The following is a 144,179-nucleotide window of genomic DNA, read 5'->3' on the forward strand; positions in this document are numbered from 1 at the left end:
AGCAAAAAAGATTTTTCATGTTTTTGTAAGTGGTTTAGAGCTTCAGACTTAATACAGATTATATGAAAAGTAGTTGGAGAAAAAGAATAAAAATTATGTAAAATTTGCACAGTTTTTCAAAATCATGATCTGTTATTTTTACATCTTTGTGGTGAATATTTCCACACCTTAATTTGATTCATTCTTATTTGATTATTAACTATGCTTTTTTTGTGAAATAGATGTAGTTCTTCAAATATGCTGGTATAATAGCAGTATCCAGGCACTATATTAAGGAAAATATAGTGCATTTCTCATAACAAGTAAGGGATTTTCCTTGTGTAACTTCTCATTTATACAGCACAGTTTGGTAAAATCCTGGAGTAGGGAGGTACAAACTCAAGTACTCTTGGTTCTACTGCAATGAATTGGTTAAAAACAATTGTTCTTAATGAGCACCTAATAGCTCTTTATTTTTAAAATCCTAAATCCTCAAGAGCAGTTTCATTGTCTTTTGCTCTGCAGTGAGCATACAAATCACAGCTTTTTCTGTTCTGCATTGTCTATTATTTAATAATGAAATTGGATTTTTATTCAGTTATTTGTGCTTTCCCTAACACATTTTCCTCAGTCCATTAATATGCCATTGATGAATTAAATTGAATTCTTCATTAAGTTATGTTCTAATTTAGGAAAGGTAAATATGTGAAAACAGCACAAGAAACAGAATAAACTCTGAGATGTCCTTGGGGTTTGTTGCTAATGCACCATGATGATCAAGGAGTCATGGCATGGGTTGGCTTGGAAGGGACCTTAAGGACCATGTATGTAATTCCACCCCAGTGTGGCATCCCAGTGACATTCCCAGGGAGGGACCAACCTGCTTCTGGGGCTGGGGCCTTAGTGAGGAAGAGCTGGATTCACTTTTATGTTGAATATCCCACTTTTCAGTGGGATATTCAATTTTGCCTTCAGGAAATTAAAATTCTTTTATCCCATCTTGCTGTTCCAATTTTTTGCTCCAAACCATTTTTCTGTTCATTATTCATGTTAGTGTTCCACAATAACAAAGTACCTGTGTGCCTCTCCAGTGTCACCCCCAAAATGAGGTCTGCCCTTGAAGATTCTCAGTTTTCCTTGATTAATATCAAGAAAGATAACACATTTTTAGTGTTCCTGCCCTGATGTATTTCTTCAGTTGCCTTTTTGAAAAAATTCTACCATTTTTTGAACACTTTTGGAAGGTCTTAAACAAATAACAAGCTATGAGATATATAGATAAGTATATATCTATTATTCTATTATATATAGAAAAATTCCTATATAACCCAAAATCCACCCACAGGTCTCTTTAATTATATGTGCAATTAATATGTATAGACCTATATGACTCCTTAATATATCCAAGTATGGATGTGATATTGGGATACTGTTATTTTATTTGGTTGTTGTAGGGCCTGAGTTTAAAAAAATAACAAATGTTGAGAATTTGCATTATGTAAATTTACTGTTCTAAGCAAGTAGATTTTTATGATACATTGGAGTCTAAAAATTAAAGTCTGCTTTTTCAGCATTTGAGTTCAGGGGTATTATTTCTGCACTTATATATGAAATTATGTAATTAGTGGGGTTGCAGCCAAAGTAGATATGACAGAGGTTCTGTTACTGCCAAAGTACAGGGTTTTTTTTCTTCTCAGTTAAAAAAATTTACATTCAAAACATTACCCTCTGTTGCTTCTTTTATAAACACTCAGTAAGTAGAATTTGGAATCTCTTATTTCAGGGCTACAAAGTTCAGGGAGAAAAGATGTCTGGTTTTGATACAAGTGTAAGCTCTGCAGTAGTTGCAAACAGATCTTAATTAAAAACTTCTGCCTCATCTTTGTGCTCTCTGGATAGCTGAGCTAATTAAAGTTGTCTTAATGAAATGTTTCTTCCAAGAGCCATTTGCATTTTACAAGCAAGCAGATACATTAGCATTTCTTACATTGTGTTGGACTGAGTAGATCAGTCACATTTCATTTTCAGTTGTATGAGTGAGAAGGCACCAATTCAATGCTGGGGCCTTTTTGAAATTCTTGTGGTCATGTTAAATTCACAGAATAACAATTGCCACAATGTGCAGCTGTTTTTCTTCTCCTGGTATGTCATCCAGTGACTGGATGTGCAACCAGTACAGTTTTCAAACCGGTTTCCTGCTTTCATACTGTACAGACAGCCCTTAATAAGCTATCCCTGCCTGGCACTAGGGCCCATGTGAATAAATGGCTTTACAATAGACAGGCAAAGTCAATTAATTTGTTATTAATTACATTCAGAGGCATGAAGTCAAAGAGAGTTTAAAATATAGTAAGTTCATCTTGCATTTGTCCAGTGAATTGGTTTTTTTAAGTATGCAAAGGTGGAAACTGAAGTTGACTTTCTTGCAGAGGTGATCTTCTAGAAGTTTTGTTTTGAATTCAGACAAAATCTGTCTGACACTTTGTTTAATTTTATTTTTTTCTGGATTATGAAATCCTCAGTTTGTGGTGAGATAGGTTGCTTAGTTACTGTGGCAGTTGTAGTACAAGCTTGATGGTCTAATTTCAGTAATTTGGTAGAAAGATCATGTGAAAGTCAAACTTCAGAGCCCGTAGGTGATGTGAAACTAAACAGAATAAATGGTGTATGTAGGCTAAACCTAATAAATTGTATATTTAAATATCTGTTCCACAAAAGTTCATTATCTGTGACTTAGGTTTACCAGCTGGACAGTTTGCATAGTTTGGGTGGATTTCCCACCCACGTGTGACCTTAAGAAGTACCTGAGAAATCTCACACTTTACAAAGAGTTTTTGGATAGCAGTCATTTACATGTCAGTCTAGTGTTTATAGTGATTTGTCCTAACAGTTGAAATAAGCAGTAATCCTTAATTTGGACTTTCTTATCTTTTTTTCCCCCAAATAATGAGTTGTTTAACTGTTTTCTAGAACATGCACCAATCAAATATTAGTAACAGAAAAAAGGCAAAGGTTTGGGATGATAGTTAGACAGGCTCTAAAATTTGGAAGTTTGTGTGTACATTGGTATGAACCAGTCTCCTCAAACGTATTCATTTTTCTGATTTTACAGACCTTGTGCTGTTCTCAGGCTGTGTTATTTTTATACTTAATGGTTTTGTTTTGTAAGAAGGGTGAGAATTCTCTTGTAATGAGTACATTTTTTGTTGTTGTTGGACAGTTTAAATTGTGTAGGATAAAATAGATTTCAGTGTTTCTAATGATGATTTTGATTAGCCCTGGGTACTCTGCCACAAATCAGAATTATACAATTCTGAAAGAAGCTGAAACAAAAGAGTTTCTTCATTGTTGTCCTATGAATGTACTTTTCTTACAAGTAAATACTGAAGGAAAACATTGCAAAGCTTTTATAACTAAAAAACAGAGAACTGGTCAAATTAACAAGAGTCTACTCTTGAACTTTGCCATTGCTTGTTCTAATCTGAACTGCTGTCACTGAGGAAAGGTTTGAAGCAGAGGACCTGCTGAAATTGGAAGAATGTCTTTTCCTGTATCTGTCATAAGTAAAAATAAAAATTATTTTATAGGCACCAAGACAATGTATTTTGACTCATGAAATGTGAATTGCAGCTGTACTAACTGCCTTTATTTCCCTAGATTGCTAGTCATAGTGGATATGTACAAGTTGACTGGAAGAGAGTTGAAAAAGATGTAAACAAAGCAAAAAAACAGTTAAAAAAGCGTGCAAATAAGGCAGCTCCTGAAATCAACACTCTCATTGAAGAGGTGAGTCTGAGGTGATAAACTCCTTTTTACCAGTCAGATTTTCTTACCTTGCACTGCAGGTGATAATGAGTTGAAAATGCAGATACAAAACTGGAACACATCAAAAATAGTTTGGCTTTATAATAATTTATTTAAAGTTATCAGATTGTGCTGTCTTTTATTCATTCAGCTTTCTGGTTTGGTCACTGTTAAAAATGGCACATGAATTTGTTCTTGGCAGGTGACAAAGCCAGTAAGGTCATGACATGGTAAAAAGTTCAGGATGGTGTGGGTAAAACATGGTAGCTACAAAGACAAAACCCAAATCTTCTTAGACTGCTGATAATAAAATTACTTGTCTGGACAAGAATGACTTTTCCTGCAGAAAAGCTGTAGCTACTTTGTAACAGGAGTTGTGATTTTATATCTCACTTTTATACATTTTGGACAATATCTGTCTGCAGAATCTGCCAGTTGCCTACTATGTTGAGAAGAGGTAGCTGTGATACTGATCAGTGTCACTGGGCAGTTTCACCCTGTCATTTGAAGACTTCCATTTAATCAATTTTGTGGTTGTTTGGGGTTTTTTAAAGACTGTTTTTACATATTTTTCACGTTCTATGCATGCAATCTAAGTTTCATTCTGAATAACTGAGAATCCTGACTGTGAATGTGCTGCAGACACTGAAACAGCAGCCACACTGGTGTTCTGTAATTAATGAGTTTTGACATCTCAGATTTAGCCTGTATGAAGCTGCATATAGATTGATAAAAAATTACCTTAAATTTTAATGTGAATATGAACTGAAAGTTCAAGATTGAGGGTTTTCTTGCTGCTTCTGTACCTCAAGTAGCTTAACCTCTCTTTCACTACTGCCCTGGAAAAATGGGTGGAATAGGATGGGGTTTTTGGTTTTCCTTTGTGTTTTTTTCCTCTCAGATTATATGACTTTCTTGTAACTGTGTGTTAGTTGCCAATCTGGAGTGTTTGAAGCAGAGGATTTATGAAATGGCACATTTGATAAAAGGTGTTATACTTTGTGCTGCTACTTCATGAAATACTCTACACCCATGTCATCATACATAAGTGTTTTTTCCTAGGAGTAAGTTTTTAGGATGCTGGCTCATAATGGAGTGTATTTCTTTTCCAATGATCTTCCAAAAACCAGTATTTTTTCTTTTAAACAATTATTATGTGATTGCAATTGGAGTCATGGTGATGCTCAGGCTTTTTTTGACAAGGTAGTTTGTAAAACATGTCTTATTTTAATCAAAACAAGAGTGGTAGTGGCATGAAATTGCTGTAATAATTCCTCTATATTTTGACTTTTAAAGGTTCACTGTATTTTAAAAATATTAAAATACAGTGAAAATATTTAAAAACAGCTGAGAGTCAGTTTGCACTACCTTGGTGCCACCTATTTTTCTATGGTTTTAGACACATTGCTTCCCCCTGCACCCTTCTCCACAAGTTCAGTGTTCTTGTTGTTGTGATAACTATTAAATAATAGCATCAGACACAATTAACTTTATCAATTTTCTTTCTACCATTTCTCTTCTCAGTCAACAGAATTTATCAAGCAGAACATCGTGGTGTCCAGTGGCTTTGTTGGAGGCTTTTTGTTGGGGCTGGCGTCGTAAGGAGCCGAACGTCTCTGCCCGACGGGATCCGTGTCAGCCAAGATCGGTTGTGACGCGCTGTCTGCAAGCAGCGCGGCTCACTGGGCCTGCCAGAGCAACACAGGAGGACTAGCTAGACAACTTGGGAGCTTTTACATTTCAGGCTTTTGCCTCTTGAGGCTTGGTAAAACTAGGATTTGCTGAAAAACTGTGCAGTGTGCTCATTTATAGCGTTTCTGGGCAAAACTGGTTCATCCTCATCATGTCTCTTTTTATCTATGGCCTTTCAAGATCTAGCATTTTTTAAAATGTTATTCTTGGAATATAGCTATGTAGCCATACTATAAAAATGAAAGCTCCATTTCTATGTTTTCAGTTAAATACTGTTTATTTAAAAAGTATTTTTCTTCATGCTGTAGTAGGTAGTATCAATGACTACATACTGTATATGATATTGTGGTTTCAGCCTCTTGGCTGTCCATCTTCTTTAGAAGTCACTGCAATAATCTGTAATACCTTTTTACAGAGTATTAAATAACAAAGAATCATGAGCTTATTAAAGGTGAAAATTAACTTTGGACTTTGTGTACATAAAAAATAAGAAAGTCTCTCAATTTTAGCCTGCAGGGACCTGGTGCCAGTGTTTGCCCAGGCAGATTTTTAAGGTGGTTTTAGTGATTTGTTACCAAGTTATTCTAAAGAAACTGAGAATCCAAACAAACACTCAATGCATTTTGCTGCATTCCAAACTTGAACCTTTCAGAAATTTCTACCCAAGGAAGAGTTTACTCTGCCTTGATTTCTCTGGATTTTACTGTGGCAGCAGATGAATGTGAACTGGAATCTCTCCCACCAGGGTTCTCTTGGGTTGCTGCTCCTTTCTCTGAACAGCAGTAGTGGTTCAGTAGCATTGGATGGATGGGTGTGAGCTTGGATGCAGAGGACATGGGATGTTGGACATACTAACCTTCTAAATATTTAGATTTGTGCATCTCTGGGCTCCAGAGGTTTGTATTACATGTTGACCTCATGTTTGTGGTGTGCTTGTGGCCAAGGTGAGTAAGGTATGAAGCATGTCCTGCATACCTCTGAGCTGTAAGGGTTTCATCAAGCCTGGTTAAGACTTTGGAAAATTAATCTTAGCACACACACCCCCAAACCAAACCAAAGGCTCATGAATGGCCATGGATCCTAAATATTTTGTTTTAAAGTGACTATCTGAAGTTATCTAAGCACAGTTGCAGTTTATTGGAAATGGGAAGCCCAAGGAGGAATGTGTCTGCTAGGTTGTCTGGGATTTAGAGTAAAACAAAGAAAGATGAAAATGTTAAACTATGAAAGCCTTTGCTGTGATGTTCAGCCCAAAGAATAATGGGAAGCTAACCAAGCAGTCAGCTTTTTTCTGCTGATGAAGCTCATGGGTTTTTGGCACGTCCAAAGGGTACTGAAGCCAACTGACATGAGTCATCCACCCTGACTGGAATGAGCTGGTATCCTGAAGGGCTTTGGGGATGTAGTGACCACCTCAGTACCATGAACCTGTAAATGTGCATTTTTGGTGCACTTGGTGAAAGGATTTCAAAGGAGCATCCTTCAGTGAGCTTGTTAAAAAGGCTGCTCATGTGACCAAGGAATTTACTTAATTGTTAGAAGCAGAATTAAAACCAAAAGTATTAGTAGGATGCAAGACTGATTTCTGCAGAGGAAAGTTGTTCTGCTGTTCTGTTGGCATCATCTGAGATTTTCAGTCACTGGATCAAGAATTGATTGAAATACATTTAAGGCTTCTATAGTTTTATTTTTTGAGTTAGATTTCATTTTTTTAAGCCTTAAGAGACATAATGTTGTACATATAAAACTGTCTGAGAGACTAAAAAGGCAAAGAGAAGTGTTGTTATTGAAGAGGTGAACACAGGTGATTTGTGCTGGGATTGGCTTCATGTCCTGGCCTCCTGACTGGAAAAGGAGAGTGGCTGCTGGCACAGCAGGACTTGCTGATGCAGTTCCTTGGGCTGGCGAGGCAGAGGGGGCGCTGCCAGCACTCCCAGGTACAGCTGCCAGGGTGAGGTGGTGATGGAGTGGCAGCTGTGGTAAAGCACCAAGGTAAGTGCAGCTTTTCTTGCAAATACCTGAGAGTGTTTAATGTGCCAGCTCAGACCAGTCTCACCTATGTGAGGGGCTGCTCTGTAAAAGCACAGTCAGAAAATGGATGTTGATGGAGTTGGGAAGAGAATGGAGTGTAACCCCATTGGGAATATTGGGTTTCTGGGGGTAAAGCCTTCTCCGGGATGATTTCAGAGTTACTGTTGCCCTCTCTGACAAAAAGCAATCCAGGCTAAGAAGATTCAGGGGAGAAAGGCTGGTGAGGCCCTGGCACAGGTTGCCTACAGAAGCTGTGGCTCCATCCCTGGAATTGTCCAAGGCCAGGTTGGACAGGGCTTGGAGCAGCCTGGGAGAGTGGAAGGTGTCCCTGCTTAAGGCAGGGGGGTTGGAACTGGGTGATCTTTAAGGTCTCTTCCAGCCTAAACCATTTTATGGTTCCATGATTCTAAAGGAAAAACATGGAATAAAAATTTTTGAAGAGCATTTTTTGGGGGAGGGGGTGGAAATCAGTTTTAAAATGCTGATTAGAAATACTTAAATTAATGAAAGGCTGACCCAGCATTTCTATGGTTTTTTATTGTATAGCTGAAGAACTTAAAGGTGGAAAACATGGACCTAGCAGTGGGAAACAGCTTTCCATAATGCCCAGTGTGTCTGTGGAATTAATTTCTGTTGTGTGCTACTGAGATCAAGGAAGAGCCCTTCATTCAGAGAAAGATGGGGCAACATTGCAAGAGGCTCAGTTATATCTAAAGGTGGGAAAAATCACTTTAGGTTTCTCTGGCCATAGTTTGGTGCAGTTCATGATAAAATTCCACCTGATCCTACCTTTTCCCTCTACAGACCTGTATAAATTTTTCCCCTCAAAAAAGTAGTTGTTAGCAGCCACTTTTCAAAGTTGAATGCTAAGATAATGATGGAGGAAGGCATGGCATATATCCCTGTAGTGAATAGCTTTTGAAAGCTTATTAAATAGTGCATTTGGGGAGAGATGGCTAATAAATCATCTATTTGTTTTCTGTTATCTTAATGGGATAATGGATTGCCTGAAATTATTTATTTTTAGTGAAAGAAGCATTGGGCAGTACATTTTAATCTAAGGTGAGATGCCAGCATGATCTTATTACTGAATTTTAAGAGGCCAGAATTTGGCTAAAACTTTGAAGGCTGTTTCTGCTTCAGCAGCCAGACTGAAAATTAAAATGTTGTAGTTAAAAGATAAAGCTGTCTCCCAGATTCAAGTGCATTTGTCATGAGGGCCTAAGAGGTGGAGAGGCAAACAGTAAAATGCAGGAGTCAGGACTGTAATTCAGTGATTCTGCCTGTGCAGACTCCATAAATTACAGTGAATTCAGTAATGTGAAAAAGCATCAGTAATACCTCCCCCCAACCTTTTGAAAATTGTTGGAAATCTCAAAGAATTACTGTAAAAATCAAACTTTTATGGTGTGCAGCTCCCTAGGGTCTGTAGGTGATAGTGGAAAAAGATAATATTCACCCAAACTAGAACAACATGACATTTTGGAAGGGAGATTGGGCACAAAAGTAAAGAAAAAGAAAGAAAAAAAAAGAAAAAAGGTTTATTTTTTTCCCTGGGAAACCCTGGGACTGTGCATGGGCTGGGTGGGTGGTGGGGGAGAAGAAGAGTCAAACCTTCTAGGGGAAGGAGGTGCCATCCTCCCTTGATGGATTGGCAGCAGGTCTGATGCAGGGTGGTGACATCCCAGTACTGGGACATGTGGGAGAGTTGGTGCTTCTTATCTTGGGGCACTTTGGGAAGTGAATCAGCTGACATTCATCAGGACCTGTAAGACCAGAAGCCAATTTTAATTGAGATAATTGTGGGTTGAGTATGCACAAAACATCTGGTGCTGAACCCTTGGTTGTGTTTGGTCCCACACTGAAGCTTGGAGGCATCTGTATCTTGGAGTGCTGCAGGATGTGGCACAGAGGTGTAATGTGGGATTTTGTGCTCACAGCCTGGGCTGGACACAGCACAGCAAACTCCAGCACGACTGATGCCAGGCTTGGACAAGGAAATCTTGCTGGACCTAGGCTGACTCCAATTTATAGCTTGTGTAAACCAGTGCAGTGGTACAAATTTGCATAGTTCATGGATTCTGCACTCAGAGGTTTCTGCCTCCCTCAGCCTCTCCCCTTTCACAGTTCCTCAAGCAGTCTGTGTTCTTGCCTCCCTGCTGTAGTTTTGCCTCTCTTCTGTTTTTATCACAGCTCCCAAGAACAGAGCACCACATCATACTCTGAGCTGTGAAAAAGAGGAAATGCAGTGCTTCAAAATGAGGGGAAGTTGGGAATAAATGCCACAAGTCAGCTCATCCATGGGACTTCCCAACAGCTCAGCCTCTGGCTTAGCTCAGGGAAGCTGGAGGCCACATTCTGTTACCTTTTCCTGGAGAACCTCTCCTTTTTCCCAGACCAGTGTCCTACCTCCCAAACCATAAGGTGTTTTGGCATGAGATAACCTTGACACATTCTGGGGTGTGGGTGTATCTGAGTGTTCATGGAGCATGGGCAGGAACTTGGGTCTGGTCACCTCAAAGTTTCCTGAAGTCATTTGTGAACAGCAGAGTGAGCTGCTTGAGGTGGGAATGCTCCAACAGGAAGAAAGGAAAGTGGGTTACAGCCAGGATATTTTGCTGCCCATTTGGTAGGATGCTTACCTGGGAACTGGAATATATTGTTATACATTCAGTCCTTGATAAGGCCTTTTTGATTTCATCATCAAACCACATAAATTCAAGTCCTCCTAGCCCTAATCTGTTAAAAACCCCATTTCCACACATGTGCACTGTATATTTAAAAAAATACTTAATAGAAAATGTTAATACACAAAGAGAATTGAGTATTGAACTATATGATTCCCATTTAATATAGATAATTTGAACTTTTGTCACAACAAGAGGCACGCAATCACTTGCCATGCACACTCATGGGACCTGGAGAATTAGGACCAATATAAGTAGCATGATTTGGAATTGAACATCTTATTTTCTTGAAGTATTGAGGATGAAGTAGAGGTTATTCTGTTTTCTTGTGTGCTTAACAGACACCAAACTCATACTGCAGCCAAATTTCAGGTTTTTATTTACAGATTTCAAATCCTCTTCAGTGAGGCAATCAAGTGCCTTGATAGCCTACATGTTGCTGAGACAGAAATCTAAGCCAAAATACATCTGAATTAATCTGTAAATGTAAGGAAGCCCTACAGATGTGTGAAAGGAATGTTTGAAAATCAAGAGTTGCCAAATTGTATTCAAAATCCACTTGGGCCAACAAAGAGGAAGAAGGAAAATTAGCAGCAATGAGGGAGTCTATATTCTTAATGCTCTTATTACAATGTATAATTGTTAAAAAACATTGAGAAGATGCCTCTCCCCAACATAATAATATTTTTTCTATTTATGTGGAATATAAATATATCATATGACATATGAGATCTAATTTTCAAACTTAAAAGCTGAATTGCATGCTGGCTTCTTTAGATTTGTTTGGAGGCTGTGTGTGCAAGTACAGCCAGGCACGTGCTTCAGTAACTCACTGGTTTGTATGTGAAAGCCCAGGTAGAACAAACCAGGGAAGGGATGCACAGGTCTTTCCTCTTTTTATGTTTTTACAGGAGTCTCTGGTTAGGCTTTGAGACCCCTGGACAGTCTGCACAGAATCAGGGAACCAGGGAGTGCTCATGGTGAGGGAGTAAAGGGCAAGGCACAAGAAGAGGAATTTGTCTGTCAGAACGTGGGTGTCAAGCTGGGTGCCTTGTATCCTGCTTGTGTCCATGTTCTGTGGCAAACCTGCCTTACTGGGAATCACAGACTCACAGAATGGTTTGGGGTGGAGGGAATCTTAAAGATCATCTCATTCCAACTTCCTGCCCTGGGCAGGGACACGGACACCTTCCACGAGACCAGGTTGCTCAGAGCTCCATCCAGCCTGGCCTTGGACACTCCAGGGATGGGACATCCACAACTTCTTTGGGTAAACTGTGCCAGGGCCTCACCATCCTTACAGGGAAGAATCCTCCTAACCTCTGATCTAAACCTGCTCTCAGCCAGTTTGAAGCCATTCCCCCTTGTCCTGCCACTCCATGTCCCTGCAAACAACCTCACACTTTTTCATAGGCCTCCTTTAGGGAAAACCTCAGTTAGGTCACCCCAAAGCCTTCTCTTTTCCAAGCTGAACAATCCAAATTTTTCCTTGGCCTTTTGAACCCCATAGGCAGAGGTTACAGGAGTAGCATCTCTGCTGGGAAAGGCCTGGGGGTTATGGTGGACCTGGAATTTGAAGGAACCCTGGAGTCACTGCATATGACAGAAAACCCAGGCTGAGGTACCTCAGGAGGAGCATGGTCAGCAGTTATGGAAATTTATCTGCCTGTTTGTACTTGGCCCTGGGGGACCTCACCTGGAATACCATGACTGCTTTTGGGCCCTCCAGATCAGGAGAGAGGCTGAGAAAGAAGAAAGGGTCCAGAAAAACACCTAAGGATATTTTTCTGAGAGGTCTAAAGCATCACAGCTACAGGGGAGCTGAGGTTGTTCAGCTGAGGAAGGGAAGGGTGAGGGCGAATCTGAGGCAGCCACAGCCACCTGAAGGGGAGGCACAAAGGTGATGGAGCCAAACCTTTCCCAACGAGGGGCAGCAGCCACAAGAGTTGTGGCTTGGAAGGTCACAATGGACATCAGGAAAAGATTGTCCAGCAGGAGGGTGGTGCAGCAGTGGACAGCTCACCCAGGGAGGCTGTGGGTGCTCCCTCCTCAGGAATTTACAGGATTTGGCTGAACAAAGCTGACCTGACAGAGCCCTGGATGCTGCCCAACCATCCTGCTGAGAGCAGAGAACTCCAGTGCTTCCCCCCTGGGAGCATCAGGTGTTTTTATCTCCATCCTTCTCCTGGGTTTAGCCTTGTGCTCCTTCACATCTGAACATGCAACAGAAATGTTTTCTGTGGCTGCTCTCTTCTTTCTGTTCACACAGAGCAGGCAAAATAGATACTGAAGGGGTGTGGCACTGCAATTAATTCCAGGTTTTCACTTAAAAAAAAAAAAAAAGAAAAAAGGAAATTTATTTATTTTCTCAGCATTGGAAAGGTTAGAGACCTACCAGGTTATTTTTTGGTGATATTAGTTTTGCTTTTAGAAAATTAAGATCCTCTGGTAGCTGACACACAGGAATTTGCACGTGTGTGGTTTGCTTGGAGCTATTGCAGCAAATTCTTAAATATGGAACAGCCAGAAAAAAGCATTTCTTTCTTTTTTTTTTTTTTTTCAATAGGCACTCCTACACTAATTTAAAAATAGTAAACTGGGGCAAGGTAAGTATCACAGAGCATGATGTGAAAAAAAATACATCGATAGAAAATAAGGAATAGAATATGTGATGAAGATTGACACTGTAAGTAAAAAAAAAAAGGAGAAGGGAAAAAAATAACCCAGAATAATGGAAGATGCAAAGTGATTAGGGAGCACCAAGAGAGATGGGAATGCAAAGTTGGTGACAGATGAGGCTGATAAGGCAAAGGGCCTGAAGGAATTCCTCGCCCCAGTAATCACAAAGGGAGCAGAAGGCAATATCCCAGGAACTGGGGTTTGTTTTCCTCGGGGAAGGAAGGAAAATGTCAAAAGGTTTTACTCTCGCACTGGAGTGGATAATAAGGCAATTAGTACTATTAAAAAGTTCTCAGAGCACCCAGACTGGAGTAATAAATCACATCCTAGGATTGTAAAGGGAGTGGGAGATGCTGGAAAGCTTTTGTGGGACAGTTGTGATAACCTACTGGAATGGGAATTACTGAGGACTGGTGAGTGTTTAATGAAGTTTGAGCATTTACAGATCTCTAAGCTTGACTGCACTTGACCCCAGGAGAAACCAGACACTGGTGAGTCATGGCTGTGTAGATTTGTAAGTGACAACATGAATATATTATTAAAAATACACCATTTTAACATACATGCCACAGGAGAAGTACTTAATACAAATTATTTGGAGTCTGCTGCACAAAAGATTTATGCAAATAATCTCTGTTAATAGGATTTCTCAGTGCAAATCCTTTCTTGACAATAGGAGAAGAGCAATGGTGTGCTTATGATTTACTTTTGCAAAGGGTTTCTGACGTTTCTACAATTTCAAATGGTGTTTTTCCCTACATTAGGGATATTAGAGAGGAAGTAACTGGTAACCTTTTGCAAAGCTCTGTAAACATGTGAACTATGCATTTTCTCATCCACAGGTTGAATAAAGAAGGGAGAGGAATACAAATCCTTCATATGCTATACCTGCCCACACCTTCTTTTGCTCTCCACACCTTTGGATTGCTTGATGCATTTTAGAAAGAAACACAATTCCTTTATAATATGGTTTAGCTGCTGCCAATAAAATAAAATAAAATAAAATAAAATAAAATAAAATAAAATAAAATAAACAGGCAAACTTCTCTGGTTGATATTGTGGGCTGTTTGAACCCTGTGTTGCCCAGAGGAGCAAGATCTTGTTATCCCCATCCATCCCAGGGCTGGAGCTGTGGGGGCTGCCTGTGGTGGGGGTGGCAGGGCATGGACTGACAGCCCAGGCTCTTCCTACTCCCAGCCTGGAGCAGCCTGAGATGAGGAAGGGCTGAAGGAATGAGAGCAGGCAGGAGCAAGGTCACTCACTGCAGAGGGGGTTTCCTTTACCTTCTCCTGCAGCTGCATTCAGTTCCTTCCTTGGGGAGCACTACAGGGACCTCTGTTCAAGGGGAAAATGAGGAAATAAGGAAATGGGATGGAAAAATCTGAACCTTTTGAGTGGAGCAGCCTCTGCAGAAAGTGTTTGGATAAACCAGTCCCTGTCCAGCTGGCAGGAGGAATCAGCTGCCAGAAGATGCCAATGAAAGGGTGCAAAGATGCTTCCCAGAGTGCTTCCACAGTGCCCAGCACCAGCAGCACATCCCTGACTGGGCTGGCCAGAGGAAACCAGAGAGGCAGGGGCTGTGGGAGCAACAGCCTGTGCAGAATAATCCCCACTGGGAAAATGAGAGCAGCATTCAGGGACACAAAGGTCACCCCACCTAGGGTGGCACTGACACAACAGCACCTGCCTGAGGGGCTCCTTCTGCAGGGCTTGTGCAGGCCCAGACCCCACAGGTGTCAGTGGGACAGGACCATCCCTGCAGGGGGACTGACAGGGGAAACCCTCAGAGATCCTGCAGTCCTTGTGTGGTTCAGGGGAAACCCTCAGAGATCCTGCAGTCCTTGTGTGGTTCAGGGGAAACCCTCAGAGATCCTGAAGTCCTTGTGTGGTTCAGGGGAAACCCTCAGAGATCCTGCAGTCCTTGTGTGGTTCCCCACAGATCCTGTGTGACTGTGTTCTCAGGGGTCCAAGGATGAGGGAAGAGATGAGGATCTGACTCCATGTTTCAGAAGGCTTGATTTATTATTTTATGATATATATTATATTAAAACTATACTAAAAGAAGAGAAGAAAGGATTTCATCAGAAGGCTGGCTAAGGATAGAAAAAGAAAGAATGAATAACAAAAGCTTGTGTCTCAGACAGAGTTTGAGCCAGCTGACTGTGATTGGCCATTAATGAGAAACAACCACATGAGACCAATCCCAGATGCACCTGTTGCATTCCACAGCAGCAGATAATAATTGTTTACATTCTGTTCCTGAGGCCTCTCAGCTTCTCAGGAGAAAAAATCCTAAGGAAAGGATTTTTCATAAAATGTGTCTGTGACAATCCTGCAATCCTCACGTGGTTCCCCACGGATCCTGCAATCCTTGTGTGGTTCCCCAGCCTGGGGGACATGAGGGAACCAAAGTGCAGCTGCTCTGCAGAGCCCACAGAGCTGCCAGGGCCACTCTTGACAGGACACCTGGAGCTGGGACCTTGGGCAGGCCCTGCCCTGCTGCCCTCTGAGGAGGATCTCCCCCCCTCCCCAGCTCCCCATGGGCACCAGCTCATCCTCCATCACCCCCTGTGCTCTGCTCAGCACCTGCTGTGCCAGCTTAGATGTCCAAGCTCATCTTTGGTTGAGTTTCAGCACTCAGGAAAGTTAAAGGCCTCGTTGAATCCAGCTGGAATTAACCTGCTGAGGGCCAGAAAATCTGGTAGGGAGCCAGTTGGTGGCCATGTGTGTGTCCAAGCAGGCACCATCCCCTGGGGTCTGTGCTCTGTGACCCACCTGAGTCCTTGCTTCACCTCAAAGGTTAATTCCTGCTTTTGCACACCATGGAACATGGACAAGACACAGCCACACCCCGGGTGTTTTGCAGCAGCTTCTCTCCACGTGTGGGACAGAACCCTTGAGGCTGGCAGGGACATCAGGAGCTCAGAGCAGATTTACCTCAAGGGACAACAGGCATCCCAAAAAAATCTGGTTATGCACTGGGAGGTAACACCAAAAACACAACCTGATCATCCCTAATTTCTAATTTTCCTAATTTCTAATAATCCCTAATTTTCCTAATTTGGGGACCAGTCCCCAAACTGCCTCACCTTTTTACTGCTGTTGTTATTTTAAAGGATTCAATGTGTTTCCCTGCACGTGTTTTCCCTCTTGAATTCTTGAGCTCCACCCCAAACTGTTCTCATCTTTCCCACCTCTGACTGTAACTGCACCTCTCTAATCTGTGCAGAGACTTTTTGGGGGTTTTTCAGAGCCTGACTCAAGGTTACACAGTTGTGCTGTGCCAGAGCTGGGCCTTGGGTTCTTGGTGTGGTGTTATGGTGTGGGGATTTTGGGAAAGCCAATTAAAACCATGGTTTGCTCCTCAGGTCACACAGATGGGCACTGCCCTGATTCTTATTGACTTGGGGGTGACAAGGCAATGCCCACAGCTGTTACCCATCATTTTTGCTGCTCCTCAGGAGCTGTATGACATGTTTACCCATTTTTGCTGCTCCTCAGGAGCTGTATGACATGCAAAACTGGTGTTTGCTGAGTGAAATTTGAGCACAAGTACTTCTTCAAGTTGCTGAAAGTGATACCATTCCTGTACAACGTGCATTATTCTCAATTTTGGGGCTGGGTTTCTTCCAGCCTGCTCAGCATTGGGAGACACACACAATCTTGTTTTCTCCTTGCTTCTTCCTTGATCCCCTTCAGGACAAAGAGCAGGGATGGACTTGATCTCCCCAGAGGCATTATCCAATCTGGAATGGTGGTGTGAGGCATCCACAGGTGCTGCATGGCTTTTCAAAGCCTGTCAGCCCTTCTCATGGATGAGCAGCAGTGCTGACTGATTCTGCATGTCAGAGAGGGCTCCTGTTCCTTGAAAAGCAGGCTCCATTCTTCAGAGAAGGCAAAAGGGGCTTGGTGCAAGACGTTTCTTTCTGAAGAGGAGACACACCCAGAGCCAGACACACACGCAGCTGAAGTGGCAGCTTCAGTCCCACCCCAATGAGAAAATACTCCTCAGTGACTTCCAAAATCAGTGTAGTTTGGTTTTGCTGTTTATCTGCACTGCTTTTCCTAATTTCCAGCATTGTAAGAAGCAGGAAGTCTATTACTCAGATTACCTGATGTAACTCTCCTTGGCTCAGCAAACAGTGACTTAGGCCACTGCAAGTTCAGTAGGGGATCAGAGGCACCAGACAGTTAAATTCTCCCCACATTTTTGTTGGAACAAAATTGCAAACCTTTATATCACTGAAAGAATTTACAGATTGCACATGACACTGGTAAATGAGAGTATCAATTTCATGTCTGACAGGTCACCTCCCAAAGGACTAAACCTGTGCTGCAGAGGGATAGAGATGGTTTTCAAATGGTCATTCCTGTCTCTTTATTTTATGAAAACTGCCTATTTTGTGGCCAAGTGGCACAAAAACAAAATAATTTGGAAGAGTTATTTTAAAGCTGAAATCAGGTTCTCAGAAAATCTGTCTCCCAGTGTTCCAGTAGGTACAAGGTTGTTATAAAGAGGATTATCTTCACTTGCTCATCATGTCCATCAAAACAAGAACAAGAACAAATCAGCTTTGAAGTAAAGAAGATTTAAGACAGCAAATACAGAAAACTTCCTAACGATGGGAATCATGCAGCACTGGAAGACATAACCCAGGAATGCCCTTATATACCCTTGACTGAAATCTGTATTGTTGCACAGAGGGATTTAAATCACTAAGTCACAATGACATAAGAACCTTTAATCCTGGCATCTGCTATATTTGTAACTGTAATGTTTTTTTTCAATATTTTTTTATTATTTTTTTTTTAAATCCTGTATTAGTATGCCAATGAATTGTAGAAAACAATGAGTGGCATTTGCAGTATCTCGCTGTGATCTAGAAAAGAGATGGGGAAGCAACATTTGAAGGTGACACAAAGTTATCTAGGTTAGGCTGAGCCAAATGAGAGGAAAGGATTCCCAGAAGTTTTGTCCAGTCTGAGCATGAGGGCAGTGGGACAATAAAGCTGTGTGTGTTCTCATCTCTGCAAAATCATGTCCAGCAGATGGAGTGACCTGAAGCTCTCTGCACAGTGCTTGGTCCTAAATCACAGGCAGCAAAGTCAGGGAAAGACTGGGAAATTCACCTGGAAGCTCAGTGTAAACCAGTGGTGAAATCCCAAACAGGATGTTGGGGGATATTTGGAGTGGAATAGAGAACAGGTTCAATGTTATGACATTTCAGTGCCATGAAGGTTTAGTGATTCCCCTGGAATTGTGGATCTGGTTCTGGTCAGCCTAATGCTCTGCAGAGACCTGCTCAGAAGAGCTGATTTAGCTTAAGGAGCTTACTCAGATCTCTCTGCAGACAGGAATGGGCTCTGGCTCTCTCCTAGGAGATATTTCAAGATCTCAGGGTAGGTGACTGTTCTCCAGCACCCTTCAGAACAACCAAGTTTTCTCCTTCAAAGAGAGGCAGCCCTTTCTCTATCAAGACACCGAAATGTAAGGCATGATTCCTGACAATTGTGAGAGAAGTTGGGAAAAAAAACCCCAAATGAAAACTGAGGAAGCTGATTTACACAGGGAGCACTCAGAACTGTACAAGCTAAGAAAACCAAGAGCAGGCAGACCTGCCACTTCTGACTTTTTAATAGTAAGACAGCAAAACCCCCCAGTGACACAGAGGCAGAGGGTGAGAAGAGAGGGAAGGCTGTTCCACACAATGAGGGGATGAAGCTTCACTGCCTTGACAGCCTTGCAGGATTAAAGAAAATATCATCCTCTCCTCAGCTGATGGGACACCCGGCAGCTGTGCTGGAAGGGCTGGAGCAGCCCCAGGGCTTGGGTTGCTGCATGTCAGATCACAACTTCACTTGATGTTGAAGCTGCATTTTCTCATTTACCCTTCTTTCACCAACAAGCAGTTTAATCACTGGGTACCTCCTCACACAGATTCTCTGTTTCTTCCCACCATGTCTGGCCCAGCTACCTCCAGAGACAAAACATCCCGCCCTCTGGATATTCCTGTGATCTCCTCAGCCGGTTCTCAGTGAGAACACAGTTGCCAGCTGTACAGAAGGAAAAGGGGCCACAGGGACAAGCCTGAATGTGCACCTGGGAGCAAATGATAAACCAGATTGCCATGAGTGAAAGGCCATCCATCCCCTCACCAATCCAGGCTCCTGCCAGGCCATAACTGCAGAGACACACCAAGATATCCTGGTGAGAAACAATGCACACACTCATTTACAACATTCCACTGACCCTCTTGTTTCTAATTCCCTGGCTCTACAATTCCCTGCCTCTTTTAACAGAAGCACTAGATTTGTCCCCTTCTAGTCTTCTTTAAAAAAGGCACTAAGCTTTCTGAGCTTCTGAGCATCATCTGCTGATTTTCCTACCCATGGAGTAATTCTTCCCTTGTTTTCCCTTTTTGTTACTAAAAAATACCCTGAAAGTGCCTTATTAGTATAAGCAAAGAATAGGAAAAGTATTTTATTTTGTGCTTTCTGATTTTGTCTCTGTATGCTCATGCTGAGCTTTTTTTTTACATTCATTTTTAGATATCTGACCTAGTTTCTATGTTCTGTACTCTCCCTTCTTGCACTTGAGATCATAGAAGAGCTTGTGATTTCACAGATATCTCCGACTGCATTTCCTATCCTTTTTACACACTGGGATATTTTGTGATTCTGCTGCTACAGTGTTTGTTTATTTATTTATTTATTTACTTTTAATGAACCATCAACTCATCCTGGAACTCCTTTCTTCCATGGATTTGGTTTCCACAGGAATTTATCCTCTGTATCAAGTCTGCTGCCTTCAAGCCCTTTGCCTTGACGTTGGTGTTATCCTCCCCGCATTCCCTGAGGCTTACAAATCCTGTACCTCTCACTGACATTGTCCTTCACTTTCACATTCCCAAGTTATTCCTCTCCCTTCCAGGACTCCACCTGGGAAGCTGCTGCCTGGCAAAATGCTGGTGACACCCACCAAGGGCTGTGCCCTACTTTATCAGGTCCCTCAGAACTAGGAGGGTGGTTAAAGACCCCCTCAAACCAATTAGCTCTGTTTCTTTCTTGGGTTTTATTTTTTCTTTCAAATGACTCTGCTATCTGCTCAAGAGTGAGTCTCCCCTCTCTGAATTCCTTAGTTAGGGCTAAGAGGCAGAATGTAATGGATGTGATTTTAACTGCATTATTTCCTGCTACCATCTAGAGATCAGGTTTATCACGCTCCACACTCCCTGTCTGAGAAGGGATGTGTGTGTCTGCTTTTCCCTCGCCAGTTCCTATTTCTCCAGGTCAATTCACTGCTTTCCACTTCTCCCTGCTGCCCACAGCCTCATGCAGACCCTGCAGAGCATCCTGGTGGGAGGGGAGGGCAGAGCCCTGGCAGCCCCTGACCCTTCCCTTCTTTAGAGCTGCACAGAGCAGTGAGTGCCTCTTCACAAGCAAGACCTCTAAGGGAGATTACTTCACCCTTCCAAAAAGTCACATAAATTAGGCAGTAAAATTTTGCACAAACCAGCAGCCATGACTTGACTATCAGGACCACTTTATTTCCCATTTCTTTAATAGGCAGCTTTTCTTCTTGAACATAGACCGCTCAAAATTTGATGCTGAGATCACTCAGCTCAGTCTGATTCGATCTTGTCATCTTCGCTATGAACTGTCCCTACAATTTGAAACAGAAACATCACAGCTACATTAAATACCAATAAAATTATGTGCAAATACAAAGATTAACTCATTCTAACTTGATTTTTCACAGCATGATCCTGTCCTCCTCATCCACATAAAAATTATTCAGCCGCAAAAGGCCCTTGAGCATAGCATGACATTTACAGCATCTCTGAGTGTTTCTTGTTTGTTTCTCATAAATTTCCTTTGGTAATAACTTAGTCACTCAGCAACACTCTACAGCACACACATACATTACATGATTATCTCATATTTTATACAACACACGTTAAAGTAATTAATTTTCCCTGGCAAATGTCATACCAGTTAGTTCATCGTTAGGAGCCAAATATTTGTGCAACCATTTGTTACAAATATATGCACAACCACAGAACATTTCAGCTCCCTGGTATTTATTAAGTGTAATTTAAAGGGACACTGTCGAGGCTGTTACAGTCTCAACTTTCATGGTAGTTTTTGTTCCAGTTGAAATTCCCTTAAATATTGAACCTCTACTCATTTATTTATTTGTGGACGAACCTTGCTACAGCATTTAGCACACAAAAATAAATATGGTCCTGCTGTGGTGTGGAATGTGCTAGTGACCAGCAAATGTCTGGCATGGCAGAAGGGTTTCTTCTCTCTTCTTTATCCTTTCATTGACAGGATCTGGAGTTTGGCCCATCTGTAAGGTAGAAACATAGCAAAATAGGTACCTCGTTCATCAAAAGGACTGATAGTAATCACAAGCTCAAAATGAAGTCCAGGTGAAGACATTTCTTTCTGTGCTATCACAGGTTGCCTCCAAACAAAGAGACAAAACCCCACCAGGACAGCAGCTCTGATTTCAGTGGATGGAAGCCAAGTTAGCCATGAAGCATCAGGATCAGTTGCCTTGAAAAATGTATTATAAGGGCATGAAACCACCTCTGATATATAGTGAAGTCTGCTTCTCCCATCCCTGAAATTAGGTCTTACCCATACTCCTCACACACTGATACAAAAGCAAAGCCCTTCAAAGTGCATTTAGAGAGGGGAAGAGCAGCAGTGGAGCTGTGCAGAGAGAAATTGTGCTCAGAGACTCAGCAGGCTGAGCCAGACGTCTCCATTCAAGCTAACAGCCCAATAAATCCTATTCCCTGCAGATCACTTATTCTTCAGCACGTTCAATCAACAGGTTTGGAAAGGAGGACCTGACACTTTTCTCACTTATTTTGGCCTTCTATGAGAAAAGCAGCAGTGAAGAAAAGAAGCAGAACAAGTGGGAATGAGAAGGGCCAGGAGGAAGCACAAACCTAAGAAAGCAGGAAGGCAGGGGAAAGAAATATTGAAAAGAAATATTGAGAGGACATAGCAGAGGAAAGCAGAGATGAGAGTAACTGGAGCAGTGCAGCACACTGGTGAGAGAGAGCTCTTTTAGGTTATTGTGCATTGCTTCTTTTCATTCAAGGAAGACGAACTCGGACTGGAACAGGCAGAGAAAAAGCAGAGCTGGGAGTTCAGGAGAAACATGAACTATCACACAGGCACCGTGCCAAAAAGTCTGCTTCACTAAACTTGGCCAAGAGCTGAAGGGAGATGTGATTGCTATCTACCATTATGTAAGGAGAAGGCATTGGATGGCAAAAAAAAAAAAAAAAAGAAGATACATTATTCAAAGGACAATGCCACAACAAGGATCAAAAGGATCTGTTTCCCAAGAGTGCCCTTAGGCTGGAAGTTAGAATAAAGTCCTAATCAGCAAAGGAATTAGGTTTGGGGTAAACCTCAGTTCCTAACCCATTCATAATTGACCAATGTCAGGCACTCTGGGGAAGGTGGTATTGACCAAGGCTTTTGATCCATGCAGATGACCCAGCTATCATTAAGACAGAGCTTGATTAAGAAACGATTTCTGGTGTAGTGCCTGCAATTGCCAATATCTTGGTCTCTGTGACAGAGGGGATTACTGTCACTCTTGTTCTGCTATTATCCTGGCAGGCTTCACCAATTTGAGACCACTTCTTGGAAACCCAAAATCCACTTGCTGCTTTGATAACTTATACTGCCTTAATTTTTTTTTTCCTATGGACAATGAGCTATCATATCTGAAGGAGAATGGATGAATTCTCAAAGCAGCTTTGATCTGTCCTAGATCCTCAAAGCAGCCTGCAAGAATAGCTTGAAAGCTTTTTATTTAAAATAAGTGTCATTTCCTCCCCTCTCATTTTGATTGAAACAGATGATGAATGCAGGGCAAATTGTACTGTAAGCTTGATCGTGAAAGCAAGTATAATTCTAAACCAGCCTTGATCAATAGCAGTTTCTGGTAATTGACTGTAATCTATCTATCTATCTATTTATTGCCATGGGAATTTTAAATATGGCTGGTGGGTTTTGGTTTTTTTTTGTTTTTGTTTTTGTTTTATCCATCAGCTACAAAGATGAAGCTTGAAAATGGAGGATGGGAGAAGAGGGAGGAATTGATCAGTCATGCAGCCTCAGCTGATGGCATATCCTCAAGGCAACTTGCAAGACTTGGGGAAATGCTGACAGAATTTTCCTAGGCAGAAGGGAGCAGACTGGTAAGTCTGGCTGAACAGAGCCAGGGCTGGGGTTTCTTAGGGCTTGAAATGCCTCCTTGGCTGGATGAGAGAGTTTTCTTAATGGAGAGTCAGGCTACTGGCAAGTTACACCCCTGGTGGAAAGGAGGGAAGGTGTGTTAACACTTCTGCTGAGCCAAACCCCTCGTTTTTGTCAGAAAAGCAGCGTGAGAGGAAAGCCAGGAAATGCTTGACTTGCATAAATTCAGTCCCATTGACATCCCAAACAGGTCAGGAGTGAAGGAAGGAAAACAAGTCCAGTCAGGAGGGTAATAGCTGCCTCCCTCCTTCATTGTCCCCATGAGAGCAGCTGCCCATTCCTTCTGCAGGGTGTGACAGGGTCTGGGTGCTGCACCTGAGCGACAGCAGCATTTCCCTGACTTCCATGGCACTGTCTGGGCTGTGAGAGTCGCTGTGCCTCCCTGCCTCGGGGGCTTTGTGTTCCCAAGTGATTTGTCCTCACCCTAGAAGTGATGTTATCTGGCGGGAGGAAGGCTGCTTGGCTCTTGCAGAGGTGACACACAACTGGGAGGCCTCAGCTGCACTTTGACTGCCAAGCTCCATGTTCATACTTTGTTCCCATCACTGTTAGGTGTCTTACTTACAAGTTTTTCCAACTCTTCCCATTTAATACTGTGTGCTGTGTTAAATGCATGTCTATAGCTTAATTGAGAGAGAAAAAAAAAATCTGCATTCTGCTCTGAATTAAATTAGAGGCTTTTCTGTCAGGTTCATTTTACCAGTGTGCCTGCATCTCAAATCAGCCCACAGAAGGAGGGTGAAGAGGAACTGAACAGCTACTCCCTGATGCAGATCTCACTGAATAAATGCAGCGGGGGCAACTCAAAGGTATCTCCCAGGCCCAGAATATTTCTCTTTTCCTGTACTTTCAGAAGTGTGGGGGGCTTAGGGAAGTGGCCCCTCACAGTCTCCCTGACTTCCATAATATGGAATTCAAGCTGATTGCAAATATTCCCTGAGAAGCTCACACCTTATGTAAAGGAGCTGGGTATCAGATGAGAAGGAACTTCAAAACACTTCAAACAGGCTCAGCAAAGTGGAACTTGCCCACTGAGCTTGTTCTGTGAGACAGAGCATTTCTTATGTCAAGTTTCCTGAGGCTGAGGAGTTTGTGGGATGGGGTGAGGGCACAAGGACAGGAAAACCAGCTTGTGTAGGGCCCCTCACACCTAGGCTGTGCCAGGCAGGCAGCACCTGTGGGGTTACCTGTGCCTGCATCCCTCATCCCTGCACAATACCTCTGTCCCCAAAGGGCATGGCACATCTCATGTGGGAACCCAGGACATCCCTCTGGCTGTCCAGGATGGCCAGGACCCCTGCCAGGGGGCTCAGAAGCCCTGGCACAGAGCCCAAAACACCTGTGGGTTTGATTATGACCCATGGAGCAAATCACCAACCCTACATGAAGACCAGCAAGCCACAACAGTTTAGGCAGAATAATAGTGAAGTTATCACAGGGTAGAAAAGTAGATTTTGGGGTTTCTGGTATGGGGATTCAGGAGGCAAGATGGAGGGAACTGGGCATGTCCAGCCTTTCTCCTTCTTCTTCTTGGCCTCCATCTTCTGCTGTGATGTTGGCACTTTTGGATTGGTTTAGAGTAGAAGCTCACTGTCTAACATAGGTGATAGGTATCGGGAAGTAATTGTAAACATTGTACATGTAGTTTTTAGTATAAAGACATAACAGTGCCCTGGGGGCAGGCAGAGTGCCTGGAACTGCCCTGCTGGATGGACCTCGGCAGGGCAGGAGAAAATATTTTATAGATAAGAAACAATAAACAACCTTGAGACCAAGAAATGAAGAGCTCCAACTCATGCTTCAAGCGCTCGGCTGGGAAAAGAGACTTTTAACATTCTTGGGGTCACAGCAACCCAAAAGATGCTGAGAATCTCATTGAGGGGCTCATGTGCAAATGTGCCTCGGTAGAACAGGCTGAATTGGGGCAATTGCCCATGGAAAGGTCATTCCAGCTAAGGAAACCTTCCAGTGAGACCCAAATGGGTCTAACTGTTTTCTGGTCTCCTGTCCCCCATGGCATTGCCAGGAGGAAAAGGTTCCAGGCCATGAGATGTAGAAATTCACCCTTTGCCTTCCTGGGCCAGGAGGCAGCTGCAGGAATGATGCACCACCCATCCCTGTGGTACATGGCCAGCACAGATCCATGGCCACAAAGGTGCTGGATTTTCCCTGTCTAGGTTGTCTGGAGCACTGCACAGCTGTGATCTCAGCGTAGTTTTCTGGCCATGAAGAATTATCTTCATGGGCTACATGTTCATTGACTGGTAAAAACAAAATGAATGAGGTGATAGAAGACACAGGAAAACAAATAATCAGTGTTTTTAGGGCTGTTCACTGAAGGAAGCAGCTGACCCACAGTGAACAGCCACATTGGGGTTTGCTCTCCTTCCCCAGCATGAGCTGGCCACAGGCAGGGCTGTGTTTGATTCCCTTGATCCAATCCCCTCCCTGACTTCTGCAATGCCTCTTACAGCATTCAACATTTTTCTAAGACAGGCCTAAGGAAAAGGACATTAATATGTGGTAATTTTCCATTCTTAATTTCTGGTACCTAATTAAGTGTATGCCGCAGTTCAGTTTTGGTTCAGGTTTTGGTGTGCTGTATGATGATCCATGCAGGGTCATAATTCACTTTAAACTGGGAAGCCTGGGAACAATCTGATTTTGGGCAGCCCAGCCTTAACATGGCCTGTAAAACCAGTCCCAGGAAGAGGATAAGTCACACATATGACAGAAGCAGAGAGGTCTTCACAGACAAGCAACACTAAATTATGCTGATTTTAGTCTAACCTTCCTGGTTTCCTCTTTTTTTCCTAAATTTTCCTGTTCTAAACTGACAGAACTTGGTCAGACCTGGCCTTCCACTCAGACAAATGGATTAAGCCTGGAGCCTGCAGCATTTGGTCAGAGTGAAAGCCAATAAATATTTTTTTTAATTAAGCCTCTTTGGAAAGTTTTGAGTGGCTCACTTTACAATTTGTACTCCCCTACTCATTTCAAGTTTGCCAGTAAAACTCAATCTCAACACAAAGAGACTATAATAGCTGTCTTTTTATCACAAAGACAGCATTTTCCATGTTTTCCCCAGCTTTAGCTTCCCTCCTGCTTTCTCTCTCCTTTGAACTGTACAGCTAATGCAGTCCTATGTACATCCACCACTATCATCTGCAGAGTAGTCAGAACACATGGTTAATTTACCACTGCCAACTGCTTACTGTTGTCATTAACAATCTTCATTTAATGAAATGCTTTTATCAAAATTGGTTTTCCTGGAGTACTTTCATTTTTCCTAGAAAAGGCATTAAAATTAATTTGTTTTCACTCAGTTTGTACTACTGAGTGAATACAGCAAGGAACAAAAAAGATAAACATGTGAGAGAAACCCCAAAGAGAAGGTAATGCAGAAAGAAGCAATTGTGTTCTGAAGTAGATTATACTTTTTTTTTTTCATTTGAAAGAAAACAAACAAAATGATTGAAGACTGGTAGAAAACATCAAATTGCAGTGGTGGGTTTGGTACACAAGGAAGATGCTCCCCATCTCCACAGCCCCCTGTGGCTTCTTTACTGGAGGAGGCAGAGGTGCAGAAAGATTTGACTTGAGGGTTTAGGGACAATTCACAGGATTTTCTGCTGGAAATGCACTGGACTCTACTGATACTCTGCATTTCACTGACCTTTCTTTGCATGCTTTTCACATGCAGCCTCTGTCCCTACTGCCTGAAACCTTGGAGCAACAGTTTATTATTGATATCAGAGGGCATATTAAGACATTTCAGCCACCCTGTTATGCAATGAGCCACAAAAACTGTCAGAAGATACCAAGCAATCCCTTCCCTTCCCTTCCCTTCCCTTCCCTTCCCTTCCCTTCCCTTCCCTTCCCTTCCCTTCCCTTCCCTTCCCTTCCCTTCCCTTCCCTTCCCTTCCCTTCCCTTCCCTTCCCTTCCCTTCCCTTCCCTTCCTTTTCAAACACCTGGCAAAAAAACCCCAAAATAACAAAGCGACCCCAAAATAATTTCCCCATGAATGACAGTTTTGGAAATTGGAACATTTTTGGCACAATTCCAATTCAGAGGGTGAATTCTGCACAAATGCTCCCTGGGGACTGGATGGGGAGTCTCTCCCAGGCTTGCTCAGACTGAACACATCTCCCATGCTGTTCCACGAGCCTCTCTTTGGGGGATGAGGGATGACACATTATGGGAATTTCATGGTCTGATGCATCATAGAGTATGAAATATGGCAGGGGAGACCCACTCCATCCATGAGAATAAGGACATTCATCAGCTGAAGTACAGCTCCTCTGAGACAGGGTGATGGCAGATCAGAACTGGAATATTTTGGTTTAAGCTATTTTATCCATAAACTATTTTTTCTTTAAAAGGCAGTCTACTTAAAAAAGCCACATATTAATGAACAGCTCTATGTAAAATGGAGGAACATAGCATGGTTGCTGTTTTCTGGAACTGGCTTTGGAAGTGATCTGGAATGCATCTTCCCTTATTAACAAGGAAAATGTTACTTCCAATAAAGAAAAACAACCCTTCCCCCCACCAGCCATCCGTGAGAAACTCTCACTGTATTTTCTGTTTGAAATTTAAATTTCTGTGTAATGCCGCCCACTGTATGAAATGAATGTGATTAAAATTATGGTTTCTCTAATTTTCAATTAAAATATATTTTAAGTGTTTACCTTTCCACACTAAATGCAAATGCAGATGTGTGGTACAGCGCTGGGAAACCAGAAGGTGGAAACCCACTGACCCAGTTTCCCCATCCCAGTGGACTAAAATGCAAAAAACCAAACAAAAAGCTGTAAAAACATCCCACCTCCCCCTCCCTCTAGCCTGACAGGGCCCCAGAGTAAAATGTGCTGTGTAAAAGTCACAAAACAAAGAACATTAAAAATTAATTGGTGCAGAAAATGGCAAATATGGTGGGATTTGTCCCATCTGTGACCCCAGTTCCAGAGGTATTTGGGGGGCTCCATGTCCAGAGAAGTCACTGCTCCTCACCAGGTGAGGTAAATTTTCACAGAATCCTTTAGGCTGGGAAAGACCTCTGAGACTGAGTGTGACTTGTGACCAAACTCCACCGTGTCACCCAGCCCATGGCCCCCAGTGCCACATCCAGCCTTTCCTTACACACCTCCAGGGATGGTGCCTCCACCACCTCCCCGGGCAGCCCATCCCAACATCTAATCACCCTTTCCATGAAAAAATTCCTCCTGATGTCCAGCCTAAAGCTCCCCTGGCACTGCTTTGGACCATGTCCTCTCCTCCTGTCACTTGTTCCCTGGGAGAGGAGCCTGGCCCCCACCTGGCCACAGGCTCCTGTCATGGGTTGTGGGGGGCCATAAGGTCACCCTTGAGCCTCCTTTTCTGTAAATTTCTCGTGATAAAAATGGCCATTAATCCTGAAAAATTGAAGAAATTGATCTAGTGTGTGATGCTGTTGGATATGTTAATTTAGCATTCAGTAAATAATAATGTGTAATAAATATTATATAAATATCTTATTCATACATTTTATATATTATATGATACATTTATACATGTGGTTTTATATTACACTAAAAACTATATAAATTATATATATATAAATATTTAGATCTATTTATATAATTATACATAATAATTAATTATATATATAAAAATAGGAATGGACTTATTTCTACTTTGCTACTGCTGACCCTGGGCCCACCCTGAGGCACTCCCTGCACTTGGTGGGGCTTTTGTGGAGGAAAGCCAGGACCTGCCTGCATCCCCCTGGAGCAAATCTCGGGATGAGGGTTTGGGATGAGCCGGTCGGGATGGAGCGGGTCGGGATGGAGCCGTTCGGGATGAGGGTTCGGGATGAGCATTTCGGGAGGAAGGTTCGGGATGAGCGGTTCGGGATGAGGGGTAGGGATGGAGCCGTTCTGGATGGAGCAGTTCGGAATGAGAGCTCGGGATGAGGGTTTGGGATGAGGTCTCGGGATGAGGGTTTGGGATGAGGTCTCGGGATGAGGGTTCGGGATGAGGGCTCGGGATGAGGGCTCGGGATGAGCCGTTCGGGATGAGGGTTCGGGATGAGGGCTCGGGATGAGCCGTTCGGGATCAGGGTTCGGGATGAGGGCTCGGGGTGAGAGCTCGGGATGAGCCGTTCGGGATGAGGGTTCGGGATGAGGGCTCGGGATGAGCCGTTCGGGATCAGGGTTCGGGATGAGGGCTCGGGGTGAGAGCTCGGGATGAGCCGTTCGGGATCAGGGCTCGGGATGAGCCGTTCGGAATCAGGGTTTGGGATCGGGGTTCGGGTTGAGCCCCCGCCGTCGCCGCGCGCCTGTCCCCGCCCCGTGACGTCACGGCCGCATGACGTCAGCGCCGCGCGGTCTCCGCGCAGCGGCGGCAGCAGCAGCGGTTGAGGGGCGGCCATGGCGCTGCCGCTGCTGCCCGGCTTCTCCCGCCGCCGCAACGTGAGTGACCGCCCGGGCCGCCTCCCGCCCGCCCTCTGCCCTGCCCCGGGGCCGCGGGGGCCGCGCCGGAGGCGGTCCCGGGCGTGGCGGGGCCGCTCCTGCCGGGCCCGCAGGTGGAGGCGCCCCTGGGTGCGCTGAGCTCCCCTGGCCTCAGCGGCGGGTCCGGGTGCTGTGCGGCAGGACGGGAGAGATGAGGCCAGAGCTGCGCCAGGGCAGGTTTAGGCTGCGCACCAGGAGGAGTTTGTACACAGAAAGGCTGATTGGACATCGGGGTGGGCTGCCCGGGGAGGTGGTGCAGTCACCGTCCCTGGAGGTGTTCAGAGAAAGGCTGGATGTGGCACTCGGGGCCATGGACTGGGTGACACAGTGCTGATCCTGGATGTGGCACTCAGGGCCCTGGCCTGGGTGACACGGAGGTGATCCTGGATGTGGCACTCAGGGCTATGATCTGGGTGACACAGTGCTGATCCTGGATGTGGCACTCAGGGCTATGATCTGGGTGACTCGGTGCTGATCCTGAGTGTGGCATTCAGGGCCATGGGCTGGGTGACCCGGTGCTGATCCTGGATGTGACACTCAGGGCCGTGGGCTGGGTGACATGGAGGTGATTGGTCACAGGTTGGACTCGATGATCTCAGAGATCTTTTCCAAACTCACTGGTTCTGTGATCTGGCAACTGCTTTGAGGCAGTTTGAGCTCTAACAGCTCTAACAGAACAAAATAGGGAGAGAGAGATACCCTCTATATAAGTAACCAAAAAGGCTTTGCCAGAGAGGGCAGTGACAGAAATGCTGATGTGCTGTTTCAAGGTTTCCCAACACCATTAATCCAGGCTAAATAGACACGATGGTAATTTTATCACAACAAATATAAGTGGAGGCTGCCATCACCACTTCAAAATTTTTCATTAAGGGTAGCTGGGAATTCACTGAACACACTCTAATGTGAAGCAGTGTGGGGGGGTAAGGAAGAATTCATGCATAGCACTCTAGCTGATGCCTTCAGGAGGCAAATGAAACTGTATTTTAATGTTGTTAATAGTGTTAAAGTACCTGGAAGGGAATCTGTCGTTTTCACACTATAAACATGGAGTCAAGGCTGCCCATACAAAATGTCAATACCCCATTGCTGGAAGTGTTCAAGGCCAGGTCAGGTGCAGCTCTGAGCAATCTGCCCCAGAGGAAAGTGTCCCTACCCATGAAAAGGAGGTTGGAGCTGAATGATCTCTAAGGTCTCTAACCACACAGGCCATTTTATGATTCTGTGAGACACACAAGGCAGGTAGACACAAAGCTGCCCAGGTCCAGGGAGCATGAATTTGTGTAGGAATATGTGAACTCCCAGAAATATGTGACCCACTCTGTGTGTAAGCACTGCACAGGTGTGTGCAAACACAGGACCTTTTGCAAGCCCAGCCTAGAGACTGTGAGGATCTTTCAGGCATCTTCTTCCCTGGAAACAGCTGGATGCTGTTGTTTGGAAAGGAGTATAAACAAAAAGGTCTAGTGGTGAATTGAGATTTTTTTTTTTTTTTGAGATTCAGTCTCTTGCTGAATTGAGATTTGTTTTGTTTAGGATTGGTTGTGTGTGCCACTCTTGAGGTGGCTGCTGGGTGGGTGTGTCAGCAGCACTGGAATAGGTGTGTGCCATTGGTACCTGCTGGCTGGAAGCAGAATAGCTCAGCTCAGGGACATCTGTGGCTTTATTGTTCTTCAATCTAACTTAATTGATTTAATTTAACTTCACATGCTTGGGAGGAGTTCCCAACAGTGTTGAACACCCCATGCTGAAGTGCATGCAGTGAGTATGTTATGAAAACTAAAGGTGTGAAAGCTGTCACCAAGCGCCACGAGACAACATTATAAAAACCATGGTTAGACGCTTGTGAGGGCTCCAGATTGCTCTTTTTGTCAGTCCTTGAGACAGTGGAGGTAATAATGACAACTCACCTCCACAAATGAGAAGCTGAAAATAACATATTTAAAGGAGAAAAAAGGTGTCACTGCTATAGATAAATTGAAAAGGAAGAAAGTGTTTCCACCTGTCAGGACTGTGAGCATCACCACCAATGCCTCTTATTGCACAGAAACAACAGTGGCAAAGCATTCCCTGAAGAAGGATGCACAGGGGACAGGGGATGGTTGTTCCTATCAGCCCTTGGTTTATAATTATGGGTGTTAATTCCACTCATTGCTGTTCAAGCTCCTAGTGAAATTCTCTTGTCTCTGCTCCTAATGCTTCCACCTGCCTCATCTGTAGATCCACAAAGGGCATGGAAGGGGAGTACATGTGTGTTCTGTCTGCCTTGGATGTGTTTAATAAGGTGGCTTCCAGACAATCAGAGCTTTAAGGTAGTGTTCAAAATCAAAATTACAGTAGGTTGTGTACACATAAGTCCATTCATCAAAAAAACCCCTCCACCTCTTTTAAAACAGAAGTCCAAAGATCAGCTGCTCATCAGCAGTGCCTGTGTTTTTTGTTTGTGGGTGATGAGGAAATCTAACAATACAGGTATTTTGAGCACATGGTGGAAACACAACATATAAAAGGTTTGCTTTATTACTGCAAGAAAAAGTTTGTGCATTTGGAGCCTGGACTGTGTCAGGGGTGGCACTGGTTACAACTCAAGCACTCCCTTTATTAGTGCTCCTCATCTGCCTCCTGTTCTCAAAGGCAGCTGCTCCTTCTGGTACTGGATTGATGTCCTTGCCTGTGTCAGCAGCTAAGGAGGAGGGTGACAAACTCATTTTCATATGGGTCAGATTTGCCAAGTGCTGGCTGACCAGTGTATTCTCTTGCCTGATGCTTGAAATCTCTCTCAGAGAGAAAATTCTGTGCTACAATTCTCCTTGGCATTTCTTAGAGAATTAGACAATAAGTTTATAGATCTCAGGGGGAAACTAGATCCTTGAAAAACTGCAAAAAGTTCTGTTGCAAACTTTAGTGGCACAGCAGAAATTCCACATCTTCCTTGTTCATTGCAGAAGCTTGGAATTGCCCTCAACTGTGCTACTCTGGCTGTCTCTGTGTTTCCTGCCTGAAATACTTTCTGCTGCTCTTTAACCCACAAAACAGGACATTAATTTACCTTGAACACAAGAACATTTCCCAACCTCTTTATAAGGAATTGTGTCTGCTGTCCTTTCTTCTTTCCTTGAACCCCTTCCACTACCTCTGTCCTTTCTTCTTTCCTTGAACCCCTTCCACTTCCTCCTGCCCCTCAGCCCTGCTCTCACAGATCTGTCTGTTCATGACCCCCAAACCTGAATCTTCCGGTAGCTGCTCCTTGTGGCTGCATTTTGGGCCCTTTCCTTTATCCATCTCTTGTCTTCTCCCAGGCAGTAAGAGCAGCCCAGAATCACTGAATGGTTTGGGCAGGAACAGACTTTTAAAGGTCATCAAGTCCATGAGCAGAACACCTTCTGCTAGATCAGGTTATTCAGGGCAACCTGACCTTGAATATTTCCAGGAATGGGAATATGGTGGCATCCACCACCTCTCTGGGCAGCCTGTCCCAGTGTTTCACCACCCTCACTGTTAAAAATTTCCTCCTTATACCTAGCCTGCATCAGCTCTCTTTTCACTTAAAGCTATAATCCCTTGTCCTGTTGCTACAGGCTCTGCTAAAAAGTCTGTCCCTTTTATTCTTATTCTCCCCCTTGAAGAAAGGCCACAGTAAGGTCTCCCTGGATGCTTCTCTTCTTTGGGCTGAATAACCCCAACTCTCTCAGCCTGTTCTTACAGGAGAGGTGCTCTGGCCCCTGCTAATTTTTCTGGAGCTCCTCTGGACCTGCAGCAGCAGATCCATGCCTTTCCTGTACCGATCCACACTATTGGTGTTGATGCAGATTGTTTTGTGATGTTTTTAGAGTGGCCCCAGAGTTGCTGGCAACAATGTCCTAGGGTGTTCCTCCTTTTCCAGTACCACCTAATCCCTGAACATCCTGAGACCTCTGCAGCAAGCAGGGGGTGATAAAAGAGTTGGAAATCAGTCACATGAATTTGACTGGCACAGTGTGTAGCATTTGCATTTATTTCTATCACTTAGCTGAAGCAGCCAGGAGACTTTATCAGCAGCCTAGAATAGTTCAGAAGTGCCACAGTTCCTCCTGATACAGGGTGTGAGCAGGACATCCAGGGTGCAGCTGCTGTTCTCAAGGTGGGAATTACAGATGGATCCCGGGTACAGAACTGTGCTGCCACTCCTGCCATAGCTCCCTGTGGGACTGAGTTAAAAATGTGGCTTCTGAGAGCTCACTGAGGGCTCTCCCACCACTGCAGCTGCTGTGCTGGAAGATTTCCAGCTGTGTTTGGTTCAGCTGGAATGTGCAGCTCCCTGGGGAGTTTGCTGTGACTCCATTCCAGAGCAAGATGCAGCGAGCACGAGGCAGCGTTCCCCGAGGACTGCAGCGGCTGAGATTGCAGAGCCAAGAGCTGCAGTCAGGAACCCTGACCTTTGTATTAGTCACTATTGAGTGGATCCTCAATATTTTTCAGGCTCACCACACAGAAAATGTCCAGCTTTGTTCAGCAGATCCACAGCCTGTTCAGTTGAGCTGCATTAGCACAGCAGCCACATACAAGCTCTTTCCCTGCTCTCTGAAAGCTTTCTGTTAAAAGTCATTCAATGTGGAGGTGGTATGGTGTTCTGTCACTATTTTAGGCCAGATATGGTCTGAGTTCATTAGCTGAAGTTTCCCAAATGAGATTTTTCCCTTTTGTGATCCTCAATTTCTATTTTTGTTGTTGTTCTGTTGTTCTTTTATTTTTAATTTTAAGAAATAACTGTACAGATTTTGAGAAAAGATAGTTTTGTCTATGGATCTAGGTGCTTTTTGGAAGAAGGGGATAGGTAATTATGTGATCAGGAATCTAAAATAGTCTTTTTGTCAAACCCTAAAAAGTTACAGGAATGGCACAAAAGATTCTTAACAGAATTGAAGCTGTTTTATCATGTATTTTTCATATAAAATTTTAAGGATGTTGTGATTTTAGCCCTAAATTCTGGAAATTCCAGGAGGATCATTCATGGATTACTTTGATGAACACTTTGCCATACTTTTGCTGCTAAACCCCAAAGACATATGAACAGCAAATGCTTCTAGAAGAAGTTTTAAGGACATGAAAAGCTTTCCTTTGCTCAGGAAAACTGCCACCCTCACTGTGCTTTGCTAACTGTGCCTTTCTCCCTGACACATGGTCTGGTAATAGAGGGAAAATAATGAAATAGTTGCTGTGCCAGAAAGTGGATCTGTTCTGTAGCACCTTCAGTATAAATCAGATGTTTCTGCCTAGAAAATCCCCTTTTAAAATTCAGCTTGACTTGGGTTATTGTGCATTTGAACTGATAAATGCATAAAGGTCCCTTCCTTTCTGACTTCTCCCCAGCTCTTTCTCAGCTTGCAGAGGAACAAAATTATTTTAAAAAGCAGCAAAGGGAAGTTCGGTAGCACCCAAAGGAGAGAGAGGAAAGCATCCCCAGTGCAGATGTGCTACAAAGCAGGTGCCAGCCCCTGTCAGTGCTGGCTGGCTGCTCCAGGTTCCAGGAAAGCCCCTGTCCTCACTTCTTGTGGGAGAGGTGGGATGACCACTAGAAGCTCTGCTTCTGCTGATGCTTAAATGTCAGTGCTCACACTGAAGTGTGGCATTTTGTGTCACAGCTCACAAATCTGTGCTGATATAAAATATTTAATTTTGGGCATCATTCCTGCAAATGTGTCTGGTTAAATTCCTGGCTTGAGCAATGCTCTGTGGTAGGGGGACCCATGAGCTCCTAGTCTGCATACAAGCATTTCCTTTTATTGATTTTCTCTTGTATTCAGTAACTCTTGTTCTTGAGTTAGATCTTGAAGAGAAATTTTCTGTTTCCTTTGTATTAAATTATGATAGTTTCTGCATACTCTTTTATCCACTTTTGTTCAAAACACTGCTTACCTTTAAAGTATCTTCTTTGGGGGTGTGCTTCCATAGCTCTGATTGTTTCTGACCCCAGTATGTGAACCTTTTTCCTTTGCAATAACTGTTTCAAAGGGTACTGGCTAGCTCAGCTTTTTTAAACCTAAGCAAGGGTATAGCCATTGATTATCATGGTATTAAAAATAATGATTTGTAAAAATAGTAAGTACTCTTTTTCATACCGCTATCCTTGCAAAAGTGGTGTGCAGAAGGATTTTAAGCAAGGTTCACTAGCTAAAGCAGTGATTGGGCTGTTCATGTCAGCAGCTCTCTGGTTTGTGCCACTGGATTTGGAGCACCTGGAGGCAGGTGAACAGTTCAGACTGTGACCCCAATGTGCAGCAGTTCCTGCAGACTGGTGTTGATAGTTCTGTGCCACGAGGCTGGTTCCCTGCCTTTCAATTCCTGACTCTTTCATACTGGCAGAATGAAATTACTGCTTGAGTACTTTCAGGTTTTGCTGCTTCACTTGTTCCCAGAATTGCTCTGCTGGGTGTGTGTTACGTTATCTTGGAGCACTTGAATGTTGCCATCATGAAAAAGGATTATTTGTACCATTTTTTGATTTATGATATTAACTTAGAACTGTCTACACTTTTTGGGGGAGTAGTGGTTTACACATATGCATGTGATAATCAGTGATGTCCAGTCTTCCAAATGGAGTGGGGAGGCAATTTTGTCCCCCTGCTACTTTACTGACATGCTGCTCTGAAAAATTTTGGTGTCCAACCTTTTCCTCTGCCTTTGCTTTTCTCAGCCATAACATCAGTTCCCATTTCAGCCTCATCTTCCCTCATGTTCCCCCAGCCCCAGGGAGGGCACAGCTCTGATGGCCTCTCTCTCCTCTTAATGGGCATGCCAGCATGCAGTGGCCCCTCTCTGCTTTCCCAGATACAGGATTTTGAGGATTTGAGAGGGCAAGAAAGGAAAGAATAGCAGAGTGAGAGGAGCTAACAAGTCAGGATTGCTGCTCATGGAAGGAAGTGGAGTTTTCTATTGGCATTTCCTATTTCCCTGTCCTGTTCTGCAAGACTGCTGTGTGGGCTCACTAGGGGCTTGCTGCCCAAGCCCAGCTCACACCAGCTGCCTCTGGCCAGCAAAGCAGGCAGCTTATTAGGAGGGACATTCCCAGAGACAGGAGTGATATTTATGTGAGACAAGAAGCTTTTCTGTGTCACTTGAAGACTGGCTCCAGCCCCAGCCAAGAAATTGGAGTGGGCAAGATGGTTTTCTTTGCTGTTGCTTGTTCCTATATTTTTAAGCACTCCATCTTTAATTGCCTGAAAAATTAGTAATAATACAGAGGAATCACTACAGAGACCTTCTTTTGAAATACTCCCAGGTGAAATGAATGTCTGCCTTTTGATTCAGGTCCAGCCTCTCAAAATTCAAGTGTATTCACTAGTGCAGAGGAATTTATTTGCACTCAGGGATGCAAGTGTAAATAAGATCTTTGACATGCATAAGGAGAGCAGGCTGTTCTCTGAGTGCTGCTGAGCTGCTTCCATTTGTCCTCTGGAGAGCTGTAGGAAAGGCCTTTCCCCTTTACCTTTTACAGCAGTTCTTGAGGGTGATTTGATTATTTCTCTACCACCTCAATCCTTATTGCAGGGAAGGAGTGTGGGGTTAAACATCTGGTACTGTCCAGTCTCTCAGCCTAGGTAAATTATTGGAATATTATTCCATTTTTGTCTAGAAGACTGGCAAACTGTCCACTGGAAAATGTTACTTCACTTGCAGCATTCCAGTTACAGGTTTTTAGAGTCTGTATTAAAAGTAAATATAAAGAAACTTTTGCATGGCTAATCCTCCTTGCCTGAATGGTCAGCTCTCATGTACTTAAAAGCAAAAACACAGAATTTTTTTTTCCTCTTTTTCTTCTGCACTTTTGACAGATTGGGGGAGAAAACTTCCACAGATCACAGATCTGTGGGTACAGCAATAATGTTCGGAGGCTGTTTGAAGATAAACCTGGAATAGGAGGTGAACTGTTACCTGGTCAGACCCTGAAAATTACCAGCAGTGTGTTTCCTGAAGCAGTAGGAAGTAGTCCTCCTTCTTGGATAGCATTTGACAAGCAGGTATGTAGAAATACCTTTTTTTTTTTTGATGAATTGCTACAATATGACAGAGTATAATGATGAAATGTCATTAGTCAGATATTTCAGAAAATTATTTTGTGCATGCAAAAAAAGCTCCTAGATAGGCAAAAAGAGTGGTAGTGGGTTTTTTTTTTCATTATATTAATGTATTGGACAATTAATATAAACATAACAATATATAAAAATATTTCTGTATTGGGATACATCTCCTACAGGATTTAACAAAAATAAGGGGGTGGGAAGCATATTTCTTTTTAGTGAAAATGATGACAATAAGAGAATTATTTGGCAAGCTGTAAAGAATGAATGTAAGGTTAATCCCCAGTCTAGGAGAAAGTGTGTCTGGGCACTTGGGAATCATTAAACTCAGTGGAGTGCTACATGCTTGGGATTCACTCATCCTATCATACTTGTATGCTCAAAGTCCTGTTGACTTCTGGACTTTTATATGATTTGTTATTGTATAATTGTGTATGTCTGATACAGACACAGAAATTTAAAATTAGGGTTAGTTTTTTTGTTTGTTTGGGTTTTGGTTTTGTTTTTTTGGTTTGGTTTGGTTTTTTTTGCAAGAATTTAGTGTCACGTTTTAAGTTAGAGAGTTATCAAATAATTGTAACCTGTGATGACAGGAATTTTGTAGCACATTGTTGTTGCTTGCTATGGTTAAATTCACATTAAATTCTACTTAGAGATATTTTATTTCTAAAGCAAAAAGCCTACAATCAGGGAAGGAAAATGATCGAGAAAAAGGAATCATTCAGCAGATAGCAGAAATGTTGCATGACTAAATGATTATGGTATTTAAATATTGAGAAGAAAGGCAAATCTCATAATTTTTGCTTTAAAAGAGAAGCCATGCAGGTAATTGGAGTACAATTACACATTCATTTTTGGCAGAGCAGAACTACAACAAGAAGATGTTAGGTTTGAACAGCTCATTTGCCTTTGGTTGGCTTTGCCTCTGAGATCCCTGGTGTTGCTCCCAGAGCAACATGCTTGAGTATGACCTGGTCCAGTGTGCCCAGGTGTTAAAGCTTCATCCAGACCTGGCCTTGCTTTTCCTACTCCCTTCTTGGAGGGTGTGTTGCCTCCTCAGGCCTTGGATCCAAGCCTATGGAATCAAAGGGGTTCAGTAGGAGGCAGAGGGACCTTCCAGTGAGCATCAGTTCCTGGCCTTGGCTGGTGAGAGGAGCTTGCTGCCCTTTGGCCATTCCTGATCTAATCCATCCACAGGGCAGTCCAGGCCAGGAGTCTGCAGGTTCAGAATTGGCCTCTGGAGGGCTCATGTGTTTGTGTTAATGACAGTTTGTTACAGGGCACTCACTATCCAAGTAATTTAGCTTCCCCAGTTAAGAGCCTGGGATGCAGCTCTGTCCTCCAGTGCTGCAGTTTGGGACTCAGCAGAATGCACTTAATGAAAAAAGGTTTGAGTGGGTGTTTATCTTTTGAAATGTAAGCTGCTTTCTTACCACTTTGGCTGTTAACTTTCAGTAGTACCATAGCAACTGCAAGAAGGACAGGCATAAAACTTCATTATTAAGTAAGCTGAGAAGTACTCATTGTAGTTTCACTTGCCTAATAGGAAGCAGGTGTAAATTTAATTTCTTCTATGATTAAGTACACACACAAGGCCTCCTGGGCTTGGAATGATATTTATAATTTGACTATCACAGGTTCCAGGGAAACTTTGTGGCACTTTGCAAAGTGCAGCAGAGTTTATTCAATATTTGTTATTTTTGGATTTCATAGGTAACATTTAATTTTTTAAGGAGTGGGATGGGAACTTTGTTGTTCTATACTACAGATGAGACTCCAGTTAGTAAGCGTTACATTTTGAGTATTTTTAAGACTAACTTTGGTCCAAAATGAAAAGTAAGTCATCTTCATTTCTGTTCCTTCCCCTCCTCACACTTCCTGAATCATCTGCTTTGATCTGCAAAATTTCAGTTGGTTGCTGCATATATTTCAGTCACACACTAGCATGTTGATAAGGGTGTAAAGAGAATAAAGTGTGAGTGCAAAGGAACCTGCATAAGCTCCTCAAATGGGATAAACCAGGGCATAGGTGTGTGCTCAGAGAAAGAAATAAATCCAGTGTATTAAGGATGTGATTGGGCTTGGAGTTCTGTGCAAACAGACTGCTTTGCCTGGCTGGTGTCTCATGAGACAGCTGTTCTCAGAAGAGATCATTGACAAAATTAAGAACAATTAGTGATGAAGCAGAGCTCTTGAAGAGCATTCTAGAGGGACTGGCAGAATAGGGACAAGAGGGTGCAGAAGTTTCCAAGTTTCCAGAGGAATGAAATTCTGATCCGTGTCAGGTGAAGCCCAGGATGTTCAGACTGGGGTACCGTGGTTCTATCATAGCACCTTTTTTGTCCCCTGGAGTGTTCAAGAGGTGTATACAGGGCTCCTGGTCATTCCAGAACAGTAGCTAGAGGCCAGGAAGGATCATTTGGTCACCAAAAATGGCACTCTGCACCAGTGTTTAGACAAATGGAAAGAGGAAGAGATGTTGCAGGTTGATAGTTTGTGTTGCCTCTGCTGTATGTCAGATATTTTGTCCAGTGTTTTTATGTTTGATACATGAAGCAGTGAAATCCACAGTTAGAAACTGTGGACAAGTATTAATTTTTAAATATATTTTAAAATCTGTGAATTGTTCAGAAACTTGCATGTTGTACTAATTAAACTATAACCAAGTTTTCTAGATTCCTTTGTGTAAAGATCTAATGCCATCAGATTTAACAGGTAATGGTTATGTAGTTTGATTATAATTTAAATTTTATTTCTCTAGTGGTGGAGGGTCACAGTGCAGGAGAGTTGATGCCAAAAATGTGTCTGTCATACTGTTCAGTGGTTACTGAAAATCAGTGGGATCTGAGCCTTTGAAATAATTTCTGGAAACAGAATTATTCTGATTTTGCACTTACCCTGCCTGAGAGAAGGGAATGTGTCTGAGAAGTCTGAGCATGACATAGGGTGGCTGTTGGTGTGTGCAGGCTGCTACTTCTCTTTTCCCAGATGTAGAAAAGGAGGTTCTTCTTGTCCATGAGGTGTTATAAAATCTCTGGATGACAGAGCACTCATGAGTACTCATGGGGGTACTTTGGGATTTCCAAAGGCACGTGCAAAAGGAGTGCAGACTATTAACCAGTGTGTTCTGTCATGCAGGGAGCTCAGCCAGCTTATCAGATTTCAAACATTTCCAGCTCATGGTCTGCTAGATGCTTGTTGAAACATAGGGAATGGTTAAACTGTATTTTTTTCAATGCTTCAGATTGTTTGATGAATCAAGAGTAAAGGTAATTGCATTTATTAAATATAACCAGTATGGAAAATTAAGTATAAATTAACAATCATTTAATCCAAATGTATTGGGGGGACAGAATGGAAGTTTTAATTAATGCCTTCCTGCACATACTAACCAAAGCAAGCATCCTGCTAGATAATGCCCTAGGAAGTAGATACATCTCTCATGGTCCCTTAACATTGGTGTTGGTGGTTAAAAACTGATACCAAGAAGTGCAAATTTTGTATAATGGTGTCTGAGTTTGATCTGGGATCTCCAGGTATGAGGGCCAGTGAGCACCTACCCTGTGAAGGTGGGGTTGTTTTTTGCATTATTGCTGTTACAAGAGACCATGAAGAGAAGTTGCTACACTCTGTGTGATTTCCCCACTCACTGAACTGCAGAACCAAGGAAGTTTTGAAATGCCAGCATTGCACAGCTGTAAATGCCTCCTGAAAAATGTCATTTCTCTCTGATAGGTTTCAGTACCATTCATTTGAACACTTGCAGGATCTGCTTAGAAAGAACTCTTTCCACTTACCTTGATGGTAAAGCCATTGCTGTCATCATGCAATGTATTTTCTAGTTATTCATAGAATAGCAGTCTAAAATTTGCTTCAGTACCTGGGCAGCTCATTGTGTTATCAGAAATGCTTTGTTTGGAGGATTTTCCAAGCAACCTGCTGATAGTTTTGTATTTGATTTATTTCTTTACTTTAGAGTTCCATCTCTGCTTACATGTTGTGATAATAAAAACGCCAAGCAAAGAATTTTATATTTATGTGCTTTAATGTGGATTTCTGTTCTTACATTTCTGAGAAATAAATCTACCTCCTGAAATCCATACATTTAGTTACTTATGATTACAAGTTTATTTGACATATTTTGCAAAAGTGTTGGAGATTTTGCTGCTTTATATTTATTTATTGTTTTTAATAGGTGTTGTGTTTTGATGCCTATTTTGAAGAAGAAGTGCCTGAAAAACATCAAGAGCTGTACAGAATTAGACACTGTAAAATATATTTCTTCCTTGAAGATGATACAATTCAAGTGACTGAGCCTGTAGTGAAAGACAGTGGCATAAATCAAGGTATCTGTTTTTATTGGCACCTTTTTTCCTCCCCTTTATATCTCTCTTCTCTGCAGTCCTGGTCCATTCCAAAGGATATATAATGTGAGTTCTTATAGCTAAAATGGGGTGTAAATGCACAGGTATAATAGTCTTTTCTTGTTACAGATCATGATGTGAATTCTTTTGTTGTCTTCGTTTTCAAGATGTGGGTTTTGTAAGGCTGAAACCTCTCCTGTACTCAAACATACAATTTTTTCTCTAATATGGTAGTTTGAAATCCTGGTGGTAAGGTCTTTGTCAGTGTTGTGTCAGTCCTGCAAAAACAATTTGTGTTCTAGATCTCCATTCCTGAGCCTGGCTCCTCCCCTCTTGGCACTGACAGGGAGCTCTGTGGCAGCAGCTCTGTAATTGTTCATGAGCTACTGCAGTGTCTCTGCCATTATTGAAGACAAGAGTCTTCTGTGCCTCTGGCTTTTGGTTCTTTATGATTAAAGTGCCCTTGGCACAGTAATTCTTCCTGCCTTTCAAGTTGAGGAGCTGTCTTGCCTCAGTGTCACAGCCCTGCTCTGGGACCAGCCTGAGGACTTCAGGAGGAGGGTTTGCTGTGCTGATTTACTGGGGTATTACTGGACTTGGTTTATATTAAGAAAATGTGATCTAGCGGTCAACATCCTGTTGCAGAGGGAGAACACAGCTGCTGCTTCTTGGTGTTTATGGGTTGCTGCCAGAATTAAAAGTTTTTAAGGGATATAATCCAGAGAAGCAGGATGTCTTGGGATGGCTGCACCTCCCAGTCCCCAAAGATTTTTTGTACGTTTTATACATTCTTAGCACAGCAATTTTTAAAAATAAGTTAACCATTTAACTACCCTATTCTTTTCCCAGATCAGCAGATGCTATCAATTTATCTGTCTACAGAATAAGATAATATTTAAAGGTGTTATGTGCATCATTACTGTTAGGACTGGGATAAATTGCCTGTGAATCTCTTAAGACAGTATTTCAGGTGCTACTGTTCTTGTGTTGAGTAGCTCCTGCCAGAAGTTTTGTGAGCTCATCAACAGGGACTGATTTTGAATGCAATGAAACCCTGTCCTACTCCTACCTGGGCAAGTGCTTTTTCATGTGAAGAAAACCATGTTGGGGCTCTTTTCCTTACCCCCAGCCTGCACACATATGTAGGATGTGGAAGTCATCATTGGGTTTAGGTTTTCCTTGACTTGTGTGCCCCAAGAGTGGGAGCAGCTGCTTCTGGGGTTTGTGGCTTAGAGGAAATGTCCACTGACAAAGGAAGTACAGGGAGTCAGAGGTGATGCCTTTGAGAGAGAAGGTGGAAGCCAGATTCTTTAGAGCAGGATAAAGCAAATTCAAAGCTGATTCCTTTGAAGGAGTTATTTTCATTGTTTTTGTACTATGAGTTGTGCAGGCTGCCTCTTCAGCCCTAATGCTCCTGGCAGTCTAGTCCTGTTCTTTTGGTGACAGGAAGGCTACAATTTCCTCCTGTTTCCTTGGTTGTATCTTGTGTTAATGGTTGTTGGAGTCACCTTTGATACTGGACCTAAAATTAACTGAATAGTATTAGAGAGAAACAAGAATTTTCTCAGTCTTCCATGCAAGGATGTTTTGAAAGTCTCTATGAGATTGTCTGAGTAGTTTATGTGGGATAACTATGTATATGCAACATATTTACCTGAGGGATTAAAAATAAATGTTCCAGGATGTCTAAAGTGCTCTTAATTTATTTGTCACTGGTACCTGGTCTGGTAAGGAAGCTCTTTGTATTGGTTGTGTTTAGGAAGGAAGAAAAACTGTAGATTGAAAGGCCCAAGGACTATTTGGAATGTGTTTGGGCCTCACAGTTGATGCATAAATACAGGGCCTATACTTTATTATAAACATCTTCATAAATATTCTTGTTGTCCTAGAAATTAGTATGATGTGGAGTGAAAGAGGTGATGGAGACACCCATCAGAGGATTCTCTGCTCACATGCACTTGGAGTTTGACTTCATGCTCCATAACTGAAGACCAATGACAAAGTTACTAAGTTAAAGGCTCTAAATATTTGATGTTGAATACACACAAAAGCAATATTTCTTAAAAACACATACTAAATCATGAACTGCTAATCTTACCATTTTCAATAAAGAATTGTCCCATTTCCTCTTTTAATATAATTCTCTCTATCTATCTATCTATCTTACATTGTTTGTTTTTATCCTAACTGGGAATTTTTAAGCCCAGGAACAACAGGAGTGGAACTGTCTGCATTGTGGAGCTGGTAAACTGAAGCACAAAGGAATGAAAATCTCACCCATGATCATACAGAAAAGGTCATAACAGGGTGAGGAGCTGAACTGAACTGAAGTTCAGGATCCTGACCATTTTGCTACTCTCTGCACATCTGCTGAAATACAACTTTTCAGTTAATTAAAATTCCAGGGATTTGTAGAGGAAAGTTCAGCTGTATAAGAGCTTGGCTTGCTAAAAGGCAAACTGCACTGAACAAAAGATCACAGGTGCATGAAGAAAAATGTGTGAGGACATCAGGAGCAGGATGGGCTCAGTCTGTGTGGAGAATTTGAGAGTTGCAGTGCCAGGAAAGGGGTTGTGTAAAGGAAGAACAGCAAAAACCAGTGATGGATAAAGTAGAATTGAACTGTTGAAGCTAGAGGGTGCTGGTCACACTAACTTGGATGTTTTCCTTGTCAAAAAAGATGTAAACCAGAAGCTGGGATGGCGGTTTTTGGGAGGCTTCTTGGAGAGAATGTAGAGCTGTGACAGGGTAGATCAAGGCTATTTTGGCTGGTTAATGCCTTGAGGCCATGGAATTACCAATGCTTGTGCCATAACCCACAAATGAGACTTTGATGATCTGAATGGGTGTCTGGGAATGGTGGGATTGGAGAAATGCAGTAGTTTCCCATTGTGTTATTGTGGTTTTGTGGAAAGAAATTTGGACAGGCTTACAGACTGCAGGAAGATCTGGTGAAGGAACAGTGGTCAAAGAAGTTAGAAGAATTTCTAAATTGAATTATGATTTTAAAAAACTAAAACAAATTGGCTTCAGAGAAAAAAAGCAAGAAAACGTGTTTTTACCATTGATCAAAATCTTAAACTAATGAAGTAAATGATCTGTGGGAAATGTTTCAGTGACTTTAAAAACTGCTTTATGAAACTGGCTGCTGTACTTGGACATTAATTTGGACTTACAAGGTTGCTACTAAATAGCTGAAATTTAAACTTCATTTAATTTTGGATACTGCCTTGCTATTTGTCAAATATTAGAAACATTAGAGGAAATCTGTACTGAGGAGGGAATGCAGAGACCTTGAACTTGAGAAACCAGAATCAAAGCAAGAAACAGCAGGACAGTCACAGTGCACATGGCCCAAGTCAAGATAAGGAGAGAGGGACAGCAAACTTGACCACATAACAAACTCCAAATGCTGCTTCCACAGCCAGAATGATAATTACTCTTTCAGTATAAAAAAAATTTCTCCCATAGAGATCCAGGCTATGTATGGCAGTTGCAAGTGTTTTGTACATATAATTCCCAGTTAACAGGACTGTGGCTGGCTGATACAGTCTTATCAAAAGGTCATTTCTGTTCCTGTGGGGATGACTGTAGCTTCCAGTGCAATCCAGACCCTGCAAGCCAGAGCAGAGTGGAGCAGCTGGCTGGTTTCCCCAAGGTCAGCCAGCTGAAAAAGAGAGTGGAGCTGCCTCCTGGCTGGGTTCCCAAGGCTGGCTGGCTGAAGAGGAAAGTACAAGTGGGAAAGTGAAGTTGCATCAGCTCCTCCAATATAACAGATTATCTAAGAGTTTAAGCCTCCCCCAAGGCCTTGAAATAATTGTGATTTTGCCATATTTGATGGTGGCCAAATCATGACCTTGCTATGTTCTGGAAGGGTGAATAAGTGAATGTAAGAAGCCTCCTTGTTTATTGGGATTAATTCTTTGTGTTGTTGTGAATAATAGTGGTGGCTTCTCCTCCTTTCTGTGTAAACAAAGCATGTACAAACTCCAGGTATTACTCATTCCTCTCCTCTCTCTAATGCACTCTTGAGCTGTGCAGAGTCAGAGGGCTGTGCTGAGGAAACTCTGGGTACCATTTTATTTCTTCTGCAGAGAAGAGAAGCAGCAAACACCAAATCATTTTCTGCCCAGCTTCATTGTCAAAAGGCCTTCACTACTAGTGAGATCTCCTTAAGCATCTGCTGGGGTTGCCAAATAACCCAAAGGCCCAAGAGCAAAGAAGATATGCCACAAATGATGGTGTGGGAGCTCAGTGCCACCACCACTGTCAGAGCAAAGCAGTACCTCAACTCCCTTTCCAGGAGCACAGTAGAGCAGAGCCTTAATCTGACCAGATGCAAATATTTAAATCAATGCTTGGTGGTGAAGTAGCATGTCCTGCTCAATAAACTGACAACCAAAGAACCATCCTGAGCAACCTGAAAACTGCACAATCAGATGCTCCTTTAACAGCTTGCAACAAATTTCTAGACGAAATGTATTATTTTCCAGAAGGAAGAACAATTTTAAAATGATGAGACCTAACCCCAGCTGATCAGGTTTTATTAAATTTCAAATTCAACATTATGAAATGTACCCTCTACATGTGTACATCAGGCACAGTGATACCTAATAAAAGCAAAGGATTGCTACAGATAATATCTTTGCAAGACATTTTCCATTAGGAAAGAAATTCTTCTCCCTCAGAACAAAATGGGTATGTGTGTTTCACCCTTAAAAGTGATACGAAAAACAAGCTGAGGCTGATTCACCAAACCTGAAGTGAATATAATCTCTGAAAACACCTCATATTAGAAAATCATCAACCATTATATTTTAATTAGAGTCATGATTCAACAGGATTTGCATGCTCTGACTTACCCCATTATCTGTTGATTGACCTAAGAATTAGCCAAAATCAGGTAAAATATTTTAAAGTATATGGTTTTGTTAAAGCTAATGTGATGTAGTTTTACATCCCATTAAAATGTGCTACATCCCACATTTTCTAACACCTTTCATGAGGAAACATCCTAAATAGGTGTTTATTATGCTTAAGCAGATAGAGGTTCAAGTTTATTTTACAGTCACAGGTCAGTAACCAGAATGTTGGATTCAGTACATGTGAAACATCAGGATGATGAATGGGTCTTAAACAATTATTTTAATGGGAACATAAAGTAAATCTGCTTTGTTGCTTTATTCCCCTGAAAAATTAAGGACATGTTTTCATTGTAGGAATTAGAACTTAACAAACAACTCTGATAATGTAGTAAAAAAAGGTATTTCATACAAATTAGTCTATAGGGAAATAAAGTGAACAATAAAGAATTTCCATGGACTAGCCTAGGAACAAGGCCCTTCAAACACCAAAGCACACATTGGTATCTTTCTCCCTTCTGCTCTGCCTCTCTTTATCCCATCTCTCCCCAGGACCCCATTTTTAGGTTGATTCTAAAATTCCTGTAAGTTATTTCTGAAATATTTGTGGTATCCCTAAACCACTGAGGTAGGAGGGGATACCCTAAGATTCTCCAGTCCATGCTCCTGCTCCAAGCAGAATCAGCTGGAGCCAGATGCCCAGATGCCATGACCTTTTGGGTTTCTCTGAGAATGGAGTCTTTGCAATGCTTTTGGAGAGCCTGTTCCAGTATTTGATCACCTTCACAGTAAAAAAGTGGGTTTGTGTGCTCAGCTGGAATTTTGTGCCTTTTAATTTGCTATCATCCTGCCAATGGGCACCATGGAGAAGAGCCTGGCTCCATCTTCTTCATTCCCTCCCATCAGGTATCTGTAAACTTTGATACATTTCCCCCACCTCGAGTCATCTCTGTTCCAGACTCAACCTTTCCCCATCTGAAAGATGCTCCAGTACTCAAGCATCAGTGAGTACTTTTGAAGCATCACAAGCAGTGAGTACTTTTGAAGCATCACCCAATTCATCAATGTATTTGAGAGTTCTCAGCTGATAGGCCAATAACAGTTTCCTTGTCTTATAATCTTCAAAATGTGATAAAATTCAATGCTGTCAGGATAACAGTCCTTTCATTTAAAGACTGTGAATAACAAAATGTACCTATTTAATTTCTTTGTCAAAGTTAAAATATCTCCCTTTTTTCTCCTCTCCTCTCATTCTTTCTCTTTTGGATACTGTTCCTGTGAGGCTGTGGGTGGTGAAGTCATGGTTCTGTATTTTTGAGATGGATTCTTTGCTTCAGACCAGCAATCAGAGCCCAGCTCACCTCTCTTGTCTCTACTTTCCATGTGCTCCTTAAGGAAGCTCAGTTCAATGTCTTTTCAGTGTTCCTTGATAAGTCATACTTTTTTCCCTGCTAAGGCAGGTTTTTATTCTCTAAACCTAGTTCTGTAGGGATCCTTGGAGCAAATATTGTTTACCTCATGAATTTACTCTGTTTTCCAGGAACTATTTTACGACGGGGCCTGGTTCCACTTCCACCTCCTCATGAGGATCAGTTCTACACCATGTATCATTTCAATATCAACACAGAAATAACCCTTTATGGCCGAAAATATAAGATTATAGATTGTGACCTGTACACAAAAAATTTCCTGAGGAAGATAGGAATCAGACTAAATCCTCCTGCAAGCCGTCCGGACGACCCATACACCACAGAGCGGCAAAAGGTCAGGAGGGGCAGCAGGGGTGAAAACTTGATTTCAAGAAAACTTGATTTGAATGCATATTACTTATATGCATTACATACATTATTTCTTCAATATCAAAGAGAAAGTAGCTATTTCAACATAGTAAATCCCAAGAGAAAACTTGGATTTAAACATTTTGGTATGTGCCTTGTTGTACTACATACATAATTTTCTCTTGATGTGTTTGTAAACATTTTAAAACAGAATAAAATTAATTAGGAAAAATAATGTAAGCCTTTCAGTATTAATCTGAAAAGAAAAAAAAAGATGTACCTATTATATGTTCTACTATAATTTACATGTTCTACTTATGATTTTGCTTGAGCTAATCTAATGATAATAAACACTTTTAAAGTGTTTAAAGAAAGATCTAATTGGAATTGTGGTTCCAGCACCCACCCATGGCTTCCTGCAGACTCCTTTCTTCTATTCATATGTTATCTTTCATCTCTACTCCAACATGTTTTTAACATGTTCTTTACATGTGTAAGGCAAATTCAGTGTTCTGCAGTTTTAAGACTTGCTAGGTTTTATTTCTCTCCCTCTTTTGTAAGTTATGGGATCACATATACACAAACACACACTTCCAGAAGTCTCACTCACAACTCCTAGATTCTATGTGGATTCCTCTTTGCAGAACTGGTAGTTTGGGGTTTTTTATTTTTTTCCCCTCTGGGAAATAGTAATGGGAGTGATGTTTTCTGTTGGGAATAATGACAAGCTTCCTTCAGTTCTGTTTTTCTTGATTAATATGAGTGCAAATGGCACTTGACCTGACTCTTAGCCTGTTGTGACAGATCCAGCCTGGTCCTCTGGAAGCAGCAAATACTCCCTGTCTCTGTGGTATCCTCAGTGTTCTCAGTGAGAAAACTGCTGTGGGTCTCAGCAGCAGTAATGGAAGGTGACTGTCACTGACATGTGTGGGACAATTTCCCTGTCTCTGAGGCATTCTCAGGCCAACAAATTGGTTTCTCTTCATTCATGCAGCCAGGCTTGTGCAGTCCCCCAGTGAAAAGCAGCATTTGTAACACATCTGGTTCTGTGTTGTGGTGACTCAGCCTGGCCATGGGTTTCTTTTCCCTTACTCAGCCCCTGTAGGTAACAGCTGTGTATATAAACACATGCTGAGTTGTCTTGATACTGTCAGACTGTGTCAACATTTTGTATGATACTGCATAACCCACGGAGGTTTTAATTTTTTTTTAACCACAAGCAAAACATTCAAGAATTGGGCATATCAAGCCCTAAAGAGAATGGAGAGGGAAAAAGGTTTGAGAAATAAGAGCTTCAAAAGACAAAAAATTACAAAAATCTATGTCCTCATGTTCTCAGTTGTTGAGAAATTCCAGAAAAGTTATTTAGCAGATTCTGGCTGCCTTATCCTTTCACTTTTCTGTGGAAAAAAAAACCACCTAATTTGTGGAAGGTATTTTTTTTTGATTGCTCTGGGCTACTTTGAGCAAAATTAAATTGGTTTTCACTAGACTCCTAGTACATGGCCAGAAAATGAAGGTATGAAGGAAGGTAAGGAATGGGATGGGATGGAATAGAAAATGAGGCCAGTGGAAAGTGCAGTAAACCATTTAGACTCATATTTCATGGAATTACAGAACCATTTAGGTTAGAAAAGACCTCTGAGATCATCAAGTCCTCCTGTGACCAGTCCCCACCTTGTCACCCAGATCAGAATATCACATCCATATGTTCCTTGAGCACCTCCAGGGATGGGGCCTCCACCACTTCCCTGGGCATCCCCTTCCAATGCTTAAGAACCCTTTCCATGAGGAAATTCCTCCTGTATTGTTGGAGATGGTATTCCATGGATGACAATGGTGTTCCCTGGTTCTGTGGCTGTGTTTTGTTGCATCTTCAAGGGTCAGGAAGGGGAAAAGAGAGCACTGGGAAGGTAAATAATTTGGTTCTGCTCTCCTTATTTTAAGATTTGATGCTCTAAATGAATGGGCCTTTTCCCTCACAGATTTGTAAGGCCAGAAGGTGTGCTAGTGGATAAAGAGAAATTTAGACAACAATATAAACTGTCCACAGTCAACATTGTTTTCTGTTCAGACAGTTCAGCTCACATTGTCTCATCAATGTCTGTCACAATTCTCCTTTGGAAGCAGTTTTGTAGATGAGAAGGATTATCTTACCCCTTTTCATGCACTTTGGTCACGAGGATTTGGACTTGTGAAAAACTCTCTGTTCAGGTCACCACTTATAGATGTGAACTAACAATATAGAAATGCAGTCCTTGGACTGGATCATCAGCCTGGGACCCAGTTTAACCCAGTGCTACTGGTTTTGCAGCAACCATGACTGCAGGAAGCACCTTGTCACATCAGCTGGAAAGTATCTTTAGTTGAACATTTGCTGTTCCTTATCAGACCCATGGGTGTGTTTTGAGAGGAGAAGAAACATACCCTGTACCTGCCAACTGTGTAGCATGAATCAAAAGTTAAAAATCTATGTTTTAAAGCCGAATGACAGAAAATACCAAAGGAAAAAGTATAAATTGATTCTTTACACCACATTATCTGTAAGAAATCATTTTTAAGGGAGTAAATCAGGAAGAGTGATGCTATTTGGTGTTCTTGTCATCTGATTACCACAGGCAGTTTCTTGAAAATAAGAGTTGTACTGTAAATAATTTAACAATTCTCTGATCTGGAGGATCTTGTTGCAAGAAAAACAAGGATTAAAACCAATCCAAAATGGTTTTCATGTTTTTTTTCTGAGGGCACAGCAACCCTGTAAATACTTCTCTGATAATGACATAAATCATATTTCATGTGTTGTAATGGTGTGGTGTCATTTGGAAATCCTAAACTTATGTTCTAAGGTTAGACAGCACCATGCAGTTGTTATCCTGTGTTTAGGAGTAAATAATTAAAAATACATTAATTAAAATTCTTTAAATTTCTCCTTCACCAGAGGTATCTGGAGAGCACGAATCCTTTCCACCCTTATGAGCGTTTTGACACTTTGAAACAATTTCTGGAGTTTGATGGACAAGTTTTGGGGTTTTCTTGTGTGTGGCATGACCCAGAATTGCAGCTTTCTGACCCACGGGAACTTGTTCTCCGTTATTATTTGTCTGATGACACTATTGATATAAGAGAAATTTTACCACCAAACTCAGGACGGGATGTAGTTCCATTTTTCCTCAAAAGAGATAAGCTTCCAAAGGTGAGCAATGAAAATTTCAAATTCTTCCACTAATTAAGAAGTATCAAATGCCTTGTTTTGAACATCCTGTATTAGGATTGTAATGATATTTAGAAAATGTTTTCAGAGTATTAATCATAATTGCATGATTTAGATTTTGCACACATACTCGTGTGGTAAATTAATAAGTGATGGAAAAATATCTTTAGGCTTTTCATGCTTAAACTAGAAGGAGCATTTAGTTACAGACATGTCTTATGATTTTCTTTCTCCTATATTAATGTGTTAAGGTAACTATATTAATAAAACTCTGCAATAATGGAAGACAAGAAAATTAATGTTGATAAGCTTATGTAAAACTGAGGTGAATTCAGATTTGATCTATGACTTACATTTGCAGCCTTTGGAAAAGTCAGTTTTAGTATTCTATAACATTACCTCTTCATAGCAAATCTGGTGTGATTTCTTAAAATTGAGTTTCTGGGTTTGGGACATTAAGCAAAGCCAATTAAAATCAGTAGGAATCCATCAATAAGCTCTTTTGGGCATTCATCATGGGAAAGGCTCCACTCAGAGAAATCTTCAAAGGGTTTGTATCCTCTGTAACCTGTTATGATTATAAAATGATTGATCTGGATACACTTCTGTATCACTCCTGACAGATCCTGATGATAGAATAACATCAGCCAACAGATGGAATAAAACACTGGGAGTCTTTTCCTCCTCTCCTTCTAACATTGATAATCTATTTGTGATACCATAGATATACATAAGATTTTGTAATAAAAACCTACCAGCAAAATATTACACTTTTCTCACCTTGCAAGTCTTGTATTCTGAGATGCTGATTTAGCAGTGGCTCTATGATATCAGACCCCTTTGACCACAGAGGTTCATGTTGCAATTTTAAGGACTGGCTTTTTCCTCTGGAAATTTTGAGAATGGTAACAGAGGAATCAAAAGTTGAGGGGTCAGGAGAGGTGGTAAGTCAAAGTAACTAATTTTGATTACCCTGCACCAGCAGTTTATTCATAATTTTAAAAAATGTGACATAAATATATATTAAGATTGATACTGGGATAAATTACTTCTGTAATTTTAAAACTAACAATAGAAATCTCCTCTGTTTGTGTAGTGGATAGGACCAATCCTGGATGGTTCTTTGCATGTTTTTACAATTATTACCAATCAAAATAATATCCTTTAGAGCAGATGTTGACAATGATGTGGTACTTTGGATATGCTGACCTTTGCTTTCTGTTTGCTTCCAAGAGAAAGGAGACTTGACCCTTGGAGAGAGAGTAAGATTCTGAATGCTGTTTCTGGCATATATACTTTCTGCTTTTGGAATATATATTTTTGGCTTTTAGGTTTAGTACTAGAATCTTAGAATTTACTAAAAATTCTCCCAGAAAATACTACAATAACAGCCAGTGTGTAACAAACCTGCTGGTTCTAAGATAGCAGAGTTCTCTTTCTTCACTGTCACCCAAATTTCTGAAGAGTTGGTCTCTTTCCTTGCAGAATGCTCCCACTGCTCCGTACCATCCAGGCACCATCACCAATTACACTCTGCTCAATGTGTTGGGAAAGCCAGAAAGAAACAAAGGCTATTACATACGGGATGTTCTGCAGGTCAGAAATTATTGAGTGCCTCCAGATGTTGAATATCTTTATCATAGATTTGTAATTTCTATGGTTGTTATCCTCTGCAACAAAGAGAGTTATTTATGAAATTGTGTTGCCACTGGAGAGTAGCTCAAATGAGAGCTACTGAGATTTACTGTATGTAAATCCCACATTTGTACAAGTGAAGGAGCTTAACATGGGGTGAAATACACTTACCAATGGACTTTGAAGGTTGTTAAATCACACACACTAAATGACCTGGGTTTTAACAAAGGTTGTGTGATTCTGAGATTTATGGAACTGCTGTATAACTTCCTTTTTTTATTAGACAGGAGCAGTGCATCAGGAATTTTACAAAGACAGTGACTTGAAAATAGGGGCAGTAATTAATGTTTGGGGAAGGCAAATATTACTCTGTGATTGTGATGAATTCACTAAAGAACATTACAGGAAAAAGTATGGAATTGGTAAGTAGGGATCATTATCCTTTCCTTATGAGCTTTTTTATACTTCCAAATTTAGCAGAGCTGTCTTCAAATTTTATTACTGACAAAACATGTTCATTAAAACCTTTAGCAATAACAATCTGTTGTAGGCTGTTAGCAGCAAAGCAGTAATTTTGCAGGTAATCCAGAAGGGCTTTCTTATACATTGCTCCCTTGAAAACTAGCATGTAATGTATGTCTTCTGCTCCTAATGCCTCTATTTGAAAACTACAGTGACAAAGTAGTCATATGGATAGACTGGCATTTCTTCTTCTCTCCTTTCCCCTCCCCTTCCAATAGCTGTGTTTGCAGTCAGAAAATAATAAAGAGCATGTAGTAAGTGGGTGAGTAGAATGAGCTCAATTATTCCCCCTTAAATTTCATTTTATATGGTTGTCAGAATCCTCACATAATAAGATTTTCTGATATGACAGTTTTAGTCTATCACATCATTGGTTTTTACAATGCATTTTTGTGTATTCTGGACCATTAGAGTGTGTATCTTGTGAAATTTCAGTACTAAATTCTAGAAACATTTAGCAACTATGTCCATTATGGAAAAGCATTTTGGAAATGAATAACAATAGGGGCTTTCATTTTTCACTGAATGTCTCCAGTCAGACTTGCTAATGGTTCCATCACGGACATCTTCCTGCAAAAATACCTTAGTTATTTTCTGGCAGTTTATTCATTCAATAAATATAGCTGAGCATCTGACTATTCAGAGATGGTTGGAAGAATCCTACTATGGCCTTTCCCTGCCACTGTGAAATAAAACACCTGAGCAGACTGTTTCTGTTACCTTGTGGTCAGATAGATGTGTGTGTATCAGAGCTTGTCTGCTGCATTGGGGTAATTAAATGGTGTAGCATTGCCATTCAAACACTAGATTTATTATTTGGAAAAATATTTCTCATTAGGACTTTTTCAATAATACCTTGGCATGTCTGTACCAAAGTAATCCTGATCTTGCCAGTATGTAAGGAAGCCATATTCAATAGCCATGGTGTTACCTGTATTAATAGCAAATTTAACTCTAGAGATGCAAAATAGGGGGTTCTACTCTGGGAATTTCTTCAGCCAAGACCACTGCTGCTTTTTGGCAGCATCCTCTGTCTGAGCAAATTATCCCAAAGAGAGAATGGGGATTTCTTACTCAGGGCAGGCAATAAATGAAATGCAGCTGACCATCCTGGATCAAACAACCAAGTGACACACCAATGCAAAGGCCCTTCCCTTCCTCTAATGCTGGCTCAGTAATTACTGTTTATGTCTCTGGATGTTAAAAGTTAGGTGGTTTGCAAGTTAGGGGAATTCAGAAGTTGCTGATGTGCAGAATTCTAGAAAACTGTAGGTGGTCTAATCTGTTCCTGTTCTGCAGTAAAGGAGAGTTCTTTGCCTCCTGAGGTATCTTGTTCTGACCTCATAGTTAAAAATGCTGCTTAAAAGCTACTCTGAAGCTGGTTTGTGTAAACTGAGAGAGTAAATTTTTTCTCTTATCTGTGTTGGACATGGGGAACAACTGCTCAGTACTCTCTTTTAATAACCTTGTACATATCTGAACAAGATTCCAATACAAAACCTTACTCCTCTGCCCCCATCCCAGGCCATTTGCTGCTAAGGGAAAACATTTCAGTCTTTCTTTATAGTCCATTCTTTTCTATCTGTGATAATTTTTCTCAGTGCTCTCTCCAGTTTCTCTGCCTTGTTGACACCAAACACACAAAGATGTGCTCTAGCTGAGACCTTTGGGAAACTGGGAAGTGTTTTACACATACCTTTAAGGATATATGATGGCAGAGACTCTGGCTGACATGGAAAACCATCCATCTTGATGCAACCTGTCTTGTTCACAGACAATACTTTCTTAGAGCTAAGGGATTCACACACTTGGCTGTAAAATTCTTTCCTGCTTTCCCCACAAGGATTGAAAAAATGTAGGTATGACTTTTTAACTGGAAGGGACCAGAAGTAGAATTAGGGTAAGTTTTGGCTTAAAAGCAGGTTTTTAGGGAGAACTAGAGAATGTTCACCTTTTAGTGATTTACACATTTTGTGTGTGTCTGTGGATGTACAAGGTACTCTCAGTGGGCTCAGTCCCACAAAGTGCTCAGAATTCCACTCCCATCCAATTAAAACTGGAACGGACTTAATTGCAGTTCCAGTCCAGGGAGACCATTTACTTGAGCAAGAGTAAGCAAGTGGATAAATTAGTTCTTACATCAAGGCACAGTACTCAGCACCTCATGGCACCAATCCAGCTGTTTTGTTATTGTGTTTTTATATTACTCCCCTTCAATTTATACTCTTCTGCCAAAGCCATTAGAGAAGCTGACATTTATTTTTGAGTCTGCAGTTTCAGCACAAGTTGCTTGCCCACAGAATTTGCCTTTTAGGAGAATGAAGAGTAGTTTAGATTTCTCTTGAAGAAAGTGATATATTTCTAATGTGGCATTTCCCTATTTTAATATGTTTGTGAGAAGTGGAGTTTGCCCATTGATGAATGTAGCTAATGCTCTTCAGTAGGAAGCTGATGACATTACTGTCACCTAGAAGTACTATGAATGCAAGAGAAAATGCATTAATGTGTGAAGTTACCTGTCCAGACTTGCTAGTGCTGCCTCAGAGGAGGAGAAGAAGACTCTGTAGCCATGTAGGTGTTGTGGTCACCCTGCTGAAATGGCAAACAGGCTGATGTGCAGTGGGGGAAGCTGGTACTTGTCCTTCTCACTTAATACAATATCTTAGCACAGAGTAGAAAGTATTCTTTCTTAAATAACAGATTACTCAAGATGGAACAAACCCAGGAAAATCTGGTTTCCTACAGCTTTTTCTTCCCTGTCCCAGCACCTCCCAAGCCTGGCTGCTGAGGCTTTTCAGAGCACCCTGCAATCCCTGTCCTGTGCCGGCTCTCCACCCCTCCCACCCCCTCATTTCCCAGGCTCCGGCCGTGACCCGCTGCCGGGGCAGGGCTCTGTGCCGCTGGCCAGGCAGCTGCTCCTGCAGAGCGGGGATAGCAGCTCCCTGCTTTCCCTCAGCGGGGCACTACAGCCTGTGCCAATTTTCACTAGGCTCGGCAGAGGTCAGTGTCTCTGGTGTTTAACCTCTCCACTACACGTGGTGGAGACTGAGCAGCAGCTTCTAAATGTACTTGTGCATGTATAGATTCCTTTTTTTTTTTTTTTTGTCCAGGTAACTGTAATAATCATTAAGAAGTAAGACTGTAAATGGAGGTTTTCTTTGAATCAGGATAAACACTGTCATGTTTCAGCTGCATGGACAGTTCTGTGAGCACTAGGTTTTCTTTATTCCTGCATATAAAAGGTGGACATGGGGTTTTTTTTTGCCTTCTTATTTTACTTCTTACCTCAGTTGTGAAGCAGGCTATCACTAGAAAGTCTCAGCTGTTTGTCATACATCTCCTCTGATGTATAGAGAACACTATGCTAACTGCTATCTCCCCAGGTCTAGTGGGATTTCTCTTTCCTGTTTCTGGCTTTATTGCTCAGAGGTGCCTGTCCTCTTCCTCTGAAGGTAGAATTTCTTTCCTGCTTCTATACCCTGATATTCAGTATAGTTATCATTTTAATCCAAAGTATGTAGCACTTGGTTCTTCCTTGAAATATGTTCTTATCTAACACATGAGGGTTTTCCTGAGTTCTTCAATGAGGGCAGAAGGTAATCTCACACTCTATACCAGAATCTCAGAATATATATTGAAATTGAAAGCTGACAAGCTCATTCAAGCTGGTTTAATGCTGCCTCTCTGGCAACAAATTCTTCATGAGGAATTTAGTTTTTCTTACTAAGAAGGCTTTGCTGTCTTCAAATTATTTATATGCTGAAGATGTGGCTGGAACTGTTTTGTTTCTTGCTGTTCCCAGTGCTTGTTCCAATCTCACTCAGGTTTTGAAGTTATGAGAAATCTACAAGTATGTGGTCCATGTTTGATAAATAAATTTGTGAAATAATCCTCCAAGTTATTGCAGTAACAAGGGATGAAAATATGCATGGCAAAAATACCTGTGCTATTCTTTCTGGAAGTAGAAATTTGTAATCCCAGACTTTCCCTTTACTCTTCACCCACTGTAAATTTACATTCAAAATGTTACAGCCTGGAAGAAGTGAGAATTGATTCTTTTTCCAGACTGGACAGAGGTAATTTTCTTAAACACCAGAGATTACCTTGAGAAGAGTGCATTTTGTATGTAAGTGCCAGCTGTCTGTCTGATTCTGCCCTAATGCTGTGTGGCAAAGATGAAATGAGTTTTGAGCTTGGGTAGCTGGCTCTTCACAAGTTCCAGAAATGAGTTTTTGACTAGTTTTGTCACCTGTATTTCTCCATGGCAATTTCTTTCTGAATATACTCGTTCACAGGAGAGAATATGAATATATAATCCTTTTAAATCCTGGAAAATATAGGTGACATAAGGCTGGATGTTTGTATTTTTCTCTTTAGTGAACCTCGACAGGTAAGGGTCAGTCTCTTAGGTAGCAAGTGACAGGACAATATGAAAAAGCCTCAGAGGAGGTTTATATTGGATATTAGGAACCATTTCTTGACTGAAAGGGTTGTCAAACTAGAGCAGACTGTCCAGGAAAGTAGGGGAGTGGAGTCACCATCTCTGGAAGTGTTCAAAGAATGTGTAGATGTGGCACTTAGGGACATGGTTTAGTGGTAGACCTGACAGTGCTGGGTGATCTCAGAGGTCTTTTCTAAAATTAGTAATTCTATGATTCTGTGAATGACACAAATTCATTTTACTTCAGGGATGAGATGGGAACCAAAGGGCTATAAAGGCTGAACTTCCCTTCGGATTTCAGTTACTCCGAGCTTCACTTGTGAGGGATTCAGCACATCCCCCAGGGATAAAACATTATTCCTCTTAATTTACTATTTCATTCTAGTTTATAAATCTAATTTTCATCCACATGAGCTGAAGTTTACAAAAGGGGAAATGCTTTAGCATCTCTTAATGAATGCCTTATGCATGGGTATGAACGTGCAGACTGTGACCAGCATGTAAACACAGGAGCTCTTGTCCTCTGCAGCCAGGATCCCGTGCAGGTGCCCTGGTACCCCGAGGAGGAGTACCTGATACGTGCTTCTGGCAGGACCTGTGACACCTGAGCAAAGAGGTGGAGCTTTTGTCTGCCAAAATCCGCTGTTCGATGATGTCTAATTAAAAACGAGCGCTCGGGCGGATGAGCAGCGTCAGCCCCGCGCCGCCTCCGCCGCGCCGCCACCGGGTGGCGCTGTGGGAGCGCGGAGCCGCCGCTCCCGGTGCCGCTCCAGAGCGGGAATCGGGAATCCAGACAGCGGGAATTCAGTGGGAATCTAGCCGGGAATCCAGCCGGGAATCCAGCCGGGAATTCAGTGGGAATCTAGCCGGGAATCCAGTCGGGAATCCAGCCTGGAATTCAGTGGGAATCTAGCCGGGAATCCAGCCGGAAATTCAGTGGGAATCCAGCGGGAATCCAGCCAGGAATCCAGCGGAGAATCCAATAGGAATCCTGTGTGCTACCTGCAGTGCTCAGCACCTGTAGGCATTGGGGTTTACTTTCCTGCTCCGTCTCTGCCGATTTACAGGCTCGCTGTTTATGCTATCAGGAATTGCGTGTATCAAGCACTGTAGCTGTGAAAATGCGGTGTTTTGGTCACAAACAGTGCTTAGAAAATAGGGGATCTCATATAGTTTAATGGGAACCTCATGAGAACAAATTCAAGGTGCTGCACCTGGGCTGGGGCAATCCCCAGTATCAATCCAGGCTGAGGCATGGGCAGATCCACAGTATCCAGGCAGAGAAGGACCTGGGGGTGCTGGTGGATGAGGGGCTGGACATGCCCTGGCCCTGTGCCCTCTGAGCCCAGAGGTCAGGGGTGTGCTAGGCTGTATCCAAAGCACTGTGGGCAGCAGGGGAGGAGAGGATTCTGCCTCTCTGCTCCACTCTTGTGAGACCCCACCTGCAGTGCTGCATCCAGCCCTGGGGCCCCAGGACATGGACCTGTTGGAGAGTCTAGAGGAGGCACCAAGCTGATCAGAGGGAAGGAGCACCTCTCCTATGGGCAATGGCTTGGAGAACTGGGCAGTTCAGAAGGGTTTGGGGCCTTCCAGTGGCCTTCCAGTACCTGAGGAGAACAGACAAGAAAAATATGGAGACTATACAAGGGCCTGGAGTAACAGGACAAGGAGGAATGGCTTCACACTGAAAGAGGGTGTGCTGAGATTAGATATTAAGAGGAAGTTCTGTGCTGCGAGGTTGGTGAGGCACTGGAACAGATTGTCCTGAGAAATCTCAGATGCCCCATCCAGAGCAGATCCAGAGAGGGGCAACAGAGCTGGGGAAGGGTCTGGAGCACAAGTCCAGTGAGGAGTGACTGAGGGAGCTGGGGGTGTTCATCCTGGAGAAAAGGAGGCTCTGGGGTGACCTTATCACTCCTACAACTCCCTGAAAGGAGGCTGGAGCCAGGTGGGGCTCAGGCTCTTCTCCTCTCGACAGGAGAGGACATAGTCTAAAGCTTCTCCAGGGGAGGTTTAGGTTGGACATTAGGAAGACATGCTTCACAGAAAGGGTGATTAAACATGGGAATAGGCTGCCCAGGGAGGCAGTGGAGTCACCACCAGGACTTTAAGGAAAGACAGAACATGGCATTCAGTGCCATAGTCTGATTGACAAGGTGGTGTTTGGTCATAGGTTGGACTTGATGATCTCAGGTGATCTAACTGATTCTGTGATTCCTGGAGTTGTTCAAGGCCAGGCTGGATGGAGCTCTGAGCAGCTCCAATTTGTCTGGTGGAAGGTGTCCCTGCCCATGAAAGGGGGGTTGGAATGAGGTGATCTTTAAGGTCCCTTCCAGCCCAAACCATTCTATGATCCTATGAGTCTGTGATTTTGGTGCATGTTTACACATACACACTCTTTCATGGTGAAAATTACTTTGAAGATCTCTGAATGGTCTTTCTTTGGGCTTGGCCTTTTTGCTTCTGAGTCCCAGGAAGGGCACATGTAGTTTTTATGGAGAAGAATGCTGATGTAATTTTGCAAAACCCTTTTTGACTGATTTAGGTGAAAGAATCAGCTTTTTGAGTCAGACCATATTCTTCTGAGAGGTAAAGGCTAAAGGAGGGCTCATTGTTTTCAGGCTAAAGAAAAACTCTGACATCTGAATGCTTGCTTTATTTTTCAACTCACGCTGCTGTTAGGGAAGTCAGAGTTTAGGAGTGTTGAGCTTTGATCTTCTGATATAGCCATGTCTAAAACATTTTAATCACAAACCAGTTCAGTGTTCAAAGTGACAGCAGTTTTGTCACCCTCCTCTATTTGCACTGAAACCCATGCTACAAGTTTAGGTTATCCATCTCTCTTCAGTTCTGGGGAGAAAAGTTAAGTTTTAAAGGAAAAAAACCCTTTATTTAATGGGATCCAATTTTATACACTGTTGTCATATCTCTTATATTCCTCTGACCTGAGGCAGACCCTGTGCTGAGCAGACCTCCTGAGGTCCTGTCCAACCTGAGTTATTTTGTATTCCTGTGGCTCTTGTCTTCTTTGGCCTCAGATCTCCCCATTTGCTTTCTCCCATATGCAAGTTCCTTATTTTCCTCTCCCCTTTCCATTTTCCACGAACCTCATTCAAGCAGCAGACTGAGCTCCTCTCTGAAGTTTTATGTGAACACACTGGAGGCTGTCCTGCAGCAGAAGGGCAGTGCAGGGGGGCAACAAGGGGCCAAATGGGACAAGATTTTCACCAAGAGAGGAGTAATGAGAATCAGGGAAGCAGCACTTTTGGGAGGTGCCTCTGTGGGAACTGAGTGCAGGTCCCTGACCAGATGTGCCTCTGCTGAGTGAGGACAGCTCCTGCTGTGTACCTGGGATAGTCCCACTCATCACTGCAAGATAAGACTTGAGTCTGGGGAAAATGAGGAAAACCAAAGCTTCCCAAAACTCTGGATATAGTGAGTTGTGGGCTGAAGTTATTTGCTTTAGTGTACCAAGGACTTTTACTATATGTTTGCTTTAAGTAATGAATAAAATTTTATTTATGTATTTTTTCTCCTCTAGCCAAAATCACAGGGCAGGAAACTCATAGGACAGTTATTTACTTAATCATGTTGTCTCAAAGGATGAAACTGAAAAATTAATTTAGAATTTTTAATTTACTATTTTATCCCATTTTGAAACTGTATTTGTCTTTCCTTTTACCTGTGTATCTTAGTGATATCTTTCAAATATTTTAAGATTATAGATGAAATCCTGAAATCCTTGAAGAAATAATTTTGCTGTTGGCTCTATGGGGTCTTTTTCTACCCTGTAACAGTAGGAGGGATCCTGGTTTGATCTGTGGGCTGTTACAGAAGTAGGTTAATAACTGTTCATATTGGAAGTTTAAATGCTTGGTAAAATGCCTTCATCACACCAGTAACAAATAAGTTCTTGCTCTCTTTGCTGCAGTGGATTTCACCCCAATTGAATATAAGACTCCACCACCTCCAAAACCAGAAAAAATTATTCCTCCTTATAATGGATTTGGTTCTGAAGAAGATTCTTTGAGCTCCTGTAAGGGTGTGGTTGTCCAGGCTCCCCATAAGGATTACAGGCAATTCCTGGTGAAAGACAGGTATTTTGTGTGAAAAACTATTTCAGTTTTTTGAATTATGTATTTTTGTCAAGGAGATAAGTGTTATGTGAGGATATCATTTTTTTTCAGCAAATATACAGCTCATCAGACTTTTAAGGGACAGGTGCATGAGGCCTGGAAAATGGTACTCCAATTTTCTGCAAACTCTGTAAAATTTCTCTTTGGAGAAGGCAAATATTATGACCCTTCCATCCTCTACCTCCTTCCCTCTGCTGTCTTCAGTGGGAGTTTGACAGAAATCTTAGTCCAGGCATTAGTCAGGAATTTTGGATGATCCAGCAGACCAACACAGATTTGTTTTTGTTTGACTTTGTGATACTTACTTATTTTTTTTATCTGCTGAATTTCATGCAGTTTACTGTAGCACTACTAAAGCTTTAACACTTTACTTTCCATTATGAAATGATTTATTAGGCAGCAGTTGTTGAAGCCAAAGCAAAAAAGCAAAGTCTCCTGTTACAGATTCACCTGGAGAATGTTTGTAAAAGAGGAAAGCAGTTAAAAAAGGCTTGGGAATGTATTGATAGAGTGTATACAAACACTGCAAGTTATTTAAAACACAATCACTTAATAAATATCTAGCTAGTAAGGTCATCTGGTAGACCTGAATTTGTGGGAGATAATCCTTGTATGAATTGCTATTCAGAATTTGCTTTGAAAATATACATACCTAAATGTGTTCTTCCTTTACAAATTTTCTGGAAAGTAACTTTGGGCTTGATTTGCAACTCAACTTGAATAAAAATTAATTCCAGACCTGTGGCAGAGAAGTAATTTTCCCATGAAAGTTATTCCTTTCTGTCTGACCAACTCTATCTGGTTCTGTTAATTTAAGCTGAAAATTGGTTTTGACAAAGTAGTGAATCTTATGCCATTTCCCTTCTTGGTGCAGTAATAACACAATTAATGTATGTTACAAAACTCAGGAGAAGGCATCTCTTAGGGGTGAAACTTCTCTCACACTCTGTTTTTGATTTCTTACCTGCTCCTTTGCTTGTTCAGGTATGGCATGGACAGCTTCATTCTGCGCTACGCGGCCAAACTCATCACGGACATCGCCGTGGACAAGGACCGTAAATTCATTATTTCCTACTTCCTGAGTGATGACACCATTTCTGTTTTTGAATATGCAGAGAGAAACTCAGGTAAGAGGTGGCAATGTCTCTAACCAGCCCCAGTTCCCTTGCTCATTTGGTTGGACTTTGCAGTAAACATCGTGGCCAGACTCAGCGGTAGCAGGAGCAGGGATATGGATTTTTAAATGCAGTGGGAATTACATCAGCAGGCCTGCTGCATTATTATCTTGCATAGCTGGATGTCATAGTAATTCATGATCTTTTTCACTCAGGATTACATTGTTCATTGCATAACAGTACTTCACAATATCCGTTGGGAACTGCAAGTGTAATGCCTTAGAAGTTTTATTACATTTTAATTTGAAAATCTGAGCTTTAAACATTTGCTTTTGTTGTGGATAACATACAGGAATAGTATTGTAACTGATGATAAATAGGGACAGGAAATACAAGACAACAAGAATGAAAGACTAAATCCTTTGTTTTGCAAAATTGTGTTATGAAACCTATATAGCATCCATTGTATAGAAGCAGCTCATGAAAGCCAAACAGCTGTGACACTTTCTAACGTATTTTACCATTAATCATGGAGCTGAGCATTTAGAGAGGGAAGATTGCCCTGTGCTAGAGTCTGGATGTGTGTTTTGTACAAAACTGAACTGTATTCCAAGAGCCAAACTGACAGTACTGAAGTGACAAATAAATGCTTTGTTACTTCTCAGTTCCTTGGCCACATTTATCCCATTGCTGGAGCATGGTCACCAAATGTTGTCATGTTTAAATTCTTTTGGCCTCTATTGTCTGTTTTAGGCTGCCGCCAGCTGAGGATATGAAGGGTTTTGTGATTTTCAAGCATCTTTTTTATTTCCCTGAACTGTCTTGTGGCTGGATGGAAGGACACAGCAGCGGGAGGGATGTCAGGAAGTCATTCTGTAGTTCAGAGAGATGGGGGAGCTTTGGCTGAACATGACCCTGGTGGAGAGATGAGTGTCTTTCTGTGAAGCCCACTAAACATCTTCAGCAACAGTTTCAGAGCAATTAACCTCCAGAAGTGCTTTTTCAATCCAGAGAACCTCTGATGGCATCTCTGCTTGTCTCCAGCTACATTATGAGTGCATAAATAGGCACCTCAACCCCAGCTAAAATATGAGCAATTCTCACTTCTCTGAGAAGTGTTTTGATAAGGTGTAGAGTACCTGCTTAGGACTTTGATGAGCATTCCCAGTTAATCCTGCTCCACTACAGCATCAAGATTTAGCACTTTTTTAGCAGCAGTGTCTTCTTATCAATCCTTTACTCACTTCTGGAATCCAGTGGCCTGAAACTTATGCAACTTCTTTTGTTGCAGCTAAATACACACTTATGTGTATATTTACTGTGTAATGCTGCTGTGAGGCTCAAGAGCAGCTCAGTTCTCCACCACTGAATGACATGTCTGATTGGCATTTTTGATGTCCAGAGACATAAAGGGTGCTAAAGGTACAGCTGCACTGTTAAATTGCAGAAGTCCAGGGAACAGTTTGAATCTTGGACCCCAAACATGTGTACTGCCAGTTCAGTCACTTCTAGGTCTCCTTTGCACCATTTCAACTAGACAAGGCCCCAGAGAGCCTTGAACACACAGTAATAATAGCTGTGACTCCAGATTTATCCTGCAGCACCCAGAGAGGAGTCAAACTATGCACTGCAGAGCAGATGTGGTCAGCTGGTGAAGCCATCAGCAGCATGAGTGCTAGGCCAGAGATTGCTGCCTGCCTTCCTTTTATTTTGGAATGAGAATATGTGCTGGGATTTCATCTGGGAGTCCACTGAACACCGCTGGTCAAATAAAACATGAATCAACAAATGGACAAATTTGCCCACTAATAGTAACAAATACTTCAAGGCACATTTGAAAGGCTTATTTCTGTAAGTGGACTTTCAACTTCCCTGGGTTGTTAAAATGGATGGAGTAGCTGATTTTTAGAGGTGGTAGAAAGGTGAAATGAAAGGATATGGCTGAGAACTGGCCACTGGAGAGTTTAGTGAGAACATCATTGAAGAGGCAAGGAATGTGGTGGAGGAGGTAGAGCAGCAGTTGGAAAAAGGCCTGGGTCTGCACAAGTTTGTTTGTTCCCACCTTACTTTTCTTTCTACTTCTTTCACTATCCCTCCCTCCTTTTAGCCATGTCTGAAGGAATAGTGAATGAGTTTCTTCAACGTTAAGAATGGGAAGGCTTTGTAGAGGTCAGGTAATAGTGGCCAAGGAAAAGGAGTAAGACATCCAAAATTACAATCTGGCCATCCCTTTTGTGCACAGGTTCAGAGGGCTGAAATTTTACCTTTTTTTTTACATGAACTGGTACAAATTGGCAAGTAATGTTTCAAATCCCAATCCTTCAAATCCCAATCCTAAAGGGGAAGTAGTAAGTTGCTCTCAGTTTTCTCGCTTCAGCAACCTGAAGGTTTCAGAGAAATAGTTCACTGTAATATTAGTAACACTGAAACTCTATGAAATTCACAGGGCTGGACATCTTGAAGCACTTCTTGAGATGGGGATCAAAGCCTGAGAACTTTGGCTCCCCATGAAGAAGATCACAACCCCTTTTTTACTCAGTGTAAGACCCAGCCAACAGCTGTACAAACACCTGCAAACTCTGATCTGATCTTAATGCAATAGGGTCTTTCGTGGTGGTGTTTATTTTGTGCTTTGAGCCTGGCTTTTGTAGATTTCCATCAAAACTCCTTATCAGGTTTCAGTGTAAAATCTCTAACTTAATGAGATATTTTCGGTCATTTTTCTTTATACCACTTGCAATGTAACAACCTGTAACATTTAAAAAAAACCATTATGGGACAGAAGTAGGTTTCCAATATAAGTGCACAATTGCAGGGAAATAGAGAGCCAAGAGTGAATTTCCAATCTTACAGAGACCTATTAAATATTAAAAACAGTTGCCAGGATTATATAACCTAAAAATTTCTTATTTGTTTTTATAGCTGGGTGAAAAGGAATGTGTTAACATTAGAGTCACATTAATGATTTGGATTGTTTTTTGATTCAAGCAAGATCTGATGATTACCATAGTGGAGAGGTTTTTTTGTCTTTTATGGTGCTAATAAAGCAATTAAGACAGACATCTGCTCCAAACTCTGGTTTACTAAGTAGTTTGGGTTTCACACTCATTTATAATTTTGACTATAAAAGGCATTTGATTACACTGTTCATCAGCCTTTTACTGGACTTGCATCAGTACCTGGTATTAAGGCAGTATTAAATGTTACTAAAGGAAGATTTTGGCTTTTGGTTTGGAAGCTGAAATAACAACAGGAAGCAAACCCCAGAGTTGTTGTAGGGCACATATCCCAGTGAAACTAAACATGTGACATAAGGTTTTCCAGAAAACTTAGTACATGTAATGCAGTCCTGTGGTACACCAGAAGTTAATAGAGGAAAGAGAAATGTTCCTTTCAGCATCTTACCCACCCTTGAGTACCTCGTGCAGTTTCTAGTGACACAAATAAAATCATTATACTGTGAAAAGGAGCCATGTGACATCCCCACCTCACAAAGCAAAGAGCAGATCACAGGTAAATTGCACTGGCAGAACAATGTGTGAAAGACAGTATCATGTCACTCCTACATCTTTAAAAAATTTCAGATGCCCTTTAAAGGAAGTTGGAATTAAAGTACATCAGAATTCACAATCTTTGTCGGACAGGGCTCTCTCAAGTTGTGATTTTTATTTTCCTTTTTCTGCTTTTAACAGTTTAAGGATAATTGCCTGCATCTTAGTGTTTGGATCTTCGGTTTCTCAAGGGCCAGTTCCAAGGCTGGCGACAGGGTTATGGGAACGGTTTGAAGAGGCACATTTCTGTCCTGTTTTAAAGAAAAGCAAAGCAGGGAAGGTGTTTGGCAGGCATTCAAATGAGACATGTCACAGAATGTGCACAATGTCACTGTTGCTGTGGACACTGGCAGAGACAGTCCTTTTAGCAGTGAGAGAGAGGGGAAGAGAGTGTTCATACACAGGAAACTGGAGCACAAAATGTGGTATTTAAATACAAATAATCTGGTTTGGGGTGTCTTTTTGCTGATGGCTTGGAGGTTTTTTGTGTGTGTGTGTGTGTGTTTTTTTCCAAGTAAAGGCATAATTAATTATTTTTAATTCCATTCCCATAGGGATAGCCGGTGGGAAGTTCCTGGAAAGAAGTCGCATTAAGAAGCCTGGACAGGAACTCTTTAAGAGTGAGCCATCTGAATACTACCAGGCTCAGGATCTGTTTGTTGGAGCCAGAGTTTGTTTCCATGGTCACAACTTTCTTTTGGTGGATGCTGATGAATACACGTTCAACTACATGGAGAAGAATGCAAATGAGGTGAAGCAGGCTCTTGTTAATTTCTGTTATCTCTCAGGACTGTGGTTTTTCTGTATATTTTTCAGAATTATTTATCCTGTTTCCTCACCCAAAGCTCACAGCCCAGTGCTGTCTGTCTAGCAATGGATTTAGGGGATGGCAGCTGGGAGTGCATGCAAGTCTGGCCACTCTTTACTGTCCATTCCCTTTTCCTTTCTCAGAACCCACTCAGTCTGCATTAGGAGTTGTGACAAGGGAAATTCCTGCCTATTCCTTCTTGAGGCTGTTTATGAACCTCTTGTCCCTGAGTTGATCTAACCCTTGCTGAGCCTACAGATACTGTCAGCTTCCACAACTTTCTGTGGCAGTAGGTTGAAAAGCTCACTGCCTGCTATGAAAAACAAATATCTGAAAAAAGAAGTATCTTTTATCTGTTTTAAATCAGCCTCCCACTAACTTCAAGGCCAGTTATACTGTTCTGAGATTTGGGGAAGATCCCATTCACCTTATGCACTACCTTTATAATTTTGTAAATCTAAGACATTCTTCCCCCTCAGCCTAATCCTGTGCAGGTAAGAGTCTCACCCTTTTTAGTCTGTCCTTGCAAAGTAACTGTGAGATGTGGAGACTGGAACAGTGTTCAGTACTCAAGATGTGGACACATCCAATTTAGTCTTACTGATGAGGCTATTTTATGTCCTAATTTGATTTTTTGAGTTCATACACATTTTTCTACCAAAACCTTGTAATATTAAAAATTCATATTCCCATTCAGGGATTCAAACTTACAATGTTTATTGAGTTTCACTGTCTTTTCTTGTTGCTTTCAGAGGGGAGAGCAATAAATTGGGAACTGGGGTGCCTCTGCTGCTTTATACTTTAGTAGAATGGTGAAATTTTTTGTAAATTAATGTGGATTTGTAAATTAATGTGGACTAGCACCATCTGCCTTCCCTGGAACAACAAGGAAGAGCTGCAAAATGCTTGTGGATGTAAAATGCTAAGATTGCTAAAAGCTTAAAGCAGTAACATACAAAGCTGAAACCTCAAAAATGCAGTCCAGTGTATTTCCTTCCTGCTGAATGGTTTCTCCTCCTGGTAGAATCAAAACCAAACCTTTTCTCCAAAATTCAGAGCTCAACTTTAGATTGTAAATGTTCTTTGGAATGTTGTTTGCATTGATTGTCCTGGATCAAATGGATGAGACTTTAGTTCTCCAGACTGAATGATTGTATAATATCAAAATAAAATCTGCAAAATGCGAAGAGGCAACATTGAAAATACACACTTAAAGTGAATTTTGAAAGACAGTGAACCTTTGAAAGGTTCTTTGCACAATTAAGGTTTTAATGTGGCTGATAGTAAAAAAAGGTTGATTCTTGCAGAGGTAGGGGCTTCACTTACATCCTTTGACTAGAGCATCAGAAGTTTGCCTCAGTTCATCAGGGGATCACATACTCAAATCACAACCACTTCAGCAATTGCTAGAGAAGATCAGAACTGGAAGATTGTTTAGAAAAAGGGGAAACAATATAAATATGGCTATTTGTTAGTTGTTTCTAAAATTAGAAAACAAACAATTTTCCTTCTGAATAGACAAGAGATTTCCTTCCAGCAGAACACATCAGTATGTTTTCTAAAACTGGTAAAGAAATCTGTATTTAATGTTTTTTCATGGAAATTTTCATGGAAATTTTGACCACAGTTCTATAGGCATATGCTGATTTAGATGAAATTTTGATTGGTAATCACAGTGCAGGTGAATATTGAAAATTTGTTTGAAACTATTTAAGATAATTGGAAAGCTTCAGTTTTCTGTTTCAAAATTATGCTTATTGTATTCTTTTTATGTTAAAGGGAGAGAAAAATCACAGAGTCTTGTAATTTTGATTGCCACCTTTACTGAAAGTAACTTCAAGGACCTAGTTTAAAACTTTTCAGCACTTCTGAACATGGGTTGGACTCGATGATCTTGAAGGTCTCTTCCAACCTAGAAACTCTGTGATTCTGTGATTCTGGTTTATTTTTCAATTTGAGGGAAAAAATATCTATTTAGAAAGTGTAGATTTGCTTGCAAAACAGAACAGGTGTGTTGTGCACAGTCCTACTGGTATTATTCAGGTTTGGGGAGGGCTGTTTCAAACAAGGCATCACTGGAAGAGAATTCAGCATCTCTGAACTGTATCAATTGTTCTAAATTTGCTGTGTGTTGCAGCACAAACATAGAAAGGGATTTTACTTCCATTGAATTCAGCATAATCACCTCTGAGTTAGGCAAGGCAATCAAACCAAACTAGACTGTGACTAGAAACATGTCAGGAGTTACATGGGAAGGGGGAAAGCTGGTGAAATGATTGCCATGCTGCTTGGACACTCAATGCCTATGTAGGTGTTTGGAATATGTAGTTTTGGAAAAAAAATGTAAAAATAGCTGTTTTGATGATGTAGAGAAGATAGGCTCTTAAATATTCAGAACACTTTGTCCATCCTGAAACACTCTGCTTTCTGAACCCTTCTGCTCAGTCTTTCCTCCCTGTTCCTTGCCTGAGCAGCAGAAGGCTCTGTGCTTATGCCCCAAACAGAAACATCTTGGACAGGGGCCTGGAAAAGCTGCTGCCTCTAAACTCTTTGATTACAGGTCCAGCTGCTCCAAGGCCCTGCCTTGCAGGGCATTGCCTGCCAGGGCTGCACCTGGGGTTTTGGCAGAGGCAGAAATTGTCCTCTCCAATTCTGAGAAAAACCTGCAAGAGCTGATGTATTGATTAAACTTGGATCAATTTGTACTGCTCTGGCAGTGCCAGAGGAACTTTAAATACCCTTTTCTAGATCATTTTGAACTGATGCAAAGTGTAGACACACTTCAGCAGTTGGGGCTGAGGCCTGATTTTTATGTCCTGGTCCTTAATACTAGTCATACCAAATTTCAAATAATTGCTATTGGAAGAAATGGGAGAAAAGTATTTTCAGGCAGTTCATTGTGCTTTTTAAGCTAGATAGAGCATGACAGATATAAGAACATAGTAGAAGTCACCCCCAATTTAATGACTAAATACTTCTATGTTTTATATTAAAAATGGGTATAGCAAATAAATCTTTGGCAGAGCACTAACACAATCTGAATATAGACTGAAAGTCTTAGTGCTTGAGTTCTGTTTAATCTGAGTTCAAATTTATTTTAATGGTCTATTTAGGAAGAAATATACATTTAAGCATTTTTATATACAACAGGTAAAACTGGTTCCTAAAAACTTTCTAAGGTGCTATTTCTGAGTATGTAAGACAATGTAGTCCAAAATGAATGAGACTATTTGTTGGAACCTTTCTGGTGCCAATGGTGAAAAATTAGCTTTAACATTGTGAAATTTATGACTTGAGAATTCAGTGAAGTGCACCAACATAAAATGAGGACCAAGTTATTAGAACTGTACTTTACATGTGTCTACTTCTGCTTTAAAAATGCAACGTTTCAAACAAAAGTGGTTTCTTTTATGTTGCTGCACTAAACTTTCTGAGAATGCATGATCTGATGATTTTTGTTTAATTGTTTATATTCTTGATAATCTTACTGAGATTCTCATGGGCCCATTCCTTCAGCCTGGACAGGTCCCTCTGGATGGCATCCTGTGCTTCAGGTCTTTCTAATCCATGTCTTACTTTCCTCTTTTAAGTTCCCCATGGCTGATATTTGTGCTGTCTTCAACAAACTGAAGAGCATGACTGAATCTGGTGCCAAAGAAATCAGAAAGACATTTGCTATTACTGACCCTGAGCATACCAATGTGATTGGGTATGACACTTTCAGGTAAGACAGTGGGTTTGGGGTTTTAATATTTAATAAAGCCACATTCCCCCAAAATGTATAAAGCATGACCGGGTTTTGATGCTTTCTGCCCAGTAGCTGACAAGTGGCATAGATTTGTCTTGCATTTACTTGGAGATTATGTGTAAAAAAGAAAGTAAATCCATGTTCCAGGAAAAAAAAAAAAAGTGATAGTTTCAAGTAAGCTGAAAAGCACAAGAGAAATCTGTCTGCTTTTTATGGAGCTGACACAGTGTTGTGAAGAAGGGCACAAGTCAGCAGTAAAATATATGCTGAAAGGTAAAGAAAAGTCCATCCTGAGAGTCAAACAGTAGATTTGAAATTCAAATAGGAATGTTCAAATTGCCTCCTAAAAATGGTGTTTGGGTTTTGAACCACTGGTAAAGAAGACAGTCTTTACAGAACTAAGGTGTATTGAAATTACAGAAGGCAGTGCTAAGCATGCTTTAAAAAGGATTGGAAAGCAGTAGTGAGAACCATAATTAATACTTGGGTATTAATTTAAGCATAGATAAAGGGAGCAGAAATCTGGATTCTGGCAATGATCCAGATATGGCAATGGCAGATGAAATACTTGAAAAAGGAAATCATGTTCAAATACAAACTGATTTCAGTTTATCCCATAGCTAGAATACTTGAGTGTATGAGCTATGTTGGGCACAGTACTGGTTAATGATGTGAAACAGAGGAGAAAACTTTGCTTAGAAGCATTTGGTTTTCACAGGAGTAATACACTGTCTATTTAGGAACTGTCATAATAACTAAGGCATGTAAGTAGATGAATATTGCATGGAATGTCATCTCCATAGGAATGCTAACCAAGGCAGGAATTGCTTCTGAAATTGCTTCTGAAATATCTCAGAAGAGAAATAGATCAGCAGAAGGTTCTTTCAGCAATTCAAAGTAAAAGTAGTGAGGAATTAAGTTTTTGGCAACTTTTGGTCAAAATATTTCTGTTCTCAGATATTTTGCTCAGCAGAAGCGAGATTTTGAATTGCTAATTGCATTAAGAGGGAAGATGTTATTACTTGAATAAGAAGAGAGAAAATTGAAAGTTCAGGTTTAATGGGAGAAAGTTCCTGGCACCTGGAAAAGGTTTTAAATTTATGTACAAGGTAACTATTTAAAATAAAAAAATACTATTTTAGTTCAAATTATGAAAACTTTGTGCATGCACTAAGAGCAACTCAAAGGTTGGGAACATTTGTATGATAGAATCAGGGAAGCAAACTTTTAGAAGGGATGATTGTGCTTTTAAATGGCAGACAAAGGTTTTTATTTTATCCAGAAGAGGCTCAGTTGGGTTTAAATTTAATCATGGACATAATCTGTGCAGCTGTGAACAGCTCAACAGTTTAATTTAGGGTGGTGCTATTCTGTGACATGGAGAGAGATATGTCTGATCATGTGGAATGGAGAGACTTGGTTTCAGCCATAACAAATGCAGGAGCCCTCTCCATGAGCAGGAAATCTGGGGATCCCAAATAATCAGGGTTTTCTGGGCCTCAGTGCTCATCTGGGCCAGTCTCAACACCCTTTAAGGGTCCCCATCCCTCCTATGGGGGAAGGCCTGGGGTCTAACAGGGGATGTTCACACTGCCAGAGGAGGAATTTGCCTCTAAGGAGCCTTGAACATTTGTGCTCTACAGTGACAGTAGGTTTTGTTTCAGTTAGTTTGTATTACTTCCAGTAATCTAAAGGTTCTCATTATTATTATTACCTGTGAATCTTATTTTAGAATGAAAGAAACAGTTTTAATGACATAAACAAGAGCACTTCTTTACATCTATGAAAATTCCAAGATACTTCTATGTGAACAGAATATTTTTTCTTTCAGTTTCTTCATCTCTGTTTATTTTCAATCTGCCATGACATTTGATTACTATAACTAACAACAAATGATTATTTTTAGTGCAGGCAATTATTTGTATGACAGCTTCAATGATAATCCTCTTTCCTTACCTTAAATACAGCTGAGGTTTTACTCAGCTCTGAATTTGGCTGTTCAGATTTCCTCCTTTCTATCTATGTAATTTTATGTAATCTGCATGTAAAACTACATCTATAAGTATGATGTAGTGAAGAAAATTGTGATTATACAATTTACTTTAACTGCTTTCAGAACCCAGATCTTCAGTACTTCATCCAGGAAATAAATATGTGATGTACACTGAAGCTATCCCCTAAGCTATCATTAGAACTATCGAAATCTTTGTTAAAAAGAGAATTAAAAAATATTTAAAACTTAGATGCCTGTGCATCACACAGCCCTATCCAGGCTGTTTTTTCTCATAAGCTAGTGGCAAGACTGTTTGCTGTTAGAGACAAAGAACCATGTGGGTCTAACAAAGATGCCTATCTTCAATTCAGCTTGAGAAGCAGCTCTCTTGAGCCGTTAATTATGACTTCTTTCTGTAATAAATCCAGATTGCAATCTGTCCTATTCTTCTGGAACAAAAAAAGAAGTAAAACAAGAGATAACTAAGCTGTGGGAACAATTATTGGAGCTTGTTTTTTTTTGGTCAGGGAGAGTTTAGATGTCATTCTGTTTGTGAGTCTTGGGTCTTACTCATTAGTCCCTCACAATCCCTAAAATATTCCTTAATTCCCAAGTGAAATAATTTTATCTGTGGGTTTTAGTGATTTGATTGTCACTGACCGGATTGAGAAAATAAAAGACTTTTAAAATCCTGACAGTGGAAAAATCTGTGCCATGTATGGAAATGCAGTCTGTGGAAATGGCTGATGTTATCTACAGCCCCCAGCTCTGCCAGCCCAAGCACTGGAGTGCCAGGCTGATCAGGCAGCATTGTCCTCTCTGTGTGTGCAGTGGTGTTTATTGCAGGCTGCTGGAAGGAGGCTCCAGCTTTGGCTGGATCTCTGAATGCTGCTGCAATATAAATAATAATATCCAGTAAGTGGAAAAATAATACTGACAAGATAATGATAATATTAGTAGATGGAGATGGACCAGGTCTTGGTCATTAAGTTTGTGTAATCTCAAATGAAGTTTGCTACTGTCAACAGCTTGTCGCTTCCTTGTATTTATTTCCTGCTACTGCAAATAAAAGATCATTCTGATTCATTTAATATGGATAAAGAAGTAGTTGAATCTAAGTAGACATTCTGCAGTATTTAACCTTTAATAGTTGTGTAAGTGCAGTCTTATTATATGAAATGATCCTTTCCTTTGAACAGGACCACACAAGCCTCTGAGAGGAAGCAAGTGAAGAACTATGTTTCTTGTTAAAAGTTTGCAAATTTGGAAGGGTCCTAAATTTCTGTGCTTTCAGTTCACATGCAGATGTTAAAGAGATCCCTCATCAGATTAATTCAACAATTCAAGTATTCTCCAGGCAGCCATTTAGCTCTTGTGTCAGAACTTTGTGCATCACTACTAATTTCTTCCATTTGTTTTCAAGGATTGGAGTTTAATCACAGTGATTCAGTGTCCTCATGGGTATCACAAGGTACAGCACTAATTGCACCAGCAATTACAGTGAAGTTTATTCTTAGTGCAATTTATCCAGAAGTATTATATATAATTAATCTAATTTTGACTGAAACACATAGGCCTGTGCTGATGCTTGCTTGTTTAAAAAGCCTGGTTGAATGTGAGTGCACCAGAGGCAGATGTTTGGGATCATAGAGCCAATGTAGTTAGAGTAATCCAGATTTGACAAGAGGCCTTGTAACAGCTGAGGGAACTGACACTGTCCCATCAGATGGATCTCAAGAAAATTTCTTCTAGAAGAAGAAATTTCTTCTTTCTTTCTTCAAATCAGCTGGGCTGATTTGTCTGAGCAGCACACACAGGCTTGGGAGAGCACATCCCAGGCTCATCCTTGCATGGGATCTGATTTTCCACTTGCAACATCCAAGTGTAAGCTGCTCTTGCTGCTGCCTTACATTCTTGCTAGGAGAACCTGTGATTTGGTGTAATTCTCTGTATGGCATCTCTGGTAAAACACTTCAGTCGTGGTTTTTGTATTTTTGTATTTTGTATTTTTGTTTGTTCATGTATTTTTGTATGTATAGACAGCTACTGAGGAAATTTGGACATCCTCATCCAAAATTAGGGATTATTAACTGGTTTTAACTTACTTAAAACTAATGTAGGCTGTTATTTTTGTGCACAGAAATTGGATAGTCAGTGTTGCTGGTGGAGGATTTTCAGAACATGAAATTATGACTCTTGGGCGTCACTATGGCATCAGAGATGACAGTCAAACAGACCTGCTCCTCCTCCTTTCAATGGCTCAAGAAAAACTAAAGAAAAATGCCTTTGAAAATTTTGAGCAACTGGTTACAGTGTTTTTGTACAATGACCGAGAAAAGTAAGTTTCCTGTCTTTATCCCAAACTGGTATTTGAGAAGCTCTTCTTGCAAACCCTCCTACTTTCTGGTTGTTGCTGAGTAAATGGTTTATTATGGCCAAAAAATACTATGTGTAATGTTAAGCTTCTCTCAGGACCTGACAATAGACAAGAAGAGGACAGCCTTTTTGTCTATTTTATATTTTGTACGTGGGCTTTTTATTGTAGATGTTGTACTGAACATTCTGTGACATCAGATACCAGTTCATGGGCAAAACATAGGATTTTAAATCAAAGAGGAGAAACAGTGATTTAAGGGGGGGGGAAAAGGAAAGAATGAATCTCTATGTGACTCATTTGCCCTTTTTGTTCTCTGATGTCACAGATAAAGGATCACAGAGAATCACTGAGGATCTCAGTATGAGAAAGGCTACAATGTGGCCTTCAAGTTTCTCAGCTTTGCAATAGCAAAATTTCATAAAACTTTGCTGTCTTTTTCTCTATCCTGATGTTCCTCACACATTTTCCCATGCACAGAAACACTCACTTGAAGTAAACCTGGAAAATATCTAATGTATATTTCTACCCCTCTCTTTCTTATGTGCAGGTGTGGATTATTGCCCAATGAGACCTGCAGGACTATTTTCAAATCCTTCAAGTTGCCACTTCCTGATGATCTTCTAGAAACTTTACTGGCCAGGTAACTTAAGGGCAGATAGGGTGACCTGCATGCATGGGTGCAAATTAATGCTAAATGTCTGCTGCAGACACAAATCTTCAGAATTTGTCATTTATCTAATATGAATCATTTCTTGATGCACATTTTGTCCCTACACACACAGACTTTCCTATTTATAGAATATTTATAATCAACTGAGATGCATCCATCTTAGCAACTTCTCTTCATTTTGCCTGGCATAGTAAATCATCTGGGGTTTGGCAGAATTCTGTGGAATTCATCTTTCCAGAGTCAGTTACTGATACTTATCATTTTCAATAAGATTCACTTTTTTGCTTTAGTTGTTCCTGTGTATAGATGTGAGGTAAAAACAATAATCTTATGAAAACACATCATGTCAGTTCTAAGGAACACACTAACATGAATACAATGAAGTGTCTTTATCAAGTTGACAGCATCAATAGTAAACAAAATTGGTTTGCTACTCCTGTTAATCTCACCTGAAACATATTTTATTGTCATTTTTAAAAAGGAAAAGGAATGTTGGCATGGCTTTGATACTTTTCCATGTCACATTTAGCTTTTTTGAGACAAATTGCTTTGCTACCTGTATTAATGGGAATAGAAGTGAAAAGAACAACTATTTAGTGCACTTGTATTAAAGATTAGAGTTCAGAGTAAAGCTGTGATGTTCTGAACACTCATGTCTTGTTGAATTTAGTTTTCCTGGCCAGATTTTCTGGTAATAAGTTTAAATGCATACTTGCTGGTTTCTTCTTTCCCTTGAGGGAAGTCCTTAAATCACGTATTTTGTCTGTGCTTTCAGCATGTGTTAAAAACAGGAACAGGTCTTGTCTTCTGTCATGTTTAGATGCTTTCAGGTAAATAGACTTGATTTCAGGAGGAGTTGCTAGTTAAGCACCTGGGTTTAGTAAATAATGAAAAGACCCTTGTCAGGCAGAAATGTGGAATCCATTTTGATAAAGCTTCTTTGTACTGCTGTTCATCACTTCTGACACTGAATTATAGGTATTACTCTTCAGAAATGTCTGAATTTTAACAGTAATCTATAAGTGACATTTTAGAACTCCCACCAAGCTGCCCAACACAATTGTTGAAGGACAATTGACATCCCATGTTACACAAGGAGTTCTCCCAGATTCCATTTCTTAAGGGTTGAACTTGAATAGATGCACAGCAAGGCATTGGAAGTTTTCCTTTATGTACTAACTCAGTTCTGATAAGAAGCAGACAAGCCTGACACATCTGGGCTCTAGGGACATGTTTATTGTTTGTGAATTTATACCAGGGAAAGCTTCTGTGCCCTGAACCTCTACTTTCCTAAGGAGTGAGTGTAGGCAGTTAAAAAGAAAAAACCCAGTACACTCTAATAAAAATTAGAGATAAGCTTAGAATACAGGGAGGAGACCAAGGGCTGGATTTCACCCAACTTTAGCAAGGTACCCATGACAGCTGGATGAAGTTTCAGCTGCTGCAGGTTCTTTCTGTAGGTGATGGAGGAGAGAGTTATCTCCTCAGCCTGAATTTCTAAATTCCCATCCATTTTCCTTGGTTTCTAAAGGGGCTGAGGCCAGCCTGTGTTACTGATTTCTCTGTGAGAAAGGTAAATGAGAATGGTGTGAAGCTGGGCCTCAGAAATCAGTGTGGGAAGTGCTCCATTTGACAGAGAGCCTTGTGTAAGGCACTTCTATGTTAGAGCATCAGCTGCTTCAAGGGTGACAGTTTAAGTGGTGTCACAGCACTGCAGGTAATGAGGAATTGTCACATTCTTCATCATGTGTGCGCTTGGCACTGCTTGGGAACTTTGTTGTTTTGTGAGTGTGCAGAGCCAGGGAAATAGTTTTTGAACTCTATTTAATAGGACTTAATTTCCAGTAGTCTGTAAATTGAAGAGTTGAATCATCTTAATGAGATTTAAATTTTTCCTTTCTTTCTGCTTGCTCTAGTTTTCTTCAACACTGAAGAATCATGAAACAGGCAGGTTTATTGTTAATGAAGAGCAGTCCCATTCCTGGGGAGTTTGCAATTCAGTGTGGGCCAAGTTTGTCAACAGTATTCCAGTATTCTTTCCTTGGTTGTTTTTTTTTTTTATTTTTATGAGGAACCACATAGTTTTGTGTCCATTGATATTTCTTTCTAAAACAAGTGGTGGTGGTGGTCCTACTCTGGGAATCTTTATTTATGAAGGAAGAAAGTGGTACAATAAAAGTTGCTGGACTGATTCCCACAAAATCAGTATATATAGCTAATGCACTAGCTGGACCCCATTCAGCTATAAAATGATGCTGGACAATGTGATCAGATAATAGCTGAAGGCTGAAGCTCTGTGTTTATTCAGCTTTGCTATCTGAGATTAGGTGGCAAAGACTTTCTCCAGGACTTAATGACTCTATTTTTCCATTTTGAAAGGTAGTACTCTTGAAGTATTTATTATTTACATTTGTAAATTATACTGCATGATCTGTCACTTATTACAAGCATGGGATGGGACTAGAAATTGCTGTCTAATTTTGTAGTCACCTCGAAATGACCCAGGACTCTGTTTACTGTACCCAAAGACCACTCAGTTGCCATGGAGTGAAGGGAGACTTAGAACAAAAACTGGGGTTTCATAAGACCTTTTCATATTGTCCATCTAGTGTAAATTTATATTTTTAATTGTGGGATGTTGAAATAGTAGGATTTAGGTACCCAACAATGTGAACATTTTTCCAATTTACCTGAGCCGGCATGTTAAAAAGTATTTGCTTTGTCCATCAGCATTTTCTCACTTACTTTTTAAATCACAGAACAATACAGAATTAATCCCATTGTATTAAAAATGCAGACAGTACACAGTTGTTTCTGCCAGAAAACTACAGTAGTCATTATAAACATGTCTTTAAATTTATACAGGCATAATGAACAATTACAGTTTGTTTAATAAATAAATTTTGCAAAGTGCTTAAGTAATGAGTTTAGGGGTTTTTCCTGTTATTTTTATTTTCTGCAATGCTAAATTGATGCTAACAAGAACTTTAAAAGAAGCAGTCTTTCCCTAGAGGATTTATAAACAGCTGGTAGCTAAGGAGGAGAAAAATTGAGAGGAGAAAGAATGGATGACAAGATTACAAGCATTACATGTTGATTATTCTGCATTAATTCAGTTGTTAATTGTAGGTCCCTAGTTTTTTAAATTATGGGTTTTAATTTCTGTTTAAAGTAGCTAAGTCTTTTTTCACCTCTCTACACTGGTGGGGGGGAGTCTGTTTGAAAGGTGGTTTTGGTTTGGAAAAGGAGAATCTCCAATCCCTCAGGTAGCAGTGCCTGATGACAGAGGGCCTCCTACATGGTGATCCCAGCTCTCAATTCACTTCCAGGCCAGGCCAGGCCACTCCTGCCTGCTCAGTTTTCCCCAGGATACTGGGTAACAATTTTTTTACCTGGTTTCCTACCTGTAATGGTTTTATTTTTAGGGCTGACCTTTTTCTTTCAGGAAGAAACCCTCTTTTCCTGCTACAGCAAGTGTCCAGTAGCTGGAGCAGCAGTGGAAATGATCATGAGATCTTTGTCATGCTGCCTTCTTGTTACCTTTGGTGCCTGAGACTCCTTATGCCATTTGTGATTAAAAGGAGCTCTAGAATTCATATTTTAATTTCTTAAAACAAATTATTCCTGTTACTCAGTTTGCTGAGGAGCTGATGGTTCAATTCATGGTTGTTCAAGATGTGAGTAAATATGGTATGAATATAAATTTTAAAAAAGGGAGATGGTAGCCATTCTTCTTTAATAGTGACTTGTTGTGCTTTTTGGTTTAAATCCTTTAATTGTGAGCAGTTTATGACAATTTAGGTGTACACCTGTGGCAATCTAGTCCCTGTAGAACTGTATTGCACAGAGAGTATCAAACAGGATGAAGAATCCCAACATTTTCTCTAAGGTTAAAACAGCAGATGCTTCTGCTCTGTTATTATTAGATTAACTTGTTAATAAATGTTGTTTGAAACCAAGAAATTTAAAAAACTCTGAATGCACATTAAAATTTCACATAAATCTTTGGGGTATAGATTTCTTGATGGGAAAGAAAAACTTATTAGTAAGTAACCTTTACTCACCAAAGCATCCTCGGGAATGATTATAATGTGATTTGACCAGATTTTTCACCGATCTGGAGTATTTAATTATGAATGTATTTTTATAAGCAGAAATGTGTGATTATTTCTGTAATGATAAAGAAAATAAAAAGCTCTGCAAACTGTGATAGGGATGGAGCAGTGACTTTCATGGTCTAAAATCCCATGCATTGGTGAAGTAACAGGGAAAAACTGAAGAGAAGGGTGGTTTAAAGCTATCTTAGGCACATCTTCTTGATAAGACAAATCTAATTTCCTTTTCTGAAGAGCACTGTCTCAGCATTATTAAGTCCAGCCACTGAAATGTATGACATCTCTGTCCTAATAATGCACAAATTGATAACATCTCCTCGGTCCATCTGGATGCTCTGTGCCAAATCTCTAGTGTCTGCTTTTAGTAGATTGATGCAATAAGTCACAGCAGTAAAAAGATCTAAAGAGTAGATTCTTTTTTCTTTCTGAGTTATTCTAGAGTAGTATTTTAAGATGCTTTCTGTAGCTATTTAATTATGAGATTTAGGAATCCCATTTCCTCTGCCCATGTTAAAATTCTTGGTTATAGATAATTTCAATCCCATATTGTCAAGTCAGCTCACTAGTGCTGTCACATCAAAGGACTTTTCTCCTTGTAAATGTTTGTCAAAAGCAGAAGCAATGCTTTTCTCAACAGAAAGTTTAAATAGTTACACACCTTCACTTGTTCTTTGTTTAAAAATCCTGCTTATACAGCTCAGCATCTTGGTGGTAGAATTAATCTTTTGACTTTTCACAATGAGCAAAAGGTAACTACATAATAGTAGAAGGAAAAATCATTTGTTCTGATTGTTCTGAATTTCCAGTCTGTCTGCTATTATTTTTGAAGAGATATAAGCTTTTTGATTGTTTTATTACATCTCATGCAAAATTTGTTTGTCTTCCATATTGCCACCTGCAAAAAACCCCCCAAAAACCTGAAACTAAGAACCCACTGGAAGTGGGAATGGAAATTTTCTTGTGTATTGGATATATTCCCCAAAAGTAAGGCTTTGTGGAACTGCTAACTTGCATGTGAACTATGGTGAAGAAGCAGGCTGTCATAGGAGGGTTTCTCATGGCAGTGTTTCAGACTCATTTAATTCTGGTAGCAGTAGCATTCTTCTCTGACTTTGCTTTCATCTTCAGCATAACTCACTGTACTTAACATTCCAGTTTATCGCTGCCATCTCTGTTTATGGCTCTCAGTATATTTTGTTATTATCTTTCCTGCTGACTATTAAATGAAAGGTGTTGGGGGGAGGAGAAGGAAAGGAAGAGTTGCAGTTTATTACAGTTTATTTTTGTCACCAGATCCATTATCTCTTCTGGTATTGTTTTCCAAGTTTGTGCTGTAAATTCTCCCTTAAAGTGCCTTCATGCTTAATTTTTGTTAGAACCCTCTGTAGTGATTAAAGGGTTTTGAGGCCTGTGTTTTGTGCACTGCTATTCCATTAAGGACTAGGCAAAATGATTTTCTGCAATACTTGTTTCCTGTGCAGTAGTTTTTGTCTCACCAGATGGCAGGGCAGAATTGTTTAACCTGGCATCTCCCACCAGGTAAGAGATACTGAGCCTTGCTGGGTGTCTGTGTTCTCCATGGACCCCAGTGAAGCACAGACACTTCCAGGCTATGTTTTTGTGCCCAAACTGGGTCCCTTTTGCAGGTGGGAGGTGTTGGGTGAGACAGATGTCCTTCAGAAGCTGCCAGTGCTGTATTTATGGCAGAGCATTCCAGCTGCTCTTTTCAAGCTTCAGCCCAAAGGTGTCTTTCAATATTTGGCTGGTGACACTGGAAGAACAGTGGTTCCCAAGAATCACCTCAGTGTTCTGCTGAACTGAGGACTTTTATTTCTGAAGCTGCTTCATCCAAATCAATGGCAGAAGGATGAAGTGACTTATAAATCTATTCCCATGTGGCTTATTAGTGCAGGGTAAAGATTTTAGAAATCTGAGGGAGGGAAATAGCATTTTCCACATGTAGCTATAGACCTGTAGACCTTAGCTGGCAGCATATATATCTTCTGGCATATATATCTGCTGGCAGCATCTATATGTATTTAGGGGACAGCCACAACTGATACAAATATATCTATTTATCCATAGAAATAAAGAACAATGCCATAAACCTGGTACCCAATGATTTTAAAATCTGGCCATTATTTGATACATTAATGAGCTGTCTGTTTGTCAATTGTAAATTGATCCCAAGGTGTGTGCAAACAGCATTTTTGAAGGATTACTTATTTTCAGGAGGTTGTTGTAGAAATCATAATAGAGCAGGTCAGTTGTGTTACAGCACAGATTTCCTGTGTAATTCTGTTTCTCTCTACACTAAGGAATCATACACTGATCATCCCAAGTCTATGTCTGTCAAAAGCTGTGAGATTAGTATTGGAAAATGTTGGGCAGTGCTTCAAAACTAAAATGAAAATAGCTGAAATGAAGTAAAACTTTAAGAAGTTGAATTCTACTTATAAGAGACACTAATAAGGTGTAAGAATGTGGAAAAACATGTATAATATAGGTGTTCCTGACATTTTGCACTTTTTTTTCACTCCTGACAGTGTTTGGGAATAAAGTGGTATAAAAGTTATTATCCCAAAGGCAACGATTAGTATGCTGCAGATAACATGACATAACTTTGTTAAAAATTCCCTTTAACCTTGAGTCATCTTATGGATATTCTGCTCAGGTTTGAAGATAACCAAAAGCTGGTAGACTATAAAAAGTTTGTTCATGCACTGAACTGGAGAGAGAATCAAGTCCGTGCTTTTGTGGAGGAAAAGGAGCAACCCAAGGTAAAACCAGTGTCTCAGTATAATTTCTCCAACTTTAACATGACTGTCTTAGCCAACACACACTACAGTATTTTTTCCTATTTGTGTATTTGTACCTGTTTTCTTTAAGTAATTATTCTTTAATAGATTTAATAGGGAGGTTTAGGGTGAAGCAGAGAAGTCAAACAGGGATGAGGAGGTGCCTGGTAGCTATCACATCTCTGGGACATTTTATAGAAGAAAAAAGAGAAGGGGAAGCAGGTGTACTTATCCATGGACAATGGGCATGAGTACTGCTTCCCCCACAAATATCATTGTCACATGTCAAATGATCTGTTCACTTGCTGAGGTAGACAGAAAATACTGAGGTAGACAGAAAATACTTTAAGCTCCTTCTGACACATATGCAGAAAATAGCTCTGCATTTTGTATAACTCCTCAGAAACCTGTACAGAGCACACCACATCTCTGGTAGGCGTGCACAGAGAGAAGAGATGATGGATAAACTTTGTATGTCTTCAGCCTGCTACTTAGGGTAAAAAAAAATGCAGTATCAACAAACTGCAGAGACTAATCTGATCTTGCCATCTTGTGCTGAGTGGAACATTTTAAAATAGAAGGTCCATAAGGCAATTATGCTGAATTTTAAATACTTTGTAACAAATAAACCCAAAGACTTCTGCCAACACATCATTTTACTGTTCTAGCCTGGCCAATGTGTTGTACAGAATGTGTTTGGTTGTGTTCAGACTATTTAGAAACACAGCATTCCTTTAAATTCAAGTTCCCTCATGGTATAGTTTAAACCAGTATTCCTCAGGCACTGTGCTCCTGACTCCTCACTCCTGCCTGCCTTACCAAGACTTTCTTCTGTAGCATCTCAGACTCTTGGTGGTGTCTAAAGAGGGCCCAGGGCTGTTGGTTTGCTCTGCTTTGGAGAGCATGGTTGTTCTGCATAGTTGATTATTTTTCCTTTGTCTTTTTGAAGAATTTTTTGTCTTGTACAGATAAAATTAAAACCCTTCCACATGCTTTATACAGCAGTCCTGAGAATCATGGTGTTGATTAGGCTTTGTTGAGGGGGTATTCTTTGTTTTTACAGAAGAATTATTGCTTATTCTTTGTTTTTACAGAAGAATTATTGCTTAAGCAATAGTTAAATATTTAATATATTAAGAGAGGTAACTACAAAATGGAAAAAAAATCAGAGACAAGAAAAGTTTTAAATCTTGTTCAGCTTTAGAATTCAGTTGTCATTCTGTGCATGACTTACCATGAATGAATAGCAGTATTTTGAGGCTACATTACCTGTATTTGACAGATAAATTTCAGCAGCAGAGCTGTGCTTGTTTAGCTGGCTTTTTTTTATTCCTTCTCTTTATCACATTATTTTGTATGGTTTTTGGTGTTGAGACATGAATTTGAAGCATAAGCATTTTAATAAAGAAAATGTAGCATTATTTAATTTAAAAAATCTGAAAAAGGGCTAGTAATAGAAAATATTTTGAATAACATATTTTGTAACATTCAAGAATATGCATGTTGCAATATTTTAAGAAGATGTCTTATGTAAAGACCCAATTTTTCACAGATTTGTCTGTGGAATTGAAGCAGCTCATTCAATCTTATGTTGACCAGCTTGTAATGATTCCTGTTTTCATTATTTTATACTAAGATATTCTCTGGGTTACTGATTTCAGAGGGAAGATATCTGGAACCAGCTACCACGATCCCCTCCTGTGACTGGGATCAGATACCCTCCTCTTCTGGATGATCTCTTTGGCAAAGAACAATAATCTCATCTGTGCAAGGCACTGATTTAAGATTGGTGCTTCAGCTCTGAAGATTACTTAGAAAGATACCAAAAAAATTTCTTATATAATGAGAAAAAAGCAGATACAGCATTTAATTTCTTGTTCCAACAGAGATGTATACTTGTATGTTTTTGGAACTCTTTCTAAATCAACAGCACTCTGTCACACTTATACAAGCATAATTAAAATTAGATCCTCTAATCTCTGCCTGGTTGCATGGAGAATTTGTGAGTATTGAGAAATCTTTGAGTCAAACACTGCAAAATCTGATTGACCCTGCTTTGTTCTGAGAGCAAACCTTGTTGGATGACCTCTCAGAATTGGGTTTGACTGTGTTAGCACAATAATGCCATTCCATTCATGTTCCCTCCCTTGCTCTGCAGCTCTTATCTGTGGTTTTGCTCTATCCCCCTGGTGATGCTCAAGTGCTGTTCATGTCAAAGTTGGTTATTTTGTGGAGGAAATGCCAACAAGTTTTTTGCACACTATAAAGCTGTTCTGCTATCAGAGATAATTATAGCCTTCCAAAGTGGAAGCAAATGTTTTGCAGGCACGGCACAGAAGCTGTCAATTCTTGCTTTTTGTTTTAGAAGTGACTCAGGTTAGTCCCACCCAGCTTTACTTGGGTGGGACATGTCTGAAGAGAAGGGATTTCAGTGCAATTTCAGTGTGCAGCATTCTTGTAGCAGAAATGTACTTGCCCTTTGAAAATTCACTGATGCCCTTCTCTTTCTCCACAGCTTAATGGAGTTCCTGTTAGCATTTTTGTATCTTTTTAAGCTTTTACCAGCTCAAAGCCACAATTAGATCTGGATTTACTTTGTGCTTTTGTGAGAGGAGTAATTACCCCACTCTGAAGAATGGAAGAGCTGAGGTGAAGGTGGAGATGATTCATCCTCAAGATTCCACTGAGGAAGGGGAAGAGGTGTGAGCCAGTGCACCTCTTCTGGTGTTTGGAAGATTTAGAACTCTGTTTTTTCTTTAATCTGAAATTACAGTTTTGGAGAGGAATTGTTTGACTTAGAAAGATGAGAATTCAATGTATCTAAATCCCCAAACTGAGGGAGAGACAATAGTAATTTTTTGGGAAATTGGAGATCCCCCTTACAATTATGATTCTATATAGAAATACCTTCCTACACCTTTGCATGATAATGTAAATGAAATTCTTATTCTTTTTTACCATAGGGCAAAATATAAAGCTTTTGAAAGCTCTTTGCCTTTCTTGCAGTGAAAAAGGTCTTGAGACAAGGCATAATTATAATGTGGCTGCTGAGGAGGGCTAGCAATAAAATGGGCTAGGAGTCTCTATATCCAGAGGCTCAAAATGAAAAAGGCAAGAACTAAAGTGCTCCAAGTTGTAGAAAAGACTGTGAATTACTTTTTGATCCAAAAGAGGAAAATGGTTTCTTATATGACAAGAAATATCTGACCACAGGGACAGCATCTGAAACAACAATTTGTCTTTGAAGCCAATTTGGTGAAAGCTGGATATTTTTATAACATGCCACCAAGACTGAGATTGATTCTAAATGAATGCAGTTTTCCTTGTAAATTTTTAAGTTCCCAAGACTTCAGAAAGATTTGTTTCAGTTGTGGAAATCTTGTACAGCTGAGGGTTTCCAAGAAGAGGGGACTCTGAACATTGAAAACCTCTCAAGTAGCTTCTAGAGAAGATAAATTCACTTCAGTTTGTTTCTCTTTATGTGTATGAGACAAAAGGAGCATTTTTTAAAGAAAAAAACAGTTGAAGAAATAGAATATTTTATAATTTAATGTGGAACCATGTTCACAGTTCTATTCAGTCATGGTTTGGTCTTGTCTGGTCATGGTCAAGAAAGGGGACTGTAAACTGGAATCAGTGCAGAGAAGAGCAGCTGGAGAGGTGACCAAGAGAATGGAAATAAGAAAGGTGACTGAAGGAGCATAATTTATTTAGTGTAATTAAATGAAGGCTCAGATTGAATGAATATCCTTTCTCTCTGTAAATACATTGTTGCCAGGTGAAGAAAATTATCTGGTTCAGGTAAGAACATAGTCTTAAGGAGAAAATGGGTATAATTTGCCTCGAATAAATGAAACCTGGACAACAGAAGGTGGTTTCTTACTTCTAAAACAATGAGGGTCTCAAACTGCCTTCCAGGACTGATGTACTCAGTTTTAAGGTTGAGATGGGTTCATCTGATATTGGTAATTTTAGGAGGTTTATGATACCATTCTGAATTATTAGTCTCATTTCTGGTTTTCCCTTTTTCCCATGCATCTTGCATAACCCTGACAAATACAAAACAATCTCCTAGGAGAGGGCCTGAAAAATATTTTCATTGCTTGTCACTGTGCTCAGTGTGTCATACACTCTGGTCCAACATGCTATAAACACTTTTCACCAGGTTTTCTCTCTGACAAGCAGTAGTGCTTCCAGAATGGAAAGCCCTGGCCAATGAGCAGCCCAATAATCCTCTTTGTATAATGTGACTTACAGCATATGCTGCCCAGAGTATTTCAACCTCTCCTCTAATCCTGCCACCAGCTTCTTCTCTCTTTTCACATTGCTGATGAGGGGCCTGAATGAAGACAATACCACAGGGTTATGTTTCAAGATGGCAGGAGGCCACAGCTTTAAAGCACGCCTGGCACAGGGGAAGGCAGCCCCCACAGTTGCCATTAATCTCAGCCCTGGATCTCTGCAGGGCAGCCAGGGGTATCTCCTTTCCTCAAATATCTGCTCTGGCCCGGCAGGAGCTCAGGGATTCACGTTACAGCCCCGCTCACCCCGCTGTGTGCTCAGTGTTAATGTTTGCTTCCTCAGCCTGGCATTTGGGAAGAAGAGGCTCCAAGTTCTCTGGGATAGCTGCTGCTGCCAAGGAAATGGCTGCAAACAGGTTGGCTCAGAGTGCCTGGGCTGTCAGCTGCAGGTGGGTTCCCTCGGATGTGGGGCATCTGCTGTGGGCAGGATATTGTAAATCAATACAACTCTGGCAACTCTGACATTGGTGAGGGAGAGAGAATGATGGATCTGACTCCATGGATATCAGAAGGCTAATTAATTACTTTATTATACTATATTATTCTGTGCATCTAAAACTGAATCTGCCAAGCACTCAACCCTGCACACAACTGCTCACACTGCACTGACTCTCGTGACTGTCACCCTACAGTCCCAACACTCACACAAGGTCTCACAAACAAAACATCCTCACTTTGGATAAACAATCTCCATATTGCATTCTACTTTGGCACAACACAGGCACAGCAAGTGATAAGAGTTGAGTTTTCCCTTTCTCTGAGGTTCAGAGAATGTGAATCTCAGAAATCCTTGGGAAGAGTTGTGCCTTGCTTTTGTCTGTGAAGAGAAATGTGGCAATAGGCAAGACATGGGTGTTCCTCACCAGGCAAATATTTTCTCCATCATACAGCCAGCTACTGTATTTTTCCAGGCAGAGCCACTTGCACCAACATCGGGCAGAGATGTTCATCTGCATAAATGAAAGGATAAAAATCGTCCTGCATTTGTTTCTCATGTGCTGATGTGAGTTCATCCTACTTCATGGAAAAAGTTTGGGCTCATTTGGCTCCTGTGTTTGCTCTCTCTGTTTTGTCCTTTTAGCCCAGGAGACATCTCAGCCTCCCAAAGGAAAACTTGCTGTGGGAAAGCTGTAGGGATCCTAATTCCACAATAACCAAAATACTGGATGTTTTCAGTCACTGAACTGCATTCAGAGAACAGCAATCCTTGTATCATTAGCAGTCAGTCACCAGGTGTGTGTTTGCTGGGCCCTTCTAAGTGTTTCTGTGGTTTGAGACATGGAACTAGTAGAAGAATTTTCCAGTTTTTAATGTTTTGTAGTTCAGTGTCATGGAGGGAAACATCAGTTCTTTAGGCAATAATGTCCTGTACCCTCAGTAACTGAACTATTGTATGATTACTTGAGAATTTCTTCTCTTCAAGGCTGTTTAACCATCAAGATGCAGTAAAATGAGAAAGAATAGTGGCTTGCTTGTGAAGAATTTACAACATCAGGAGGAAAAAAGTATCACAATCTGAACTCAGTCAGATTTTTAAAATTATTTTTAGGTTTTAGAGGGCAGTATAGATAATATTTAAGAGAAAACTATCTGGAAAAAAGACTTTTTAAAAGGTACTCTTTGCTCTAAATCAATTTCTTCTTTTAGTTTGTTTGGGGACGAGTCCCAGTCAAAAGCAGCACTTCTGATTTGGGCAATGGTCAAAGAAGCCAGAGAGAGGTGTGGGGGGAGGTCCAAGTTCCTGCCAGTTTCCAATGTTTAAAACTAGGAAGCATAACCAAGATTTAGGAAGTTAATATAGCTATAATATATTAAGGTTATGGATTGATTAAATGAACTCTTCCTCTTCACATTTCTCTGGTCATTTCTGAGTCATCTGGAAGTTTCTTCTGGTATGTGTTACACACAAATGAACGAACTATCCTCATCTGCCCTTCACCCCAGCCATCTGTCCTCTCTGTTCTCCTCTTTCATCAGGATAGTTTCATATTTAGAACTATGAACAAAGAGAAGTAAAGGAGCTGATTCAGAAACCTGCCCGAAATCTGATGCGCATCCCTGGCAAGCAGCATGGTGGGATGATCTGCAACAGCACAAAATTCACTGTATCACCTGACAGCACTTGAGAAACTCCCACTTCCAAAGCAAATCTGTCAGGATGGCATTGCCTTGGAGGACAAGAGGAAGATCCTTTGCAGAGCTGCTGTGCTGCAGGAGGGACAAGGCCACCTCCAAATCAGAATGTCTCTGGGTCACGCTCATGTCCCCTGCTCTCAGATGCCAGCAGTGCAGTGTCTGCACCTGCCCTTGCTCTCTGGACCCCTCACTGCTGATGGAAAGGAAATCAACACCTCTAGGCAGTCACCAGCCCACAGGAATATTCAGGGGATGCCTGATATCCCTGCCCATCCCTCTGCACCCACTGAAGGGTGTTGGGGAAAATGAAACAGGAAAGCCTTATAAATATGATTGTCTGGCAAAGGATTTTGAGAATATAGAAACTATAAGCAAGATTGAAATGAAAGCAAGCTTTGAGACCCCTTAGTTACTGAACAACGGGAAAACAATGGTGTGGCTGGCTGAAGGTAATCCCCTTTCAAGAAACAAAACCCTCTGCTTGCAGACAGGTCCAAGGGTCAGAGCAGATCCTGCTAGCTTGGCTGAAGGGGTCCAAAGAGGAGTTTTTAGGGTTTAAAATGTAACACAGTCTGGTAATGTAGTGGTTCATATAGGCTGTATGTAAATGCTATAGGATTTGTATCTTGTACTAGATTGGTTAGTGAGACTCAGAGTATTCAACACAGAAGAAGATTTATTGTATCGTAATGGGAACTTCACTTTCTTACCCTTTTACGCTCTTACCTTTTTTACTCCCTTACGCTCTTACCCTCTTACTCTCTCACTGTCTCATCCTCTCTGCCCCTCTCTTCTCTCAGGCCTGCTCTGAGCTGTGGCTGGCAGCTCCCAGCAGGGCCCTGCACCCAGGCCCTTTGCAATAAACCACAAGTTCCAAGACCTGGATTCAGAGATCTCTCGTCTCCCTCCATCCATCCCAATGCTCTGACAAAGGGATTGGATGTTTGCATTGCTGCTGAAGAGGTGAGTGCCACCCTTGGGATCCACTGGCATTGTGAGAGGAGCTCTGAGGCCAAGCAGGGTGACCTTGGCTGCTCCCTGCCTGTGGGCAGGTTGTGGCTGATGTGTAGGATGGGCCAGCGGTGGATGGTCTGGGCTGAGCAGGGTGGAATGGGCAGAGTCCATGAGACCGTGGAACTGCAAGTCCATGAGACCAGGAGTCTACACCCAACATGCACAGGATGGATGCCTCTCCTGGGATATTCTGGAGCTCAGGATGAGCAGATTCAGTGCTGTGTTTATCAGGTGGATCTGACTGTGCTTGGGCTTGACTCTGCCTGGTGGGTATTGCTCAAACTTCACCCCAGCTGGGTAAACAGGAGTATCTGGGTTGACTTAAATGGAACTACAATTTCTTTTGTTAGAGCTCTCTGAGAATCTAATTTAGCCAAGTATTTAAGCGTGTGCACAAGGCTGTCCTGTTTGTTCAAAGCCACCCAAGTGTGTGCAGGCAGCTTGCTAAAATCTGTCACACAAAGCCCTGCTGGAAATGCTTTCCTAACGAAGAGAAATCCCTAATTTGAGGGATTTAGGAATTAAATCATTGTAATAACCCCCTCCCCCCAACCATATTAGAAGGTAGCAGTGAAAGGAGGTGATATAGAACTGTCTGGACATGTTTATAGGCTATATATGGTGTGTTGTTATTGCAGTTCTTCTACAATACAAGCCAGCAATTAGCAATTAAATTCCCATTATGGGATCATGTTGATAATTGAGATGAACTGTAAGTGTGTAACTGTTTTAAGCCTTTCTTTTAACTAACCCAAATACTATAGTACTTTTATAATTTAGAGATAATATTCCCATTAGTAGAGTTTATGACTCAATAAACAGCTCCCACAAGTTCATAAAAGCCAACACTGTAAACACAAGAACTATTACTGCAATAGAAATTCTGTGCCTCCCTCTTCTCTTGGTGGTCTGGATAGAGCAAAGGGAAATGCTTCGCAGAAAAAAACCCCAACATTTATTTTGGCTATATAAATATAAATGAATTGTCTTAAAACCCATCTGGAAATTTTCTCTCCTCCCCATGTCCCAGGTGGTCTGGCAACAGTGATGCATTCTGCTTTTGTCTGCAGGCAAGGGCAGGAGCTCCCGTTGGAAACCATTTACATGAAGGGATTGCATTTGAAAGCCTGGTGATGTCCTCACCCTGCCTCTCCCTCGAGAGAAATAGGAACAAAATCTTCTCTAGAGTTGGGTTTCAGTGTACTTTTCTATTATTATTATTATTAAATTTATTATTGTTTTGAAGGAAAAATATCTCTGAAGTGCCTAGAGTCCATAGTTTTTGAACCTCTCTGCTGCTGGCATTTTTTTTTTTACTTTTTTGACTGCTAAATGAATTTTAGGAAATTCACTTGGACATTTGTACAAGCAGAACTTTTGTAGCTCAAGCCTCTTTCCATTTGGGACTGGGTGTACTGACTAATTTAACTATTTTCAAGAAAAATGAGCACTTTTCTTTGTCCAAAAGAACTTCATTTTGCAGTGCATAGGGCACCGTTCTGCTTAGCAAATTCATGTGCAAGGAATCACCACCTCTATCTGGTGTCCTGCTTTGCTGCTGAAGGACATTTCTCCCTGTGTTGTTAAAATCATATTGCTTAAGCTCATCAAAATGCAGGAAGTTTTTATTTTTCTCCCTCACCATCTGGGTTGAAGTGGCTGTGAAAAGCTGGAGGAACACACAGAGCCACTGCTCCTGCACTCCCTCCCAGTAGGTAACTCACCCTGGGATGGAGCACACGGTTTTCATCTGTTTTGCCATTGCATCAGGTCTCCTGTTCCAGCCACTTTTGTTGTGAGTTTGTTTCCAGAGTAAGCATCTCAAGTGACTGCTGGGATTCCTGTCTCTCACCTCCCTGCTGCTAGATTCCTGACCTTTACACCTACCAGGGAGTTTGGCTTTCAGGACCCCGGGAACGCTCAAAAAGGCAGAAACTCGGACATTTTGTTCTACAAGGCCTGGTAAGGAGTGAGCAAATGGTCTCTCTTAGGCTTCCTGGCATTTCCATTTCACTGGCCTTCCTGAAGTTTCAATTTTCCATAACAATGGTATCAAACAGAGAGGGCACTCCATCGGGAATGTGCCTGCCTCCTCTCACCCCACACATCACACTTGTAATATCCCATGAACTCTCTCCCCCCAGCCAATTCTCCAGAATCCATTTAAACTCTCCTCAGTAAAGTTTCACAGCATCCCAGCAGGTTCAGAGATGCCCCTTTGACTCCTGTTGTCAGGCACGGAATGAAGACAACACAAGACCCGAAGCAAATCAAGTATGTGAATTAGAAAGACTCAGCATCCTAATGAAGCAAAATTCCTTTTTGAAGGCAAACAATCATGAAGGACCTGAAGCTGTCACTCCAGAGGCCCCAAACACTTTCACCATTGATTTCAGTGAAAGAGAGGAGCAGGATTTCCTGTGGGAACAGGGTTTGCCTTTACTTTCTGGGAAAGGGCGATTGCTTTTCTGCATTCCTACCCTTGCACTCAAAATCCCTGACTTGTTTCAGGATAGCCCACATGCTTCAGCTGCAACAGCCAGGCCCCAGGGTCAGATCCTGGAAGATCACACCTCAAAATTCAGTATTGCAGATTTTTAGGTGTGGGGGTTTGAGATAGATTCACTTGTCCCTTTAACCAAACTAGTGGTTGGCTCCAAAGGAGGTGAAGGCCTAAGCCATGACTGGGCCCAGAGGAGTGGAGGAGTCTCCATTTCCAACCTGTCCTCTGAAAACCCACCAAGGAACAGGGTTAGGAGCTTGTCCTTTTGAAGTCTGCAGGTGGTTGTGGTTCTTGTTGGCTCTCAGGTCCCACTGTGCAGCTCAGGAGCCGATGTGGGACTGTATTCCCAAAGCAGGCCCAGCAATTCTAGGATTGCGTCCACACCAAGGAGAGGCCTCAGCTTTTGGATCATTCTTTTCCCTCCTGGGCTGCTCCTCTCAGTGGCACAAACCTCCCCCTTTCCCTGGATAAGAGGCAGCACTGCTGTTCTTGGGGATAAGTGTGGTAATCCCATATCTGAACAGAGAGAGAGCTCTCTCCCAGGATTTTCCTGGGAAGCTGCAAGAGAGCTCAGAGAAAATGAGAAACAATTCTTATCATCACTTGCTGCGCCTGTTGTTGTGCACATGTGCAATGTGTTATGGAGATTGTTTACCAAAGGGTGGTTTCTTAATTGGACTCTGGGGATGGTGTTTTGGATTCATTGACCAATTGGACCCACATGTGTGTTGTGACTGTCTGGCAAGGGCGATGGGTTTTTCTTAATTGTGTAACATAGTATAGTAGCAAAAAAGCAATTGGTCAGCCTCCTGCAATCATGGAATCAATGCAATTATTCCCCATTCAGGGCACTGTTGCTACAATAGATAAGGGTGAGTGCACAGTCTTCCTCCTGCTCCATCAGCTGAGGCTTTCAGATACTCTGGGCCTGTTGAGCCCTGCCCTGCAAAGCCCCAGGCCGAGCTTTTCCTGGCACATGGCATTGGTGGCACGTGGAGAGCTATGGAAAGCACGAGTGGCATGAGCATTAACACCCAGCAAGCGGGCAGAGCTGCACCAGTGATGTGTGGGTGCTGATGAACACTTCCCTCCCCTCATAATCTTTTTATAAAATTGTACCACTGGTGGCATTTGAGGCATCTCTGGCTCAGTGTGCCAAAGGCCTCTCCTCTTGCAGGAGGTAAGCTATAAATCATAGAGCACGAGACATGTTTTTTGATTTAATATTGCTAATTTAATACACGTTAGTGATGCTGACCATGCATCAACTAAAGAAAGCAATCAGTTTTCCACCTCTAGGGAACATTTTCAGAATGTTTAGGGTCCAAAAGCTGGATCACAAAGTTTGTGGAACAGAAGGTTTTCAGCACAGGTGAGCAAAAATAATTTTCAGGATGATACAGTATAAAGTTGCATTTATCTCAGGAGTATAACTAATAAATAATGTACCACTGTCTATAGATTTAAAGTATGATGTCATCTGTATGCCTAAATATTCAAACCATCCTTGAGTGAAATGGTCACTGTCTTTCTGAAGGGTAATAATGCAGGAGTCAGCATAAAAGGTTTGCTTTGTTCTGGACTACATCAGTTAAAATGATGGTGGTAAACAGAAGAGAGGTGAGTTTATTAGGATAGTAATGGGATTGTTGCCTCTTCCCTCCTCCTGCTTGCATCACTCACTGTATCTTCTATGGGTGATGCAGGAAATGTGGGAACCCCTGAGTCTGCCAGGAAAGCAAGGGTGGGTTGCAGCAGGATGTGTTGTTTCCAAGAGTTGGCTTTAGGAATGATGAGCAAGAAGGACTGGGAAGGACTGGCTGCACAAAGATGATTACAATTGGGTGAGTAAGCCTTGGCTCACCCTCTGGGAACTCACAGCCACTGCTTCAAGAAAATCAGATGGCCAAAGGTGACTCATTAGACAGCATGTGCTGGAATTGCACTGATGTAGTGGTGAGAAAGATCAGGAATGGAAAGTGAAAGGGACAATCAACAGTTATTTTAACAAAACTGAAATTAAGGTTTTTTAAATTTTATTTTCATGAGGTTGCTCTGCCCTCTGGACCTCTGTCCACAGCTGTGGCTGTTCCTTATTCTGAGTAGTTTTCAACATAAGGTGAAAGCCACATTACGAGTTGGGCACTGGCTGCTGTGACCAAGGAGGGCTCAGTCTCTGCCAGACTGCACTTGCCATTCAGATTTCAGTCTAGTTTTTTTTCAGTTTGTGAGAGTGATGCTATAATGTTGGCCTGGTGGAAACACTGCTGCACACAGTTGCTAAGGAAACATCTTCAAGTTCATTTTTCTTTGAGTTTTGTCATTCAACTCACAGCATTGCTGTAATTATTCTTTTAAAAGTGGAACGTGGGAGCCATGAAGGGGTGCCAGTCACTGATGTAAGAGCTGGCATTGACCAAACACTCTGGCTTGATTCTCACCAAGGGTCTCAGGGTCAGCAGAGAAATTTCTGCAGGTGCTGGAGGGGTGTGGGAAGCAAAACAGCTTCAACATGAATTTGAATAATGTGTAGAGAAACCCCTCCAATTATGCCTGCAGCAATGAGTCAAGTTCAAGCTTATATGAGTGAGATGTCTGGCTAGACTTTGTATTTACATTTCAGTGGCCTTTTCTTCTGACAGTGATGCCCCTTGTCTTGTTAATGAGTCTGCTAACTGTGTATTGGTGGGCTCTGTAATGAAAGGAAATGTGACAGGGTTTATTGACACAATGCCCAAAACTGATCAGAAAATTCTCTTCTAAGGAGGAAAGGAAATGACAAGGCTTTTTCAATTATTCTACTTGGAGTGTTATTAAAATCACCCCTCATCAGATGCCACAGAAGTGGGATGGATGTCCTAAACACAAACCTTTGTGGAAGAAGAGGCCTCTCAAAAGAGTTGCATCTCCCAAACATTTGTATGTCTGCACTCTACCTCAAAGGGATAATAAGGCACAAAATCACTCATCCCTCTGTGGGGACTAGAGCTGGGGACTAATTTTCTGATGGACAGTTCTAAGAATTGCTTTGTGAGCGGAGGCAAAGAAGAGATTTTGGAAAAGCAGCTTCACTTTTGGTATGACCCCTCTTTAATGCCTGTTTGTCAGCAAAGCTCTCCCTGAGCCTTGTTGTCTCTGCACAGACACAGCAGGAGCTTGGTTGGGATCCACAGGTACTGCCCTGGAGGTACATCCAACAAAAGTCAGGAAGGATTCCCCAGCTGTGAGCTGAAGTGGCACATCTGAGGTCAGCACAGCAACCCAAGGCAAAATCCTGACCCTATGAAGCCTTGAAAAGCTCCTTCTCCAGTGTCGTCATCTTTACCTCTTTCCTTTTGGGTCTACAGCTCAGGTCATGTCTTCAGAGGCCCCAGGACTTCCCAGCTGGGCTCTCCTGTGGGTTTTGTCTTCCCTGGGGACCCAGTGTCCTGTACTGGGTGATGATGTGCAGAGAGGGGACACAAGGAAGGTCCCCACCTCTCCCAGGGCCATGCAGAGGGGTGACAAACTCTGGGCCATGAGCTGCTCCTGACAGGCTGGACCATTTCTCCTGCTCCTGTCCTTGGTGTCCTGCACAGCCACAGGCTGCCAAGCCCAGGGAGGCTTTTTTGGGCTGAGGTGGGATCCTGGGCTCCAGGAGAGAAAGGAGAATGATGCCACACCAGCTCTCTCATCCCCCACCCCCGGTTTGATGGAAAGTTGGGTCAGTGTTGTTTTTGTTTCTGCTTCTTTCTCCCTTGCCAAAGAAATCATTGTGACTAACTCCTCATCATACATGTTCAGCAGTGTTTCTGGGATCAGGTCCTCCTCATGAAAACAAAAATAATCCCTCTTGTTTCTCCTCCCAGCTATCCTGTAACATACGTAAGTGTTCAAGGAAGCCAGGAATATATTTTAATTCAGATCATTATTAATAAGTTCAGGAGCTATGAGTTTTCCTCTCTTCATTCAAAATGAATTATGGCTTGGAGAAAAAGATATCCATCTTACAAAGTTTTAATCCAAAGGGACACCTCTTAATTAAATTAACCAGCAAAAAGGAAATACTTGTAATAAGGGTGCAAGATAAATATTTGTATCATGCACATTCTAATTTATCACAGCCTTAAAAGAGTCCATAAGGTTTGTTTTTCTTCCCTGCAATGTGATGCATTCAGATATCATTCTCATTTATGAATTAGTGTGTGTCACATGGGACACCCCCCCATGGGCTGGGGTATTGGCCTGCCAGTGATGTATTGCAGCTGGGAGAGCTGAGCAGTGAAGACAAGTAGTCCTCAAACTCAGGCCCTAAATTTAACATTACCCAGAGACAAATAGAGCCCTGAACTGACTCAGGGCTAGGGGCAGAGCTGCACAGCCCTGATGTGTTGTCTCCTGGGACTGCACGGGGCACTGGTGCTGCCAATTTGGAGGGAGCGAGGGGAAAGCACCTCCACTTCCTCCATTAATCTGCTTTTATTTGCCTGGGTGGCATCATGGTAATACTCATTGAAGCCCTGGGTGGGCAAAATATTTAAGTGGGAGCCTATTTTTAAGGCAGCTGATAGGTTGCATTAATTTCATAGGCAGTTTTTTCATATTTTAGCTGTGTTCATAATTAAATACTTGGTGCCTTTGCTGCTATAGGTAACTTCTACATTTTTGGGCTTTATTTAACAGTTTTCAGGAAAAAATTACCCTAACCACAACTCCTGTACATATGCATTTGTTTGTACATTTATCCTCTCCAATACCTGCATGAATGCTCATGGAATATTTTGCATACTCTCATATGTGCTGGAGTGTGCAGGACACACAGACACATCAAATATACCCTTTCATATTTTTACCCAATGTTATACATCTGACTACATTTTAAAAGTATACAAATTTCTGGTTTGCAAAACTGGGAATAATCAGGCTGAAGGAAAATATGCTAAAAAAAATCAATAAATACATACAATTATTCCAGGCATTGACTGTGCACAGGGAAAGGTCTGATTTAAACTAGACTAGACTAGTCAGGAATAATTTCAATTGGAAGGGACCTATAAAAATCCTCTAGTCCAACTGCCTGACCACCTCAGAGCTGACCAAAAGTTAAATCATGTTGTTAAAGACATTGTCTGAATGTCCCTTGGACACTGACAGGCTTGGGGCATCAACCACTCCACCCATATATCTGAAATTTTAGAGGCAAGACAACAATAGTGCGTTTCCCACTGTAGGAGGACTCTAATTATGAACTCAGATCATAGCATTAATTGCAGATGCCAAAAAATGTGACAATGTCTGGATGTTCAGTTGGTGTCTTATATTGTGTTTGACCCATGAGAGACTATAGGAGTGAAAATTGTCAATAAAAAATTGGAGTTTACAGGGGAAAATTTTCCATGCATTTTGCAGAAATCAATGCTTTATTCAAGGAAGAAGGAAAACTTTCAAAGTATTTTAATTGTGGGTATGCTTTGGCCCAGTTGGTGGAAGAAGCTTGCAATTTTAACAGGAAAATTATCACAGATAACTGAAGTTTTCTACAGGGAATATTTGTTGTCCTTTTAATTATTAATAAAACCTCACATTTGAACATTTTATTCCATATATAAGAACTATAACTAGAAATAATTCAAGAATGAACCTAAGAACTACAAACTAATGTGCTGACCTTCTATACCAGTCAGGGAATTAAAAATTCTGTCACACATTAGAACTGGCAGACATGGATGGATCCTGTGTGCATGAGAGAGATGGTGGCAAGAAAGAAATGTTGCTTTTATTGGGGAGATCCAGGCTTTTCAAATCTGTTGGCAGGCTTTGCAGAGGTCAGTGAGGATGTGCCTCAGCAAGGCATCACTGATGAAGCACATCCAGCTCTCCAAAATTGGCACTTTGCCCCAGGAACTTTGGGGAGCCAAAGTGTGGATGAAAAAGGGCTGAAGTTCCCTCATGGAGCTGCTCCACTCTAGAAAACAGCATGGATGTGTGTGGTATACTCCAATGGGTTAATTAAATGTCTGTAAAATGGGATAAGCAGTGAATTAATGGCATTTGTGAAAGGTACTGAACTCTTCAGAACTGCCAACAGCAAAGAATTGCAGGAGGATCTCACTCACTCCCAGCTGAGTGAGTGGGAGATCAAATACCAGTAGAAAACCAGTGCTGGGAAGAGCAAAGTAATGAAACAGAGGAGAAGTGACAAGATGACCACAGCTCAGCCAGCAGCTGGCAGTCAGCATGCCTCTGCCTCTTAGAAAAGAATTTGGAATATTGATGGAAAATTCTCTGAAAGCAGAGTCCTGATATTCAGCAGTGGGAGGAAAAAATAGTCAAATTAAGTACTGGATACTACCAGGGGAGGAAGCTGTCATATGAATCATAAGCCCAAGCCATGCCATGCTTCAACCACCCTAAAATGGATATGGGAGGGCCAGAGGTAGAGAGAAAATTAAAACAAAACCAAGGAGGCTCTGACCAAGCTTGCACGAGAGGGGTGATAGAACAGCTTATGAAAAAAGCCTGTTCAGGGGAAAAAAAGCCTATTCAGTGTTTCTCAATGTAAGAACAAAGAGTCTCCCAAAGACATAACCAGGTTTAAAAAGAGGGTGAGGATTTGCTGATTTCACAGCAGAGCTGCCTCGTGCCAATGCCCTCACCACAAGATTCTGCAAAGGCCAAGAGGCCAGAGGGGCTCCAAATTAGACAGCTCCAGAGAGAACCAGGGTGTTGGTGACTGTCAAACACAGCATTGCAGCTTCAGCTCAGGAATCCTGGTGATCATGGAGTGGTGGGAGCACAGCAGGAAAGGCCCCATGGCACTGGTCCTGTTTCCTCTTTGCTGTGCTCTGAGCATCTGTTACCAGCCATGGTCAGGAACAGGACCCAAGGTTGGACCAACCCTTGTTCCGACCTCACACAGCAGCTCTTGTGTCCTGTCTCACCAAGAAGTACAGATGTACTGTGCTGATTTCTGAATAAAATAAAATAAAATAAAACATCTAACTCTAAATAAACGGAATGTTCTGCTTGAACTTAAAAAACAAAACAACAAAAAGCCCCAAAATAAAACCAAGACAATGTTTATACTGGGAAATGTGCATTTTTGTCTTCCTGGATAACTCAAAAACAGCTGTAGGGGTTTTATTCAGACTCCCCCTCTCCAAAGTTCACTTTTAGGTTGAGACAAATGTTTTCAGTGCCAAAGAAGACATTTGAAGAAGACCGTAAATGAGAGAAAACAGAGTTAAGATGCAAATGGAGTTTTGCTGCAACCTTAACCAGAAATCTCATGATTTACAGTCATTTCTCTAACATTTGCTTATCTTCAAGGAGAGGAGGGCTCTGGTTCAGAGGAAGCTGTGTTTTACCAGGAGGATAAACAATGGTCTTACTGACTAACCAGCATTTCCCAATGTTGTCTCATGAAGATTTCAGGAAAAATCTCCTCAGAATAATGGTCTTGATGCTAGGGAGGAGAGATTTGAAAGAAAGCATTAGACCTGATAGCACTTAAGCAGGGCTGGGACAGGCCCTGTGCATGTCACAAGAACCTAAGGAAATCTGGAACTAATCTTGGTGGCAGGCCCAGCGGGGGATTTTGCCTTAAGTAAAGACAGGATTGCCCAACATTTCCCATTATAATCTCATGCTTATGCTTTCTCATAACATTGGCAAGCTTTAGCTCTTTAGACTAGCATTATGTACACTGGATATCTTTGCCTAGCTTAGAAGTTTGGGAAAACGTCAGTGCAAATGGAAACTTCTGAGGAGCAGGAGAGAAAGGAAGCAGAAATGGGGGTTTACAACCCACCTTGTAAATGGGGGTTTACAACCCACCTTTGCCAGCTTGTTCCTGTAAAAGTTATGAAGCCCCTGTGGAGGTGTGGCAGTGACTTGAAATCTGGGAAGAGTTTTCTTGGTGTCACCACAAAAACCAGTTGTCATTTAGAAACATGATCCTCTAAAATCCCATTTTTACATGCTCAGAGATGAGCAGAGAGTGTCGCCCTGATTTTTTAAAGATTTTCTAAGCCTTCTGCTGTTTACATTCTTGTAGCAAACTTTCTCACACACTTTCTGTAAATAACTTATTGTTTTGCACTCTTTTATGGAGGAAGAGAAATTTGATGGACTGTTGGTTTGTCCAGTGTCATTGGAGAGGTGGCACTGTCACCTTTGGTGAACTATAAATGTTGGAGTAAGAAAATAAACTCCCCTCTTCTTCACCTTGAGAGCAGCGGTGTGTGCGCTTGTGTTGTTTCCTGTCCTATAGTGGCACAGAGAGGCTGCCAGTGCATCAGCAGAACTGGCAATGCTCCTATCCCATTATACCATTCCTGGGTGATGGGCACTGTGCTAGAGAAGAGGAATTATCCTGAACAGTGTTTTGGGGGGTAGGATGAACCTCAGTTCTTGGTTTGGCTTTTCCAGGTAATTGGAAAGTGATTTTATAAGAGCAGCAGTGGTGGGATTTCAGGCCCTGCTGCATGAGGGAGTGCTGGAACAGAATGTGCAACCTTGGCAAGGCTGGGTTTCAAGGACAAACTCCCAGAACTTCAAGAATTCCCAGCACTCTTCCATCTTCCAGGTGGAGTCAGCGTGTTTCTCCAGTGTCAGAGGCAAGATTGTGTGTTAGCAGGCATGGTCCTCCCCCTCTGAAGGGGAGATGAGAAATGACCAAAGGTGATAAGTACCAAAAAGCTGTTGACATGCTTTCAGGACTCTGGGAGAGAATGTAGGAAATTTGTGTTTCCTGTTCTGCCAGAGACACATTTGATGAAACAGCCATAATATATATGTGCAGAAGGTTTGAATGAAGGGTCATTATGTGTTAAATTAACTGTATTGCAAGAGCATTAAAGAAAACAAGAACAGGAGAAACTCTTCAATCCATGAGAGGATTTGTGTGATGCCTCAGAAAACCAGATCTCTGTGTTAGCAGGAGGCCTATCATTCTTGAGGGGTCATTGGAAGAGACCCAGGGCCTTTTGCACTCTGCATGTGCAGCATAAAATAGCTTTGCATTTGCTTGATCTTTTCCATTATATTATACAACCTTGAGGAAAGAAAAGCAAGCATCGAATCTGTGATTTATGGCTTGATATTTACTTGCTGTATCCGGGTGCGAGACCCAGTCCAAGAAACAAAAAGAGACCGTGAGCCCAGAACGAAAAATACACATTTAAGGACTAAATGTATTTTTCTTGGAGCGCAGTCCCAGTTCTTTCCGAGCTCTGCTTGGAAAGCCTGCTCACCCTGCCAGGGTTTCCAAGTTCAGCTTCCACGCTGAAGCCTCTCTCTCTCTCAGAACTCTTTGCACTTGGCTCAGCAGACCTTAACCCCCGTCCTCGCTGCTCCTCGTGGAGGAGATCCCTGCACCCCTCGGCTGGGCTGAGAAAACCCCTTTTTAATAAATTAACACAGTGTGATGGGATGAGGGAGCATCTGGTGCTCCCAGCCCTGATTTATTTCTGCAGGAGCACACAAAGCATCGAGTGATAAATTATTGAGAGTCAATGGGCCCTTGGGGAGCAGGGCTGTGATGAATAGTGAGCAGTTGGCATCCCACATAACCGTGGGTCCCAGAGGGCTACGTAGGGAGAGGGTAAGGGGAAAGAAAAGGCCAAAGCCTTTGAAGGATACAGCTGTTGGGAAAGTCTTCCTTTCAGAGAGACATTGCTTTCGTTTTTAGCGCCTTTTTGAGCAGTGGGAATCCTCTGGGGATAAACAGTAACCACTAAACCCATACCTGCAGCCTGGTCTGACATAGGACAACAGTGAAGCTGAGTATGGACCTACCTAAGTGAATTTTTCATTAAGGACATCAGGGGCTCATTTAAAAGATGTTGCAGTTACCAGAGCTGTCTTTTGCCACTTCCAAAGCAGAGGAATCCACAGTCTGTGTCTCACCAGCAGAGAGGCCACAATGTGCTTGTTTGGTATGGAAAAGACAATTATTTTGGAGTCAGTGTTTAAAGACACAAGAACAAAGGCCAGATAATGTAAACACTACCTGATTGCCCTGCTTGTGTGACACTTTCACAAGGAGCAGTGGGAAAACCACTGAGAAATGCCTTTCTTAATGACCCTGGATATTGTGATCATAGGGAAAAATTCCCCAGATGTGGAGAGGTGGCGACTGAGATCCCTGCAGGGGACTGCTGGGTGGCACTGGGGCAGGAAATCATTCCCTGTGCCTCCATCCCATCACCTGGGAGCTGGGTGCAGAAAAAACATCACTGATCACGCAAGGCCAGTTGGCAGAAGGTTTGTTGTACATCAGGTTGTGAGAGCAGCCTTTTCCAGGCCTGTATACATCATGAACTTCACTACACCCTCAAAAGCAAAATACACCCATGTCTGGCATGCAGGGGTGTGAGAGCTGAAATGAGCCTTGTGCCCAGAAGGGAGAGGATTGATCCAGAACGAGAGTTAAAAAGGGCAGTGCACTGGACACTGACCTCCCCTGCCTGACTCCAACTTTTCACACTGGCTTTCCCTTCAGAAGGGAATGAAGGAATCTGTTCATGGACATCTGGAGCATCCTTGTGCAAGCACTTGGAAAATCTTAAGCTGCCTCAGCCTGTCATACTTTCTGAGTTATCTGTATTATAGCTGGCAGACAGGTTATATCCCACACTCACCTGGCCATTAGTGATAACTTCACTTTGGCTTGAAAATTTTCATTTTAGTTGTCACAGAAGCCATCAAATGCTACATCTTCCTGGCTGCTTCTGCTTCAGACAACTCTGCTGTCTCATACTTGAATTTGGGGGAGTTTTTCACGTGCACAGCTACCACACTGAGAAAGAAAAATGAGTAAAACGTTTTGTTGTTTGTTTTCTCTTGTTTTCATCTGCAGCTGGTCACATGTGTCACATGTGGCTGTTGAAATTTAGCTTTGAGTGTCCTAACCTAAGAGTCACTGGGTCTGCTGTGGAGTCTGGAGCAGACAAACCTGCACAACTCCTTTGGAGGGCTTCACAGCCCAGGCTGGGCTCTGGGCTGGCAAGAGTCAGTTCAGGCTGCCTCCAGTGTTTCAGGCTTTATCCATTTCTCTTTACACCCTTATTTTTCTTCAGCTATCACAAGGGAGTGGCTTCTGAGCTGCCCCTAGAAAGGTGTCTATAACACACCAATGTCAGGTCAGGATTTTGGTGCCCATTTAAAACCTTCCTCATTGCCTCTCACTCTCCCTAACTGTCACAATTCCCAGAGTGTGAAGTGACATTAAAGTCTGAATAACTTCTGGCAGACTGTTCCCTTTGCCAGCCCTCTGAATGCACTGACCCTGCCTCCTGGGCTGGGAGACACCATCAGGGTGTCCACCAGGAGGTACCCACTCTGCCCATTCAGGACTTCATTTTTATCAGAGTTAAACCAGTGGTTTTCATCAGTGCACTGCATGAAAGAAAAACACAGCACAGATATGTCAAATTCACCACTAATGTTACCAATTCACCACTAATGTTACCAATAGTGTTCTTCTCAGAGCATGAAAACAAAACATTTGTTCTTTTTAATGGAGAATTTTTCCCCTCTGCTTCCCAAGTGAACAGGGGTTTATTATCATCATTCCCACTCCTGTATTCCATATGTGACTCCACATCAGACCCTGAGCTATTTCATCTCTTACCTGGCAGAGTAAGTTTAAAGTATCAAAATCAGCCTGGCTTACATCTGCTTTGCAGATCATCACTGGCATACTTTAAAAATTGTTATAAGTCTATAACTATGCTCTTCTCCCCTCCCCCAGTGCTCCAGTAATGTCAAGATTTATTGAATCTGAAGGTCCAGTTGTGACCTTGGCTCCCACTCACTAAATCTGAACCTCTGGGGTCCATAAATCTTTGTGTGCTGTTCAATTTATAGAAGTGAACATCTGCTTATCATACAATATTTAAGTTGCAGGTGTATTCCACCAGTAAAACAAACACATGGGCTCAGTTGCCTGGGCTATAGGACATTAGACAGATGTTGGTGGGATGGTGATGGTTTTGCCTGTTGGGAGAGCCCTCACCACTGGCAGAGCTGCTGTGTGGTGAGGTGGCTCTTAGGACTCTGCATCTCTGAGAAGTGAGAATGACACAGCTTTAACCCCAAAACTCAGCCTAATCCTGCTTGTGAACAATGCCTGAGCTGCACACAAATCACAAAGGGAAAAACTCCTGTCTTCCTGCCTCTCCTACATCTGGTGGGAAAGGCATCAGCCCACATCAGGATGGTTCTGCACAAGCTGGGGAATGAGGCAGAGCAGTGGTTCTGTTTCTTCATTCACATGATGAAAAATACAGTGCACAAGAGAACCCTGTCTCAGAGCATGCACGGAGAGGGAGAGGCCTACAAACACCTGAAAATTATGAGAAAGGCTGAAAACTCCTGCTCCACAGTGTAAGCAAAGCATTGCTGACCCCAAATCATTGGCAAGACAGAACAAAAGGAGCAGAAAATATCCACTGTGAGTGAAAAGGAGGAAAGAGGAGGTGACCAAGCAAATATAATTGGAGGGTCAGTGGTGGCTGAGCTGGGAAACAGAAAGGCAGCAGAAAACCAAGATGCCTTGATATAGGAGACCCATAGGAGATGACAGGACACAGGATTTTTGACAACAGCTGAAGAAGCCAGAGGAGACAGCAGTTCCACAACAAAAAGAGGGAGATGTGACAGTGACATCACCCAACTCCTCTGCTCTCCCCATGAGTTGTACACTCCCACTGTATACAGAAGCTCCACTCAAGCAGTGCCTGGTGAGGAACTGAGCTCAGAGTGTTGTGGGCATACACAGAGGCTAGAGCAACACTTCTGGCTGCCTTCCATCCCAACAGCTGGCAGGGAAAGAGCTTTTCTCCTGTTTTGCCCAAGAGACTCCTAAAGGGCTTTGGCCCAGTGCAGGGTAAAGTGTCAATGGCAAGCAGGTAGTAAAAGTGCCTTTGGGCATGAAGCATTTTGAAAAGTAGGTTTGCATTTTAAAAAGTGCTCCTGCTCCCTTTGTGAGAGGAAGAGCCCCTCTACCAGAAGCCCAGCTCCCACACTGGGGCTCTCTCCTTGCTGTGAGCAGCTGCCTGGGGAGGGATCTGGCTGGAATGGAAGCAGCCACACAAGGTGACATGTGCTGGGTGAGGAACTGGGTCCCACAGGCCATGGGGCTGTGCCAGCAGGGACCTGGCACCCAGCTCAGGGGCCCTGTTTTGCAGGAGGACAAAGGAGGAGCAGCACTGCAATATTTCCAAGGCAGACCCTCTTCTGTCCAGGCACATGGCTCGATGCTGTCCTTCTCCCTGCTCACTCCTCCCTTGATGCCCCAGGGTGTCCATGTGGCCCTGGAGCAGCCTGTGACACTGCTGGAGAGACTTTGCACAGCCTTGCACAAAAAAATGGGAATTCACTAACTGGGCATGAGTTGCAGTGGTGCAAGATGTATTTTCCATGGTTTTTGTCCCTGTCCCTGCTGCCAGAGCTGTCCTCATGAGCCCATTGTACACATGTTGGAGGATGACCAGCTCAGATCATTGTTGCCCACAGAGAAGGGCAAGAGGGCATCTAGCTAACAATAACAAAGCACCTGAAGAAAAAATATTATGAAATATTGTAGCTCTACTTCAATAAAAACATCTATTAATACATTTCAAGACCTTCCACAGTTGTTTTCTCTTCCCTCCAGGGTAGTCTAACCCCAGCCATAATTTAGCGTGAGGCATGAATATCTTCACTTATTGTACCCATAAAAGAAGAAAATTGGGAATTTGCTCAGACTGCCAGGAATCTGGAATTTGTTGATGAATGGACATTTGGCTGAACATAGTGAATTCCCAGCTAATTGAAAGCAGATAATGAAATAATGCATTTACCTTGAAAAACATAATTTTCCTAATAAATAATTGAAATGGCATTCTTCTGACAGATGAAATAAGAAAAAAATAATAAATAAATTCAGGATTAATTCCTGTCCTATATTTTATAGCATACTTCAGTCATACCTTATGAGGAGATTAAAAACCATAAATCATTTTTTCCAGCACAGTGCCAGAGAGTGTTTTGGTCTAGAAAATGCAAGGGCCATCCTGTTCAGGGGAGCGTAGTTTCAGTCATCATCAGCCTATGCTTCTGTCTCCAAATATCATACCTAGGGAGAAGAATGAAGAGGCCAGGGGGAAAAAAACACTGGAAAAATGTATGGGGTATCCAACATGATCACAAATATTTGAATTAGCATATCTGTTGGTGTTCACCCTTCTCACCTCCTTCTCATCCTTGGGGTGGGCCAGCAAACCTGTTTCACATTGCACTGGTGGGATTCCGTGGCTAGGAATTACCCTTCAGTCAAGGAGCAATGGTTTTCAGCTGAAGGGAGGCTGATGGCTGAAAACATGTCAGCTTGAAACACTTGCAGATGATCTGATCACACCCTCCATTTTAAGGAAAAGATTAGCAAAGGATCCAAATAAGAGCATATGGGTCCAAATACCCCAATCTGGGTAGGGCTATGACTTGGAAGTCCTTCTGGATCTAGAAGTAGGATCCTCCCATTTTATGCAACAGGACGAAATTAAACTGCAGAACTGAACTCCAAAGCATGAGGCTTACAAAATGCAAAGGTGGATTTTTAAAAATAGCTTTAGTTTGACGGTAATCATTTCTTGTCAGATTGTGGTTTGAGTGGAACACAATGTTCCCAAAGAGACATGAAACCTGACAAATTTTAAGCTGCTAAACTGCAAAACTTGGCTATCCTAATTGAACGCGTTATTAATCTGGGTTAAGTTTGGAATTATTTTTCAATGAATTTGCAGCAGGTTGTGGTTTTGAGAAAAAGCCATGGAAAACTTGGTAGTTACACAGATTTTTAATAGAATAAGGGAAAAACCACAGTGATTTTGCTGGAGTTGTGATTTAGAACTTTAGACTTGGTCAAATTGATGGGCTGCAAGGCCATGTGAAATAAAAGAAGAAGTCTTGTAAATGGAACTTCCCCCAGTGCAGCAGATCTACTCACAGAGGTGCTTCCTCTCAGATCAGTTCATGAGTTTTAAGCACAAAAACATGTCCAGGTTCTTCCTAAAATCAGTGGGCAAGAAGTCCTACAAGGCCACAAAAGAAGCTGAGGAGTACGAAGAAAGGGGATGAATGGTTTTGAACCTCTACCTTCCTTGCTACTAAATGTTCACTGATTTGCAAGACCTGTTAAATCCTCTGCCTTGAGGAAATTTCTGTGTGGTCAAGACAAAATTAAAAGAACAAGAGCTGAAAAGCTTAACATTGAGTAAACGTGGTGGTTGCACTAGCTAAGACATTTTGTTTGTCTGTAAGAGGATCTCTCTGGTAAAAGCAAAGAGTAGATTTGGGAATGTTTGAGCACTCTAAGGTGTAGAACAGGGTCTTCCCAGTTCTCTCAGGGTTGAGACAGTGAAAGAATGTGCCACTATTGCCACTCTGCCACTCTATTTTGTCAGATTTTTGGGGGGTTAGAATAGACCTTAGGGCCTTCTTGAATTATCTTCATTGTAATACAGCCCATGGAACCTACATCAGTTTCTCCAAATTCAGCTTTAAATTCCCAATATCAATGTCTTAGAGTACCTTTTTATTGTTATTTTTATTTTTTTTTAATTTAGGGAATATTCCAGGCTTTATAGGCTTCATTAGAAACTGATTAATAACAAGTTAACAAGTACTGGTAAGTACTTCTGGCAGTTAATTATTTTCCCCTCTGAAGAACAACGTCTTATTTGCATCAGAATGAATCTATCCATCATCAGACCATGAGATTTGTTAAACCTTTGTCCAAGAAGTGAAGGACTTGGTCTTTGGGCAAGTTCTGCTGTCTCTGCAGCCGTAACTCATTAGCGTCATGTAATCCCTGAGCCTTCCTTTGGACATGTCACATAAATTTAGCTCTTGAATCTCTCAGAATAAGGCATGTTTTCCTGTCCTTAACCAAGTAAGTGTGTTTTTGTCTAAATACCCTACTTTTTTTTTTTTTTTTCCCTACTTTTCTGAACACCAAAACAACTGTAGGAGCCATCACACTGTTGTGAAACACAGCAGATACCTGCTCCATGGTGGACCCTACTTTGCACAGCCAAAAGCTGTTTTGGCCTCTTCAGGCCCTGAGCTGAAGTTTGTCTGACTTTCTACCAGGATCTGGAGATCTCTGCAGAATCTCCAATCTGCTCCCTTGGCAATTCTGGGCTGCTTTGCTCTCCCTGATTGTGCCACAGTCAAGAGGCAAACGGGCACTGCCATTCACCAGCCCCTCAGTCTCTCTTTCTTGCCATCAGCAGGGAACAATTAAACAGTGATGAGCCAAGAACCCTGCTCATGAAACTGGACAATTCCCCAAAGACAGTTTTATATGAGGTAAAACAGTCCAGTTGGTAAAATAGTCCAACAGTATATATATCAGATCTATCACCTTTACTGATTAAACATGTTCATGTTCCAGCATTAAAAAGTTATTTTGATAGGGTCTGTTTTTGATAAGCTCATGATAATTTCAATGTAATTCTATTTTTCCCCTGTGATTCTTAAGAGAGTTCCCAAATAACCATTCTATTATTTCGTTCAGATTGGTGTCAGGCTGACAAGTCTATATTTATTCACATCATCCTAGTTACTGTGTTTAAATGCTGGCACAACTTTATCTTTGCTTCACATCTGTAACTTCTCTAGTGTTCCAAGACTTATTCAAAATCAGCAGCAGGGGTTCAGTGAATATCTTTCCCTTTTGGATGCAAATTATTCAGGAACTGCCTATTAAAAATTTCTAAGTTTAGAAAGCATTGTTATAAAAAAAAAGGCTTGTTTTTCTTACATAAGATGCAGAGCATTATCTGGCTTTTTCCCAAACAGAAGTGGGAAATATTTACTCATAATTTTTACTGCTTTGGGTTTATTATTGACAGTTTCAGCCAATAGACTTTGTCCATTTAGAAGCAATCTGATACCATTTTAGTGATCCCATTTGTAGCTAACATACTTTTAAAACTCCTGCTGACCATAGATGTCTACATTTGTCCTTCTCTTACCATGATGCTATAATTTACAGCCTGTAATTCATAGTCATTACCACCAATTTACCCAATATTTTTGATTAGTGACTTCTCTGGACTTAGTTCTTTAGTACAGGTTCTCAACAGATTATACATCAGAGAACACACTCCAGAATGTTTGTTCCCAAGTTGTTAGAAATCTGGAAATAGGCCAAAACCCTTCTCACCAACAGTGCAAGTCCTCCTCAGATGATGCTCAGCTGATCCTCCTGAAATACCCAATAAAGATTGATTGAAACCTTCCAGCCATGGGAATCTTCTTGCCAGATTTCAGTCATGGTGACCAGGTCAAACTTATGTTTCTAAAGGAGTAAAAATCACTCCCAATTCACTCTATGAGCAATTACAGATTTTTTTTTTTTTTCTTTTCTGGACTTTCTGATTTGATGCTAAATGAATAGTTGGATCTTCTCTTGCTTGTCACCCCCGTGCTCCAGTGAGTCAGGGAGGTCAGTCCCTTCCTGAGACAGGCTCCCCATCCCACCACAGCCCCTGCACCAGAGAACAGGACCAGCCAAACCACAATGTCATGACAGCTGCTCTTGGTATTTTAAAATGGCCAGTGGTGGTTTTGCTTATGAAATAAAGTTTCTAGCTGTTTCTCACGTAACACAGGAGACAGCCTGTCTCAGTGCAGATTGAATTATTATAATGAAGCAATCATCCTTTTACTGCAAATCTACCCAAGTGATAAACAGAAACAATAGCAAACACAGCTAAAATATTGGCTGACTCCCTCCAAAAAGTCCCCTCAGGTCTTTACAAAGATGTGGAAAAATAGTCAAGGTTAGGCCAATGTTCTGCAATAATTAGGATAAAGAAGGGAAACATGAAGTCATCCTTCTCTGAGTGTCTCATTCATCCTATTTATTAGGATTATCTGGCTGGTTTTCATGTTGATTTAATGGGAATGTGTCATTTCTTAAAATCTCAACTTTAATTTCTTGTTGATATTCACTGTTGAGTGAAAAACACAGAAAGAATAATACAACTTGAAACAAACTGGTCACTACTCTGCATTTTGTACATGCAAAAGTTGGATGGTAGTGGTGGGGCTGAGCCTGGACATCTGAAGAACCATTTTCTAGAATAAATCCACTTGGGGTGCATGTCTTGCTCAGGTAGATTCAGGTGGAATCTACCTGAAGCAAGTAGGCACTCAAGGCTCAAATAAACCCAGGGCAGAATTTATCTTACCTGGTTTTAGGAAGCTGGAAGGAAACTTTTGTCATCAGTGGAGAATGGCAGGTTTGTCAGGGGTTTCAGTTTTCCTTTCCTGTAACAGGTGCCCACAGAGTTGTCCACAGAGCCTTCAGTTTTAATTAACCATTATTGTTTATTCTCAACAGCCCCAAACTCTGTGGGGCACTGCTGTCCCCTCAACAGGACTGTCCCAGGAGCAGGGTCCTGTCCAAGCTGGGAGAGGGGGGCAGAGAGCAGGTCTAAGCCAGCTCATCATTGTGTGCTGAAAATGTGATTTGATCCTCTTACATTTTGGAGTTTGAGAGACAACAATGGAATTCCCACAGCTCTTCCCTTCCAAATGTCCTGCCAGACTTGGAATGCTCTTCAGCAATTTGGGAAGGTATTAGACTTGCAAATCAATTTATTACTTTGACTTTGGCATTCTCATTAGGGCCCTGGCTGTACATCTGAACTGTTAACCCAGCTCAGTTTACCTTCTTGTAAACTTCACTGATATGTGAAGTGTTGGATGGGTCCTTTCTGAAACATATTGTCCTATTAAAACACATTTAAAGAGTCTTGTAAACCCTGGAGATTAACCCCAATGTTTATAGAGAGTTATAGATGCTAATTCTTGCATATTTGTCATTCCAAAGCATGGCCTGGTGGCAAACATTCTTCCTACACCACAGCATTTGCATCAGTGAGATTTGTCCATGCTCTGATTCCTTAGGACAGAGAAAAGAAATGGTGGGAAAGTGAGGAATATGGGCATTTGCCATCCTAGACTACATTAGCTGGTCATAAAATCTTAGCTAACTCATAGCAGGAGACTGGGAAATAGAAGGATCATCCCCAGAGGATAGTTTTAATTAAAACCTCGTGATATGAGATGGTCTCACCATGAAGAAGAAGCAGAATTTTCTTTTTTAGGTTTTGTTAATGTTCCTGTTTTGTAGCACCTTTGTGTATGATCTCTTCCTCTTTTCTTGCCAAACACACTGAGTTGGCAGCAACTCCACAAACCTTCAGCTTCCTCACCAGCTGTGGGTGTCTTAATCTGCCCAGAACTCATCAGTTTCCTCTCTTCTAGGGATGGAAGATTTTTAATACCTGCAAGTTCTGTCTGGTGGTAAATCAGTTAGATAAAACAGTGACAGACTCAACTGTTTAGGGTGTATGGGTCTAACTGTAGGCAAATAGGTCCTGTGTGATCATAGAAAATGTATGTGTATTGGTTTTGTGTGTATATATATATATATACATATATATACATACATATATATATAAATACACATGTGCACACACACATGACGGGTTTGACACATATTTGTATGGCCAACACAAATCAGAGGAAATTCAATTTGTCTGAGTTAAACCTTTACTATATCTCCATAAAGCTAATCCTGGCAACTTTTTTTGAGGAACAGAAAGCACATTTTGGGTGATATAACTTCTTTAGGAGACAGCAGATATATCAATTATGACACTCAGAGGTGTCACAACTAGCTCAAGAATTTAAACCTTATGGATAGATGGGCTTTTTGGGGAGAACAGATGTTTGAAAGAGAGACCACTATGGAAGGAGACTGATGATGATGGTGATGGTGGAAAGGTAACACAGCTCTGACCAAGCACTTTGTGAACAGCTGCTGTCCAGAAACGTTGTGAGGGGTACCAGCAAAGAGCTCCACTCCTTATGTTGATTATCCCTACCTTGAAGAGAACAGGTCTTTATAGTTTAGGTGGTTTTTTTCCTTGTGCCTAATTTGTTAGATAAACAGATGCCTTCAATAAGTCAACTATTATTATCTATTTAATGTGACAGTCTTCTGGATCCCAAATTTTGGCTGACCACTGTGACTAAGATGAATGAAGTAGATGGAAATTAATCATCCTCAGGCTAGCCAACTCAAATCCAATTTTTTTCTTTTTGATGGAAGATTCTTTGAAGGTAAAAAGAAGCGAAAAAGTTTTCTATACAACTGAGAATCCAAGGGGCAATTAGAGGACAATTAAAGGAAAGAAGCTCATACAGTCCTTTGTTGCTACTTGCAAAAGCAGTCTTAATAATTTGTCAGCAAAAATTAATCTGATAAATCTATCTTTCTATCTTTTTTTTTCTTTTTAATGCATGTCCACGAGAGCTCATTATTTTGAAAATATTAATTAATCAACAATATTTTCTGCATAACTTTTCAAAAGTATTTCTTGCTGTCTAGGCCTAGAGCAGGCCACATTGAATAGTAGATGCCTTGGTTGTGTGTTTTATTATGTTTCACACATTTGCTCTCTGCCTAAGGAAGTGCAGCTCAAAAAATCAGGTTTTTAGTGACCATACCTCTTACTCAGCTATATCTGTGATGTAACACAGTGAAAGGTGCATTCACCTGTCTAAAAAAAATTATGTGCAACATAGATGGGAAAAAACACATGCTTCTTTTGGATTTTGGAGCATGCTGGGGCTCTGGGTTTCTAGTAACAGTTAAATCTTTGGGAGCTCCTTCCCTTAATCCCTTTGCTGTGTCCAGCCTCAATAAACAGATATGACTAAGAGAGGGCAGCCTGTGAGCAACAATGCAAACCCCAGCATACTTTTCTATCTGATTGTTTGATTGTACTTTACCAAATCAAGTAATTAAGTTCTCCTGTTAACAGTTGTGTGGGCACTGCATGGAAATTTTACTGATAATGCTTGAATTTCACCTCTTGCCCTTCCTCAACATCTCATTCAGGAAACTTGCCCTGTGTGGGAGCAGCTTCTGTGTCCTGCTAATCCAAGAGCACAGGTCAGAGTGAAAATGAAGCCATAACATAAAGACAGTTTGGCCTAAGGATGACTAAGGAATTTGAGTTTGTTATCTCAAATAGCTAAAACTAAAGAAGCCAAAATTACTTCATCTTGGAGCAGTGCAGAGTTGGATGAAGACAGCTCCTCCACAGGCAGAGAAGAGGGAAGGCTCTCCTTATTAAATGTATTAATTTCATGCCTGAAATTAATAAATTTGGGTGATAGCTTCAAATTAATAATGGGTAATAGCTTCAAATAACAAATCCAGTCACTGCATTTCCTTATGGGAGCAGAGTGCAGAGGCTGATCCTGCAGCAGGGTGTGCACCAGGGAGCTGCCAAAGAGAGGAAAGGAATTTAACTGGCAAAGGGGTCAGTAACAAAAGTCTGGCAACTTTTGCTCATATTTTGGGAGTCCTAGTGGCTCCCTCAGCATTTGTATCTCCACTGTTTCTCTCAGGAGAATAAATTTAGACCTTTATTTTGCAAAATATATTATGTGCAGGCTCCTTATGCTCTGCCTGTGCTGGAATTCCTTCCAAGGTCACAGCAGATCTTTGTGTGGGCAAGGGTGGTCATGGCAGTGATTTCAGTCTCACTCCTTGAGCATGTCCAGAGGGAGGGCAAAAGCCTCCAGGTTGCTTCGTGGCCTTCCTCTGCAAAGGCCTTGGGACAAGGTGTTGGCAGCAGGAATCAGGCTTTCAGACTAACAGGGAGAAACCAAAACTTCAGGATTTTCCAGTTGCTAACAAATACACCCTGACTCTATCTGGTTTCTGTCTTCCTTAGTGGAGAAAGGAGACGATGTTGTTGATTGGGTGTGCAATGAAGATTAACGGGAAAGGCATCTGAATACTGAGTGTCTAACAAGCTAAAGCAGTTTGCAGTTATTGAGTTTGGTCTGGGTGAATGAGCCCTTGATTGTGCAGCTCCCTCAAAACATGGTGTGAGTGGCAGTGCAAACAGTTTGTCATGAAGCATAGAGACACTTGGGAGACACATTCCCACTAACCAGAGGCTCCCTCTCCTCTGCTGTTAGGGAGGGAGCTCTGGAAGGGCATCCAGCCCCATGGCAGAGAGTGCCATGATAATGGGGCAGGCCCTGAGGATTCTGCCTGTCCTTGAGACCACCAGGAGCCAGAAAAGGCAGATGAGATTCCTGTTAGGATCACAGGCTTTTTGTGAAATCCAAGACTGCAGCACCTCCAAAGGAATAAAAGGTGTCAGCTTCAAGTGAAACCAGGCCTCTCTTCCCTCCTGCTTGCAAGGGCATTGAGGCAACACCACCACCACAAAGACAACCACCAGTTCATTGTTTGCAAGGAAGGGCCTGTGCTAAGCACTTGCTGTCCCAGGCAATTGCTTTTGCAATGAACTGTGGCTCTTTCTCCCTTACTGGAGCTTGTGGTGAGGGCTTTAGCTGGTTGGGCTGCCTTAGGATGACTGACTTTAGCATTTGTACCACCTTCATCCTCCCAGGGCTTGGATTAACCCTGAAAGGCTTAGCCTGGGCTGCCCAGAGCTGCTCCTCTGCCTCAGCTCTGCACAGGAACTCCTCTGGATGGGCAGGGTTGGAGGGATGAGCAAATCAGCTTGTCTGGGGTGACCCCTGGATGGTGTTTCCCTGCTTGGATGAGCACAGGGGGAGAAAGAAGGTGAAGATCATGGGAAAGTGGTGAGAACCACCCTCGATGAGCCAATTACTCAAACTTTCCCCCTTGGATTGTGTCAGGTGCCTCTTGCAAAAACCTTAACTCACACTGTTAGGAGTTTAATTTTAGGTTCTTGCCTCCCACATATGGCTTTTATACTGTGGGAAGCCTTCAGACATATCACACTTAATCACAGTTTATCCTTACTCATTTTCTTGCCACGCTGGATATTTGTTTTTAATCAAGAACAACTTTTCTGTGTCATGCATTCATCCAACTAAATGATAATGTGCAGCTCTGCTCCAAGAAGCTGCTATATCTTGCTGCATCATTTCAAAGCAGGGCTTGCTGAGCTGAGTAACAATGTGCCTTTTTCTTCTGCCATCCTGGGCATCTGGCACAATACAGAGACAATAAAATAAATTATTTCTTACTTTTTTCCTTGTCCAATGAAATAGAAATAAATCTCTTATCTCTGGCCAGCTCTGGCATTTTGAGGATGTAAGACTTTTCCTAGCAGAGGAGTAAGGACAGAAAGAAACCTGAGTGGCACTGTCTGTCCATTAATTAGAAAAACCACAGTGAGTGAAAGCTTGGCCCTCCAGAAGACAGCAAGAGCTTTGCTGCAGACTTTCATAAAACCAGGATTAAACTCACCCACTATTAAACACTAATATAGTAAATTTTGCATCCAACACATCTGACGATTCAGTTTCTCACTGAATTTACTAGTAGCCTAAGTGGGATATTTGGTCTGAGAGACAGTAAACTTAAAGCCACAAACATATTTCACTGGAGAGTCAGAACTCTCATACCACAGCTGACATTGCCAAGGCAGAAGTATGTGGAAGACAAATGCAGTTTTAGCTCTGTAAACTTTGGATTAAGTTTGGAGGAAGAACTGGATTAAAGAAAAATACACTCTTGTGTCCCATACAGTAATTGAAACTGTGATGGAGAGAAAGAAAAATGCTTGTCCACAATATGTGTTAATACAATCATGAATTTGCAGGGTGTTAGGGGAAATAACTTCTATGAAAACAGCTTTGTAAAAAGATAAGGAAAAGAATTTTTTTTTTTTTGTTCAGCCATCACATTTTAATCTGCTTCTCTACCTGCACTGGCTATTTCCAGGAATGTGAGTTGTTTGGGAATACCTGACACACACATCATGTATTTTTCATGTCAGAATCACCAGTAGGAGATATCATTATGTTGTTGAGCATTCATTTTTATCTGTTAGTGAAAGAGATGAGTGAATGCATCTGTGTTCCCAGCAGAGCTGCCAGGGTGAGATGGACATCCTGTACACACACTAGCACTTTAAAACTGCTTATATTTCACCTTCTTTTTGCCTACAAAATACCCTGCAAAAAGTGCATTTTCTGGAGAGATCAAGGGTTGGGTAAGACACAACCATATCTAATTACTCTTGAACCCTTCCCCTCTCACACCACCCTCCAAGCCTCAGCTTTTAACATCAGCCTTGCTCTGCTTTATAAAGAATTTATTTTTTCTGAGTGGCCAAGTTTTACAGCCCCTGCACTGATGTAGGGCAATTCCTTCTCTGCTCCTGGGAGCACCAGACATGAGTGGCCAGGAGGACAAAGCTGAGGTGACACTGCTGTGGACAGGGGAGGGCAGGGCACACAGGGGCTGCTGCTTCACTCAGCCATAGCTACCAGCACAAATTTTAGCTGATCTCTGTGTAACCCTTGGGAGAACAAAGCCCTGGCCTGAGCCTTTTTGTCTTCTTGGGCCCCAAAGCCTTGGCACTGCCTCAGTTCTCATGTGGTTCCTGGAGCTGACAAATCAGAAAATCGCCTTCATCTCGCGTTGCTGGAAGGTGCTGCCTTGGTGGGACAGCTGGAGCAGTGGTGGCATTACAAAAACCAGAGTGGCCACAGGGCAGCTCTGGGGCAGGAGATGCTCAGTCAGATGGGCCAGAAATGCTCCCCTGCTGAAGAGGTATCCCAGTGTCACTGCAGTCTGCCTCCTGTTCTGGTGACAGACTGTTCTGGTTTTGGTTTCTGTCAGTGCTCACATAAGTCAGTGACTACTTCTTTATGGATATAACCATTAAGGACTCAAACCATCTGACACTTCACAGACATGTGTAAATGACAAATAAAAACATCCATAATATCATCAGAACTTCTAGAACAAAGATGAGGTCTGATGGTTTTTTTCAGAGAGACAGAAAGCACAACTTTAGTCTTTGATCTTCTTCTACATCATTAGCTGAAGTGACTATAATCTTAGGTTAAAATAAAATATCCTTCTCAAGTCCTCTTTAAGTTAGTCTTACTTTTCAGTCAGGTACTGAAGAAGCAAAACAAAGCAAAGCAGCTCATAAATCCAAAAACTTTTTCCATCTTACTAAAGTTTTGTGCCAGAATTTATTTTATATATAAATGTACATACATGCTCTGTCTGAAACACCCATAATTGCTAGAAAACAGAGAGGCTGTGAAGGATTAAACAGAGCATGAGACCTGCAAATAAAGATTGGATAATTAGGGATTTTTTCAATTCATTGACAGTATTGAAAAAATTAAACTACCGTTTCTTTCAAGTTGCCCCAAAATGAGAATATTCAAAGTGTTTTAGAGGAATCAAAGAGTGGGAAAAAAAAATGTGACTGGAATATATTATTTTTTTGCCTGAAATTAAACATTGTAAGTACTTAACTGAAACTGGAACTGTGTTTTCAAACATGAAAGCATAGCATTTCATCCTTAAAATATGAATATTTAATTATTTTTTTCACTTTGTCAGGCTTTTTTAGAGTCTTATTTATCTGACCAGTCCAAGGCAACATTGGGCATAAATTAGAACTTATTCTTGTCAATCTGTGCCAGCATTTTCCAGGAAATAAATATAGCTGTAAACAACATTCCTCTGTCCAGCCAGAAACCATGATGTTACCTGCTTCTAATTTGTATAACAAGTGTGATTCACCAGTGACATGCAACTGTTTGGAAATTATCATGAATTCTCAGCCTTACAGCAGACCCCTAGTTTTTCATCCTCCTACAGTAATAATGTACAGAAGAGAAGACAGATGACCCTGGTCTCTGTCGCCTCCCTGGGAGATGGTTTTTCCCCAAACTCCATCCCCCATGCAGTTATGTGAATCATGGAATTTGCTGGGGCTGCCTGGCATGATTTATTTCATAGACCTCAAGTGAACAAATTCTTGAATGTTGTAATTTACCAGCATTTTTTAATGCTGGGAAATCTTCCTAGCACAATGGGTTCTTATCTAAAATTCTATACATGGCATGTTTTACCATCCAGTCCTGAGGTTATACAGAAAGCTTTTGAAAATGCATGCTGTTTTACACATGAATGTTTTATGTGCAGTGCATATTCTGAGCCATTTTCTGTGCAGACTTGTGGTAACACTGCACTGACTTCAGCAGCACTTCATTAGACCAATGCCCATGGATGTTGAAGAGCCAGAGCTTCCCTATCCGTGACAGCTACCTTTCATTTGAGAGCCTGTATGGGGACAGAAGGCTCATATAACGGAGAGTGAAGGTATCTACCAACTTCATAACTCTTTATGACATATTAATGCACATCATGGGGGGCAGAGCAACAGTTTCTGAATATTGGGCCCTAATATTGAGCAATTTTTAATTTGTGTTTCTTCTTCTATGCTTTACAGCGTACTGTGAAGTCCAGAATGTAATGCAACAAAGCAAACCCACTGAGCCTGGAGCAACTGCAGAGTTTCATAACCCAGAACATGAAGAGAGTGGGATGTTGAGACGCCTCTCAAAGCAGCTGTCCAGACTCACAATTCCTGGTGAGTTAAAGGCTGTATCTCCATCCATGGAATGAGGCCTTTGTGAGAGTCAGCATTTGCATTAATTAGAATAACTGAGAAGCTTCTCTGGTCATTTCATCTGATCTCTATCTTCCATGGACACATCTGCTCAAGCTGAAGAGTATTCCTCAGACTTGGAAGCCCACAATGCTTTTTGTTTCTTGGTATTGTGTCACTGGAGTATTTCCTTGGACAAAGTGGAGGAGGATTTTCAAAGGGTTGCTCAAAAAACTTTTCTTTGCTGGAGACTGTACAACCCCAGGAAAAAAACCCAGGGGAGGGCTGGGGGAAAGAGCAGACATTAAAAGCACTGTCATATGCTTCTCTTCTCAGAAGGCCTGGTTGTATACACTTCTTGAGGAAGAAGTCATGGGGGTGAGGGCAGGGAGGGTATCTTTGAGTTCCCTGAGGAAACAATTTCCCCCTGCCCTTCTCCAACTTGGAATGGGACCCCTCCAAGAGAATCCAAAGGGATGCACAGTCCCAGAAGATGTGCTAGCAGTAAAATACAAGGCTTTGCGCAACTTAGCAGACGTGCATTAAATCATGTCCTTTGATGGGAAAGACATTTCTGCCCTGGGTAAGATCACAGCGCTGCAGATTTACTGCTCGGCTGGGGCGCGTTCATGGAACGCGCTGGGCTGTGGAGGTGGGGAAGGTTTACACCTGCCTTGGGCTGGACCACTGTCAGAGGGTAGTGGAACTCTCTAATGTGATCCAATCCTGCACTACAGAGGACAACTACTCAGAAAATTAGTCTGAAAACAAAAAGTTGATGGAAAATCCAGAAATCAATAAAAAAAGTCTTCTTCAGTTCCAGAATCGGTCTTGAATCATTTATCACAAAGCTTCTTTCACCAGGAGAGGTGTATGGGTGAGGGAAGGCTGAAGGGCAGTGTAAAAGCAGCCAAGGTGCAGCTCATGAGAAAGAAAATCCCTGGACATGTCTGTCTGTACAGTGCAGCACCAGCCAAATAGTGACTGCATGCTCTTGTTGTCATGGTCTGCAAAGCAAACAAAGTTCATGGTCACCTTGTGATCTTTCAAAAAAGACCCAGGCAGAGAGGGCTGTCATGTGAAGCACAGGAAAGGTGAGTGAGATTTTGGTGTTCCAAAAACAAACAAGCATGATTTTGGCAACTGTCAGAGACACATGTGATCTGCCCCTCGCCCTCCCACCCCAAAATGAGTGGTACTTGGCAGAGGTAACCCCAGACTGTATTGCTGGGAGGGAGATACCCTGCCCTCACCCTCCAGACTGATGTCTGTTCATAGGAAGACAATCCTGGACCACTTCCAGCTCAACCCCTCTCAGCTGACTGGTTCACTCTTTTCATGGAGCTAACCCACCTGTAGATGCCCTTTGCTTCACATTCAGAAATTATTTGCTGTTGTCTTTGTTGGTTTTTTTGGTGGTGGTGGTTTGGCTTGATTCAGATTTTTGGGGGTTTGGGGAGTTTTGGGGATTTTTTTGGGGAGTTTATTGTTTGGTTGGTTGGTTTTTGTTGTTGTTGTTGTTGTTGGTTTTGGTTTGATTTTGATTTTGGTTTTTTGGGTTTTTGTTGATTTGTTGGTTGGTTTTGGTTTTTTGTTTGTTTTTTGTTCTGTTTTTTTGCAGGAGAGTGCTCTTGCTGCACTCCTGCCCAGGGTGCCATGTGGCAGAAGACAGACTGACAGCAGGGTCCTGTCCTTCCCACCCTGCATGCCCAAAGCCCATTGTGGCATCCTCAGGGGCTCAGCATTTCAAGGAAGCCATACATTGAAATGTACACCGTGGGACTCAGTTCCCTTTGCTCCTTTCACCAGAGGTATCAGCTCAGACCAGGCTTTCACAGAAGGTGGTAGCTCTGGTGGGTTTGGATCTCGGGCAGGAAGAGGGTGGGACTATGAAGCAGTGGCCTGGCAAGTCAGCAAGCCCCCTTGTCCCTGGCAGCCTGTTTGTTCCCAAGCATTTTGGACCAGTTCCCCACTTCTGTGCCTGATGTATCTCACAGATCACCAGCGTAGCTGCCCCATGCCAGCAACCCCATTAATTTCTTCATTTAATATTATTCTGTGTACTATTTGTGACAGAATCCTTTTCCCAGCCTAAACAATATATTCCTTTATTCTTTCCCCATAAATAATGCATTTCAGTCCTCGCAGCTCCTCTTGCTCCTCTTCCCTATATGTTCCCATCTGCCTAAATTCATTCTCTGCAGAGCCTGGTGCCAAGGCCTGGGTCCAGGGCTGTTCTTCAGAGTCCTTCAAAGCAGAGCAGAGTGGGGGTAATTTTTTGCAGCACATGCTGACTTGCTGTCCCAGAATGACATTTGCCTTTTCCCCAACAATATCACATTGTCAATTCATGCTCGGTCCCTGCTTTTCTCTGGTGCCCAGACTGGTTTGTGCAGCAGCCCAGTCCATCTGCCCAGCTTGTCCTTTTTCTGTGCACCTGAGTTTTCCTTCCTGAATGCTGCCCTCCCACTGAGTTTCACCCTGCTGATTTTAGATCCCTTTTATTTTATCAGGGCTGCTTTGAATTCCAGTTTTATCTGTGAAAGTGCTGCTCAGACCTCTCCAGCCTCATGCTGTTGGAAATCTTTCTGAAGCCAAGATATACCACCTCCACAGCACACCCTTACCCACCAGCCCTGTAACCCTGCCAGAGAAGGAAATTCACTTGGTTTGACACAATTTACTCTTCACAAATCCACAGCAGCTTTTCTCCTTGCCTTCATGCTCTCAGAGTCACTGACTGATCGTCAATAATTCAGATGAGTATTTTGCATGGTGTTGAGTTTCCACTGACTGTTTTACCATTGTCCATGTGGACTTTCTCTTCTTTTCTAAAGCCAGGTACAGTGCTTTTCCCCTTGGTTAGTGAATCTCACATCTCAAAACTCGTTCATACCTGACTTTTTGGAAGCACTTTTCCTGTGATTGCCAGGAATTCTGGCGAGGGGTACATGGCCAGTCCTGTAGGTAGATCAACATGCCCTTACTAACCAGCTTTGAATGAGCTGTGTTTTCCTAAAAAGTGGTTTGCTGCTTTCCAAAATACTGCAAAAATGATGTCATAGGAAGAAATGCTACTGCAAATTAGTCAAGTCAAAAACTTCTGTGTAATTCTGTGAACTGAATTTGTCCCACAAGAGGTGGGGCTCTCTGTACAGGTCTGGGAGTGATCCATGAGCTGACCAACAAAATCACTGTCTGCCTCGCTGTATTTTTTGAAAGTTTCATAGGAAGACAGCTCAAAAAGACCCCTCAACCCTTAAAAACCCCACAAAACAACAACAAAAAACCCACTAACCAAAAAAAATGCAACATCCTCTCATTCACCTTTGTCTTAAAGAATTTTCTATTGGAGTTCTCCCCATTGCTTTGAGATTCACTCCTGAGTTTTCTGAATTTGGGAATGACGTAATTTCCTTAATCTCAGCCTGGTCCCCCAGCCACCTAATCCTGTGCTACTTGCACCTACCCACATGCCTTAAATCCCCGTGCAATACCTTTCACAGGCACCTTCTTTAAAGATAAACATATGTTACAATAACAGTAAAATAACACATTACTCTCACAGCCCTTCACACTTGTTAACACTCATCTGGATCTATGCAACCTCAGTTTTACATTTACAATTTTATTTCCATAAATTTTAAATCCATACCTGGGCTGTGGGATTTAATCACAGGTAACTAATGGCTTTCTTTATGAATCTTATTGTTGGTGCACTTCAGTGTAGTGCAGAGTACAAAGTATAAGAGAAAATTTCTTTCCTGGGGACCATATGGTAAAAGAATAAAGCTCTGACTTAATGCCCTTGCTTTGCAGAGTAGCACAGTCAACAAACCCCTATTAGATCATGGGATAAATATCGACAAGCTCCAGAGTATTGTTTCACCTGTTGCTATAGTAATTTGAAATTTTGTTCTATGAGCCATATAAAAAAGGGATGAAACAACACATTAGTATTTAATTATTACCAAATTTGCTGCACTGGTACCACTCAAACCAGAATCACCTGCATTTAAAAGAAAAGTGGGATGTGGGCATTTCTAGGTCAAATTGCTCTGTATAGGCTTTCATCCTGGAAATTATTTGTTCATATTAATGGAGAAGAGCAGGCTTTCCCTGGTCTTTAAGCCAATGATTTAAGGTTCACAACTCCAAACCAGATGACACTGCCTATTTTTGGAGTCACATGAGTTTATAATTTCATGTGAAGGATAAGTGCTTTATTGGGAAGTCACAGAAGGGCAAGGGGTCATGTTGTGAGCTTTCCTGAGCAGGGAGTGCCTCAACACTCAGGCTCAGTGCAGGAATGTATCATCCATAATGCATGGACTGCCCCTCAGCAGGCTTCCTGTGGCGTGAAAAGATGCTGTGAGGGCATCAGGGAACAGCAGAGACAAAGGTCAGGAACCAGGGCAAGGCTGAAGGGACCAGATCAATTGCAGGATGTGACATGGGATCAAGAAACTCTTACCCAAGTTACTGCTTCATAGCTGTAAGCAACTGTGTGATGCTCATGTTCCTTAGCAGGACCTGAAAAACTGACCAGTAGCATTTTAGCTTATGCATTTCCTTCCAAAGCCATCACAGTGGAATCTTCTGAGACTGCTTCAGTCCCCTCCTGCTCATACAAGTTACTACAAAGTGTGTGCAATTTGAGAAGAACCTTCTTTTGCATTTTCTCTGAAGTAGGCAATATTCTTTAGCCCTTCTGTATTTTAACTGCTACCTTTATAACAGGTTAGAGGTGTCCTGCTAGATTGTTTCTAAGGATTTAATAGTTGCTCTTTCTTAACATAAAGCTGTAGTTTAGCTCAGCATTTTGTAATGCCAAGGCTCTGGAAAGTGCTTTTCAGTCTGTGCAACACAACACGTTGTGCTGGTCTGTGAGGCAGCAGATGGGTGGTCTGTGGATGGATTAAAAAAATAAGAAAATCAAAGCATGCCCTTGCACATCTGACAAACAACCTGGGGGTGGGGGTGCAGGGGAAACAGCACTGAAGATCAGCTGCATTTGGCTGCAGAGGAAAAGCAAACTGGCAGCACTACACAGGCTGTCCTTGACTTCTTTTTTGCAAGAGGATGCATATTTTTTGGGATGAGGAATGCTGACCAGCCCTGTTGAGCAGTATGGGCCACACAGCTGCATAGAGTTATGGAGACTGCAACACCACCATGTGAAATATGGTGTCTCAATGTCTGGGGATAGTACAATTGCTGTTGTGCCTTTGAATTGGCACCATCCTGCAAATTATTAAATAGATGTCTGTCTGGAGGTGCTGCTAAGTGCTTTTGATGCCCAAAAAGTGATCATTGTCAGCTTGTGCTAGATAGGATTTGTCACTGGTGAGTTTTGGTACCCTGGGCACACCAGCTGCCCCTGTGACATTCTGCAAAACCAACCAACCCTGGAAGAGTTAAATCTTTCCAGTGCATGGGTCCAGCCTTTCTCCAAGGAGCAGCCTTTCCCCTTCAGAAACAGGCAGCTGGCACCCTGCCCTCAGCTTGTTTGTCAGAAAAGGGGTTCCTTTCTTTGCTGAGGGCATGGCCCAGGAGTGGTGAGTGAGCCCAGCCTGGCGCTGCCCTGCCTGGCAGCGAGGTTCTCACAGCTCTGGGGACTCATTGCTCTGCTCTGCTGACAGCTCCAGAGTTCCACTGGATGACAGTTTCCTTTTTTCCTTTTCTTTTCTTTTTTTTTTATTTTTTCCTCCTTGCAGTCCTCCTGGCAGGTACAAATCTTCTATTCATGTCTCATTAAGCCATATTTTTCACAAGGAAGGGTTTTGTCCCCTCCTGTGCACTGGTCTTACAGGGATCACCCAGAAATGAGGGAGTGGAAGGAAAGGGGAGCAAACACTCTGCTCTCACCCTGAGGGATGGTCACAAAGATTTCTGAGGTCTTTCCCACAAAGCTGAATTTCATGCAAAAGGGGTAAAGAGAACTCAAATGGTCTTATTTGCATCTGCAACTCATTTGTGAAGTGCCACGTTTCAGGTGCAACTGGAAGGTTCAGGATCAGTTTTTTAAATGATCTGCCCTGAAGCACTGCTTGGGCTCCTGGCAAAATCCCTGGCTCAGTGATGGGGCCAGCAAATGCTCTTGTACACTCATTAGCTTTCAGAAATGCAGGGCTCCACACACAGCACTCATCTGGATCCTGGCACAAAGTTAATAAATGCTCAAAAGTTCAAAATTCTAGTTGTTTTTTTTTTTTTGCATAAGTAAGTTGTCTGGCAGTAGCAGGTGCTACTCCAGCCTGGAACTGAGGTAATTTGTGTCTCTGTCTCCTTTTTCCACAGGAAGCAATAGCCAAAAATTCCATTCAGCATCACCTACAACGTTCAGCCCCACGTGTTCTTGACTGCCTTGCCTGCAAAACCCATCTGGGGAGTTTTCCTGTAGCTACATGTGGTGATGTGCAAATTTATTCACTTGCCTACACCATGGAGCCACCCTGAGGCTCTGCATTGTTGCAGAGGAGCTGTCTCTGAACCCTCCACAGAAATGCCCAAGATACATCAACTATCCACAGCCTTTTTTAAGGGCTTTCTGTGATTTTTGTGAAAATGTGAACTTTATGGGCCAAACTGTCTGTTGGCATAAAACAAGAGAGTGCTGAGGTTCTGGTTAACCAAAACTAGTTGTGCACATCAAAGGACTCAGATCACTGAAGACAGTTGTTTTTCTGTCACCCAGCATAAATTGGACTGAGTTCAGTTCTGCTTTCCTCCACTGGATGCTGTTGTCCCCTTGAAGCTTAAAGCTTCAAGTGTCATCACTCTTGGCTATAAGGAGGAATCTGTTGGGGTGACACCACCTGCTCAGTGTTTTTTGCTGACAAAACTAAAGTGTAAGACCCCTCATTTTGGAGCCACAATCCCTGTGCTTCCCTTGCAGCTTGCTAAAGTGGGCTGGCAAAGAGAGACATTGCAAGTCCTCATCTCTCCAAGCATTGAGAGTTCTTTTCCTCTAAGTCCAACAGGAGTTTTCTCATCTCCAGGAAACCAGGAGTTGTCATAGCTACAAATTTTGGGTGCAGGAAGAGGAAGAACATTGTCCACTAAAAATCAGCACTGTTGGGCAGGTAGAGCCATGGGGCAGCACTTTGCAGGTGCCACTGGCAGCATCAGTGAGAATTGGTGGAAAATCTGGATCACTTTGTGAAGCAGTAGCTTGAACATGGAGCAAGAAAAGCGATATTCAATGAAGCTCTGCTTTATGAACGAGAAGAAAACACGCTCAAAAAAAGTGCTCCAAAAAAAAGTATGAATTAAGTAACTAAGAGGAAAATTCACCTAAGTCCCATAGGAAAAAAATATTTGGACACCCTTAGCTCACTAGCACACCCAAAGAAGTCTTGCAAGTGTTAGTATTCTTCAGATATGACCTATTTTTTTTGGTTCTTGTTTTTAGCATGAATTCTTTTGTAATGCAAGGATAGTCTCTGCAGTGCCTCTGTAGGGAACTGTAATTCTAGATATGATATCTGTGGGTTTAGGGAGGGAACAGAAGCAGGTAAGTGTCCTCTAGAGAAAAGGCTCTTGTGAAAAGTGACCCTGTAAAACTGAGATGCTCTCTAATAACTGGGAGCTGCTGGAAGGTCTAAGCCTTGGACAGGGCTGGAGGCAGGTATGCATAAGCAAACATGAAAACAGATATGGAACCAGATAATATTTATTTTGCTTAATCCTTGGTAGGGGCACATTCCTGAAAGTAACTGGAGCACCAGGTCTCACGTGCATTTCAGGGAAGCTGTTTCTGCAGCAGGGACTGTGCCAAAGAGGCACAGAGCCTCAGGATTGCAGCTGGCCTGTCACTGCATGGGAAACAAGGACATGGAACTGGGCATGCTGGGAAGAGCAACCACTGCCATGGGTGCCACAAGGCACAGCCAGTGCAGCCAAACTCCTGGAGGAGGGATAGAGTTCCCTATGGTACAAGGGGTGGGAGCAGGGGGTTCGACCCAGCTCTCGAGTCACAATTTGCTTTCCATCCTGATTTTTTTTGTTAAGATGTCTATCAACTTCTACTCAATTTGAGTGTATCTTTCATTTCTCACTCAGCACAGGCTGGTGGGCACAAGAAGCTCCTGAACTCTGCTCCTTGTGCCTAAGGAAGAAGGTGTGTGGCACTCGTGTGACGTGTTTTGTGACTCGTGTGTCCTGACGTTTTTCCTCATCAGTATTCCCTGGACACCTCATCATGGGGTGAAGGGCTCAAGAGCATTGTAAAATCTTTCATTAGACTAGCTGAAATACAAAAAAAAACCCCAAAACCCAAAAACCTGACAGTTATATTGGTGGACACACAGCTCTCACCTCATGACTCAGAAACCAGTAGCAGCATCTTCCAAACAGGAAGCCAAAACACAGGTGAGAGACAATAACTCTTTGTTCAACACAGTTATGCCAGATGACCAGACAGCTTTAGAGAAGAAGGATGGTCACACATGAGGTTTTAGCCAGAGGAAGTTGATAACAGGTTCATTTCTTCAGAGAAAAGCAGGGGGAAATGTGTTGGCAGGCAGCCCACGTGGGAGGAGCTTCATTCAGCCAGACAGGAGGAAGATCAAAGTAGGCTTAAGTACATGGACATCGTTGAGTCCATAATTTCTTTCTTTTTTCTGCTCTAGTAGATTTGAGCATTTTGCTTTCTAGTGTTGCCTTTTGGAGTTGTATCAGAAGCCACTTTTCAGGATGGTCCTTTGAGACATCAGTGAGAGCAGTTAGTAGTAAATATCCTCTAAATGGTGACTGAGTGCTCTGGTTCATTATTGATTGTCCAGCAGAGCTCACTCCAGCACATACACATTGTCCAACTGCATGGTTTCCATCAGTCCTGTGGTGTACAGGTGTGGTGTGTGTCAGGTTTCATGGGGAGCATGTGAAGCTCCCTGGATTGCAGTGGGGCTGCTTGGAGGGCAGTGTGGCAGTGGCTGCAGGAATGGGTTTACAGACTATTTATTTTCTGCTTGTTGCTGTTCGTTTTTTCAAGGGCAGGTTGGGTTTGTTTTACTTCTGGTTCTGAGTTTGTTGAGGGTGGCAGTTATTTAAAAGTTAGAAAGTTAGTTGCTGGGGGAAATTTCTTTCAAAACACATGGCATTCTATTGCTGGTTTTAGTTACTTGATGATTTTCCATTTGGATCCCATTAGGGTTTAGTATGTGAAACCTGAGGGATGGAGGCAGTCGGTTGGCTTGGATTTCTGCACTGAGCCAAGCTTCTGGTTCCACATAGAATAAGCTGAGTTGGAAGAGAACCATCAGAATCATTGAGTCCAACTCCTGGCCCAGCACAGGACACCCCAGGGTCACACCATGTGCCTGACAGCATTGTCCAAACACTTCTTGGGCTCTGCCAGGCTGGTGCTGTGACCACTGCCATGGGGAGCCTGTTCCAGTACTCAATCCCCCTCAGGGTGAAAAACCTTTTCCTGATATCCAATCTTAACCTCCCCTGACTCAGATTCATGCCATTTCCTCGAGCCCTGTCACCAGAGAGAAGAGATCAGTGCCTGCCCCTCTGCTCCCTGTCATGAGGATGCTGAAGACAATCAATCACTGTGAGGTAAGGGCAGTTTTTCTGATAAGGCAAAGCTCAGTCTTACACCAGCAAAGTAAGTGCCATCATTGCTCTCCTCCAAGTGAGCAGTGGCCCCTGAGAGCCTCTTTTAAGGCACAGCAGTGTGATATCTTTTGAATGTATTTGGTTGCAAGTTCAGTGGCAATATCTGTGCTGATCTGCAGGCATGCTTGTGCATGGAAGATTCAGGGTCTCACTTCACCAATGACAGTACCCCTGAAATTGATAGAGGTGTAAGAATATTTTAGAGATAGTTTGATGGCATTGTTGAAGATTGAATTTGTGATGGGAACTGAAAATAAAATACAGGCTTCCAATCCAGCTGGTGAGCATGTGATTTCTGAATGTTGGTTCAAACATAGGCTTGGTGACATAGGTTATTTAAAAAGAAAAATCTTCTGTGAAGTTGGTTTATAAAGAAGTTGGAATCTTTTGGGGTAAACTGTGTTCCTGTGGCCTAAATTAATTGAAAAAAAAAATTGGTGGAGTCAGTGGGTGAGTTTGGTGGTGTGTTTGAGTTGGGAATCTGTGGGTACATTTCATTTTGTAGGTTCTTAAGAGAGTCTGCAACACTTACTGGGGATGTAGTTGCACAGGCAGTATTTGGCTGTGGCAGCATGAATGGTGCTAATTTGGGGTGCTCCATTTTATGCAGACCACGGGAAAAATCCAAAAATCCTCAGATTTCTGAGTGAGGAAGGGCTGAGGATGATTTCTCTTCCGTGTGATAATTCAGAGGATGATTTCTCTTCCTTGTGACAATTCATCAGGAAATCTGGAAGCAGTTGATCTGCCAAAGGGAGGGGGGGGGGGGAGGTGGATTTTTTTCTTTGGCTCAGGAGAGCAAAAGCCCTGAATTTAGGATTGCTGTCTCAGTGCAACCTTTGTGTGCCGCAGGGCTTCCCAAAGTCTGCAGCCAGGCAGCCTCTGCTGGCAGCCAGGCTCCAGAGCTACGTGTGCATGCATTCAAAGAGCTCCTGCTCTGCCCCTGCCTGAGCCCCCACATCTCCCCCTCTTTTCCATTCAAATCCTCCCACCCAGGAAGAAGCTGCTGCACGGCTGAGGAGTTGCACTGGCAGCGAGCTCGGGGGATGTACTGGGATTTTCGGTCATGTTATTCTGACTTGGGGAGCTGTTTGTCCTCCTTCAGTATTCCAGGCAGCCAGCCTGAAAAGAAGTTCTGATCCTGTGCTGCAGGCCAATCGTGGTCACAAAGATCTCTTTGTTGCAGCCGTGTCTGTGGCATTGTTCCTCTCCAACAAAACTCCCCTGCCAAAGCCCCAATGCACTTGGCTCTGAAAGTGCCAGGCTGGTAATGCAAGGGGTGAATTCCTGCTCATTCACCCCATCCTGCCTCCTGCATCCTTCTGCCCTGCAGCTTTCTACTTTCTCAGGCCATGATGGTGGGAGAATGCAGGCAAGGCATGGTGGTTTATGCTCCTTGCAGCCCGTGTGTTACACAGACCCCACATCATCAGGTGTGCAAATGTCCTGCTCCCAGTCAGGTTTGAACAGAACCTGTGCAAAAGTCATAAAAGTTGGAAAAAGACCTCTAGGATCATAAGCCCAGCTGTCAACCTAGAACCAGCACCATGTTCACCACTAAACCATGTCCTCAAGTGCCACATCCACATGTTTGGAATGCTTCCAGTGATTCTACCACTTTCCTTGGGCAGCCTGTTCCAATGCCTGACAACACTTTCTGAGGAGAAATTTTTCATTCTATCTAACAAAAAAAACCTCCCCCAGTGCAACTTGATGCCTTTTCTGGTAGTTGTAGAGCACATTAAGGCCTCCCCTCAGCTCCAGGTTTGCCCTCTGTCAGACCCAGCACTTGGTTTCTGAGCAGATGATGGTGAATGGGTGTTCAGAACCAGGGCTGCCCCCTCAGCCTGTGGGGCACAGGAGCACTGAGCTCTGCACTATACAGGGATTTTTAATGCCCATGTGGAGGGATCCTTGGTGTATGTATAAACCACAGCGCCACATATCTGGGAGCACTTGACAGATTTTTAATCTAATGCACCCATTTCTGTCCCCTGAGGCAGGACACAGTCAGGACAATGGATTCTGCCATCCCAGCACAACCAAGGTACAGCACAGCTGCAATCCCAGCACTGCTGTACCCTGGATTCCTGTTGCTGGAAGCTTTACCTGGATTGCCAAACAATATTGTTTTTTCTAGTCAATTTGCCCTGTACTCCTTCATGTGTCCACTACTACACTTTTCACTACTTTAGAGGAAAATCTGGAGTTTTTCCAATCAGTATTTCCATGCAAACTGACTTGAAGTTCAGGGTGCATAATAGGCAGGGAGCACAGGTAAGGAACAGTAAAGACCCTCACCCTTCTCTCCTCTCTGTCTCTGCACTGAAAGGTCCCTCTAAGGCATCCATCTGCCCCTGGCAAACACCAGCCACACACCTGTGAGCCAGATGTAAACAGCTGCTTGATAGGTGTCATTTGTGATCCAGACTTAATACAAACCATGCTAAGGATTGGTTACAAATGGCTCCATTAAAAAAAAAAAAAAAAGACAAAATGCATAGCACAGGTAAGTAGCACCTCTTTTCTTATTTCACCTTTCCTTTTATCTTATTTGCTTTCATATCTCTGCTATGGAGGACACACTTGTGTGGTGGGATGAATAGCAGCTGAATTTCATTAGTGTGGCCTGGGTGTATTAAATTGCTTAAATAAACACTTGAGCAATATGCAGTCTAAACATTTGTTTAAGTTCTTACCTGAGCAGGAACACTTCACTGCTATTCCTTACCTGCACCAACCCCAGTGAATAACCTGGCAGGCTGGCTGGTTCTCTCTTTGATATCTCACTTGGTGCATGTAAAATTTCCTAATCCAAGAGTTTCTAACAGAAAATCCCTTTAAATATTGCAAGGGCATTGCCTTACAGCAAAGCACCTTCTGAAAACCCCTCCATGTAAGGATAATGGACTTGTTGTTTTTGAGATATCAGTGCTGCAATTGCCCTTGTTCAGCCCTCCACTCTGGATTTTCACTACTTGTTTCCCATTAAATTTTCTATTTTTGCCTTGGATTGATTTAAGAACCCTTTAATTTATTTTTACTTTAAACTTGCAACTTCTTGCCTTATCCAAAGAATTCTGGTAGCAACTGTAGGGAATGCACTGACTGTTTTCCAATAGTCCATGTTCCTTTGCTGGCAACTTTAACAAATATATTGATTTTCAATCTGGATCATGATATTTTATCATCTCACGTTTTACAATCTCACATTCCAGACAGCAACAGTTTGATTCTCCTGTCATTATGAGCTATTCATATTTTTACTAGGCTGCTGAATAGCTCATGCTGTGTCAGATCATGCTGGTTTCTCTGTAGTAGTTGCATTATAAACCCCCAAGGAAACATATTCTGTATAACAGGTCTGGCTCAGACTGGGTGTTAAATCAAGGTTATAAAACAGTTTGCACTTTCCTTTCTGCATTTCTCTTCTTTGCATTCCTCCTCTTTCTTTCTTTCTTTCTTTCTTTCTTTCTTTCTTTCTTTCTTTCTTTCTTTCTTTCTTTCTTTCTTTCTTTCTTTCTTTCTTTCTTTCTTTCTTTCTTTCTTTCTTTCTTTCTTTCTTTCTTTCTCTTTCTTTCTTTCTTTCTTTCTTTCTTTCTTTCTTTCTTTCTTTCTTTCTTTCTTTCTTTCTTTCTTTCTTTCTTTCTTTCTTTCTTTCTTTCTTTCTTTCTTTCTTTCTTTTTCTTTCTTTTCCTTCCTTCCTTCCTTCCTTCCTTCCTTCCTTCCTTCCTTCCTTCCTTCCTTCCTTCCTTCCTTCCTTCCTCTCTTCATCCATGTCTAACTCAGCTGTTTTCATTCTCCATACAGAATGGGAATCCTCAGGGAAAAGAACTCAAGTCTGTTCTCACCATCAGCAAAAGTTGCTGAAATGAACTTGTAGCCACGTGAGGCAGGATCAGCAGTAAATGACAATAAAGGCAAGCTCAGTACTCTGCTTCTGCAAGGCAGTCTCAGATACCTTTGAGAAACCTTTAGAAAGTGGAGTGCCTTTAAGGAGATTTTAGTGGTTTTCTAATCAGACCTCAGTAAAGCACTGCAGACTCAATACTTACAGTCAATTGCTTCATGTTTACTTTATAAAACAAACAGCAGCCAAGAACTGGTATCCTTAATTGTACCCTCACTAAGAACTGAAGAGGTAAATAAACACAAATCTAGAGATAACAAGCACATACCTATCAGGTAGATTTGCACATGAACATAGACCTATAGAAACTGCTCAGCACAGAAGGGAAGAGCTGGAGATTTTCTCAATGCTCCCTTTAATCAGGAGATTATTTGGCTGTGGTGGTCTCCTGCATGGGTGTGTGCTCCTGGCCATCTCCACCTGATGCTGTTTCCATAGCATCCCTTTGGTGACAGGTTCTGCAGAGGTGGGGAGAGAATGGAGTCAAGTGTGTGCTGGTACTATCACACATAAACATGATTTACCTAATCTTCAAATGTCAAAAGAAAATGTAGAAATGTCAGGCTTGGCTGGCAGTAGCAGTTGTAGGTTGGACACTCGAAAATTAGAGATTCAGTAATTACAAGACTATTATTTAGCCTTGTTTGCTCTTAGTATCTCTCTGCTCTTTTTCCAAGCACTTCTCTTTCCAACCAAGTGACAATTTGAACCATTTTTGTTCTGGTTCCAGGAAGTTTTAAGAACAAACTTCAAACTTTAGCTTCCAAGCAAGAAATGGGGCTTAGAATTTTTTTCCTCTAAACAAATTTGCAGAACAGTAGCAGGATAATCTTATTTATAAGGACATAACAGAAAACGGAAGATGACATTTAAACATGTTTAGTGTCTGGACAAATTTGTAACATGAAAAAATCACTTTGGCTTTCTTTGAAGTTCTTGCATTAAGACAGATGTTTACTACTGAGGGAATAAAAAAATGTGGAAGGGGAGATAGATGTGTTGGTTTTCCCCATCAAAACCACGACTGAAAGACATTTTTCATTTGTAAAACAAACAAGAAAAAACCTCGACTTTGCAGGGTTGAGTAACCCTTGCTACCCGTTTCTGGCACTGTACTTGAATCTAAATGAGGAGTGAACATTGCATTAATTGCAGTAGTAGCTCTTTGGTGTGCCTGAAAGACAGTGCCTCACAAACATGCCATGTCTATAAAGGAATGGAACTGCAGGGTCCTGGGGCCTTGCATGTCCTGAGGGGATGTGCCTGGACCCTCCCAGTGCAGGGACTGCAAAACTGCTGGGACTGCCCCATCCTGACACCACAGCCCCCAAAACCATTCCACCAGATTCCTCTGGCAGCAAACGCTTCCTTTTCCACCGCCCATTTCATAAAGTGGCCCCTGCCCAGCTGGAATCTGCTAACGAACAGAAGGATTTTGGTTTCCCTTTGGGATTGGATGGCACCTCTGGATCATCTGAGGGACCTGGAGGTGGTGATGTCCATTAGTGGAACTGGAGCTCATCTTTCCTGACAATGTTCCTGCTCATTCCTGTGCATCTGGGAGGGTGCTGGGGTATTGCTCCTAGTGGAGTTCTAACACCTGAAGATCTGAAAATTAATTATATATTGACAGGTGTGTTTAGCTGTTATCTTTAGATTCCTGGTCCTTTGTACATGTGAGACTGACCAGACAGGTTTCTTCTAGATCTTCTGAATCTTTTTATTTTTCATTTGGTAGCACTGGATTGACTACAGGCATTCTTTTCATTTAAGACCATATAAATGAAGTCACTGCACAGCTCCTGGAAAGAGTCATATATTTGGGAGAAAATCTATTTTATTAAGTCTGTCATAAATTAAAGATATTTGTGCCTGCGACTACAGTTACAACATTTTTGTTTTGCTTCTTGTTCTCTTATGTGATTCTTTTATGTCAGACAAGATGGTAATGTACATAAATTACATTTTATATAGTCTGTCAAGCTTCATAGCGGGTGGTGCTTTGTCTGACTATACCGTAGATAGAATGCTTTGAGATCAAAGCATATCTTACTGCACAGGAGGATGCCAAGAGACTCTCTCCTTCATGACAGGTGATAAATGATTCCAACATTTGAGCAAGGTGGCTGCCTTTACCTGGAAAATCAGAATTGGCAATGGTAATTAAAGAAACTGCTCGTATAGATACATCAATGCTTGAGTGTTATGAGCAGCCTGAGAGTGCTGTGGGGAGCAGGGATGTTCATCAATTCATTACAGGCTGGATGGGTAGAGCTGGCCTCCAGCTCTGCAGACCAGGCCATTAAAATAAGTGTGTTTGATTTACAGCTGCACACAATCTGAATTGCAATTTTACTACTGCAAAACTCCAGAAGAGATAAATTATGTTTTCTAATGACATCATTTTCTACAGGAAAGTACAGCATAAATGCAAATGCAATGTTCTATGAAAATGCAATAATCTCAGAAAAAAACACAACTCAAATCCTTAGAAAAACAAAGTTATCAAACCATGATATTGCATTTCTATATCAGAAGGCTCGATTTTAATTATTTTGAGAATTTCTGCTCTGAAGAAGCAAAACCATTTTGTTTGGACTTCACTATTTGATTCTCTTAATTCAGTAAACAATTGTGCCATGGTACAACACATCTTACTGCATCAATCACAGAGCCCTGAGTGTGAATCCTGCTCCACACTGGCCAGCAGTGGATGCTGGTGGTGAGGAGCAGCCAAGCTCAGGGGAGGGAGGGCAGTTCCTGGGAGCAGCCTCATGGTTTGGAGCCTGTGCAGGATGCAGCACCAGGGTTGGTGTTTGTGCTGCATCCTGCCATGGTGGCAAGGTCCCCCTGTCCTCAGCACTTTCTCAGGGCTTGGCACCACGACTTTTCACTGCTGCAGTCTGGATCTGGAAGGTGCAACTCACCCTCAGTAACAAAAGGAGAGAGATTTGGATGAGGAAAGGAGGGCAGGGATTTCTCCTGCCTGTAAGCAGCTTTAGAAGACACAGTTCCAGAGATGCTGGTGTCTTGTCTACACTACAGTTCCTTGTGCTCCACACAGTTGAATGGGCTTGATCTGCTTCCAGTGTGGCCCTTCAGCCTCAACTCCCACCTGAGAAGCAGCAGAAGGGGGAGTTTGCATGGCTGCTCACAGGTGGCAGATCTGAGGACAGGCAGCTCAGGCACACAGGAGCTGCAGCTGTGCTAGCAGGGACCAAGGTGCACTGAGTGTGTGCACAGCTCCCAGAGCCTTCATTGTACCATGGTCTGCTCTGTGGCATTAAAATCATTGGTCCTGTTGGTTAGGAGTGCATCTCTCTTTCAACAACTAGTTTTGAAGAACTCTCATTTTTTAGGTGAGAACATCAAAAATAAAAGAACAAAAATAATTCCTACAGACTGATCATCACTTTTCTGTGTTCAACAACAGTGCAGTAAACTGGAAGTACATGCAGGTACCAAATTCCCAGTCTCCAGAGGGTTTTAGGAAGCTCAGAGCACAGACATGATTCCCTCCCAAAATTACCATGAGAAATCAGCATCCTACAGTACTGTGTTTTAAGCATTGAAACAAAGCAATTGCACCATCCCATTCATTTGATTTATTAGATTAATAAGTATTGAAAATACCAAAATTGGTACAATCACTGTATGGCTGGAAGGGGAAATTTAGTGTTGGTGTGAATTTAGGAGACTCACTGATGAAATTCAAGTTAGGCCTCCAGTTTTGCAAACAAGTTAAGCCTGGCTGCTTAAACTTGCAGAGTGGCCTTTTGAAATGGAAGGGGTGAGCTTAACTGGAGGAGTCCATGCAGCTCCAAAGCATCACTGCAGTCATCCCAAAGAGATGTTCCAGGCTGGTAGAAGATTGTGACCTCAACCAAGGCTTACAGAAGCTGCAGCTACCCAGAGCCTCAGTGTAGCCAAGGGTACAATTGAGGAGGGGATAAAGCACCCACAACTTCTTTGGACAATATATTCAGATGCCTTACCACCCTCACAGCAAAGAATTTCCTCCTAATATGTAATCTAAGCCTACCCTCTTTTAGTTTAAAGCCATTACCCCTTGTCCTATCCCTATATGCCCTTTTGAAAGTTCCTTTCCAGTTTAAATCTCTTTTCAGGCACTGAAAGGCTGCAGTAAGGTTACCTTGGAGCCTTCTCTTCTCCAGGCTGAGCAATCCCAATTCTCCCAGCCTTTTCTCCTGGGAGAGATGTTTCATCCCTGTGACCACCTTCATGTCCCTCCTCTGGACTCTCAGTACCAGAGCCCTCCTGGGTGTGTCAGGTGCTGTCTGTGCTGTCAGCTGTGTCCCAGAGGCCATTCCTCTGAGCAGAGAGGAAAACTTGCCCTCATAACTCCACATAATGACTTCATTTTCCTTATTGGCAAGAGAGCAACATTTATTCCTGTGGATGGATGTGGAGTGTCACCAGGGCTGAATTTCTCCCTGGACCACTGATTCTCACAGCAGTGTGCTTCAAACCTGACTCTGGGCTGGGGGTGCCAGGCCTGTGGAGATGGGGAAATTGAGGTGTTTTTGTGCTCTCTCCTGCAGTTTAAAGAATCCCCCAGCCATTTCTGCTGTTCTGATCCAGTGTGCTCACCCTGGGGGTGAGATCAAAGATCTGATATTTTAAAAAACTCTGACATTATTATGAACTCTCTCTTTCATTTGCCTTTATCTCCTTCAGTGAGGAACAGTCCTGAGCCCTTTCTTCTCTTCCCTTCTGCTGCCTGCAGCTTTTCTCTCAGTGCTCGTAACCCTGTCAGGCCCTTATCAGCTTGTGCAGCTCTGTCCAGCTGAAAATTGATTATTGCCATTTGCCTATGGGCTGCTTGTCCTTTTATCTGGCCCCACAGCATTTTTCATGGCTCCTGTAAATAAGCCCCTTGCCTCTAACGGTGCTGTCACCATCCTCCTCTCCCATGCTGTGCACCACAGGTTCATGTGGATTCTTTCCCAGAAAAGGTAATCTGTTGTTAGTCTTTTCCCAAATGCTGGGCTCAGCTGTGGCTTGCCAAGGTATGTACACAATATGTGGTTTTCAGTGTCTCCCACTGCAGCAAACTGGGCTTTGCCTCCAATTTCAGGGCTCTTTCCAGTCTCTGTGCAGCCTTGCATCAGCCTCAGCCTGTTCTGGTTGACTTCCTTTGCTTGGGAAATCCTGGTTCCTTGCTCCAGAGTTAATTCTGCTTCTTGCAGTAGCCTCCAAGTCCTAACCCAGGCAGCAATTCCAAGAGAGGCTCTTGCCAGGGGTGTGTTCCTGAAGCTCCTGGAGCTGTGCTGTAGCTTTGGCTCTGCTAAGTGAGGGCAAACTTTCCTGTTTCTGGCCTCTGTTTGATAACCCCTTATTTATCTTTTTAGCTTTCAGATGAAGGACAGGACTCACATTCCCACAGTGATTCCTTTGCCCAGCAGAACTGAAGGTTATTTGGAACCACCAATGGTGGAGGTTTCTCCTGCCTCTTCTGCCTTTGTCTTGCAAGCTCTCTCAGCCTTTCCCATGATCACCACAGTTTATACACCATAGTTTATACCCTTTTCTGGCGTCCTTTTCAACTCCAGCATGCTTCAGCCCTGCCAGGACTTTTTGCACCTCTGATCTCACACAAAGAATGTTTTCTCAGTTCGTTTTGCTCCTGAGGCTGGGTGCTGATGCTCTTGCTACACCCCAAAAAATCCTTCTGTTGTCTCACTTATCACAGCCCAAGGAGCAGCTCAAGGGGGATGGTGGATGCTTTGGCTTTCCATCACCTGTCACCTCTCTGTGCTCCAGGAGCTTGACCAGCTGTGGGGAGTGACGGGCTTTTCTTCTGGGGTCCTTGGTCACACACAGCACTGGGGCTGCAGAGAATCTCTCCTTGTAGAGAGGAATCCAAATCCCTCTTTTCTAAAGGTAATAATGAGGCAGTGGTTTAAAGTGCTTTTCCCAAGCTCAAAGGCACTTAAATTTATAACTGTATGAGTCTTTAATCTCTTTCTTTTCCTGAAGTCTGCCTCTGATTTACACTTGCAGTTTAAGGCATATTCTATATTAGAAAGATATTTCTGCTTCTACTCAAAAAAAAAAAACCAAAAACAAAATAATAAAAATTGCATAATATGCCAAAGTTTTACTCACACCAAAATCCATAACAAGATCTATTTAATTCCTTATTGTAGGCTAATTTTATGGTGGAATAATTGAGTTCATATGTCCTTTTAGGCTGAATAAAGGGCAGTACTCTGAGGAACTTCAGAGAGCTTCACCTCTGCTGTGGGCACCAAGAGGCAAAGCTCCCATCTGCCAAGGACCAGGCAGGGGTTGCACCAGATTTGCCCCTGGTGCAAGGTCACAGCTTGCAGCAAAAGCCACAGAGCATTGCTGGCTCTCATTAGTGAGGATCCAGCCCCTGGGCTGTCTCATTCCATTGGCTGAATTGCATCATTCTGCAATTTTGGTGTCTGCCAGCCTGGGCCCAATATTGCCTTGAGGCCAGCTCCTCATGCCCATGTGTGGGCATGCCTTGGTGGCTCTGCTGCCACCTCCTCCAGGAGTTCCTCCAGGATCACAGGGACTGGTGTGTGCAAAGCTGGACACCAGCACGGATTTCAGTGCAATTTGTGCCAAAAAGGGACTCGCTTCTGGCTCTGAATTGGCCAAAATGACCAAATGTCTGAAGAGCTACCTGCAAAGAGGTATTAAAATGTGCAGGTTTGCAGCTGGGGGAGCAGTCTGAGCATCTGACCATTCCACTGTAATGACTTTTGTCCTAATAATAACTTGAATGGTTTCCTAAACATTAACTTGAACTTGCTCAAGGGAATGGCCTTTCTTTCCTTATAATAATTTTGCATGAAGTACAGCATGAACATTGGAGGGTAACTGGAGTTAATGTCAATTATGAATCACCAATTTCCTGCTCTAAATAGCATTTCTTCTCAGAAACTTCCCATATGATGAGTTGCCCTGCAGATTTAACCCAAACTGGCTAGCTGAGACTGAATTTCATTTAGTGCTTCCTTTTAAAACACGAGGTGTTGCACAGAGAGTGGCCACACAAACCTGAGTCATAGACAAATGAATTCACTTTAATTTTTCATAGTACATAGCATAGAAAAACATCTTCTCCACTTTGCTTATTGCATTTTACTGCAAAAAAAAAGATTATTGTGTGGGTATTGGCAGGAGGCTGCAATAAAATAAGGTTGCTATTGTTAGTAGCTAGCTGTGTCTTGCCAGGTCAGTTTTACAGCTCCAGGCAAATTTATGGGTAGTTTTTTTGTCATTATGGAAATGTTGTTCAAACCACAATCATAACTTAATTTTATCCTGAGGAAGGCAATGATGCTTTTCTCAATTGAGTGGAGATATTCCTGCTAACTCGGAGTTTTCTCCATCTTGTGCAAATCATCCTAGAAATGAAGCTGCATTTTGATGCTCAGTGACATGCAAGACTCAAGGGAGCCCTTTGCTGAGGGAAGCTACTTCAAACCACATTTTAGAATCCTTAACCCTCAGTTTGTATGAATGCAAAGCTTCCAGCTGTGCCGCTGGGTGCTGTTTAGGACTTTCTGAAAAACTCTTGAGAAACACTGAGGGCAGGAATCAGCAGAAATGTTCTTGTTTGTGGTTTGGGATAGCTGGGTAGAGAGAGATCAGTGTTGATGCTCAAGGTGCACCACACATCACCCACATGGGGACGTGGAGATTCAAACACTGGCGAAATTTCCACATGCAAGCTTCCAAATTCTTTGGTACTCTGACAAACATCTGGCATATCACAAGTTTTCACAGAAAGCTCCTTTCTCTCTCTGCCAGGTGGAAGACATATGCTGCAGATTGCTCACTCCACATCAGGTGTCATTATCCCACAGTGTTTGATGCAAAACTTTCCCTGCAGCCTTGGAAAAAAGTGTGATATTTAACACTGACCTATGAGAAACTGTGGATTGTTAGCTGGTAGGTGAAGCATCTCCTGCACATGCTTATAAGATAATTTGAAACAACCTTGAAGGTGGAATTCCTCTGCCCTAACCAAGGTGTTCAACAGCTGGATGACTGAATCAAGCTGACTCTTGGCTCCTTTTGTTATTAATAGAGATGAACAGATACTGCCAAAAGGGAGCTCCAGCTCCCATCAGGAGCACAATGAGCAGCCCTTCAGGCACTGCCTGTTTGTGGTTTCCACTGAAGAGGGAGGAGCAGCTGCCTTCAGGAAGGGTGGAAAAACCCCTCAAATGTCTGCAGAACAGTTGATCCACGCTGTTGAGATTCAGCAGCTTTCCTCCTTCTCCATTAGGCATAAAGTAGTGGCCAAGGACACCAGAGAGGTGCAGCCAGTCGCTCCAAAGGGGATGGGGACAAGGATCAGGGTGACAACAGCCTCTGCTAGGGAAAAGGCTCTTCACCTTTCAGCAGCCTGAAGGTAGAACAGATGTTTTTACTCTCTTATTTACTAGTTTCTCATAGAATCGAGTTGTTTTTTGTCTCTTGGCCCTGATGTTAGTGTCTTCTTTCAGCTTTTCATCCAGCTGCTCAAATTAAATCAATTTAACAGCAAGGCAGAGATCTCACAGAGAAAACAAAGTTTCTGGACAATTTCTTGGACATGTGAGGATGTGTGCTGCTTGGGCAGGGATGTTGTATCCTGTTGCTGTCCTGCAGAGGGAAACCAAACCACGATTTGCATTCTGAGGAGGCAAGAAGCCACAGGATGTGTTTGCTATTCAGTGGAGGTGTGCTGCCCCTCGCTCAGCCACCAGTCTTGTAGGGGCTTTAAAAGCTGTTGAAAAAATTGTGGGAGTGAGCAAAGGTCAAAGAGTTTAAATCCACATTGTCAAGAGATGTGGGGATCAAGGAGCTGATGGTAATGTAGGGGAAAACCTGAGTTGGTAACCATGAGGGACATAGGGAAAAAATATGTAAGAACCCAGGTTTCCTCATTTGTCCTGTACAAATTGTCCATCAAGGCTCCTGGTGAGTGCAGGGCAGCCTGGCTGACTTTGTGTGCCTGAACCACTCATGAAAACCTTCCCAGGCCTCAGCATTGCCTGCCCCTCCCCAGATATGGCCCTGACATTGCTCACCAGGACCTCCCCTGGCACCCTGTTTGCATTGCCAGGCTCTCAGCTGGTCTTTGTTAAGCCCTGATCGTCCCCAGTAACCTGTGCCTTGAGGGCAGCACACTTCTGAGGAGGTGACCCTACCTGGCCAATGCCTCTGCCTGCTGGAGGGGCCAGGGGACACCAACTTCTGGTCCTCCTGCAGCTGCATTTTCATGTCAGCCCGAAGGCTAAGTATTGGCCACAGGAAATACTTGTCTTTCTGTCTTAAAATTAATAAGCATGTAATTTAGGCTAATTTTCACAGACTTCTCCATAGCAGCCTTATCCCCATATGACAGGAGCCTTGCTGTAATAACAGTATTTGTGTAAATTACTGAATAAACATTTCCATTTACTGTTTCTTAACAGCACACATTCATTAATTCATACAAACACTGAAAGAAGAGACCCATTTAGTTTACAGAAGATTATGTGTGTTTAGGTATTTAAATATCCTTGCATAACAAATCTGAGATAAAGCACCATGGGGAGAAAGATGAAAAGCTTTGAGTGTCTAAACAGATTTCTGTGCCACCTGCTCCTTCATTGTTGAAAGTGGTTATGTATTTTTATTTATTGGGAATATTATTTGCCTAATATTTATTTTTATTATTAAAATGATAGAAAAAAAACTTCCTCTAAGAATTCTGAGTACCTCTTACAAAGTATAAATTCATAATGTAAGTATTACATTTTTTGTTGCTGCAGATTGCCATTACAATGATTTCAGTTCCTCCTACATTCACAGCTATGAGAGGAATACTGATGGCCAATCCCCAGATATAAACCCTCCTTCACCAATTCAATAATGGAACAAAGCATGGCCTTTCCCTGAACTGCATTCCTGAGCATCCCACTCCCTCCAACTGCTTCCAGCAAAGGGTGCAATGTTTTTGTCACTGTGTGTGAGTGTGTATCTCCATTTAAAGGTTGTCCTTGTGTTTGTGCTCCTTTTCTGGTCTTTGCAGGCACAACCAGCACAGATACCATGCAATGCCTCTTCTGACAGAATGTTTGATGATTTTGAGGTCTGTTACCTGCTGTCTCAGAATGTCAAAATTGCAGCACTGGGAAATCCTTAAGATGAAAATGAAATATTGTGTTTTCTGCACAAGTTTGAATGCATTTCACAACACATGCATGATGGAGAGGTGAAATCCTGCTCCTCTGAAGAAGGAACATGGGGCTGATGATGCCAACAGGGCAAATATTTGTGTCCTATTGAACTGCAGCTAATGGTAGTCCAATGCCTTTCTGAGGATGAGCATGAG

General features: G+C 42.0%; 2 protein-coding genes across 2 annotated transcripts in view; both read left to right on the forward strand.

Moving 5' to 3' along the window:
• The window catches only part of FUNDC1 (FUN14 domain containing 1), an 11,879-nt gene extending 5,937 nt beyond the window's left edge, over positions 1–5,942 (forward strand). The window contains exons 4-5 of the mRNA XM_071430255.1: positions 3,637–3,765; positions 5,308–5,942. Of these exons, the coding sequence (XP_071286356.1) occupies positions 3,637–3,765; positions 5,308–5,385 (207 nt within the window). The 3' untranslated portion in view covers positions 5,386–5,942. The remainder of the gene's footprint in view (positions 1–3,636; positions 3,766–5,307) is intronic.
• Positions 5,943–29,523: 23,581 nt separating this feature from the next.
• On the forward strand, positions 29,524–85,812 carry EFHC2 (EF-hand domain containing 2). The gene is made up of 15 exons (XM_071430256.1): positions 29,524–29,616; positions 37,467–37,652; positions 41,908–42,058; positions 48,479–48,702; positions 51,655–51,909; positions 53,413–53,523; positions 53,846–53,984; positions 62,457–62,622; positions 63,646–63,788; positions 67,882–68,078; positions 71,726–71,859; positions 76,017–76,214; positions 76,801–76,893; positions 83,713–83,818; positions 85,498–85,812. Exons 1-15 carry the CDS (start codon positions 29,575–29,577, stop codon positions 85,591–85,593), a joined length of 2,241 nt encoding a protein of 746 aa, XP_071286357.1. The 5' UTR covers positions 29,524–29,574; the 3' UTR covers positions 85,594–85,812.
• Positions 85,813–144,179: the final 58,367 nt, after the last annotated feature.

Source organism: Agelaius tricolor, unplaced genomic scaffold (assembly GCF_023055355.1).
Source record: "Agelaius tricolor isolate 1412-34295 unplaced genomic scaffold, bAgeTri1.0.p SCAF_7, whole genome shotgun sequence".
Classification (NCBI taxonomy): Eukaryota; Metazoa; Chordata; class Aves; order Passeriformes; family Icteridae; genus Agelaius; species Agelaius tricolor.

Excerpts from the sequence above, each read along its gene's own strand:
- EFHC2 (XM_071430256.1), top strand. The coding sequence starts at position 29,575 with ATGGCGCTGCCGCTGCTGCCCGGCTTCTCCCGCCGCCGCAAC. Across the intron at positions 42,059-48,478 it reads AGACAGTGGCATAAATCAAG|GAACTATTTTACGACGGGGC; the intron begins GTATCTGTTTTT and ends TCTGTTTTCCAG. Across the intron at positions 53,985-62,456 it reads CAGGAAAAAGTATGGAATTG|TGGATTTCACCCCAATTGAA; the intron begins GTAAGTAGGGAT and ends TCTTTGCTGCAG.